The following is a 130,537-nucleotide window of genomic DNA, read 5'->3' on the forward strand; positions in this document are numbered from 1 at the left end:
ATGATGGGAAAGACTGTATCAGCATTTATTCCCATTAAAATGAATGGAAATGGCTCTAGCTGATTTGGCTCAATGGATAGAGCGTTGGCCTACAGACTGAAGGGTCCTGGGTTCAATTCTGATTAAGGGCACATGCCCGGGTTGCGGGTTCAATCCCAGTGGGGGGGGGGGGGTGTGCAGGAGGCAGCCAATCAATAATTCTCTCTCATCATTGATGTTTCTATATATATCTCTCTTCCTTCCTCTCTGAAATCAATAAAAAATATATTTAAAAAATTAATGGAAATGAATGACAGTCATTAATTGAGGCCTAAATATTATTTTATTTGTATATTTGTGAAAATGAACAATTCATTTTGCGTTTTTCTTTTTTTTTCTTTTAAGGGCCAGTCTCCAAGCCACACAGTGTGGGAAGTCCAAGTGTTTTTCTTTTATTATTATTTTTTTGAATAATCCATTTTGTATCCTGCCTTTATCATGGACAACATATTTTATAAATATTTTTCTATAGCAGTACGAATAACTATATGGGTGAAGATTTTAAAGCAGAATTTTGTACATAGTCCTGTTTAATGCAGTTAAGCTTTAAATATTATTTCTTCTCAAAGTCTTCTTTTTAGTGTTAATTTGTCCTGCTGTGCATGCCTTTCTTCTAGGCACTTTTCAATTTAATATAATCCCAGGCTTTTGGGCTTACCACATAACTTGTGACTTGAAGGATATGCAAAAGCTAGTAGCATATGACTTGATTCAAATCCACTGTAGAATTTTCCTCAAAGAACATAATACTTTTTTATTTATGGGTAGAAAGTTATAGTGTGCTGACTCTTTTTCTGATGGTTGTGTATTTGATGATGGTTGTGTATTTGATGTTTTATTTCAAATCATAAGTTTTGGTTCCCAAACCAATCTCAAGATCCCTCTTTGTAAGCAAAACTAGCAACAATTCATATCAAAAGCTGTGTACTTCCTCTTTCACTGTTCTGACTACAGTTCATTTCTATTCTTAGGATAAATAAAGCAGGCAGGTCTTACTGTGCTAAAGCCACATCATAAAGCTGTTTTGCTTCATGGTCCAGGAATTCTGGTTCATTTCACTGCCCACCCTGCTTTCCTAGCTGTTAAAAACAATGACTCGTGACCACAAATAAGGAAGGAATAATCATAAACTTGTAATATTCCATGCCACTGGGGAAATCATCATCCTAGTCCACAAACTTTAAAAAAAATATTGTAGAGTGAGAGATGAGTATATCATGTACTTTCTTGGTTCAATTCTGCAAGATTTATTACTAAACATGTAAAATTTTTGTCTGATATTAAATTATAGACATTGACAAATGTCTTTATTGAAGCTTCAAGACATGTTTTATCTCTAATGTGATAGAATAATATGTATTAGCAAGTATAATTTTTTGTTCCAAATAATATCAGCCTGGTAGTTAAATTTTTTCCTCAGCTGGTCATACATATTGGATTAGCTCATTAATAGTTATTTTCCTGAGGTTATATTGTCTTTCTATAGTAAATATGTGTCCTGCTGTGGGAAATAGAATTTGAATAGAATAGATTAAAAAATAGAGGAGTCTTAAACCCCATATATGAGAGATTTGAATGTTATTCTACATTTTAAATTTGTAGACATACATGTATACACACACACACACACACACACACACACAGTTTTTCAGCTGTACTTGTAGACATTTGTCCTAGTGGCCTGTAAGCTTTATTAAATTCTTATCCATTCTATCAACTCTTTTCCTATTAGTATTCATTTTCATGCATTTTTTTCTCAATGAAAAATTTCTACATATAGACTAGACTTCCCTTTCTCTTGCTTCCCTAAACACATTTTAACAGTTCATCTAAAAGAAGCACTTCCCCCTATGACAAGTGCTGGAAAGGATGTGGAGAAAAGGGAATCCTAGTGCACTGCTGGTGGGAATGCAGACTGGTGCAGCCACTAGGGAAAACAGTATGAGTTTCCTCAAAAAATTAAATATGGAGGTGCCATTTGACCCAGTGATCCCATTTCCAGTAATATATCCTAAGAAACCCAAAACACCAATCAAAAAGAATTTATGCACCCCTATGTTTATAACAGCGCAATTTATAATAGCTAAGATCTGGAAATGGCCCAAGTGCCCATCAGTAGATGGGTGGATAAAAACAAAACAAAACAGTGGTATATTTACACCATGGAATATTATGCAGTAGTAAAAAAGAAGGATCTCTTACCCTTTGAGACAGCATGGAGAGTGTTTGCTAAGCAAAATAAGCCAGTCAGAGAAAGACAAGTAGCATATGATCTCACTCATATGTGGAATCTAAAGAATAAAATAAACTGATGAACGAGACATAGAAAACATGGAACAGACTGTGGAATCTCAGCGGGAAGATGGTGGGTGGGTGGGTGGGAAGAGATTAACCAAAGAACTTATATGCTTACTAGGGGGTCCCTTGGCCTGGCCTGTGGGGATTGGGCCAAAACTGGCAGTCCAACATCCCCTGAGAGGTCCTGGAGTGTGAGAGGGCACTCTGCAAAGTCGCAGTCACTCAGCAGCTCCTGCGTTGAACATCTGCGCCCTGGTGGTCAGTGCACGTCATAGCTACTGACCAGTCATCTGGTCAGCCGGTTGCTTAGGCTTTTATGTATATAGATAGTCATAACCCATGAACACAGACAATAGGGTGATGAAGGCCTGCGGGGTGGGTGTGGGCTAGAAGGGGTCAATGGGGGAAAGTGGACATCTGTAGTACTTTCAACAATAATGATATGTTTAAAAAAATTTAAAAAGCACTTACATAATTTTAGCCATGGAACTGTTTGCTTTTTCTCCAAACAAAATGTTATGATGAGCTGTTTTATACTAGTCATGTGAATTTAATCTATAATTTCAAATTTATAAAAATTATTTTTAGAAAATCAATCAGCAAGAACAAGGAGGCTGTTTTAATCAATCCAAATGTGAACTCAGGGTTTGTAGATGGCCTTAACATACAATTTATGTCTGGATTTGTTTGGGCTATGAAGTGAAGAGAACATTCTGATTCACCCACATCCTGACAGGTATTTATTACCTTCACTGTCCGGATACTCTTAAGTTAAATAAATGGTAGAGGAAATCTAGACAAAAATGAATTACTGGCAAAGGAAGTATCAATTTGTTGATGACCTCCACATATTCCTATATAATACATTGAAAGCTCAGACTTTTTAAAAATTGTAGTAAAATGCATACAACATAAATTTACCATCTTAACCATTTTAAGTATACAGTTTTAGAAGTGTTAAGTGTATTCACAATGTTGTGCAAACAATCTCCAGAGCTTTTCTCATCTTGCAAAACTCTATAGGTGCCGGGAGCCGGTCCATCCTTGCTGTTTCAAGGGACCTGGCATATATGGCATACTGTTCTTAATATGTTTGCTCACCTTCTTGGCACTATATGTTTTAACCAAGGTCACCTCTCTGAGAAAGGTTGTTTCCCCAGGTAGGGATTTTCCCCTGAAGTTAGGGAGGGAATAAAACCCCTTAAGTGCCAGGCGGGTAATTAATCACTTTAACTATGAACAATCATGCTTAAGCTACATAATCTTTACTCCCTGGAATGGAGATAAGAAACGCCCTAACCTTTGTAATAGAGATTGATAGGATTGGAATCAACTGGTATAAATACAGATGTAACAAGACAACAGGACACAGAACCTAGACACAGAACCTACACAGAACCTAGAGACAGAAGAACTTCGCTGGAGAGAACATGGCAAAAGATCCTGGACAGAAACTGGCCACAGAACCTAGAGACAGAACCTAGCAAGAGAACATGGCAAAAGATCCTGGACAGAACCTGGCTACAGAACTTGGTTGGAGAACCTAGACAGAACCTGGCTGAAGAACCCGGCTACAGAAACTGGACAGAACCTGGCTGGAGAACCTGGAGAACCTAGCAAGAGAACATGGACACAGAACCTGGCTGGAGATCCTAACCAGAACTTTGCCGGAGATCCTGACCAGAACTTGGCTAGAGATCCTGGCTAGGCTGCTGATCAACTGAACGCTGCCTCCGTGTCATTCCTTCTTCGCCGACTCCGTCCACACCTTTGGGGACCCCTGGACCTGCTGAGGTTGGACCCCAGCATATATGTGCCCGGCCGGTGTGGCTCAGTGGTTGAGTGTCGATCTATGAAACCAGGAAGTCACAGTTCGATTCCCGGTCAGGGCACATACCCTGGTTGCAGGCTCGATCCCCAAAAGTGGGTGTGCAGGAGGCAGCCTACCGATGTCCCTCTCTCATTGATGTTTCTATTTCTTCCTCTCCCTTCCTCCCTAAAATCAATAAAAATATATTTTCAAAAAACAACAAACAAAACTCTATATGCATTAAACAACTCTCCACGTTCTCTCCCATCAGCCAGTTAACCATCATTTATTTTCAGGGCCTGTGCATTTGAGTACTCTCAGTACAGTACTTGTCTTGTTGTGACTAGCTTGTTACATCTTTAAGATTCATCCATACTGTAGCATTTGTTAGACTTTCCTTTCTTAGGCTGAATAATGTTCAAATGCATGTATATACCCCCTTTTGTTTACCCACTCATTCCTCGACAGGCACTTGAGTTGTGTCCACCTTTTGGCTATTGTGAATAATGCCTCTATGAACATGGAAATACCTCTGACCCTGATTCAGTTCTTTTGGATATAAACCCAGGGGTGAAATTAATGAATCGTATGGTAATTCTGTTTTTTATTTTTTTAGGAACTGCCATACTGGTTTAATTTTTATTTTTCAAGTACAGTTTACTTTCAATATTATTTTGTATTGGTTTCAGGTGAACAGCTTAGTAATCAGATAATCATATACCTGACATAGTGTTCCCCTTGATATTTTCAGTACCCAGCTGGCATCATTCATAATTATCGCAGCTTCATCCACCCTGGCCTATGTGGCTCAGTTGGTTGAGCTTGTCCCATGCACCAAGAGGTCCCTGCTTTGATTCCTTTGTTTGCGATCCCCAGTGCTGGGCATCCAGGAGGCAGCTGATAGATGTTTCTCTCTCTCCCTCTCCCCTCCTCTTTCTCCCTCTCTAAAATCAACAAAAAAAATTGTTTTTGTAAGAAAGCTGCTTCCTGCCCCAGCCAGTATGGTTCAGTGGTTGCAGTCTCCTCCCCAAGCCCAGGCTCTGGTGAGAGCGAGAGACAACCAGTTGATGTGTTTCTCTCCCATCAATATTTCTCTCTGTCTTTCCCTCTCTCTTCCACTCTCTCTAAAAATCAATGGAAAAAATATCCTTGGGTGAGGATTAAAAAAAGCAGCTTCCTTCAAAGCAGATTCAGTAATTAGGCAAAACAACTGCTTTGTTTTGTTTCTCCATTTTTTGTAGAACAAATGGAAGTACCTTTATTAATTTCATTGTGGTGCTCAAGGGATATTGAAATATATGATTGGTTGTACATGATAGAATTAACACATTAATTAAATTTTGTTTCCATGGTTCTAGTGCCCAAACAGTAGTTGGAATGACGTTGGAAGCTATGTACAATTATTGTTCTAAAAATTACTATGTAAGTATATAATAAAATGTACTTGTGCTTATTAAAATCACAAGGATTAGTTGTGAAGACAGGCATCAGGTGTGTTAGAAAATGGAGTCGGGGAGGGGAAAGCCAACAGTGCCCTCGCCTTCCTGGACTTGGTGTAGGGCAGGTCAAAGGTGGTGAGACCCAAAACTGTGATCACACTGGAAGGAGGCTCACAGGTACCACAAGTCAGAGTACGGGCGGTCAGGTCCAGAGCAGAAAGCTATGCCAGAAAAATACAAATATATAAAAAATAACTTAGTAGTCCAAGTAGATAAAATAGATTATTTGTTGGCAACAAGTCAAAAATTAATGTTAATGGAACAATCTGCACTAGACTAGAGGTCATGGTGGTTTGCAGCAGACGGTGAGCAGTGGTTATATTTTCAGGGTACAGCCAAGAGGATTTACTGATTGGTAAATGTGCGAAGAAAAACAAAAAAGAGTGAAGGATGATGCCCAAGTTTATCCTGAGTAACCAGACAGAGAAAATGGTCCTTTATCAAGGTGAGCAAACTGTGATAAGAAGTTTGGAGAGGAGAGCAAGAGTTTGGTTTTTTATGTGCTAAAATTTAGAATGTTTTGTTTTCAAAAGGTCCTTTTAAAAACTGACACTTTTATTTATTTTTTACAGAATACAGGAGGCTCAGAACTGAAATCAGAAAAATTATTAAGTGAAAGCCTACACATCTAACGGTGAAACCCCATCTTTTTTCCCTCCTTTGATTCTGAGAAAGATGTCGACCAAGACTTACCCATTCCCTGATCCCAGCCCTTTCCCCAGCCCAATGAGATTGGTAGGCCACTCTTTGGGGAAATTGACCAGCTCAAGAGGAAAATCCCTGCAGATACCATTGATTAATTAGAGATTTCCTATGAGAATACCTGAGTGAGTCCAAAATCACTCCAAAGTAATGCCTTACAAATCCCCAAGCTCTGATTATGAACACGTTCATCATACTGCTAATTCTACACACTATCTATGAATGGACGTTAAATATCGCACACTCACCCTAGGCACAGTGCTAGGCCCTGGGAGAGAGTGGAGGCCAGGGGATCACATTTGCTCATTAGCCTCAGAATTCAGGCAAGACTTTTTCCGCATTTGTCTGTGATTCCTGGCAAACATTCTTTCAAAAATACTTGGAGTAGACCCGTGTTCATAGCAAAGTTATTCACAATAACCAAAACATAGAAGCAAGCCAGTGTCCACGGAGGATAAGCAAAATGTTGTACATACAAACAATTGAATATTAGTTAGCCTTTAAAAGGAAGGAAATGCTGACACATGCTACAACATGGATGAACCTTAGGACATTACATTAAGTGAACTAAACCAGCCCGAAAAGACAAATACTATATGATTTCACTTAAATGAGGTACTTAAATAGTCAAAATCATAAAGACAGAAAGTATAATGATGGTAACCAGGGACTGGGAGGAGGGGAGAATGGGGAGTTAGTGTTTAATGGGTTTGGAGTTTCAGTTTTACTAAATGAAAAGAGTTTTGAGATCCTGTGCAGGAAAATAGACTCAACATATAATTGTACATGTTGAGTACAGGCCTGAAGTTAGATTTGGAGCAATAAAATTCTGGGAAAAAACCCTTTCTTATAGGAAGGTAATGGGGTTGAGAATGTTATGCTAATAAAAAGAAATTTGAAAGTGAAATAAAGTTATGAGAATGGATGGGGAGATGGTTATACAACAACAGAATGTATTTAATACCAGTGAACTATACACTTCCCATTTGCAACGTCATGGATGGAACTGGAGAGCATTATGCTAAGTGAAATAAGCCAGTCAATGAAGGAAAAATACCACATGATCTCACTCATTCATGGATAATAGAGACCATTATAAACTTTTGAACAATAATAAATACAGAGGCAGAGCTGCCTCAAACAGATTGTCAAACTGCAGCGGGAAGGCCGGGGAGGGTTGGGGGGCAGGAGGTAGGGGGATAAGAGATCAACTAAAGGACTTGTATGCATGCATATAAGCATAACCAATGGACATAAGACACTGGGGGATAGGGGAGGCTAGGGGACTGTCTAGGGCAGGGGGATAAAATGGACACATATGTAATACCCTTTGTAATACTTTAAGCAATAAATAAATAAATAAATAAGATTATGATGGTGAAAAAAATTAGTTGGGAATAGAAAACACTTGTAACTTCTGAAGAAGAGTAAAGAGGAGTTTCTATAATGGCAGATGTTCTCAAAATTGCCTCTGAGCAACAATTGATCAAGAAAAAGAACCAGACACTAAAATTGACACAAATGGATGAAATGTGTAGAAAGACTTTCAGAACAGAGGCATCTTAAAGGAGATCATAAAATATTATCTTAGTAACAACGATTAAATATAATGTTTATATTTTTATCACTCATGTAAGTATATTTTAGTCATGTTCAGTTTAAACAATACTATGATTATAATGTTTCATTTACAATTGTGTTCCATTTAACCATGTAGCATCTATGAACAGGATAACAATGGAGGTCACTGGAGGTCACAGCTGACTTCCAATAATGAAATCATCTTTTCAAATTAACAGCAGAATCACTGCTTTATTCTCGACTGCCTCATATAAACAATACCAGGTTTATTGGGGTGGGGGAAGTAACAAAAGATGTGAATGATTTAAAGGGAACTCCCCAGAATGAAATAATATTGATGAAACTCACAGTTGAATTTATCTATCTAATTTGGCCAATCCTGAATATACAAGATTCTAAAGGGAATAAAGGGGAGAGAGAAAATAATCTTGACTTAAAATTTTTAAAACTATTCTCATTAAAAATTAAATTCCTAGTAGTATACCTAGTAGGAACTCTCTGTACTTTTTGTTCATTTTTTTTCTGTAAATTTAAAACTGCTTTGAAACATAAAGTCTAATTTATTTTAAAACATTTTGATGAAATAGCCCTTTAAAAATACTTTTAGCCTTTTTTGCATTGCATTTCCTAAGAAAAATATAAAACAGCATGGGAGAATAAAATTACAATTGAAGAGGTCATGCAGTTTAAACAAAGCAGGTCATATTCTTTAGAGATCATGTTTTGCTGTCTTCAATATATAAAAAAAATTCTAATTTACTTTATTCAATAGAATTCATGACGTGTAAATTAGTAATACAAATCAAAACACAATTTAAACCTATTCATTGATCATTTTCAAGAATGATTAAACTGAAATTTTGAACATATTTAAATGTTTGTTATTGCAGTATTCAACTTCTGAGAAGATAATTATAAATATCTTATTAAATTTCTTTAACCCTAGTTCCAATATTTCTTATATATTTACAATGACTCTCTGAAATGATAAATTCCCTTTAACATTAAAGAAATACATAAACACAGAAGAAAAAATCTTTTAAAAATCTTTGTAGATTATCCTAAATCAATCTATCTATCTATCTATCTATCATCTATCTATCTATCATCTATCTATCTACTACGTGTTTACGTACAACCAAGTAAAAATAGAGAATCAACATGAAAGAAGATAAAAAGTGATCATAATGCCTGTGTACTTAGTATGATTGATCATTTGATTTGCCTGGCAAATTTAACTTCCTGGAAGTCAGATCCAAACTAAAACAGGACAAAATCAAGACAGGTTACATAACTTTCAGAAAGGAAGAAGCCTACCTATTATTCAAGACACTAGAGGCCTCATGCACAAAATTCATGCATGGGGGGGGGGGTGTCCCCTCAGCTCAGCCTGCACCCTCTCCAATCCGGGACCCCTCAGGGGATGTCCGACTGCCGGTTTAGGCCACATCCCTGGGCCTAAACGTCCCTCTTACAATCTTGGATCGCTGGCTCCTAATTGCTCATCTGCCTGCCTACCTGGTCGCCGCTAACTTCCACCCTCCCCCCGCCGGCCTGATTGCCCCTCACTGCCTCTGTGTGCCAGCCTGATTGCCCCTAACTGCCCCCCCCTGCTGGTTTGGTCACCCCTAACTGCCCCCTGCTGCTGGCCAGGTTGCTCCCAACTTCCCCCCCCCCACACCCGCCAGCCTGGTCACCCCTAACTGCCCCCTGCTGGCCTGGTTGCCCCTCACGGCCCCCCTGCCGGCCTGGTCACCCCACGCAGCCTGCTTGTTCAGTCGTTTGGTCGTCCCTCACTAACTCCCCTGCTGGCCTGGTCGTAGGCAGCCATCTTGTGAGAGTGTGAGGGTTAATTTGCATGTTACCTCTTTATTATGTAAGATGCTTTCAGGCTTTAAATTCTATCAGCAATTTCTGACAAGAGACCCAAGCTCCCGAGAGGGTTACTGCATGCCTGCAGGGCTTGGTCTCTGCCACCCAGGGGCGGGTTCCTTGTCCTCTCTCCAGCTGAGGAAAGCTAAAACTCTTTCTCCCAGTGTTTGGAAATGGTCTCTTTTCTTGACTATACATAAGGAAAAGAGATGTCGCCCCCAGTTCATTTTTTTCTCCTAATTATGCACAATGTTTAACTTACATAACTCAGAAAGGATATTAACCTTTGCTGTTGTTGTTTTTTTTAATATATTTTTATTGAGTTCAGAGTGGAAGGGAGAGGGAGAGAGAGATAGAAACATCAATGATGAGAGAGAATCATGCCGCACACTGGGGATCGAGCCCGCAACCGGGCATGTGCCCTTGGCTGGAATCGAACCTGGGACCCTTCAGTCTGCAAGCCAACACTCTATCTACTGAGCCAAACCAGCTAGGGCTTAACCTTTGTTTTGAGTTTATTCTCACAAGTTATCATTCATTATTCAAGTGACAAGTAGAATGATTAATTTCACTTCTCTGATTTGAATTTCAGTTCTTTTTCTGGCTCCAGTTTACATAATAACTGGCAGTGGAATTAGATCACTAACAGTTGGTTCTTCTCTTTATAATTTGATTGATATTATCAATTTCATCTTAACCTTAACACATTTGAGCTTTGGTGAGTTTCCTTTTGCCAGCTCCAAACATAAAATTAGTGTAACTGTGTATTAATATAATCTGCCTATATCTTTGAATTCTTGTAGATGAATTTAGTTGTGATTATCCTTAGATATATAAAAGCAACCAGTAGTTTTGAAAAACTTTTCTTATTGACCTGTTTTATGACTTGAACGAAAAAAGTAGAAATCTAACATTAGAATTCTGAGTAAATCCTAATCTGATTTAAATTTAATTATGATACCTTTGACTAGTTTAATAATATTTTAGTATCATAATTATGGCAATAAATAGGATATGGGCTTATTATGGTATTAAACACTGAGATTAACAATGGCTAAAATGCTTAAATTTGTTTACAAAAGTAAATCTAAAGAATTGGCTTAGTATTATACATAACTATATACATACATAACAAATATACTACATATATTTAATTTATATATATTAACCCCTCCTCCTTACCACCATTGGTCTCATTTGGAGGATACAAGGGAATAGATCATTCTTCTGAAAACTGTCAGTAAAGTAAAAGGTCAGAGATATAACCTCTCTTTCCTGTGTGAACTATATTTCAGGAAACTGAAGAGTTGTCAAAGGATTTTTTTTCCTCTAAAGAGGAATTCCAGCCAATGAATAAAAAATAAATAATAGATTAGAGTATCACAATTTTGCAAACCCCGAATCAAAGAATGGATCAAAGCAGTGGTAATCAATGGTTGCTAACATCATTAAAAGAGAGCCGACGAGATACTATGTGCCTCCTGGTGGAGGTACACAGACAGCAGTCCTCTTTCATCCCTGGAGGACGCATTCCAAGACCCCCACCTGAAACTGCTGTATGTGTACAGAACTCTACATATACTGTGCTTTTTTCTTATACATACACACCTATGATAGCATTTACTTTATAAATTAGGCACAGTAAGAGATTAACAATAACTAATAACAAAACAGAACAATTATAACAATATACTGTAACAAGAGTTATGTGAGTGTGGTCTCTCTCAAAATATCTTATGGTACTGTACTCACCCTTCTTCTTGTGAAGCATTGGTGGAACCATTTCATAAACACGATGGCCATCACCCATGCTTTCTGATTATGCCGCCAAAATACAGGCAGATCATTTTTGTTTTTGAGAGCACTCTGTACACTATGACTGCCTTTATCATATGCCCTCCAGCATTGCCACATAGTACCACAGTTAATCTGTCCTTCCATGTTTTATGCCCTGGTGCCTCATTTGCATTTTTATGAATGTAGATTTTATGGGGCACCTTTTTTGAAAACAGCTCCGCAATTAAAGACTTGCTTTTAGATGGTATCCTTTCTCTTTATTGTTTCTTTTTTTCTTTATTGATTAAGGTATTACATATGTGTCCTTATCCCCCTATTGCCGCCCCCCCCCCCATTCCTTTCTCTTTAATCAACTTTTTCAACTCTGCCAGAAATGTGGCAGCGTCTTTAGGCAGACACAGCCTCTCCAGTAATTTTTATATTTTTCAGTCCAAACTTACTCCTGGATCTGTTTAACCGTCCCTTACATGCAGTACATGGCCTGGTATCGCTGGTTTTGGGAGACCCTTGCTGAAGTCTTCCTAGAGGTCTGTGCTTTCTGGTGCAACACATTGCCATCATCGGAATGTTTTCTGTCCATGTCTCCCACCCACACATTTGACGTCTTTTCCATTTTAACTAATCACTTACTGTGGCTGCAACTTTTGCAGTTTGGGGTGCAACAGCAAAAGTAGCACAAACTTCTTTTTCTTTCTTCACGGTTTCATGGATAGATTTGTTCTTACTGTAGATATGAGTAACCTCAGCAAATGACTTTATTTTTCTTGAGAGCTTTCACTTTTTTCACTTAAAGGAAGTACTTTACGGTTTCTCTTTGGCATATCTGAATTGCCAACACCACTACTCTTGTATTTTGGGGCCATTAAGTAAAATAAGGGATAATTGAGCCAAACACTGTGATACAAAAGTCGATCTGATAACCAAATGGTGGCTACTACATGACTAACAGGAGGGGAGCATGTACAGTGTGGATACGCTGGACAAAGGGGTGATTCATTTCCTGGGCAGGGAGGGGATTTCAGCATGCTACTCAGAACAATGAGCAATTTAAAGCTTATATATTGTTTATTTCTGAAGTTTTCCACTTAGTATTTTCAGACCACGGTTGACTACAGGTAACTGAAACCATGAAAAGCAAAATATAGATAAGGGGGGAACTCCTATATCACGTATGAAGCAGCCCTGCCAAAAGACTGAACCCATATCACATTAAGCCTCTAAATCGAGCTAAAAGTTTAGAGGAAACACAGCAGGAAGAAAAACACGTTAAAAGATACCATGGGGCCCTAGCTGGTTTGGGTCAGTGGATAGAGCATTGGCCTGAGGACTGATGGGTCTCGGGTTCAATTCCGGTCACGGTCTAGTACCTTAGTTGCAGGCCTGATGCCCAACCCAGTATGGGCGCAATCAATGAATGTGTCTCTATCACATTAATGTTTCTCTCTCTCTCTGTCTTTCCTCCTCTCTTCCACTATCTAAAAATCAGTGGAAAAATATCCTCGGGTGAGGATTAACAACAACAACAACAAAAATACCATGGGGAGGTAGGTGCAGAAAAATCCAAACACTGAAAGTTCTACAGACCGACATGATTTTTCAAAAACCAAATTGCAAGGAACAAGAAAGAAAGTGGGAAAATTACTTTAAAATAATTTGGACTCCCACAAATTATTTCAAAATTATAACATTTTTTAAACAATTGGAAATATGAACACGTGCTTAAATATTTAGCATTATTGAAAAGTTGTTGCTAAATTTTTCAGGTGTAAATAATGGTAGTGTTATTATGTTTTTGTAAAGAGCTACTTTCTTTAGAAATATATACTGAAATATTTAAGAATTAAATGAATTTTTTATTCACAAATTTGCTTCAAAATAAAATGGGGGGATAAGGATATGAATAAAACAAGATTGTCCATACTGAAGCTGGGTGATGGTATTGGATATAAGGGAGCTCATTGCATTTTTATTTTATAAAGGGCTTATCTTTAAAATATATATGTAGAAAAATTTAGAGATGAAAAGGTAATACATGAAATTTGCCTCAAATTATCCAGCTATGAGGTAGGGTCAGAGTGGGTGAGTCTACAGATAAAATAAGATCTGTGACCATGAGTTGTTAATGTTGAAGCTGAGACGTGGGTGCATGGTTTATTGCAATATTCTCTCTACTTTTATATGTGATTGACATTTTCCACAATAAAAATTTTTAAATTAAAAATTCACTATCGGCAGTGACCTCAGATGGTGGTCCCACAGATCTGTCTCTTGCTTCAACAGTATTTGAACAGAACAGACCCAGGGATGTCCCTCCTTCCAGCCTCCAGCCTCTTTTCCAGTCACCACCCCCTGAACCACCTCAGCCATCCTCAGACTCCCAGATCAGCCAACACCGTTTTGTTGTTGTTTGTTTTTACCTTAACTCATTGTCGAATAGCCATGAGGTCCCAAATTCATCAGAATTATTCCCCAGAGGTGGAGGTCGCCGTCAACTGCCTGGCCAACCTGCGTCTGCAGGCCTCCTGCACCTACCTCTCTCTGGGCTTCTATTTCAACCACAAGGATGTGCTCTGGAGGGTGTGGGCCCCTTCTTCCTCGAGTCGGTGGAGAAACGTGAGGGCGCTGAACGTCTCTTAAAGAAGCAAAACCAGCGCAGTGGCCGCATTCTCTTCCATGATGTGCTGAAGCCTTCCCAAGATGAGAGGGGCAAAATCAGGATGCCATGGAAGCTTCCACGGCCTTGGAGAGGAACCTGAACCAGGCCCTGGGTTCTGCCCGTGCAGACCATGGTCTCTAGAGAACTACTTCCTGGGTGAGGGAGTGAAACTCCTCAAGAAGATGGGTGACACCTGACTAACCTCCGCAGGCTGGCTGGCCCTCAGGCTGAGCTGGGTATCTTTTCTGTTTTGGGAGGAGGGGGGAGGGACCAATATCTTCTTGAAAGCCTCACCCTCAAGCACAACTCAGAGCCATTGGAGCCCGGGGGCCTTTGAGGGACCCTCTGTGTTGCCTGGGTGTCTGGCTTTTGCCTGAGCCTCTCCCTGAAACCACTAGGCATTCTTTTAGCCACCCTGGAGCCCCCTCCCATGCATTGAACCAAATGGAAATAATAAAGGGCTTTGCAGGACAAGAAGGTCACTATTACTCTTGCAACAAAATGTATTTATTTACCTGGCAAATTTTAACATTTATGAGTAAAGAGCAAATCACCCAGGAAAACAATAGGAAACAATGGTGCTGCAGAAAGCCTCCCTGAGACATTGTCTCAGAGCATAATACAGAATGGCCACCCACAAATCTCAGAGGTACAAAACAATGCTTATCTGCCATGACAGGCTAAGTTAGGTTGCAGTAACAAATCATAACCAGGTGTTTTTTATTTCTCCAGAAGTGCTCTGAAATCGCAATCCCTTGCAGTGGTTCTCAACCTTCCTAATGCCGCGACCCTTTAATACAGTTCTTCATGTTGTGGTGACCCCAACCATAAAATTATTTTTTTTGCTACTTCATAACTGTAATTTTGCTACTGTTATGAATCGTAATGTAAATATCTGATATGCAGGATGTATTTTCATTGTTCGCGACTCACAGGTTGAGAAACGCTGCCTTAAGGCCTCAAACTGATGGTGCAGCCACAATATCAAGTCTTGCCTATTGCTGTGCCAGAGGGAAAGCAGGCCCTGGAGTGTCTCACATTGGTGAGGAAGGGATCCACTCTAGAAATGACATGTCACTTCTCAGAATTTATGTGCTTGAATCAATCACATGATCCTATTCAACCACAAGGGGGCCAGGAAGTACATTGGCATCACATGCCCAGAAGAGAAGAGAAAGAACTGGAACTATGTGGCAAAGAACTCTATTGACTTTCTTGTTAAGAGAACCTGTTTCATGATGTTGAAGCTGCATCATACTTTAGTCCTGGTGATGACTGTACCTTGTTGCCACCTCTAACACAGTATCCAGACTTATGTGCTCATCTATGCTTTTTGGTTATTTCTCTCCTAGGAGTCATGCAATATATTGTTTGCAGAAATTACAAAAGAAATGCAAGGTAAGTGGATGATTCAACTATGCACTCAGCAACACTTTTTTAGAAGGAATTGTTTCATTTTTCCCTCTTGGATTATAAAGTAGTGCTATTGTAAAAATTTTGGAAAATATGGACAACTAAAAAGGGGAGAAATCACCCATAATATCATCTTCAAAATATAATCCAGTTAATATTTTAGTGTATTTCTTCCAAAGTTTTCTATTATTTAAAAAAACTAGCTTTCATGGTCAACAAAACTATAACTATTTATTAGTGACATTGCTCCGAATACCTGATTTGATTGGTCCTGGAACAGCAGATATTTAAAAAGATGTTTTAGCCCTTTTTCTCAAAACATGAACATTACACATGGTAATGTAGCACTTAAATACTAATGGTTAATTAACAGTTTCAGGTTACATTTTGTGTGTTATTTTTATTGATTTCAGAGAGGAAAGGAGAGGGAGAGAGAGATAGAAACATCAGTGATGAGAGAGAACCACTGATTGGCTGCCTCTGGCACACCCCCTACTGGGGATCTAGCTTGCAACCCCGGCATGTGCCCTTAGCAGTAATCGAACCCAGGACCCTTCAGTTTGCAGGCTGATGCTCTATCCACTGAGCCAAACCAAGTAGGGCTACATTCTGTGTTTTGTAGCAATGAATCCCTACTTCTAAAATCGCTTGTTAGTATAAGATCAGCCATGGAACAAAGGAATAATTGTAATAGTTATTTTCATTTGTTTCTGGTATTTTCTCCACCCAGATTACTTATGAAAATGGAACGGCTTTGGAAGTTCATATTACTGTGGAATTTAAGCCTCTTAAAATCATCAAGATTCTGGTTACCTTTCAAAATAATAAACTGCTGATTCAAGCAATGACTAATCTAAGAAATAAATTGGCCAGATATATTACAATTGGGATGATCTCTTCAAGTCCAGAAACAATTTGGTTATAAATTGGATCTTTAGAGGTTAAAGATGGTACATATGATTTTTCAGAAATTACTCAAACTTTTCTGAGGACTCTTTTCGACACTGCATTTGATATGCAGATTTCTTCTTTATTCCATTCGACAAAGGATATCACAGAAAATTTAACTGGCCCAGAATCTATACAAAGATCTCACAATCTTATATTACAGCAATCTCTCAACTACTTATACTACTAAATAAAAGAATAACAGCAGATTGTGAATTTCAAGGCAAAAATGGATCATGATTTATCCATTTTTATAATCCTTACAACTCGCAACAATGCACTGCACAGAGGAAAACATCCATTAACAAATAAATGTGATAGAAAGTACAATTTCATTTGTATATGAAAGGCATTTGTTTGGATACCTTGTTTATTTTCCTTATTGTTATTTGATATAAGCCTTTGTTTTCTGGAATATCCCCTTATAATTTCCAGAAGGAAAATTACCGAATTAGGTCATCTGAACATTTCTTAATTTGACAAATAAGTTTCCAAAATCTTTGTCCTAATTTAGATCCCCAACAGGATATGAGTGCTTATTTCACTCTACCCTCACCAATGGAATTTATTCATATTTTAAACAAACGGACTAATTAGGTCCATGGGAAATATCTCTTTAGTCTTCATTTCATTATGAAGGTGAACATTAGTAAAATTTGTAGTAGGCACTTAAATTTCCTATTTTGTGAATTGAATTCATGAATATACATTTCCCATTTACCTATTTAAGGTCGTAGTGTGCTTTATTTCTATTATTTATCCTCACACTGTATAATATACTTTTATCCCAAATATGCACATACACACACGTATATGTATGTCCCTGTGGTTCCATAAACACAGTGACCTCATTTTATTAATCTGTGAACAACACCTAACACAAAAGAGAGAAAATACAGCCTGTACTTTGCAAAATTATCCTTAATTGTAATAGAATTTTCTGTGATTTCCTTTGTAGGATTAAATGAGATAATAAGCAAAGCATCTAGAACAGTGCCCATCACATAGATGTTCAATAAATTATTTTGAGCAACTAGTCAGTTTCACGGTTGAACTAAAACCACACGCTTGCATTTCAGAGTTTAGGAAAATCAAGATTAGAGAAAGAAAAATCAACATTAACTATCTTTGAAGGGTAAACTTATAGTTGTAAATTGCAGATTTGGGATAGGAACACCAGTTCTCAAATCTCTCATCATCATCACATCTGACGGGAATACTTCTCTAAGCTACTGTGACTAGTGGAGTTTTTGAGGGGCCGGTATGAAAACTGAGCTGGAGAGACCTTGTGGCCGTGGCTGGGTTCTTCCCCCTCCCGCCTGTAATGAGCCCTTGATCCCATACGGAGATGTTCCTTCTTCCCTCGTTTAAATGTACAGGAAACGGGTGGCACGAACAGAAAAGCTCAACAAGCACACGTGTGCATCACATGCATGAGAGTTTGTTTTCCGCCCCTCAGATGAGCTGGCTTTTGGTTTTAGGCGGGGGAGGCAGCTTCTCGGGGCCAGTGTGAGGAAAGCAGAACTAACGCAGGGAGAGGGAGGACCGAGCTGCAAAGAAAATGGCCCGTCGGCGGGAGGGCCTAAGCTCGGGGTGGGTTGCCAACAAATCTAAAGTAAAGAAGCTAGGACCTAGCTGCTAGGTTTTCGGGGATAGCAGCGCGGATGGAAGCCGGATTTGCCACCCGCAGGCGGCCGTGCCCGGTGCAGGCTGGAACGCTGCTCGGGCTCCAAGGACTCCGGAGGCTGGGGCGGAGGAAGCTGCGACTAGGACATCCACGGGCAAAGGGGGCCTGACACTGACGCGGGTCGTTGCCCGATCCCGGTTTCAAAGCATCTAATGGGGAACGGAGTCCAGCTTTAGGGCCGACCTTCTCCTGTCCGCGTCCTCCTCAGCCTCTTCCGGGAAGTGTCCTCGCCTCTGGCCAGGGCCTTGGGCTCAAACCCCGCAGCGCAGCGCGCAGGCGCCTCGGGACTGCGGCGGCCGCGGCGGGAGGGCGGGGCGTGCGAGCCGAGGGAAGCCTCCTCCGCGCCTGCGCCGGGCGCTCACTCCCAGGTCGGGAAACTAACCTGGAGCCGACGTCGCACACTCCCGGGACTCCGGTCCGGCGGCTCCTCGCTCCGGGGCGGTGTCGCATCGAGTGCCCGAGAGCGCCGCTGGGGCGTGGGGAGGTAAGAGCCTCTGGGGATCTGCATCGTGGCTTCTGCTCAGCCCTGCTGCCCTCCCGGAGGGGGCGGGGTGCCGCTGGACGCTCTGTCCCAGGGTCTGGGTCTGGCCCTCTTCCTCCGGGGACCGAGCCTGGGCCCGGACCGGTTCCTTTTCTGATCCCCCTGAGCGGGCCGGGGAGTCCCGACCCTCCAGCCTCGGGTCCCCCCGATCGAGCGTGAAAGGCCGCATAGGCCTGGAGGGCAATCTCGGCGGCTCTTGGCCGGCGCTGCCGCCCCGGGTCGCCTGGAGCGCTCGTCTCTGCGGAGGCAGCGCCCCGGGCCGCTGCCGCTCCGGGGGAGGGGCTGCGCGGCTGCAGGGGCCGTGGTTCCCGCGAAGGAAGGACTCGACCCCCGCCTGCGACCCGTCCTCGCCCGGGGTGCTTCCCGCCCCGGTCCGTGTTCGCATCACTTTGGACCGGAAGGATGCGGCAGTGTTCCTTCTCCTCTACCCTTGCTCTGGTACCTTTGGAAAATGCTGATAGATGACCTAACTTTTAAACTCGTAATTTATTTCTATTTCCGTGATTGCAAATCATTGTTTTCCAGATTAAGAGTATTCTTGTTAGACTCTTATGGAAACCAGCCCGTAAATTTGATACGTTGATGTTTTTACTTAACAAAATAGGCAACTTGTTGGTCGACTTAGGTTCCTTCGTTTATTATTTTCAACTCGTCGTTTTTTGAATTGGCAGAAGTTTAATGGTTTGATCTAGAAGTATTATATAATTTTCCACCCAATTTCTTCCTTTATTTCCTCCCCTCATGTTAAACTATATGCTAATGTCAAAAAGTTCTAAATATAATAATGAATAAGGAAAAAGAATCAATGATATTCCCATTATTTAGAAGTAATTAACCACAGTTAATGTTTTGACTTCATCTTCGAGCTTTTTTATATTTTTAAAACTCATTTTTTAAAAATATATATTTTACTTTTTTACAGAGAGGAAGGGAGAGGGATAGGGAGTTAGAAACATCAATGAGAGAGAAACATGGATCAGCTGCCTCCTGCACACCCCCTACTGGGGATGTGCCCACAACCAAAGTACATGCCCTTGACCGGAATCGAACCTGGGACCTTTGAGTCCGCAGGCCGATGTTCTATCCACTGAGCCAAACCGGTCAGGGCTCCTGTCCTCTTTTATATTCTCTTCATAGGTGATCTCTTGCTGCCAATTCCCAATTCTTTATCTCAGACTTATTTACTGAAGCCGAGATCCTTATATCCAACTGCCTATTGGACATCTCCCCCAGGATGTATTCAAGTTACATGAAATAACAGTCCGGACGTGAACTCATGTTTTCACTCCGTTCTGCTCCTCTTTGTATTGCCTGTGGTGGTCAGTGGCACTGCACAGTCACCCACAGTGGACACCTGGCAGTAACCCTAGCGTTCTCCCTTGCTTTCACTCTCCAGTAGTTCCTGCTCTCTAACCACTTTTATATCTGTCTCCTTTCCATTTGCACTGCACTGTCTAAGCCTGGGTCAGGTCCTCATCATCTGTTACCTTAACCATTTTAGGAGTCTCCTTACTACTGTTTTGTTGATTTTATTTATCTTCCATGTTGCTGCCAATTATTAACATCATGAAGACATTTTTAAGAAACTTTTTTTGTAAACATGGTAAATGTTTGTTTGTAAATCTTAAGAGTATATAAATGACCCAGTGAGTAAACATATTACCTAAAACAGGTTATCATATATACATATAATAAACTTAGAATAGGGAGTATATCTTATATTTCTTTTGTATCTTCTACTGCCCATGGTAGATTACTGGCACAATATGTACATCTTGGTGGACTGAAATGGAAAGCATGTGCAGCTTAATAACATTTCATGAAAAAGGTTTCAGTATACAGTATTTGCATTATCAAACCTATGAATTGTTGGGTTATGCTATTATTTTGTAATTATTTTACCTTATTGTATATTTTTAGGCATCAAATAATATAATGCTTAGTACATTGTTATATAGATAGAGATATTTTGTGAATAGTATTTATTGAATTGCATAATTTTTTAAAGAAAAATTCCTTGGCTTTTTCTAATGAAAAACTATTTCTAGACCTTTTAGTTCCTGTGCTTTATTTTTTTGTACATTCTATATTCAGAGTTCCCGTACTGCTTTTTACTATTTTATTTATTTTTAATGTAATGGTTTTGTTTATCAAAGAGATACCTGTACATAATTTAAAGATTTAAGTACTATTACAAGACTTATAATGAAAACTAATAGTCCTCTGCATCAGTCCTTCTTTCTCTTGCATCCCATTCTCCAGAAGTGTCCCTTCTCAATCAACATTCCTCATCAGAATCACGAAATACAGAAAATGATTGGAGTAACTATTTTTTCAATTCCCCCAAGGATGGTATATAACTAGTTATACTTTAGATGCATGGAAGAGCAGTTAATTTATTACATAAAGTGGATGCCTTTGGGCAGTGGTTCTCAACCTTGGCTGCACATTAGAATCACCTGGGAATCTTTTGAAACTCCTGACCTCTGGCCCTGACCGGCTTGGCTCAGTGGATAGAGCATCGGCCTGTGGACTGAGGGGTCCCGCGTTCGATTCCGGTCAAGGGCATGTACCTTGGTTGCAAGCACATCCCCACTAGGGGGTGTGCAGGAGGCAGCTGATCGATGTTTCTCTCTGATCGATGTTTCTAACTAACTATCCTCCCTTCCTCTCTGTAAAAAATTAATAAAATTAAAAAAAAAAAATCCTGGTTTCTGGGCCCCATCCTCCCTAAATTCTGTTTCTTTGTTACTAATGTTGTGGCCTCACCCCATAACAAAGAAACAGACTTTCCGGAGGATGAGGCCCAGAAATCAGGATTTTTAAAAGATTCCCAGGTGATTCTAATGTGCAGCCAAGGTTGAGAACCACTGCCTTAGGACAGGGGTCCTCAAATTATGGCCCGTGGGCCACATGCAAATACAAATATTGTATTTGTTCCCGTTTTGTTTTTTTTACTTCAAAATAAGATATGTGCAGTGTGCATAGGAATTTGTTCATAGTTTTTTTTTTAAAATTATAGTCCGGCCCTCCAACGGTTTGAGGGACAGTGAACTGGCCCCCTGTTTAAAAAGTTTGAGGACCCCTGCCTTAGGGCATTAAGGCTTACTTCTCTTATAGAATCCTTATTGAGGAAGGCTGCTCCTGAAATAAATGATTATTCAACTCTTTTTTTTACCTCTAATTTTTAAAATAGCATGCGTACTTATACAGCTTTCTCTCCATTCTCCCCCCATCCTACCACAGTTTTAGATATTATGTACCAATTTCTGTTATAGAAGATGGGAGTATAGGTTTGTTATAACTACCTCCACCTATAAACACTGCATTGCATTGTTCCTCCCCTCTTTTCTATATTCATAAATTAGTTATGTTAATTTTTAGTTAAATCATTATTTAGTGTTCACATCATTGTGTAAATATTGTATACAGCTGAGCCTGGTAGTGTATTATGATGATACTAGAGGCCCGATGCATGAAATTCATGCAAGAGTAGGCCTTCCCCCAGCTGCTGGCACCAGCTTCCCTCTGGCACCTGGGACCCGGGATTCCCTTGAAGCCCTGGCTTCATCCAGAAGGTTGTCCAGAAGGACTTCTGGTCTAATTAGCATATTATGCTTTTATTATTATAGATTTCCTTTTTTATATAATTTTGTTTTTCCTAGAGTTATTAGCTCTTTTAGATATCTTTCCATGTACCTTATAATGGATGTTTTACAGCTTTTTAATGTATCTTTCATATCTTTTATTAATCTATTAACAACCCTTCAGATAAGATAGATAAATCTCCTTTTTGTAGATTGAAACACATCAGATAATCTTTGTTTGTTTGTTTTTCAATATCTCTCTTGTAATTGTCTGTCACTCTGTCAATCTCTGTGTCAATCGTGATGGGTTGCTCTCCTCTCTAGGCCAGTTGTAGAGCTTTCTTCCCAGAGTGTGTCCTATGGTCTGTGAATTCCATTTGTCTTTCTTCGTGTTGGGTAGCCTGTTTCCAGGATATCAGGTCTTCCACTTCCTTGCTATCTCCTTCATGTTGGTACATCTTCTAGTGGCTTCCTGAGAAAGGCTGAATGGGAGGCAAATTTTTAGGATTCTACATGTCTATACATGTTTTTTTATTATACCCTTACACTTGGCTGATAGCTTAGCTGGTTATAGAATTCTACGTTGTAATAATTTACTTTTAGAATTTTGGAGACATGGTTCCGTTGTTTTCTCGCTTCTAGTTTGCTATCATGAAGTCTACTTCTAAAATGACAGTCAGTCCTTTGTATGTGACCTGTGATTTCTCTCTGGAAGCTTTTATATTTATTCACTAAGGATGTGTTAAGCATTTTTATGTGGCAGGCACTGGTCAAGATACTTTGAAAATATGGGTGAACAAAAATACAAGATTCCTACGTTCATGGAGCTTAAATTTGCAGAGGGAGTTATTCTAAATGGTAAACAATAAATGTAATAAATACACTATACAAAATGTTAGAAGGTTGTAAATTAAATAAATGCCTAGAAAAGAGAAAAAGGAAAGCAGGATGGGATGGGGTGGTCAAGAGTGTTGGGGAAAGGAAAGGTGGGAGATGCATATTGCAGTATGATGTGGTGTGATCTTTCCTTAAACCACTCAGGTATTCTGAAATTTCATAATGATGTGGCTCGGTAAGGGTTTTTCATTAATTGTGTTTGGCCCTAAATGCACCCTTTCACCTAGGAACCATAGCCTTCAGTTCTGGGATATTTTATTTGACACTTTCGTTCTTTCCCCCCTATACTTTCTTTCTGGAGTCCTTGTAATTTGAATATTAGACCTTATTAGATTGGTTCTTTAATTTTCTAATACTTTTATTCTTCATCCCCTTCTTTTAGTTTTACTTCCTAGAATATTTTCTCAACTTTATTTTCCAGTGCTTTGATTTCATTTTTTAAAACGTAGAACCGTTTTAGACTTACAGGGTTATTGCACAGATAGTACAGAATTCCCATATACCCCACTCCCAGTTTCTCTGCTATTACAGCTTACATTAATATAGTGCATTTGTCATGATTAGTGCAGTCCGTACATTACTCACATTACCTCAGTTTTTTCTAATAGACGTTTTCTGTTCCAGGATACCACATTACACTGAGTAGTTTCATCTCCTTAGGCTCCTCATGGTTATGACAGTTTCTCAGTAATTTGGTTTTGATCCTCTTGAGTGTTGAGGATTACTAGTCAGTTATTTTGTAGAATGTCAATTGGGATTTGCCAGATGTTTTTCTCATGACTAGATTGTGGTAATATGTTTTGGGAGGAAGACAACAGAGATAAAGTGCCATTCTCATCACATCATACTGAGGGTACAGACTATCATTATGACTTGTCACTGTTGATCTTAACCTTGGTCCTCTGGCTTGAGGTAGTGTTTGTCAGGTTTCTCCACTGTGAAGTTGTTTTTCATACTGTACTCTTTAGCAAGTCACTGTGTGCGCCATACACCTGAGTAGCGAGTTATGTTCCACTTCCTTAAGAACAAAGTATCTACATACATTATTTGGAATCTTAATGCATGGCAAATTTATCTTGTTCCCTCATTTACTTATTTAATCATTTATTTATCTCATAGATTGTTTTAAAGTTTTGGGTTATAATCCAGTACTACTTTATTTATTTTATTATTCAAATTGTTCCAGCTTTGGCTTTCAGGAGCTCTTTCAGTCGACGCCTGTATCCCTTTGACATACCTCCTACATTTTTGTGTGTGTGTGCATGTGTGCATGTGCGCACTCCCGCTCATGTATGTGCGTGTACTTTCTTCTTAGCATTACAAGATGCTCCATGCTCATCTTGTATATTTCCTGCCCCAGTCTTAGAATCAGCCATTTCTCCGAGGAATCTCGGTTCTTTTTATTGGAGAAACCAAGATCTAGGCACCAACTGTGATTGTTGCCATTGAGAGGTCTTGCTTCTATGCCCTCCCAGATGACAGAGCAATATATGTATATATACTGTATATGTGTATTTGTATATATGTGTATATATATATATATATATATATATACTATCTATATACAAATATCTAGAAATATTTCTATGTGTAATCATCTGTGCCATATTAAGGTAAACATGAGTTTGTTTATACTGGTGTCTCAAACTCAAATCCATTACTACATAGATCAGTGATGGCGAACCTATGACATGCGTGTCAGAGGTGACATGCGAACTCAGTTTTTTGGTTGATTTTTCTTTGTTAAATGGCATTTAAATATATAAAACAAATATCAAAAATATAAATCTTTGTTTTACTATGGTTGCAAATATCAAAAAATTTCTATATGTGACACGGCACCAGAGTTAAATTAGGGTTTTTCAAAATGCTGACACGCCGAGCTCAAAAGTTTCGCCATCACTGACATAGATCATTGTAGCTTCCTTTCCTTGGTTATTTATAATCTTTCCCTCTAACAGAGAGAAAACTGGCTCCTACCATCAGCCATCAAATTATTTAATTTGAATTCCAGTATACATGTATGGTGATTTCAGAATTGTTAACCTGTACCCTCATGGGAAACAACTTTATCAACTAAAGTACAATGCTCGTGTTCATTTTGCCTTTAGTATTACATACTCCACTCATTTCCAAAGATAGCACTTTATTTCTCCACTTGTTTTATACATTTGTAACACATCTAGATAGATTCTTTTGTCACGTGCTGCATTCCATTGGATAATCCCCTGACCTTCTTAATAATTTTTAAAAAATTAGCATGTACTGAGGTTTATTCTTTGTGCTATAAAATTCTGTGAGTATAGACAAAGGCTTAATGTCTTGTACTCACTATTACAGTACCATACAGAATAGTTTCATCACCCTAAAACATCCATTTTTCTTTACCTGTTTAACCCTTCTCTGCCCCAGAACACTGGCAATCACTGATGTTATTACTATCTCTGTAGTTTTACCTTTTCTAGAATGTCATGCAATTAAAATTGTACAGTATGTATATATTTTTAGACTGGCTTCTTTCACTTAGAAATAAGCTTTTAAATTTTATGTATGTCTTTTTGTGGCTTTCATAGCTCACTTATTTATATCACTGAATATTATCCCATTGTATGGTTGTACCATAGTTTATTCACTTACTGACGGGCATCTTTGATGTTTCCAAATTTTAGCAGTTACGGATAGAGCTGCTGTAAACATTCAAGTTCTTGTGTGAATATAAATCTTTAAATCAGTTGGGTAAATACTTAATAGTATGATTGCTGGATCATATAGTAAGACTTTGTTTAGTTTTGTAAGAGACTGCCAAACTGTCTTCCAAAGTGGCTGTACCATTTTGCCTTCCCACCAGCAATAAATGGGAGTTCCTACTGCTCAGTATCCTTGCAGCATTTGGTTTTGTCAGATTTTGGATTTTAGCCATTGTAATAGATATGAAATGGTATCTGAATGTTTTTGTCTGCCGTTCCCTAAAGAAAATTGATGTTGAGCATTTTTTTATATGTTTATTTTCCATCTGTATGTGTTCTTTTGTGCTGAGGTGTTTGTTCAGAACTTTTACTCATTTCTTAGTATGTATTGACATCCTCTCTAATTCAGTAAGAAAAAAAGAAATAAAAGGTACACTTTTTGGAAAGGAACAAATAAAACTGCCTCTATTTGTAATGATATGATTTTTTCTTTAAATATATTTTTATTGATTTCAGAGAGTGTAGTAGAGCTCAGGAAGTATGTCTCAGCGCTGCGGCTGATGCAATGGTGTGAGCACACTCCACCATGACATGCTTCCTCGGCACACCAGGAAGTAGCAATGCCCGCCTGAACTAACTCCTAGAGCCACATGCATAGTACCCCAGCCTTTCAGCCATTGGTTGCCTATAGCAATGTGTCTCCCTCTGATTGGTCGCCTATAGCAACGTGTCTCCCTCTGACTGGTCACCTATAGCAACGTGTCTCCCTCTGATTGGTCCCCTCATGCTGTATATACCCCTGTAGTTCCTCAATTAAAAGGATCTGCGTCAATGAACCTGGTCCCCGGGTCGTGCATGCAGACGCCCTAGCGCGTTGGGGCCCCGTCGTCCTCACCCCCGAGGGATCCCCTGCTTCAAGAGAGGGAGAGGAAAAGAGAGATGGAAACATCATTGATGAGAGAATCATTGATTGGCTGTCTCCTGCATGCTCCCCACTGGGGAATCAAGCCTGCAACCAGGCATGTGCCCTGACTGGGAGCTGAACCGTGACCTCCTGGTTCATAGGTGGATGTTTAACCACTGAGCCACACCAGCCAAGTTGGTTTGTCTGTATTTATTGATGGTGAAACTGACCACTGGATTCAGATAAGTTGGACTGATCCCACCATTATACTTACCCTCCAACCTTTCATCTAAATTTCACCCATTGATAGCCATTGCCTAATCCATTTATGGTATTAGGGTCTGTGAGAAGATGATTTTAATATCCTTCTTTATTTATTTACTGGCATTCTTATCTAAAGGACTTTCCCTCAGCAAATATTTTGTTATGGTAAAGCATGTTTTGTAAATAAAGGGTAGGATAAATTCTTGGCTATTTTCCTTTAATGTATCAATTTCAGAGTTAATGGGTTAGTGCCCTAGCAACCCTCCAATGGGTGGGGGTTTGTTTTGTTTATGTTTTAAGCATCATTATGATCTCTGGGTTTTTATCTGTTTGATTTATGTTCAATTCTTTGCAGTCTTCATTCATTTGATGTCCAGTTGTCCCATTTAAGCCAGTGGGAGCCCTTCAACTTGTTTCCTGTGTCCTTTTGATATTATCACATTAGTCATTGATAAGATTCCTTTAGGGTCCTCAGGCTCATTTAATGGAGTTTCTGACACAGATTACTGGTTCATCTTTATTCATAAAACTAACTTTTACTTTTCTTGTTCCTCTCTCTTGAATGCTTGTTTTCTGTTTCTTTAATTTCTGCTCTAAGCTTATAAATTTTTAATCATCTTTTCTAGTATAAGCATTTAAGGCCCTCAGTATCTATTGAAGCTCCATTTTTGCTGAGTCTCACAAGTTTTTATATGCAGTCTTTTTTTAAAAATATTTTTTATTGATTTTTTACAGAGAGGAAGGGAGAGAAATAGTTAGAAACATCGATGAGAGAGAAACATCAATCAGCTGCCTCCTGCACACCCCACATTGGGGATGTGCCCGCAACCCAGGCACATGCCCCTGACTGGAATCGAACCTGGGACCCTTGAGTCTGCACGCCAACGCTCTATCCACTGAGCCAAACCGGTTTCGGCTATATGCAGTCTTTTATCTGGATGTAGTATACAGTGGGGCCTTGACTTAAGAGTGTCCCGACTAACGAGGTTTTTTTTTGGTTGTTTGTTTTGTTTTGTTTTGTTTTGTTTACTTTAGTAAATCTTTATTGTTCAGATTATTACATTTGTTCCTCTTTTTTCCACCCCATAGCTCCCCTCCACCCAGTTCCCACCCCCCCCTCTGCCCTTACCCCCCCCCCCCCACTGTCCTCATCCCTAGGTGCACAATTTTTGTCCAGTCTCTTCCCGCATCTCCCACACCCCTTTCCCCACCAAGAATAGTGAGTCCATTCCCTTTCTATGTCCCTGATTCTATTATAATCACCAGTTCATTCTGTTCATCAGATTATTTATTCACTTGATTCTTAGATTCACTTGTTGATAGATGCATATTTGTTGTTCATCATTAGTATCTTTACCTTTTTCTTCTTCTTCCCTTCTTAAAGGATACCTTTCAGCATTTCATATAATACTGGTTTGGTGGTGATGAACTCCTTTAGCTTTTCCTTATCTGTGAAGCTCTTTATCTGACCTTCAATTCTGAATGATAGCTTTGCTGGATAAAGTAATCTTGGTTGTAGGTTCTTGGCATTCATCACTTTGAATATTTCTTGCCACTCCCTTCTGGCCTGCAAAGTTTCTGTTGAGAAATCAGCTGACAGTCGTATGGGTACTCCCTTGTAGGTAACTGACTGCCTTTCTCTTGCTGCTTTTAAGATTCTCTCTTTGTCTTTTGCCCTTGGCATTTTAATTATGATGTGTCTTGGTATGGTCCTCTTTGGATTCCTTTTGTTTGGGGTTCTCTGCGCTTCCTGGACTTGTAAGTCTATTTCTTTCACCCGGTAGGGGAAGTTTTCTGTCAGTATTTCTTCAAATAGGTTTTCAATATCTTGGTCTCTCTCATCTTCTGGCACCCCTATAATTCGGATGTTGGTACGCTTGAAGCTGTCCCAGAGGCTCCTTACACTATCTTCATATTTTCGGATTCTTTTTTCATTTTGCTTTTCTGGTTGGGTGTTTTTTGCTTCTTCGCATTTCAAATCTTTGCCTTGATTCTTGTGCTCCTCTGGTCTGCTGTTGGGAGTCTGTATAATATTCGTTATTTCAGTCAGTGTATGCTTAATTTCTAGTTGGTTCTTTATCATAACATCGAGGGTCTCATTAGATTTCTTGAGGATCTCAATAACTTTATCGGCGGCTTCTAGACAGTTCTTGAGAGACCTTAAAAGTGTGGTTCTGAACTCAATATCCTCCATTGACAGTTTTGCCCTGTTTCTTTGTCTCCACATTTTTTATGCTTTCTTGGTGCACCCCCTAGTGGTCTTTGTGTGCAGTCCTCCTATAGTTAAGCCTTGATTGTTGTAGTTAATACTGGGGGGATTTGACCTCCAGTCCAACTGGCTGTGAGAATCAGCTGTGTCTGCAGTGAGAGAACTTCTGTCCTCTAGGGAGGTGCTAATCTAGCCTTTGCCTGAGGCTATCTGGCAAATGGCTCTGCACAGGGCTTGGGCGGGGTGGGTTGCACGGGATCAATAGAGCGGGTGGAGGGAGCAGTTATGGCTGCTCTCAGTCCCGTCCCCAGGGGCTCTGCCTCTCTGAGTCCCAGCAACAACTGCAAACATCGGAGAGAAAGCTGCCCTCATGTTCCGACCGATGCCAGACAGTCCCGCTTCTCCCTTTTGAGTCTGGGTCCCTAGAGACTCGCCCAGAACTGGAGCTCAGAATCTGAGACTCCCTCCCGATTGAAAACGACAACCGGGCCCTCAGCTACCAGCCCGCTCCGCGCATACCTCCGCACCTTTGTATTTTCCGCACTGCGCCTCCTCTGAGTCTCGTATGCTGTTCTCTTTCCTTCTAGTTGAAGAATTTTCCCTCAGCCAGTCTTCCTGTGGTTCTGGGCGATGTCCGTTCTGTCTTTTAGTTGTATTTGTGAAGTGGTTGTTCGAGGCAGCTAACTCCGGTGTTTACCTATGCCGCCATCTTGGGCCCCCCCCCCCCCCGACTAACGAGTTTTTTGAGATACCAGCTGTCTCTCCGCCCATTTTTTGCATTGAGTTGATAGAGTAATTTGAGTTAACGAGCTCCTTAATGAGCTCCTTAACGAATTAAACTCGTAAGTCAAGGCCCAACTGTATTTATATTATTTAATATATGGTACTTATAACTATTTTTAGCTTTCAATTATAAATTTTTCTTTGATTCATGAGTTATTTGTATAAGTGTTTCAAAATTTACAGTAGTTAATGTTTGCATATTATGTTGTTAGAGTTGGTTTTCATGTCTTTTTTTTTTTTTTTTTTTTATAGAGGCAAATTCCCCAACTAAATTATAGATGCCTCAAAGCAATACTCTCAAATTTTATTTGTGTCTATATCCTGACTATGTTTTTTGGCATACAGTAGATGGCATAATACTTATATGTTAGAGAATAAAAGGAACTATCATGCTTTTTGTTTTCTAGGTATACAAGAATTAAATTCTGAATAAGTCTACAAGTAGGATGGACAGTTATTTTAAAGCAGCAGTCAGTGACTTGGACAAACTCCTTGATGATTTTGAACAGAATCCAGGTTTGTTGGTTTTTCATTTTTGTCACTAATGAAATTTTAAAATGTCTTTAATTCTATTATATCAGATATAGAGTACTCTTAGCAAAATTTGGTTTCGATTTTGGTCATGATTATCTTCTACAAAAGATTCACTTATTTCATCATAACATATTAGTTTGTTCTTATACTGAATGGAACAAATAGCTAGAAATAAAAGTAAGTTAACTAAAAGTTTTTCTCCAGGTACAAATTTAGCTAAAAAAGAAGGATCTTTAAAACCAACATAGGAACCAGCTAAAAGTAACTTGAAAGCTCTGCATAAGTTTGTATTTCATTACTATGAGAGATGGTATTTTCCACATCTTAGAGTGAAGACTAGGAACCTGGAAGATGGAACAAAGAAGGTAGATTGTTTTTTCAGTTATTCCTTAGGTTGATTTTTATAGTTTAACTGAGTTATTTTGAGTGAATTTCTATCATTTTATGATATTGACAGTCAAAAGTAAAAACCCCAAGTACTTTAAATCCAAATAAAAATAATTTTGGATGTTATTACTATTTTGCAAGAGAGTACTCTATCTCTAAAAAAAGTTGTTAGCTTGGAAGTCTTTGAAACATGATATCTTTGTAATAATTTTTATTTGGGTCTCTTGAATAACACTGTATCTTTATTTTAATTAGATGAACAAGATTATCTCCAGGATGCACAAAATGCATATGATTCTAACCACTGTTCAGTTTCTTCAGAGTTGGCTTCCTCACAGTTAACTTCACTGTTACCAAAGGATCAGCAATGCATTAATTGTTGTGTCTCATCAGAAACATGCTATGAAACAAATCAGATTTCACTGAACGAAAAAACAGATGAGGGACTAACTTCCATACAAAATGAGAAAAACGTAACGGGACTTGATCTCCTTTCTTCTGTGGATGGTGGTGGCACTTCAGATGAAATCCAGCCTTTATATATGGGACGATGTAGTAAACCTGTCTGTGATCTGATAAGTGACATGGGTAACTTAGTTCATGTTACTAATAATGAAGAATATATTAAAAAATTATTGCCAGATGATTTTAAGTCTAGTGCAGATTCTTTGATTGGATTGGATTTATCTTCGGTGTCAGAAACTCTTTGTGTTTCATCAACAGACCATGGTAATAATGCTGTCAGAGAACAAAATTATGTCAGCTCTGAATTACAAAATAGAGAAATCAGTGGAACTAACGAATTGAATATTAACATACAAACAACTCTTTCAGATTCATGTAATTATAGTGGAAAAGAAAATTTAAAAGATATAAAGATCTCTAATCAGTTAGAACCAGTTGATGATTTGAACATGCCATCTGCCTTGACTCAACAAAGTTCCAAAACGTTTGATGCCAAAGACAACCTACAACACAAGAACCAGCCATGTGAATTAGTAAAAGCGGATGGCTGTGTGGTAGAAGAGGAGGTACATGTGGCGGCCATAGCTCCCACAGAATGTTTAAAAGAAAGAGGTAGCCTAAATGCTTTGCCTTGCAGTCTTCCAAAAAATGACAGTTTATCCTTAAATGATTCAAATTCAAGAGATGAAAATTTCAAATTACCTGACTTCTTTCAAGAAGATAGGACTGCTATATTTATAAAAGAATCTGCAAAAGAAGACTCAAAATTAGATCTTAAAGATAATACAGATGTAATCCAAGATTCTTCTTCAACTTTACATGTTTCAAGTGAAGACATATATTCCTCATTGTCCTGTTTTCCAGTACCTGGGTCTTTGTGTGGATCATTGATTGAAAGTAAAACACATGGTGATTGTTTACATCAGGATGAGCATAAAGATAATATACAAGAAGCAGTGGCTGTGCATGAAGAAATAGAGAAGAGTGTTATTCTGGGTGGGGAACCATTGAAGGAGACTGATCTTTTGAAACAAGAAAAATGTAAAAACATACTTCCTCAGCCATTAATTGAAAAGATGGGAGATGGAAAGGCAGATCCTGACCAGAAGGAAATCAGAGTTGACTCTCTGGATTACTCTGATAACACCAATTCTTCTACAGCAGCAGAATCGCAAATGGAGCTTTTGGGTGCGAATGCCCCAGATTCTTCCAATCATTGTGAAGGTCTCACTTCTCTAAGCAATGATATTGATGGACAAGACTTAGGTTACTTTAATATTGATGAAGGCATAAAAAGTGGCACACTAGTTAGTGATGCTGAACTTGATGCCTTTCTAACCGAACAGTATCTTCAGACAAGTAACATAAAGTCATTTGAAGAAACTGTAAATGACTCAAAATCTCAAATGAATGAGATAGATTTGAAAAGCCTAGATGATGGAAATGACAATAATACATATTTTAATGCTGAAGCAGGAGCTACTGGGGAAAGTCCTGGTGAAACAGTTGATAAACAAAATACAACAGAAATTGGTAGCCTTTCTTTAGGGGAAAAAAGTACAATTCCCATTGAACAAGGGTTAGTTAGCAGTAAATCTGAGAGTTCTAGTGAATTGTCAGTCTCTGATTTTAACAGTCAATCTGTTTATGTTGGTGGGGCCAGACCTAAGCAGTTTAGTGTTCCATCAAGAACAAGGAGTTCAAAAGAACCAAATAAACCAGATGTTCCAACTGTGCCTGAAAGTGAACCCAGCCTAACCATTGCTCCAACAACTTGTACTACAAATTCTATAACCGATCCTCAGGTTAGTTTTAACTCTAATTACATTGATATAGAAAGTAATTTTGAAAGTGGATCCAGTCTTGTAACTGCAAATGAAGAATCTCTACCTGTAAACACTTGCAAAGAAGGCTTGGTTTTGGGCCAGAAACAGCCTACTTGGGTTCCTGATTCAGAAGCTCCAAACTGTATGAACTGCCAAGTCAAATTTACCTTTACAAAACGGCGGCACCACTGCCGAGCATGTGGGAAGGTAAGTTATACAAAGTTTTTAAGTCTTATTCTTTTGAGACATTTTAAATGAAATTCTATGTGACAGAAAAGCTCATTAATAGATTATTAAAAACTTCAGTTAATTTAAAATCATTGTTTTTCACCTTCATAGAAATATAGAAAGCATTATCATTTTATAGATTGTTTGAGAGTTGAATAAATGTCAAATCATCATGAGTATTACATAATGGAAATGAGGAACACTATTTACTAATTTTTGTGAAATCTAAGAATACTTGTCTTTATCTATCTAACATTAACACATCAGATACTCTCAATTCAGCCAGATCTCCATTTATCCTTGAATACTTAATTTCAGAACTACTCTGTAGCTAGTGTTGTGGTCAGGTAAACACTGAAAAAAGATAGGCTTACGCAAGGTTCATAACAGTGACGCTGACCTCATTTGTGTTCTGGCTGCCATGATTATCTGTAAACTCCTGAGAGTTGGCTATAGAAGTAACATTGCTTTAAAAAAAAAACCAAAAAAAAAACCCAAAACCTCAGATGAGTACATGCTTAGAGAGAGAGGGAGAGAGAGAAACATCAATCGGTTGCCTCCTGCATGTGACCTGAGGGGGCACTGAACTCACAACGTAGGCATATGCCCTGACCAGGAATTGAGCCAGAGACCTTCTGTTGTACAGGATGACGCCCCAACCAACTGAGCCATACTGGCCAGGTCTAGATAAAAGTATTTTATTAACTATCTATGAATATAGTGATCCAAAAAATTATATAATAAAAAAAATGGTTTTTGGTTAATTAGATTTGGGGCCTCCCCCCCCCCCCACCTCCAATAGGTATAAGTATGTATGAAATAGAACCAAATTTGATATTTTATTCTTTATAGGTATTTTGTGGTGTCTGTTGTAATAGGAAGTGTAAACTGCAGTATCTAGAAAAGGAAGCAAGAGTCTGTGTGGTCTGCTATGAAACCATTAGTAAAGGTGAGTAGTAACCTGACATTTTCTCTAAGTAACTGAATATGTCTTCATAACAATTGGATTGTGACAAAGATAAACTTCTTTATTTTCTTAAGGCGAGGACCTAGTGTTGACTTATGTGGCTTAGGTGGGACATCCCAAGGCTTGGTTTCTCTTCTTTTTGTTCCACTGTCACACTTAATGCTACCAGTTTGGAAAGGAAGCATTCAATTTCTGGAGTGGCATTTCATTAACTTTATAACAGGTACCAAGTCCCTAAGTGCTGCATTTCATCTGCCTATTGTTTTTGCCATCATCATTGTTGTCATTATCATCTTAATCTAAACATTTATCGAATACCTACTAATAAGTGGTATTTAATCTTATATATTAATAGCACCAGGCAAGATAATAGTTCTTACCCTTTAGAAAACTACAGCCTAAGATGGGAATAAAAAATAAGATAATGATATCTATCTTATAGATAAATTTATAGGACTGCCACACTATTTGTATATTTTTGTCTCATATTTTTTTTCCCTTTTCAATTTATACAATTTTGTTTTTATGTGTTTCCTACTGTTTCTCTGGCTCCCTAGCTAACTACCATTATGAGCAATAATCTTTGTGGTCTTGAATTCTCACAGTTGTGTGTGTGTGTGTTGTGTGTTTTGTGTTTTTTTCCTCAAATACACATTTGTTCTTTTGAGTACTTCTTGGCATTTTCTAAAATTTGTTGACAATTTAATTCCCAGCAAATATTACTTGGGACTCTTTAAAGACCAAGCCTGTGTACTAGCTCAGGCAGTGCTTCCTGTTAGCCAGGAGAGTAAATACCTGATAATAATTTGTTTTTCTCTTTTGAATGAAGATAAATTTTTTCAGCAGTTCTCCAAAAAGCTTTGATGTGAGTCTGTTAGCTTGAGGTAAGCTGCTTTACTCCCTGCTATTGACATGTGTTCTGGAAGATAATAGAGTATAAATCTTTTTATATTTCTGTATTATCACCATTGTTTGTGAGGAGGTTAGCTTAAGTGCTTATAGTTCTGTTTTTTTTTTTACACTGCTTCAATGGCCTAGAAGACAACTGCTCCTGCTGTTAGCCATGAAGATTTGAAACATTTGAGTAGATAGGTCAGATTCTTAGGTGGACATTAATACATATTCTGACTGTAAGAATCCAGAAGGGGAGAAGATCAAGGCTCATTAAAGACTCTAAGTAGGGTATTGAGCTCAAACATTGGTTTAGCAAAGAAATTCTTTTGAAAAACCATTTGTTTATTTGGCTATCTTTTATTTATTCTGTTTTGATATCATATAGCATGTAATTTTATTTATGGTTCTCTTTAGCATTACTTTATACACCACAAGAAAACATAATAATTTGTTTTCATCACCTTTAGCATTGAAAATGGTAGAAATGATCATTTAAGATAATGTTATTAAATAAAAGGAGAAAGATGGCTCAAAGGTTGTGAGACACATTTCATGAAGTATTAGAAGAAAAAATAATTTGAATAGAGATATGGACATTGAGGAATTTGTGCTGAGACTGTAAGTTTCAAGATAGCCTGGGTGCGAGTGCCATTAGGTTGATTTAGGGCAAGATGGAAATTCCTTTGAAACCCAGAGTAAGATGTTCGGATTTCAGTTGGTTAGTGGAAGCCATTTCATAAGAATGCTATCATTTACTGTCATTTAAGGAAGGCACTTTTAGTAGTGGCAGCATGTATAGCAGGTCTGTTTGGAGATATGCTGAAGGGAGAGCTACCAGTTCTGTTCTGTGTTACTTGGATGAAAAATCATTCAGAAATTTTCAGGTACCATTCTGTATTCTGGAGCACTGACTGAGAACAAATAGACTCCTTGTTCTCATGGAGCTTACAAATTTGGGAAAAGTGGACGGACAGTAGGCAAAGAGAATATCAGATGATGATAATATCCTAAATGAAAATAGAAGAGTGTAAGAGGGGTAGATAGTAACAGATTGGAGGCAAAAGTCTGTATTTTTTTATAAAGTGGTCAGAGTAAGATTTTATGATAATGACATATGAGCAGAGACTTGAAGGAAGAGAATAAAGCTATGTGAATATCTATTGGAAGAACATTCTAAGCAGAGAGAACAATAAGAGCAAAGGCCCTAAGTGAGGAGAGTGCTTCTTGATTTGTTGAAAAACAAGGAGGCGTAGGTGGCTGGATCATAATGAGCAAGTGGAATTGTAGTGAGAAATGAGGTCAGACAGTAACAGAAGGCAGAGGAGGTCGGGATGTAGGCTGTGTAGGGTCTTATGAGCCATTGTAAAACTTAAATTGTTCACTCCAAGAGTTGGGAAATCATTAAAGGATTTTAAACAGAGTAATGATATATGATTTATATCTTAAAAGAACCACTCTGTACTATGTTAGAAATAGACTCTAAGGGTAAAAGGCAAAAATAGTCATATTAAATAACAATAATTTTCTTTAATAGATATCAAACATAAGTATAATGTTAAAATAACTGATTGGTAGCTTATACTGAAGTGGAGTGCTGCCAACCAAAGTAAGGATATGATCTTTGTCAAGTGCCACTTCTTTTTCTTGCTAAGCCAATGATTTCTTACTCCTTACAACTTGAAAAATAGAATATCATATTTACTTTGAAATTTTTAAAAATCTGAGATTTTAATGGTATTTTCTCCCCGTTATAGCTCAGGCATTTGAAAGGATGATGAGCCCAACTGGTTCTAATCTTAAATCTAATCACTCTGATGAATGTGCCACCATCCAGCCTCTGCAGGAGACCCAGACATCCAGTGTACCTTCTTCACCTACAACCTTACCAATCTCAGCCCTTAAGCAGCCAAGTGTTGAAGGTAACTAGAAGAAAATCCTGTGTCTTAGACTACAGATAAATTATTAAAATAGAAAATTTCTAGTGTTGACAAGGTCTATTGAGGAAAGAGAAGCCAGACTAGATATCAGAAGGAATTTAATACAGGAAACTGGTTATACATCTATATTAGAAGGCTGGAAGAGCAAAAAGACTATGCTCAAGTGACTCAGGGATTAGAAACAGCAGGAAGCAATCACCAGTGCTAGGACAGGGGGAACAAAAAGTGAGAAGCAGTATTACTTGAGTACAGTATAGAAGTACCAGAAAGTACTTGGTTCTCAGACCTGGGATTTAGGGTTTGGGGTACCATGTGGTTGGTCCTGTGACCTCTGGGGGAACACCAACAGGCAAATGGTAGAACCATCAAGGAGACTAATAAGGTTCATGCTCAGATGGCTGAAGGAGTGTTCTGGGGTGATGTAAAGGAGTACTGAAAATCATGGAGCATGCAGCTATATCTGGGGGTGCTGCTACTTCAAGAATCTTGGCAGGAACTCAAACGAAAAAATTCCTTCTCATCTTCTAATCTACCTGTGCCTACCATTGGTGAAACCTAACTAGGCCCAACTAGCAAGAGGGTCTAGGAATTGCACTTTGCAGACTTCCAGCATGGCATCAAAGAGCTTGGTGGAAAAGGTAGGCTTGAGTTTGAGAAATAATAGGTAAAAACCTGGCTTACCTCCATTTCCTTAAAAATCTGTTTATAAATGTATGTTTTACTAGAATAAAAATGGTTTTTAAATCTTTGGACTCTGTTCTTTTTTACAACCTGTTGTAGATTAGGATCTTAAGTCCATTCACATTTTTAAACATCAACTATTAGTCTGTTGCATGCTATAAAATGACTTTAACTATCAGTTAAAGGCAAATTCAGATACTTGTGACAATTATTTTGGACTTTAGTTTCCTCACTTAATAGCTATGTTCCATTTATCATTATCCTATATAATAAAAGGGTAATATGCAAATTGACCCTAACAGTGGAATAACTGGAAATTACTGGTCACTATGACACGCACTGACCACCAGAGGGCAGATGCTCCATGCAGGATCTGCCCCCTGATGGTCAGTGCACTCCCACAGGGGGAGCTCTGCTCAGCCATAAGCCAGGCTGATGGCTGCGAGCGCGCAGCAGCGGTGGCAGGAGCCTCTGCAGCAGTGCTAAGGATGTCTGACTGTGGCTTAGGGCTCCCAGGCTGCCAGAGGGATGTCTGACTGCCAGCTTAGGCCCAATCACCCCAGGAGCGGGCCTAAGCTGGCAGGTGGACATCCCCACAGGGGTCCCAGACTGCGAGACAGCACAGGCCAGGATGAGGGACCTCCCTACCCCCAGTGCATGCACTGGGCCTCTAGTAACTTAAATAAGGAGATTCAGCATATATAGGAGTGGGCAAAAGTAGGTTTACAATTGTAAATGCACGAAACAAGAGTTAATAAAGCTATTGTAATAATCTTATCCCATGTGTCTTTTTCCATCTGAATAAACGTATGCTTACATATTATAGTTCTAAAGCTGAATAAATCTGTTTTTAGAAATATTTATATATTTTCTTATATTGACATTGTGAATTGTTAAACTATAAAAGTATTGCAAATATAAGAAAGATACTTTATTTAATATGTGTACTCATAATGCAAAAATTATATATGATTCTAGTTTTTTCAGTGTTATTCTGTATTATATTTTGGAAAGTAGATATATTAATCCTTTTAATCTTAATATTGTTCTAAAATCATCTGGCAAAAATTTTCATAACCCTCCTTTGTAGATGCTTTATAACAACAGAACAAATATTCATGCTGATATCTAGTTATTTCCTCCAAATATGGGATGAAAATCTTAATAAATACTAATAAAGTTTAATATCTTCATTATAAGAATAAAACATATTATGCTTCTCTCATCAAATAAATTAAAAGAAATGACCTCTAATGCACAAGTGATCCTGTTTCATTTTTTAAATTTTTATGCCTCTTTCTGTTCAAGTGTTTTTCTTTGCTTATCTGCCATGCTCTGTATAGTCCGTTTTTCTTTCCTGTGCCTTAGTCCCTAAATTTTATTCAGTCTCCACTCCACACTCACAAATAAGTTTTAATAATATAGGCTTTAAATCTGCCCCCTTTGTCTTTAAGAAATAACCTCTCCTGTCCACCCTTTTCTTGTTTTTTTTTTTGTTTTTTTGGGTTTTTTTAGATATTTTTATTGCTATTTTACAGAGAGGAAGGGAGAGCGAGAGAGAGTCAGAAACACTGATGAGAGAGAAACATTGATGAGCTGCCTCCTGCACACCCCCTATTGGGGGTTGATCTTGCAACCAAGGTACATGCCCTTGACCAGAATCGAACCTGGGACCCTTCAGTCCGAGGGCCGAGGCTCTATCCATGAGCCAAACCGGTCAGGGCGTGTCCACTCCTTTTCTGAATATGTGCTTCCCAGGCTCATCCTACCTTAGCATGGATTAGAAAAAGACTTACGCTCTGGGTAGCTGCACATAAGGCCATTTCTCTAGGCTTGATAATAGATAGCAAAAGCTTTTGAAAACATTTTCTGACCCATTTTTATATTAAATCATTGCAGTATTGCCAAGTTAAAATGCTTTATTTTTGAAACTGAATCTAGGATTATGTTCCAAAGAACAGAAGAGAGTATGGTTTGCAGATGGTATATTGCCCAATGGTGAAGTTGCAGATACAGCAAAATTATCATCTGGAAGTAAAAGATGTTCTGAAGACTTTAGTCCTCTCTTACCAGATCTGCCCTTGGTAAGGAATCTAAAGAATGACTTGTTAATTTAATAAAATTTTATTTGATAGGTAATTCAATTCCTTATGTGATTATTAGAGTATGGTTTTGTTGGTTTTTTTTAACACTATGAGTTTCCTAAAATGAGAAATATTTGATATAGAGGATATTTTTTAGGTTTTACCTTTTCATTGTCAAACTTTTGGTCTCAATACCATTTTGTGCTCTTAAAAGTTATTGAGAATTCAAAAGAGCTATAAGTTTTGTAGATTATACTATAGATAATTACTATATTAAAATTGAGAAAATTTAAAATGCATTAGTTAAAATAAACTAATATTAATAGAAATACTATGAGAAAAATTTCAAAACAAAAGTTTAATCAGGGATAACTTTTTTTTTTTTAATATTTTTTATTGATTTCAGAAAGGTTGGGAGAGAAAGAGAGAGATAGAAACATCAATGATGAGAGATAATCATGATCGGCTGCTTCCTGCGTGCACCACACTGGGGATCGAGTGACCGAGATTTGAACCTTGATCTCCTGGTTCATAGGTCGATCCTCAACCACTGAGACATGCTGGCCCAGCAGGGATAATATTATTTTACATTTCAGTTTTATGTCTAACTTAGTAGAAGAAAAACTCTCATAATTGCCTGTATATTCAGTCTGTTGTGATATGTTGTTTTGGTGAAATTATATGAAGAAAATCCTAGGACCTCACTGACTCCCTGAAAGGGTCTTGGGTACCCCAGGAATCCTTGGACCACACTTTAAGAAACACTGTTATAGGGAAATAGAACTGAGATTTAGACTAATATTTGTTTAATGATTTTCAAGGATTTAGTAAAGTATGTGATGGTGTATTTATGTTTGCATTTACACAAATGTACTAGGTGTTAAGTAGAAGATACATAATATAGACTCCTAGTCCACTAAGAATTCTCATTGTATAGTAGCAAAATGCTCATAGAAGCAAATATTAATACACGAAGTAAGAATGTTTTATTCATTAAACAAATATTTATTGAGTATTTACTCTGTGCCAGTTACCTGGTTTATTCTGGGTACATACATTAGACAAGATGGATATGTATCATGCTCTGTTCAAGTTCACATACCATATGCTGTTTGTCAGTAAGAGTTCTGGAGCTAGGCCCTAACCGGTTTGGCTCAGTGGATAGAGCGTCGGCCTGTGGACTCAAGGGTCCCATGTTCGATTCCGGTCAAGGGCATGTACCTTGGTTGCAGGCATGTACCTTGGTTGCAGGCACATTCCCAGTACGGGGTATGCAGGAGGTAGCTGATCGATGTTTCTCTCTCATTGATGTTTCTAACTCTCTATCCCTCTCCCTTCCTCTCTGTAAAAAATCAATAAAATATATTTAAAAAGAAAAAGAGTTCTGGAGCTAGATTTTGCATGTAGCCATTATTACCAAAAGTTTCTGATCTAGCACCTACCCTAATCAATATTTTAACAAAATGAAAGTTCTAAATAGGTTAGTAAGTATTATTTGAATTCATAAATGGTATCATTTAATATTGACTCAGGTTTGGCCAGTTTAAAAGAAAGGGCTTTATTTAAAGATATTTGAGATACAATATATTACTGGTGGTTACTATTTTGGACTATAGTTACCATTCTGCTGCCTAACCACTCCCCTCTCTGTCTTTCCCCCTATTCTTCTCCCTTGCTTACCCAAGGTGTTTTGGTTGTCATGAGAAAGAGATCCTTGGGTTAACCTAATTTGCTCACTGTGTGATATGGTATAAGATCCTGAAATTCTCCTTGCCTTCTTTCTCTAATCTACAAAATTAAAGTCATTAGTACCTACCTGAGCATACAGTAAAGCTAAACCTTATGCTCCTAGATTTGAAGAAGCCAAATGGTACTGTTTCTTAGGAAATTTGGCTTCTGAAGAATTTCTGAGCCCATTTCGGTTTTATTAAAACGATATGTTTGGCTATAGAGATGAACATTTCACATTTGAACAGAGACTAGAAACTGATTTTTTTTTTTATTCCATATTTTACAGACGGTAAACACAGTGGATCACGTCTATTCTGCTACAGTGGAAAAACCAAACAATGAGATAGGAGATATTACAAGAAATGAGATAATTCAGAGTCCAATTTCTGAGGTTTCATCTGTGGAAAAACTGCCCATAAGCACGGGAACTGAGGGGTTGCCTACTTCTGGATCTTTTACACTAGATGATGATGTTTTTGCAGGAACTGAGGAACCATCTAGTCCTACAGCTGGTGTTTTAGTGAACAGCAGTTTACCTGTTGCTAATACTTCAGATTATAGGTTGCTATGTGGTATTGACAAGAATGTGGGCAATAAGATTAGTCTTCTACCTTGTGATGAGGACAGTTTGCCCCCTCTTCTGGTTGCATCTGAAGAAAAGGAATTAGGTAGGAATAGCAGTTACTTAAATTTAAAAGTTGTGGTGTTTGTTTTTTTTTAAAGAATATACTGATGAATTTTGTCTGTGTTATATGAAATGGATTTTTTTAAATTTAGACAATTTGAAACGTGTATTATGTCTTGATAACTTTAGTTTACAAAAAGTCATATATGACAACAAATTCTAAAAAGATTTGAACTTTTGAGATGAAGATGATTCATTTATAATATCTGACTTCCTAACTTAGAATGAGACAAAAGGCCAATACAGCAGGGAAACTCATAGACTTTTAGCTCTGAAAATATTTCCATTGTATTAGAGTTTTGATTACGTATCTTTTTTTTTTTTTAAAGGAGAGTGGTACCTAAAGAAAAGAATATTGGATTAGATGACAAAGCTAGGAATTTTCGTTTGTCATCGGCTATTTAATATGTATATGACTTGAAGCATGTTATATAATCTCTTTGGGCCTCAGTTTCTTTTTAAAAGAAGAGAACCTAGATCTATAAGGTCCTTTCCAAACTGAAGATCCTATGGTTAGCTTCTACCTCATAGTAGTTACCTAGGATACTTGCATTATGCTGCATCCTGCAACATGAAGTGATTATGCTCTGTGCATGGCAATGTAGGGGAATGGAGCTTAGGACCTCTTTATGTCAGTAGGTGCTATTTCATAAACCTGGCTATAGTGGTGAAAATACCTTCAAGCCCTGTTCTTTGCAGGCCATGGATATTTTTCTATTGATTGGCAAGATTTTTATTTTATTTTTTAATTTTTTTTGCCACTTGTTGCTGGCATAGGGCATATGTCAGCGAGCAGCCTGTACAACTTGGGTCTAGATTACTTTCCTCAGCATTGTAAGTTTCAGAATTTATAATTGGAATGGCTGGCAGACTAGAATCCACTTTACAAAAATGTTTGTTTTAAAATTTTAAAGGTGCTAAAATTATATAAATATGCTTTTTAATCAACATTTTTGTGTATACACAACATATCAAGATTTATATGCATTGCAGTATTAATTCTTTACATGCATAGAAAAGTAAAAATCTCTATATATAAAGAGGTAATATGCAAATTAGTCAGGATGCTGTAACAGTCACAACTGGCTCAGGAGGAGGCTGCGCGCACAGAGGGGGCTCGCCCCCGGCCCGGAACGGACACACACACGGAGGCCCACCCCTGCTGGGAGACAGCGGACCAGCAGTCCCACCTCTGCGCATAGCTGCAGAGGAAACACCTTTTCTTACCACTCATTGGCTAAGCTCCCTGTACACCACTCACAGTGTTCTTGGTAACTTGGGTAATAAGAATCCAAGAAGGTGTTCTAGGGTTTTCCACCTCACTCCTGGAGGAAAAAACGAAGGCCCGCTGCTGGAGGGGCTAAGAAATGTCATATCCTGCCCTAGCCGGCTTGGCTCAGTGGATAGAGCCTCAGCTTATGGACCGCAGGGTCCGGGTTTGATTCTGATCTAAGGCATGTACCTATGTTACAGGCTCCTCCCTGGCTGGGGCCTAGGTCAGGGCTCATGCAGGAGGCAACCAATCGAAGTGTCTCTCTCACATTGATGTTTCTCTCTGTCTTTCCCTCTCTCTTCCATGTCCCTAAAGATCAATGGAAAAATATCCTCAGGTGAGGATTAAAAAAAAAGAAAGAAATGTCATATCCTATGAAAGAGACATCTTGAAAATGCCTAAAGAAAGTTGTCATTTTTTCGTGGTGAAGGGACTGGAGTCCGTGTTGATGAAAACACCTTGGTGGCTGTGGCAGCTGGCAGTGGCAGCAGCAGCGGGGTGATGGGGGTGGCGCCTTCCCCTGGTCACCTTCCGTAGAGAGAGGCCAGACTGCAGCTTAGGCCCACTCTCTGGGGAGCGGGCCTAAGCCATCAGTAGGACATCCCCTGAGGGCTCCCAGACTGTGAGAGGGGGCAGGCTGGGCTGAGGGACCCCCTTCCCCAGTGCACAAATTTAATGCACCGGGCCTCTAGTAAGTATATAACAGTTGTCCAGGATATTGATTGACGTTATGGAACATGTTTGCTTTTGTTTAAATTTGCTCAAGCCATTGGTAGATTTATAAATCTTGTTTTTTTCACTGCAAGCATATTTAACAGGATGTCATATTTATTCTAATTATATGTCATTTTCATGAATTAGGGCCTGTAGTAGAAGAACACCCATCTCAGGAGCAGATCATTTTGCTTCTTGAAGACAAAGCTTTTCATCCTGTTACATTTGTCCTAAATGCTAATCTACTCGTTAATGTCAAGTTAGTATTTTGTAAGTAATGATTCATCTTTCTTTGCCTAATTGGAAAGCAGCATTTCTGAATTAATTACAACCTCAAGTTAGATTTATACTGGCAATCATGGAAAATAAGCAGCACTGGATATTGGATTTTTTAGCCAAATATGAATGTAAGTTTTTGCAAATTTATATTTGGTGGGACTTGAAATACAAGCTTACAGATTTTTACTAGTGTCCCTCAATAAGTCCTATGTTAAGGTCATGGGCTTATAGCTGAGCTGTATTTTGATGTTCATGATACAATTAAATACATTTCATTCATTTAGCTTTTAGCGAAATTAAAATTTGGTAATTGAGGTAAGCAAGAATCCTGATTTAGTAGCAATAAAGACAGTTTAAAGTCAATGACTTGTGATCCAATTAAAAGTAAGAAACTAAATAATCTTCAGTAATAAATAATCCTTAGTACTCAACAATGCATCTCTCAGCTTTTCATTCTCTTTGAAACTAACCTAATTCTTACCCACTACATTTCACCATATTAATGCATCTTTTATTTTAGTGTTATTTATTAGTTGACTCCATCAGATAATCTTTTTTCTTTTCTACATTAATCTTAAGCAATTCAAAGTTTTTGTGAGGAGAACTCTGGAAAAATAAGGAATTTGAAAATTGTGCTTCATGCAAAAGACAATGATATTTAGTTTTTTTGGTTAATAGAAGTGGAAATTGATAGTTGTATGCTTTTATCACTAAAGATTCCTCAGACAAATATTGGTACTTCTCAACCAATGGATTGCATGGCTTGGGACAGGCAGAAATTATTATTCTATTGTTATGTTTGCCAAATGAAGATACTATTCCTAAGGACATCTTCAGACTATTTATCTCCATATATAAAGATGCTCTAAAAGGTATAGCTTTTTATTTTGAACTGTTTTATTTTTGTTTTAATTTTTTTGTTAGTTTGTTTAAAGTATTACAAATAGTAGAACATACTTCTCCTTTTTCCCCATTGACCTACCCCCGGCCTCTTCCACCCCCCAGCACAGGCCCTCATCCCCCTAGTGTCTGTGTCCATTGGTTATGCTTATATGCATGCATAAAAGTTCTTAGACTAGGGAATGGACAAATTAATTAAAGGCATTTATGCTTTTGGTTATGCTAACTGTACTAAAGATTTATTTTGTGAAGAGATTATTGCTTTTTCAGGTCTTAATCATTGTTTTCAGTCTCCTTAAATCTAGCATTTTATCTGATTAGTGTCTTTATACAGATTTGAAAAAATTTTTACGTCAAATATATTTGCCTTTATTTAATTAATTTATTTATTTATTACCTTTTTTATTTTTTATGTGTCTATATGTTTTTCTTACTGTTTGTATAAGATTGGGGGACATTTTGATTTTACTTGACCATTCAGTAAGGAAGAAATTTTTTAAATAGCTTATGGTTATTCCTATCTCCAGGAATAACCGAGCTTTGTGCACACAAGGTATTGAATAGATGCTTGTTCTAGAGTGGAAATAAAATTCTACATTGGCTTTGTATAAGAAAGTTTATATGGGAACATTCAAACTCAGAAAGCCTCTTTAAACAACTTAAAAATCTTTTTAAAATGATTTTATTTCCAGGAAAATACATAGAAAACTTGGACAATATTACCTTTACCGAGAGTTTTCTCGGTAGCAAGGACCATGGAGGATTCCTATTTATTACACCTACTTTTCAGAAACTTGATGATCTCCCCTTACCAAGTAATCCTTTTCTTTGTGGAATTCTTATCCAGAAGCTAGAGATTCCCTGGGCAAAGGTTTTCCCTATGCGTTTAATGCTGAGATTGGGTGCAGAATATAAAGGTAAGTTTTAGAATATTAAGTTAAATTTCATAGGTTCAAATAGTAAAAGAAGAATCCAGGGGTATCATTAAAATAAAAATTTTAATGGATTAATGGAACCACTTCTGTTTCGCTGTACTTTTAAAATTCCAAAACAACCCTCCTGTACTACCAAATTAGTCTACAAAACCTTGATATGTCATGAAGTCAAGTTTATAATCATTATATAAACTTACCTTAAAATATATTTTTTAGATTTTAGAACAAACCCACAAAAACTTGAAGTTTTCTAAAAAGTATGTACTGTAGAGAGTTCATTTTATGTTGCCTATGCGGTAAGAAGACAAATTATTGCTCCCTTCAATTTGTGTACATTAGAGAGTCAAACTTAAAGGATTTTTGGATTATCAGTGCTACTACTTTCAGTTCCTGACTGTAATCGAGTTGACTATTTTTAGAAAAGGAAATACTTAAAAATAGTGGCTCCCATCTTTGTTAAGCATGAGGTTCCTTTTTCTTATTTTTATATTCCTGACATTTAGCTTATTACCTAAAAGTGATGTAGACTGTATCATTTATGTATAATACTAGTATATGTATATGTGTATATTTGAGTGTGAGTTTGTGTGTATCTTTACATATCTACCCTTGATACAGTTGAGATTCTAAAGAGGTTTATATGTATGGTTATATCTAAGTTGAAATTATTTCCAGTGTTAAAAAAAAAGAAAAAAATATATATATATATATTTGAGAGAGAGGGAGGAGAGGAATGTGGGGGCGGGGAGGAAGGAGGAAGGAAGGAAGGAAGGAAGGAAGAAAGGAAGATAGATCTGAGAGAGAAACATCGATTGGTTGTCTTTGACCAGAGAGCGAACACACAGCCTAGGTATGTACCCTGACCCAGAATCAAACCTGAGACCTTTTGGTGCATGGGATAACAGTCCAGCCAACTGAGCCACACCAGCCAGGGCTCTTTCTCCTTTTTTTGAAGAAATAGTTTATTTATTGCATGTGATGTACATCTAATGAAATTTTATACATTTCATTCTAATATAATTTAATAGATATTTTTGGAGGAAATTAAATGTAGGAAGATTATAAAGTGACCTTTACTATTTCAAAAAGGACAAATTCAGTGAGAGAGAGATTCATTAAATCCCTCTCTTTGGCAAATTTTATTAAACTGTGGTTTTTGGGAGGGGGTCCTTATTTAGGATTTAAGTATGAGATGCTATTAAATTGTATAAAAAGTAACAAGATTTAATTTTTATCTCAGGTTTTACGCTGTGTAAACCGAAGAACTTAAAAAAATTTTCATTCTGAGCCAAGTGTTACATCCATTCAACCTAATATTTGTCTCTGATATTAATATTTGAATGCTATTTTTATGGAAGGTTAGGTCAGTATACTAGTACTAGGTAATTTTAAGTAATTATGTAGCATATAATCTGTAAGTTTGGCCTGTATCACTTCTAGATACCAAGTCTGTTTTCACACACTGAAAGGAAAATCATGGGGCAAATGAGGGACTTCTCAAAAGATACACAGGGATTGGAGCTGCAAAGCTATGGTAGCTATTTAGTAGTGATGAGGGCATATCAGCAGTTATTCATAGAAGTTAACTAGTCTCAGCTATTTTTTCTGAGTTCTTTATGTTCTGCTGGGGTTTGGATAGACTAGCATTTTGGTGTTATTGGTGCCCATGCCTCTTTGGGAATGGACTTGGAAGTGTGGTGTGGTGTGTGTGTTTATATTGTTATAGAGATAATGTACATATGGAAAAATTAATGACAGAAGTTGATTCCCGTGACTAAAAACTGAAAATAAGTGTCTGAAATTAGTAATTTTCAAATGGGGATTATCTATGCTTTTATGTTGAGATCATTTGGTTAAAATATCATTAAATGTTGGATTAGATGACTTGTGAGGTCCCTTTGAAACTGACAGGATGTCATTCTAAGTCAGAACCTTTTGAAAATAGTTTTAAGTAAAATTACTTCTATCAAATTACAAGGTTGCTCCCTGATTCATAAGAGATGAAGGAAAAAGTCAGCATTTACTTAATGTCATTTACCACTACATCTTACGTTTTTTCTAGTCTACATCCCCTGTCCTCCAAATAACTTATCCTTTTAAACACCACAAAACATGTAATAGGAAAGATGTGAGTTCCCCTGACTTAAGTTTTGAAAATAGATAATGTCAGGTGTGTTGTCTTAGAATTTTAAGAACTTATCTATAATAATAAAAGCATAACCAGACGTCCTTCCTTCTGGACAAAGCTGCAGCGGGTGGGGGCTACGGCAGAGGTGGCAGAGGCCCCGGGCCACGGCGGTGGCGGGTGGGGGCCGGGGCCAAGGCCTTGCACAAATTTCGTGCATCAGGCCTCTAGTATTTGTATAATAGGTATTAGAGAGGTTTGCTCCTTACCTAAGCTGAAGGTTAAAAATGTACCTGCTTTTTATCATCATAGAAATAGTCTTACCTTCCTTTTTCACCTTCCTTTCCTTCCAGAGGTCCTGCTACATTGCCAGCAAGTTATCTTTTTCTTCCTGCTGTGCAGTGTTTATAGTGCCCTGAAGAAAGAGGAAGATTGTTAGGTGACAGGCTCCATGTCCCTTCTCCTTCTCTGCATTGATTTCTCTGACTCTGTGTGCTTCTGTTATCATATAAAAGTTTACTATATAAATCTGTAAATTAGCACAGTTGAATATTAATTGTACACACCATTAAAATATTTAATTCTTATTTTTCTTCAAATTCAGAACTTGATAGGGGGCCCTAGCCAATTACTGTAATTTTCCAACCATCATAATTTTGTGGAAACATATAGTGAAAAGATTAAATGTTTTGGAATCAGGCAAACCAAATTTCAAATCTATGTTACATTAACTTAGTGACCTACTTTCCCATTTGTAAAGTAGGGGTAGATATACTTGCCTCATGAGGTTGTTATAGAGTTTAAATAAGATAATGTATGCAGAGTTCCCAGTTCAATGCAGCACCTGATTAGTACTCAGTATGGGTTAATTTTCCCCAAAGAAATGATTGGGGGTAATTTATTCATACTGTTTGAAAAATAAGAATTAAAGGTAATACATTCAAGACTCTGTTGTGTTTGTTTGGGCTTTTTGGGCAGTAACCAGTTTGTTTTTTTCTTTTGTATAGCATACCCTGCTCCTCTAACAAGTATCAGAGGCCGAAAACCTCTTTTTGGAGAGATAGGACACACTATAATGAACTTACTTGTTGTGAGTAATTGAACTATTTTGTTAAGTGTTCTTATATTGTTACTTTAAAAATGTGTTTAGTAAATTTTACACACTTATGTTTTCCTATTTTAATTTGGCATATTTGGTATAATGGAAGTTTACTTACAAATATATCCTAAGTTCATTTAACACAAATGGGCTGTTTCTAATGAATTGCTTTTTAGAGCACATCTAATTTATATGTACCTGATTTATATTGCCTTTCAATTCATCCTGCTGGGGTGCTTACATATTTAGGTAATGTGAGATCTACACAGATGTTGAAGCTTTTGAAGATGTAGTTAAAGTGTTTGTAAAGTTAGTAAGTTTGGTGAATGTGAACAAAGTGTGGCCTAAGTTTCCTCATTTGCTTTAGGAAGGATTGGAATAAGCCATGTTTCAGGTTCCTTTCCACCTCAGATTTCTAGAATTTTGTATTTACCTGTTACCAGAAAAAAGAATTTCAGTGGACTTACTTTGATTTATAATATTCAGTTTGAAGACCTATTTGAAAGATCTTTAAATAGAAAGAGGAGATCACCCCCAAATACTATAGAATTCTTCCTGGGAATGATATTGTTTACTACTCTGTGGAGTAGCTGGATTAGTTGGTTTTATAAGTTAGTACTAGTTTGTAGATGGCATTTTCAGTTATGTATCACAAGTCTTAAAATGATGGATACTTTTTAATGGATTTGATGAATGGGTAAATGTGCATGAATAGTAGTTTAAGGTTTATGGAAATGTCATAATTTTATATAGGACCTTCGAAATTACCAGTATACCTTGCATAATATAGATCAGCTGTTGATTCATATGGAAATGGGGAAGAGCTGCATAAAAATACCTCGGAAAAAATACAATGATGTAAGTATAATTGATTCATTAAAATTTTGAAGATAATTATTAAACATTAGATTTCCTTACAAGTGTGTCAATTAAATTTGATGTTTTGAAGCAGACTAATATATAATGGCAAAATATATTATTTTTGAAGTTTTAGATTTGCCTCCTAACAAGGCATTTAATTCTATTCTTTCTTCTTTTTTTTTTTTTTTTTTTTTTTTTTTTTTTTTTTTTTACTGTTTTATGCATTGAGGTGATTTTATCTTAATAACTTTGTTTCTATCACATTCTTGGGGGTTTTCCAGACCAAAGTTTGAGGTTTATGAAGCTGGTCAGAAATGTGACTCTTTGAATTAGTGTAACTGATAAAGGCATGAAATGGTAAAAGTGTTTCTAAATGAATGTTGTTTTTTTCCCTAGGTAATGAAAGTAATAAATTCTTCTAATGAGCATGTCATTAGCATTGGAGCTAGTTTTAGTACAGAAGCAGATTCTCATCTAGTCTGTGTACAGAATGATGGAGTTTATCAAACACAGGCCAATAGTGCCACTGGCCACCCTAGAAAAGGTGAGTGTTGGTTCCTAGTGTTGATCCATTAAACCACCTCAATGAATAGAATTCTTTTCAAAGAGGAAATATATATATTTTACGTGTATGCTGAATTGACAGTGATAAAACATGCTTTAAAATTTTATCTACACAAATATATATATGTGTATATATATGTATATATATACACACAAACATACACACACATATATATATATATATGAATATATTGATTTCAGAGAGAAGGAGAGGGAGAGATAGAAACATCAATGATGAGAGGGAATCATTGATCAGCTGCCTCCTGCAGGCCCCCTCCTGGGGATTGAGCCTGCATGTGCTCTGAGTGGGAATTGAACCATGACCTCCTGGTTCATAGGCTGATGCTCAACAATTGAGCCACACCTACGAGGAAACACACAGAAGTATTTTAAAATTGCTTCTGATTTGTGTTTTTCTCTTAGGCTACATTAGGTTTAAAGACTTGGAACACTGTACAGATATTCAGGCTTAATATGTCCTGTATGGTGGGAGTCTTTTTTCCCCCCCAGTTATTTGTCTCTTGAATGAGGTTTTTTCACCTCTACATGCTTTTTGCTCCAACTCCCTTAATTAAGGGAGCACAGGATAGATAAGAATGTAGAATAATTTATAAAACTATAAGTGGCTGGGAATATGAAAATGATAAAGGTGGTAGAATACATAGCAGGTCTGAGTGACATGACTCTCAGTTCTGGTTGAATGACCTTAGTGACTGCTGGATTACCAAACCCGTGCAGTAGAGGGCCTAACCAGTGGAAAGTTACATGGAAGTACGCATTCCATAAAATTAATACATTAGTATAAGATAACAAATTTTAAAATATTCTAACATCTGTCAGCTAATACAGTTTTTTTCTTATGATTATAAAAGTAATTTATACTCATTTGTAATAAGCTTGGAAAATATATTTTTAAAAGTAGCAGAAGAAAAGAGTAGTAAAAGAAAAAAGTGTCAATATACAGCCATTGTTGATATTTTTACTGTATTTCCTTTTTATATTAATATCTGTGTTAAATAGATGATATAATACTGGATATTTATACTTTTGTATTGTGTTTTTTTTCACTTAACATGTCAGTGATATTTTTGACATTAAAATTTAACAACTATTTAATATTTGTTGAATAGGTATATATTTATGTGGTGTAAGTTTGAAAGATATAAATATTTATAGTATAAAGTCTCTTCTTCCTTGACCCTCAGGCTACCCTCTCCTCCTCCCCATAGGCAACCAAACCAGTATTTTCAGTTTCAGTATGTACATCTTTTCTGAGACATTTTTTAAATAAGTCATTTGTTCCAGACTACACCTTGCTTTTTCTTTTGTTAACATACTTTGGATATTATTCTATATTAGTATATAAAGAATTTTCACATTCTACATAACTTTCCACTTTATATGTGTACTTCATTTAATTGTCCTTTATATTGGTGGAGATAACTTTTACCAGTCCTTGGCTATTTATAAAATAATAGAGGCCCAGTGCACGAAACTCATGCACTCAGGGGGTTACCTCAGCCCTGCCTTTGCCCTCTTGCAGTTCAGGAGCCCTCGGGGGATGTCTGACTGCCGGCTTAGGCCTGCTCCATGTAGGTAGTGGGCCTAAGCTGGCAATTGGACATCCTTAGTGCTGTTGTGGAGGCGGGAGAGGCTCCCGCCACCGCCGCTGTGCTTGCCAGCTGTGAGCCCAGCTTCTGGCTGAGTGGCGCTCCCCCTGTGAGAGCACACTGACCACTAGGGGGCAACTCCTGGGTTGAGTGTCTGCCCCCTGGTGGTCAGTGCACGTCATAGTGACCGATAATTCCACCATTTGGTTGATTTGCATACTAGCCTTTCATTATATAGGACTAGAGGCCCAGTGCACAAAATTTGTGCACGGGGGTGGTCCCTTCAGCCCAGCCTGAACCCTCTCCAATCTGGGATCCCTTGGGGAATGTCCTCAGGATCGGGCCTAAACCAGCAGTTGGACATCCCTGTCACAATCTGGGACCGCTGGCTCCTAACTGCTCACCTGCCTGCTTGACTGACTGCCCCTACTGCCCCCCCCCACCCCCCCGTCAGCCTGATCACTCCGCCTCTGCCTGCCAACCTGGTTGCCCCCATCTGCCTCCCCTGCTGGCCTGGTCACCCCACACAGCCTGCTGTTTGGTCATTTGGTCGCCCCTCACTGCCCATGCCCCCCCTCCCCCTGCCAGCCTGGTCGCCCCACACAGCCTGCTGTTCAGTTATTGGTCATTCCTCACTAACCCCCCTGCCAGCCTGGTCACCTCATGCAGCCTGCTGTTCGGTCATTTGGTCGCCCCTCACTGCCCCCCCTGCCAGCCTGGTCGCCCCACACAGCCTGTTGTTCAGTTGTTTGGTCGTCCCTCACCAACCCCCCTGCTGGCCTGGTCGCCCCACGCAGCCTGCTTGTTTAGTCATTTGGTCGTCCCTCGCTAACCCTCTGCCGGCCTTGTTGCCCCACTCAGCCTGTTCAGTCATTTGTTTGGTTGCGATGGCCCCGGGCTCTTTATACATATAGATACTGTGAATAACATTGTATCCGTACCATTAATTTCTGAAAATGGAATTGGTGCATAAAAGAATACATTTATTTGTAATTTTAGTAGATAATTATCAAGTTGTCCACCCAGAGATTGTTGATTTATGTTCTCACTAGTAGTGGATGTTCAATTTCTCACACTCTCCCTGACACAGACACAAACATTTTATTATTTTTAATATATTTTTAAAATTGATTTCAGAGAGGAAAGGAGAGGGAGAGAGAGATAGAAACATCACTGATGAGAGAGAATCATTGATCAGCTGCCCCTTGCATGCCCCCTACTGGGGATCAAGCCCGCAACCTGGGCATGTGCCCTGACTAGGAATTGAACCCAGGACCCTCCAGTTTGCAGGCCAGTGCTCTATGTCCTGAGCCAAACTTGCTAGGGCAACATAAACATTTTAATTAATACAACTGTCCATCAATTATTAGATACAACTATTAACTTGAATGCAATATTTATCTTATTTATTAACTTTCTAATTTTAAGTGGTGTGGGCATGGCATTTATCAGGTACTTAAAATGTGCCATGCTCCACATTATATATTTAGCAAATATATTATAACATAAAATAGAGCAGGTTAAAACATAATTGTTGTATTTTTTTTTTTTTTATCAGTGACAGGTGCAAGTTTTGTAGTATTCAATGGAGCTCTAAAATCATCTTCAGGATTTCTTGCTAAGTCCAGCATAGTTGAAGGTAGGAGTTTCATCTTTAAGATTGTTTTAATGTAAAGATGTAAAGTTTTCTTTTTGAAACTGTATTTGATATTTATATAAAAGGATATATGTAAGTTATGTCATATTCTCCAAAGTACCACAAGCTTCTGTGAAATCATTCTGCAGCCCAAAAATTAAAACATGATCAATATTTGGATCTATTTACACCTTCTTCCTTCTCTCTCCAAAAATTAACTACCAGACTGAATACTGTTTATCATTCTCTTGCTTAATTTTTTTACACTGTATAAAAATATGCCTAAATAATATGTTTATTTGGGAGATGTATAAAATTGATATCATTCTTCACACAGTCTTATGGCGCTTGTTATTTTCATGCAATGTTATGTCTCTAAAATTTATCCATGTTGTTGCCAGCAGCTATGGCTTATTTATTTTCAATGTTATTAAATATTTTATTTTGTGAATGTGTGACTATTTATCTTTCAATCATGAACATCTGGGTTGGTTCTCTGTTTTTGCTATTATGAACAATGGTGCTAGTAGCATTCTTGGTGTGTGTCGACATTGGGCACGTGTCTAAGAGTTTCTCTGGAGTATATCTCCAGGAGTAGAATTTCTTGGCTGATAGATTAGAAAATGTTTAACTTTACAAGATATTGCTAAATTATTTTCATTATTTAAGATTTCCTGTTGATCTTCATATTCTCCAAACTTAGTTTTATCAGGCTACTTAATTTGTGTCAATCTGGTAGGTATCTCTGAACATGGTCATAATTAGCATATCCCTATTAAGTCGAGCATCTTACAACATATTTATTGGACATATATGTTGTCTCTTCTGTGCAATGCTGGTTCACATCTTTTGTCCATTTTTCTGTTGTTTTGTATATTTTTCTGATTTATAGTTGCATAGTTTTCTATATACTGTAGATTTCCTACACCATTTTATAGTGTATTTTTAATAGAAAGTCTTCATTTAAATACAATGTAATTTATTAATCTCTTATGGTTAATGTTTTTTATTTAAGAAATCTTTCCATCCTGTGGTTAAAAAGATGTTCTCCTGTTTTGTCCCAAAAGATTTAAAGCTCTGCCTTTAATATGCATGTATCAATCAGATAGGGATCCATTGACATTTTTTTGCATTTGAATAGGATTTGATCCAGCATCAGTGATTCAGTTCTCCCAATGAGAGAGGTTTTTTACTCACACCAAATGTGTGGATTTTTCCCCTCGCATCAGTTAATTTTCTAGTTCTCTGGCACCAACTGGGTGTCCAACAATTTAGTTCTGACATTAACCACCCAGAGTTAGCACAGACCCCATAGGTTAAGGGCTCAGTCCCACGACACTGCCCCTCACTTTAGATACCAATTAGAAGTCTAGGGCCTCTTATACTTCTAACTGGCTGTAAATCAGAGGATCCCACTACCTCTTCCTCAGGTTGGTGCAAACATTTGCTAGAATAGCTTACAGAACTCAGAAAACACTTCATTTATGTTTACTGGTTTATAATAAAGCATTTATAAAAGATATGACTTAAGAATAACCAAATGGAAGATAAGCACAGGGCTAAGTATGGGGAAGGAGTCATGGAGAGTCCATGCCCTCTCCAGGCGTACCACCACCCTTCCTTCACATCACCCTTCTAACACCTTGATGTGTTCCCCAACACAGAAGCTCCTTGAACCCGGATATTTGTGGATTTTTGTAGAAGTCTCATTATATAGGCATGCTTGGTTAAATAAACGGCCATTGCTGATTGAACTCAACCTCCAGCACTCTTCCCCAGTTCTAGTCCGATGACGCAAAGTGACCCTTACACAGCCTTTTGGTGCCCCTTCTTCTTTGTCTGGACCTCAGATTCAAGGACTTTCCAGTCTGTTATTTCTGGCTTCTTAAGCCAGTAGGGCCATTGCAGCTTAATGGATCACCAGACACTGTCCCAAGACTTTGCCTGGGCAACTTTGGGCTCACTTGTTGAATTTTCCTACAGGGGTCACGGTATTGCATTTCCTACGGTCTACTACTGAAACAGTTGCCTCATACATTTTGTCTAGTTTTATGGTTGGTTATTATGAAAGAGTTAGTTTAGTATCATAGCCAGAAATGGAAAATTTTTAACCATTCATTTAAAAAAATTTATTTACCATTAAAAAATTAATCCTTTGTGAAATAGTTTTCTTATTTCCTAATAGAAAACAACCATTAAAATGATTTAACAGATGATTTTTAAATATTTTCAAATAACAAAATACATTTGTATTTTGGAATAAATTTTATGGCTTAGACATATAAATTGATATTTAGTAAAATAAATATGAAACATAACTCTCATTTTCAGATGGCTTAATGGTGCAAATAACTCCAGAGACCATGGATGGCTTGCGGTTAGCTCTACGAGAACAAAAAGACTTTAAGATTACATGTGGGAAAGTTGATGCTGTAGACCTGAGAGAGTATGTGGACATCTGCTGGGTAGATCCTGAAGAAAAAGGAAACAAAGGGTAAGAACTTTTTGTTACTAAAATGTAATTGATTTGATGGAAAGGGGAAGGATAAAAACATGTTAATAAAAAGAAATCTTTTATGAATAAATATGGAATTATACCATGAATTTCAGTGCTTATACTTTAATTATTATATTCAGTCTCTTTTTCAAACATATGCCTAACCAGCCTCATGTGTGTTTTCTTGGCCAGGATGCTGTCAATTATTGAAGGGTGGTCAATTGGGAGGGGGCCAATGACAGTATGTCCATTGTGTAGCAGTGTGGGCTTGATGCAAGACACTTTTCCTGTGGTAGGGTACCTATTTTTGTCAAGTAAGTAAAGGAGTCCCTTTGGATGTTTATTCTGTTTTATACTGACTCACTGTAAATACAAACAACTGAATTTAATAATATCTACTTTAGAGGCCTTACAGAATATTACTGCCATTCATTCCTTCCTTTTTTCCATTACCCATTTCATTTCGTTTCTTTTCTTTCTTTTCTTTTCCCCTCCCTCCCTCCCTTCCTTCCTTCTTTCCTTCCTTCCTTCCGTCTTTCCTGTCTGGAGCAAAGAAAGAAGAGGGCTAATGCTGTAGGACTCTAAAATAGATTTTTTTTAAAAAATTCATGAGACAGCTTTTCTGTTAAAAGACTAAGATATTATTTTATTTTTAAATATATTTTATTGATTTTTTACAGAGAGGAAGGGAGAGGGATAGAGAGCTAGAAACATTGATGAGAGAGAAACATCAATCAGCTGCCTCCTGCACACCCACCACTGGGGATGTGCCCGCAACCAAGGTACATGCCCTTGACCGGAATCGAACCTGGGACCCTTCAGTCCGCAGGCCGACGCTCTATCCAGTGAGCCAAACCGGTTAGGGTAAGACTAAGATATTTTAAACTTCAGGTATGAATTGGGCATATGAAAAAGTAGGTAAAATTTGCTACACATCAAGAAATCTTGGTAAATGAATATAGTTTTAATTATTTTATATGTAATTGAGATACCTTACTGCTGTTTTAAATTTATAGCTTTCATAATTTTTCTCCTTATTCCATTTATTCAAATTTAATAATTCATTTCATAAGAAGCACCTTAGTAGTAATACTTGCTTTGTATTTCATTTTATTCTATAGTGTTATTAGTTCCGTGGATGGAATATCGTTACAAGGATTTCCAAGTGAAAAAATAAAACTGGAAGCAGATTTTGAAACTGATGAGAAGATTGTAAAGTGTACTGAGGTAACTGCAAAAGAAAATGCCTTTCCTTTACATGCTGTGTTTAGATATGGTTTTTGTCTTTTTTTAACTGGGAGATTTTCCACTTCTCAGCTTCTGAATGTTTAAGTACAGTGTATTACACTTTTTACATTATATCTTGAGACACATATTTCTTACCAGGCTTCCTTTTACAACGCCAAATTTGGTTTTCCGTAGTATTATTTATTTCAGGCTATTATATGACAGCACTGCCTGCCAGCTCACAGTTAAATTTTGGCAGCATTTCCATTTCTGTTTATAAAGAAATATATTGTTTGATCATATTATTTTCATTTTTCTCTTATTTAACAAAAATTAAAAGATTTTGTTGATGTCAATTTATAATCACATATACAAGTTATTTTTAAAAGCTTCTTTTATTTTAAGAAGGGGATATGAAATTATACAGTAGACCTCTAAACCCTTAGTCTACCTCCATACTCACCCTCTCTCTACCTCCCAGGTCAGACAATCAGTGTTACTTACTGCGTATGTATTCTTTGTGAATTTTATGCATGCACAAGATAGAAACTATAGAGAATATAGAAATTATAGAACATTATTACTTTGTTCTATCTTAACTTTATTAAAATGTCCTTACAGGATGGTAATCTTACAGGGTTGATTCATTAGTACCCTTCTCTAAACTGAGTTAACAAGGCTCCGTTGCTACAGGTTTACTTTAGGCAAAAATAGCTAAGTCATTTCCAAATTCCATAACCTTTGGTTTTAAGTTAACTTATAGTATAAGTCATGGTTTGTTTGTGTGTGTAGATCATGGTGTGTACGTCCATGTGTAATACTCATATATATATTGCTCTTAAGCTAATGAGTTTCATGGCACTAGCATTAGAATTTTATTAATAAAGTTGAAATGAAAGTAGCAGTTGTTGCATTTTTAAATCATGACCTGTTTCCTAATTTCAGGTGTTCTACTTTCTAAAGGACCAGGATGTATCTGTTTCAGCAACTCGTTATCAGTTTGCAAAAGAAATAGCCATGGCTTGTAGTGCTGCACTGTGCCCTCACCTGAAAACTTTAAAGAGTAATGGGATGAATAAAATTGGCCTCAGAGTTTCCATTGACACTGATATGGTGAGGCATGTTTTTGCAATGTATTTTCTAAATGAATTTATCATATATTAAAATAATCAAAAGGTGTTTCTTTAACCTTTTATTTTGGGATGAATGAAGACAATGAAAATTTGTTGAACATCAGTTTGTGCACACACTTCATGTTGATTATCTCCTTATTCTCCACAATGGGTCAGCAAACTTTTTTTGTAAAGGGCTACACAGTAAATATTTTTGGCATTGCAGGCTGAATGATTTCTTTCAGAACTACTCAGTTCTTCTATTATAGTGCAGAAGCAGCCATAGATAGTATGTGAACTAATAGGCTCGGCTTTGTTCCAATGAAACTTTGTTATAAAAAACAGAGTGCCGATTGGCTTTCAGGCCATAGTTTGCTGACCCCCTGCTCCACAACAATGCTTCCTGTTTTTCAGTTTATTATTCTGAATAGATTCTATATTCATACGATTTAAATTTACTCTAAAAGTGTATTCATAACAGTACAACTTTATTGGACATTTCCAGAATACAGCATTCTGATTGTAGTCTATGTAATTGGCGCCTTAACTCCTGGCTACAATGTAAATGATGCCCAGTAGAGTTGTGTAAGGTAATAGACTTGGAAAGATCGCCCTCCATCCTCATCTCCAAACCCTTTTGTCCACCTCAATACTCCCTCTTATTCTTCCTGGTGAGGCAATCAAATGATACCCATTTTTATGTATTCTTTGTGATTTTATGCATGTACCAGCAAATAAGTGTGTGTCCTTTTCATTTCCCCCTTTACACTGTATTTTTTTAACCTTGCTTCTTTAACTTACTATAACCTTAGAGATATTACACGTTACCACATATTCTTTTTAAGTTGCATAGTAGTAGTTTATTATATAAGTGTACTCTTATTTAACTAATTCTTATGCATTTTTATGTGTACTGATTGATATTTAGATTATCCACAATATTTTGGCTTTGTGTAAGTGTGAGTATATCAGAAACATTCTTAGAAGTAGAATTGTCTGGTCCGAAATGTACTCAATAGGTATTACCATACTGTCTAAAATAGAGGTTATGCCAATTTATATTTTTACCATAATTTGTGAGAGCATTCTTTCCCCTCACATACTTATCAAAGCAGTATGTAATCAAACTTTTGAACTTTACCAATTTGATAGGTAAAAAATAGTACTCCAGTATTATTGTAATGCACATTTCTGTTTCCAACATCCAATATAATAAATTACAAAGCAGTTTCTTCTTTAGAATGGTTTATCTAAATATGAATGAGTTCAAAAGCAGAAGATTTGCTTTTCTTCAGCCAGGATGTGTTGTACTCAGAGTTCTTATTGGAAGGAACTTATATTTTCATCTCACTGTTAAAAGTTCCTTTTTCAAGGAAATATCTGATATTTGTGTGTTATTTGAGTAAGCACTGTTAATATTTCTTTTTTTCTTTTTTTTTTTAATATATTTTATTGATTTCCCACAGAGAAGAAGGGAGAGGGATAGAGAGTTAGAAACATCGATGAGAGAGATCGATCAGCTGCCTCCTGCACGCCCCCCACTGGGGATGTGCCCGCAACCAGGGTACATGCCCCTGACCGGAATCGAACCCAGGACCCTTGAGTCCGCAGGCCGACGCTCTATCCACTGAGCCAAACCGGTTCGGCGTTAATATTTCTTTAGGCAAATTAAAATGTAATTTTCATCAGCAACATTAAATTCAAATATTAAATATGCAACAACAAATTAAAAATATTTTAAAGTAGATTATTTTTATTAATACCATGGGGTTTGTATTTAAGTTTAATCATTCAAAATCTAGCCCTTCCGTGTGTTTACATGTTCATTGAGAAGAAACTTAAAGTATGAATTAGTGGCAATTTTTTTATTTTAATGATATATGTGGGAGGAACAATTACAATTTATGTAGTAGATGGATAAAAATATAGGAGAATATTTTATGAATAAAATGTCAATTATTTTCTTAACATGCTTAAACTGGATGATATTTTTAATTTAATTATTTTTACATTCATCTGCTGAGCTAAACAAGATTGCTCACTTTCTAGGGTTGACTTACCAAGATTTTTTTTTTTCCAGGTTGAATTTCAGGCAGGATCTGAAGGCCGACTTCTTCCTCAGCATTATCTAAATGATCTCGATAGTGCTCTGATACCTGTGATCCATGGTGGAACATCCAACTCTACTAGTTTACCATTAGAAATAGAATTAGTATTTTTCATTATAGAAAATCTTTTTTAGTGAAAAGATATTAATGAATCATATTATTTATATTGCAAACTGATTTGTTAAAACTAACTCCAGCACTAAACCTAAAATGCCACAAACACTAAAAGTAAATATGTTTAATGTTTGAAACACATAGAAGTTTTGCTTTATAGGCCGGAATGATCTTTTTAAAATCATTAGCACAATTTCAATCTCTAAAAACTTAATGCGATCCAGTTTTTGAAGATTTACACTTAAAAAATACTAAAAAGACAAGGATTACTTCTTCAAGAAATTTGTAGCATTTGTTGTGTTATTTATATGCTATGCCAAAGTATCTGCACTTAGTAATACCTCTTTATGCCAAGATCGATTTTAATGAAGGCTCTTTTTCAGATGTAACCTTATAAAGGGAAATATCTGTTTTCTGTATATGCCAGATTGCTGGTTTCTAAAGTCTGTTAAAAATATACTTCAATAGCACAGACCAGTTTCCATATTAGACTTAATATGTTGTTCTTTGAATAAGGCAGACAACTTATTTGTATAATTGGAGTGGAGACCTACCTCCGTGACTAGATAAACTCTGATTGTTTGGATTAAAATCAGAATTTTCCTTTTTTTCTTCTCAAATTATTCCATATATGGTTTTCTCTTGATTAAATGGGTATTCTTAAAATAACTGTGGGTGCTTCAGGATTCTGTGCTTCTGTAATTTAAGTATATTGTTTTTATAGCGAGAACATGTGATTTGGTATGTGTTTTATAAATCTTTAATAATTTATAAATAGGCAATATTTTTGTATTGCAGTATATTATTTTTCCTCCTTTCTTTCCAAAGTGTACCACTATATTTGCCACTTATATAAAAAGTGATTGACGACAGGCCAGATGACCCTTGAAATAGTTATTATGTAGCAATAAATGAAGCATGAAACAGATTTTTATTACTTTGCCTTTAAACCTTACAAGTTTCTTGGCAAGTTCACATGTTTTCATTGACACTAATGTATTTATTATAAACTTTAATGAACTAATTACTTTTGCATATTTTAAATTCTTTATACGGTAGTTATTTTTTATAACAGAATATTAACATAAGTTAAAGTCTATGTATTTAAAACTATTACAGAACTTTCCTCTTTACTTCAAACAGCAAAATAAGAAATGTTGTGTTGAAAAAAAGAGTAATGAGTGTATTGTTAGTTAGTCCTGTCATTTAAGTTATATAAAATATAATCATATTTTGATGCTTTTTTTTATTCTTAAGTGGAATATATATGTTTTTGTATAAAAAACTTGTATATCTCAAGAAAAAGAAATTATACTAAAGGGCCCTGTTTTAAGAAAAATATTTAGGAAGTATCTTAACTTGAAGACCAAAAAACGGTTAAACTCAGGAACTGAGGTCTTAGATTAGGAGAGGCTAAGAATTTTTATCAGATTGGTCATATGGTTCCTACTAAGTCAATCTGTAGTACTAGCCAAAGACAGTATGGGGAGAATATCAATCGTATGGGAGTAGCTACTTCAAAAACAGTGTGAAATGTTGCAAATATTAAATAAAATAACACATAACTTGTGAAATTAATTGCAATAGTATAAGTTAAAAGCAATCACATATCAAACTCAATTTATGTTTTCTTTATATAGTGTGTTTATTTTGCAATATAAATTATTGCACAATCTATAAATACTGAATTTAAAATAACCAAATGGTGGAGGGCTCTTCCATGATGGGATAGATTTTGATTTGTTTTTTTAAATCTACATTTCATAAAAATTGGAATTATGTGCCTTTGGAGGCACCTTTTTAAGTATTCTTTATAGTCCTAGGTGGTTTGGCTCAGTGGATAGAGCGTCAGCCTGTGAACCAAGAGTCCCGGGTTAGATTCTGGTCAAGGGCACATACCTTGGTTGCAAGCTTCTCCCGGGCCTGGGCCCTGGTCAGGACTCCTGTAGGAGGTAACCAATCGATGTGTTTCTCTCACATCGATGTTTCTGTCTTTCCCTCTACCTTCCACTCTCTCTAAAAATCAATGGAAAAATATCATCGGGTGAGGATAAAAAGAAATTAAATAAATAAAGTATTCTTCGTAGAGTATGTCTCTGAATGCATTTGTTGCTTATTTTGGTCATGTTCTTCATATTTTTAAAGGCGAAAAAATAGAAATGGTTCTTTGTACTCAGTCTGCATTGATCTGGTTTTGGTCTTATGCCTTTTACTAGTAATACTGTTCTCTGAATTTTGAAATGTGAAATAAAATCTAGCTGTTTTATGCAGCCATCGAACAAACTTTGCATATATATACTTGCTCTCTGCAGAGCACTTTATTAGCCTTCACTGGTTGAAAGATGAATAAGTAGTTCTTTCCCTCTTGGAGCTGAATGTGTGAAGCAGATCATTGACAAAGTTAAAGTCATTGTTGTAATAGAAATACAGATCTAATCTAGGTGGTTGGAAAACAACCCAGGAGGATAACTACACCAATAATGAGAGGCAACCTGAGAACCTGTTAGATGGTGGACACTAAACTTGTCTAGCCAAGAAATGAAAATCTAAAAAGTAATATGTAAAAAGACCAAACTTTCCCTCGTAAGGCAATTTACTTTAAAGAGTCTTTTGTGCTCTAGCTGGTTTGGCTCAGTGGATAGAGCATCAGCCTGTGGACCTAAGGGTCACGGTTTTAATTCCAGTCAAGGGCATGTACCTTGGTTGCAGGGTCCTCCCTGGCCCTGGAACCCTGGTCAGGGCTCCTGCAGGAGGTAACCAATTGATGGGTTTCTCACACATCGATATTTCTCTGACTTTTCCTCTCTCTTCCACTCTCTAAAAAAAAGTCAATGGAAAAATATCCTTGGGTAAGGATTAAAATAGTCTTTTGTGTTGTGTGAATGTCTTACCTTAAAATTTAATTATTATAAAAGTAGCCTGATATGGTATCTCAAATGCCCAAGTTTATAACAGCTTCGATTTAGATACTGTTTCATAAGTAAATAGCAGAGCTTTTCTTTTTTTAATAGCAAGCATAACTTTACTCATTTTTAAACAATATATCATTTATAAACCATAAACCTCCAAACCATGCTAGGTTTTAATTTTTCTTTGTGATTAAAAAAATGTTCCATATATGTACATGATTCACATATCAGAAAAAACATCAATGTTTTGCCTGTCACCTTGTATGCACATACCTTGTTCTTCCCACTCTCCATACTCAACAGATAATCATTTTTGTTAGTTTCTTGTGTATCTTCCTAAGTTTGGGTACAGTAATAGCAAATACATATATTTTTTTCCCTCCATATATTTTTTGTCACCGAAGTCATGTTTTTATTGATTTTAGAGTGTGAGGAAGGGGGAGAGAGAAACATGGATGTGAGAAAGAAACATTGGTTACCTCCCGTATGTATCCCAGCCAGGGATAGAACCCACAACCTTTTTTATGTAAGGGATGATGCTCCAACCAACTGACCCAGCTGACCAGCGCTCCTTTTTTTATACAAATGTAGCATACTATTTACACTGAAGAACACAGTTTCAATTATACTTCAATTACTTTGAATTATGTGGTTATGTTTAGAATCTTAAAAGACTGCATTGCTTCTTACTTTTCCTCAGTAATTGATAAAAGCATCTTATAGCAGAAAGGCAAGAAAATCCATTATTGAAATTATAACCATATGTTTCAGTGGGAGGGTTATTTTCTCTTAAAATTTTCATTACTAAAACACTTGCATGGTTATTTTTTATTTGATCTTTATTTAAAATCTTTGTTTTCTCTACCAGGCACTAAGCCTCACCATCTAAATTTATCTTTTACCACTTAACACATTTATTTTTACATTATTAGTAGCTTTAAATATTCACATTCTGTGTTTGGGATTTAGCTTGGAATGATACACAATTTAACACCTTTTGGGAAATATTTTCTGCATTTGCATAGATAAAATTGAAACCATATTTTCATGCTTTTTACGAGTGGAGAAACAGGTCTAATTCACGTGGTTTATTATGAACCTCTGAATATGATAAAGGTTTTTTCTCTTTGGTAAAGTAAGGTGCTTGAAAGCCTCCAAGATAACCCACAATGTTCCATGCATCCTGGTATTCACACCCTTGTGTAGTCCCCTCCCACACTGTACCAGTTGGTCTATGACCAATGGAATATGGTAGAAGGAATGGGATGTCATTTCTACGATTATGTTATAAAAGACTGGTTTCCATCTTTGCTGCATTTCTCTCCACCCTCTTTCATCCTTTTCTCTCCCATCTCCTTCCCTCTCTGTCTCTCTTTCTCCCTCTCTATTGGATCATTCCTCTTGGGGAAGCCATTTGCCAGGTGTGGGCAGCCCCATGGAGAGGCCCACTTGGTGAGGAACTGAAGTCTGACAACAACCACATGAGTGGAGGTGGATCCTCCAGCCCCAGTCAGGCCTTCAAATTGCAGCTCCAGCCAAAACTGCAACCTCATGGGAACCACTCAACTAAGCCACTCTCAGATTCTTGAATTTCAGTAACTGTGTAAAATAAACATTTGTTGTTTTAAACTGATGTATTCTAGTGATTTATTTATATGCAGCAACAAATATGAGTTAACAAATAGATGATACCTTTATTTTTAGCAGCTGTAAGTAAAACTGGCTAAAAATGATAAATTGCTCTGACTGCATATTATCACCATTTATGGATTCCATGCCACAAGTAATGTGTGCTAAGGGCAGAGAACACTAAAAGAAAAAGTAGGATTTGGCCATGTACAAACAAAGATGCAATTATGGGAAACATCCTGTTTCTGGAAATTACATGCTAGGATATTTAGATCATGCTCCTGCCAAAAACAACTAAAGCTGATTAAGATACAAAAAATCATCTTAAGCCAGCCGTGGGCAAACTACGGCCCGCAGGCCGGATCCGGCCCCTTTGAAATGAATAAAACTAAAAAAAAAAAAAAGACCATACCCTTTTATGTAATGATGTTTACTTTGAATTTATATTAGTTCACACAAACACTCCATCCATGCTTTTGTTCCGGCCCTCCGGTCCAGTTTAAGAACCCATTGTGGCCCTCGAGTCAAAAAGTTTGCCCACCCCTGTCTTAAGCCCTGACTGGTTTGGCTAGGTGGATGGAGCGTCGGCCTGCGCACTGAAGGGTCCTGGGTGGGTTCGATTCCAGTCCAGGGCACATCCCCAGTGGGGGGTATGCAGGAGGCAGCTGGTCGATGTTTCTCTCTCATCGATGTTTCTGACTCTCTATCCCTCTCCCTTCCTCTCTGTAAAAAATCAATAAAATGTATTTTAAAAAATCATCTTAAAACATGAAGGAGATTTTAAGGCAGCAAGTGATGTCCTGTCCAAAGGTAAAAAGAGAAGTTAAGTGAACATGGGGCCCTACTGTGACAACCTTACGGAGTAAAGGGGACATAGCAAAGTTCAAGGCCTACACAAGGTGGTGAATCTAACAGAATTTTCCCAACAGAGGCTGAGACCTATCCCAAACGGTTTCAGTCTTTGGATGAGGATGAACCAGAAGTATAAATTATGCAAAAGTATAGCCAAGTTTAGAATTGCCCACATTGCACAAAGAATCTGAAGCATTTAACCTGCTTTAAGGTGGTCCCACACTGGAGACGTCTCCTGGTGTTGTCACCATGGCAAAAATGTAAATCCTCTCCATAGAAAAGTAATTTCACTGTAGGCCTCAAATTACTTTTCAAATGTAACATCTAACACAGTAAAAAATAAAAAGTAGGCACAAATGGAAACTAGTCTCCAGAGGCAAGAATTAGTAGAAACAATGAAAACAAACTCAGACAGACTTAGGCATTAGATTTATGCCTTCTGTGTTTAAAGAAATAATAAAAATGTAAAAATCAAGCATGCGGTACCTGTAGAGCAGGGGTGGGCTATGGAATTTGGAAATGATTTAGCTATTTTTGCCTAAAGTTAACCTATAGCTATAAGAGCCTTAACTCAGTTTAGAGAAGGGTACTAATGAATCTACCCTATAAGACACCATCGCATAAGGACATCTTAATGAAGTTAAGATTGAACAAATAATGTCCCATAATTTGTATGACCTATATAGTTTCTATCTTGTGCATGCCTAAAAATCACAAAGAATACATATGCAGTAAGTAATGCTGATTGCCTGATATGGGAAATAGAGTGAGGGTGAGTATGGAGGTAGACTAGGGATTTAGTGGGTCTATAATTTCATATCCCTTCCTTAGAAAAGAAACATTTAAAAATAACTTGCATATGTGATTATAAATTATATCAAAATATTTTAATTGTTGTTAATTAAGAGAAAAATGAAAATAATATGGTCCAAGAACATATTTATATATAAAAAAGGCCAAGCAACTGTCCGACCAGGGGGCACTCAATGCAGGAGCTGCCGAGCTGTGGTGACTTGGCAATGGTTGTTCTCAGGTGATACACCCCGGAACCAGAAAGGAGGGAGCCAATTCCGGGGTGCATCACCCAAGATCTGGGACCCCTCAGGGGATGTTGGAGAGCCTGTTTCAGCCCGATCCCCACAGGCCAGGCTGGCCCCCCCCCCGCCCTCCCCCCCCCTTCTGCCCTCCCTCCCCCACCACCACCACCACCGCTGGAGCCACCCGCTCACTCCACAAACACTCTTCAAGCAGGGGCACCGCCCCAGGTGCAGCCGGCCAGGGAGGATCACGGCAGGTTGGCTCCGGGGTGTGTCCGGTCCATCTCTCCAGTCCCACCCCACCGGCCACCTTCTAATTAATTTCCTTTTAATGTCCACAAATCTGTGCACCGGGGGACTAGATTCTGAATAAACAAATATGGCAATGCTGCCAAAACTTAATTGTGAGCTGGCAGGCAGTGCCTGAAATAAATACTACGGAAAACCAAATTTGGCGTTATAAAAGGAAGTCTGGTAAGTAATATGTGTCAGGATATAATGTAAAGTGTAATACGCTGTTCTTAAACATTCGGAAGCTGAGTAGTGCAAAATCTCCCACTTAAAAAAAACCAAAAACCACATCCAAGCCCAGCCTGTAAAGGGAAGGCATTTTCTTCGCAGTTGCCTCAGTAAACTTCACCGTCTTCTCACCAGTTCCAAAACCTGCTTCCAGTTTTATTTTTTTCACTTGGAAATCCTTGTAATGATATTCCATCCACGGAACTAGTAACACTATAGAATAAAACGTAATACAACAGAATTATTACTACTAAGGTGCTTCTTATGAAATGAATTATTAGATTTGAACAAATGGAATAAGAAAAATTAGGAAAGTTATAATTTACAATTCCTAGATTTATTAAATTTCAAGTCCCACCTGCGGTTGCCTTGGCAGGGCCAGACCTAAAGATTCTGGGGCCTCACCCTCCTCCTCTGTCTTCCCAGACCCCGGACTATCTGCAAAACTACCTACCTTTTTTCTGACTATTTTTCCCAAAAACACAATTCGCGCGGCACTCGAACAGCCCAGGGCCGCGGAGCCTGCGCACCAGCCGCAGCCTCCGCGCCTGCGCATTCTCGCCACCCCGCCGCTTCCTCCTCCGCTTCCCAAGCTGCTCTCAGGCCGCGCTCGGAGACTGACGGCCCATCCCTCGTCCGCTGAGTCTTGTTTCCACGCCACCTGCGAAGGGTCAGCCGCGGTGCCCACGGCTTAGCGCTTGCGGATCGCAGGCGTCTGTCACCATGGCAACGACCGCTGGGGGCCCTGGTAAGCGCCAGTCCCCGCTCCGCGGAACGGGCTCCGCATCCTGCCTGCACTTCCTTGCCCGGTGCGTGGGAAGAATGGGGGAATGGGACACTTTGAGAGACACCTCTGGCAGCGCCCCTCCCTTTTTTGGATCCTGGCAATCCGCATTCTCAGCGCGCGTCCACAATCCATTGGCCTGGAACCTTGGTTCTGAGTTGGTGTTAAGAGGGGGGAAAAACATTCTGACGACAAAGAGTGGCAAGAATATTGCGCCCTACTTCGTGTTTTTTAAGAGAATTTTTAGGCTCATAGGAAAATTGAATGGGAGAAACAGATTCCCCATATATTCCCTACCTGGATACATGCATAGCCTTCCCATTATCAACATTCCCCAGTGAGCAGTACAATTGTGAACCTGCACTGACACATCATAATCACCCAAAGTCCAGTTTACCAGGGTTCACTCTTGGTGCTGTACATTCTATGGGTTTAGACAAATGTATAAAGATATGTACCCAATCCTATGGTATCATACAAAATAGTTTCTCTGCTCCCAAATACTCTGATCCAACCCTTACCCCACCCCAATCCCTGGCAACCACTGATCTTTTTACTATCTCCATAGTTTTGTCTTTTCCAGAATGTCATATAGTTGGAATCATATATTGTGTCACCTTTTCAGATGGGCTCCTTTCGCTTAGTAATATGCTTTTAAGTTTCCTGCATGTCTTTTTATTATTTGATAGCTCATTTCTCTTTTAGCATCAAATAGTATTTCATTGTTTGGGTATGCCACAGTTTACCCATTCACCCTCTGAAGAGCAGCTTGGTTGCCTCCAAGTTTTGGCAATTATGAGTAAAGCTGATGCAAACGTCCGTGCGCAGGTTTTTGGACGATAGTTTTCAGCTCCTTTGCGTAAATATCAGGGAGTACAACTGGATCATATGGTAAGAGTATATTTAGTTTTATAAGAAACTGCCAAACTATCTTGCAAAGTGTCTGCATTATTTTTCATCCCCACCAACAAAGACTGAGAGTTCCTGTTGCTTCCCATCCTCACCAGCATTTGTTATGTCAGTGTTCTGGACTTCGGCCATTCTAATAGGTGTGTAGTTGTGTTATCAGAGAAATGCATGGGTGTTTTGGTTTGGTTTTTTTTTTTTTGCTAGTGGGAGTGGAGTCCTTAGGATATCTCAAGAAAAAGAATTTTCTGAGACTCACATGGAAGGATGAGTGATCTTTATTTGTGTGGAATTACATCTCTGGGTTTGTAAAGTCCCATTTCCCTTAAACCAGTCCTGGAAGATGTGCATCTGGGGATTCAGTAGAGTTAAAGCAATGCCAGCATCCAAAGTTTCCATTCCATGATGGAATTGGGTCCAGTACAGTAATAGGCTAGTTACAGTTATTCAGTCCATTGTTTGGGGTCCACATGGCTCTGGGCCATGTGGGCAAATGCAGGGGACCCAAGAGAGTGCACCCCCTGCAACAAGAGTCCCAAGAGATCAAGAAGCAAACTCCTTTTAGGAGGTAAGTATCTCAAATCTTCAGGTGCTTGAAGTAGCCACACCTACTATACCTAATGACCTATTCCTAGGTGTGATTGACAGGCAAGTACCTTCCCTGTTTTCCAGACTTTACTGGGCTTTATTCTAAACTGCAGCTTTCTGGTAAAGCTGCACAGATGACACGTTCATAATACTTGGCCTTCTCTTTGCTTCTTCCCAGTTATTATAACTAGGTTATATTACAACTAGAGGCCCAGTGCATGAAATTTGTGCACTGGTAAGGTGGCTGCTGGCCAGCCGGTACTCCCTCCCTTCCCCCGGCTGGCCCCACCCCCTGGGCAAACTCCTGGGCAAACTCCCAGTCGAGGGGACAATTTGCATACTACGCTTTTATTATATAGGATGGTATCAGTTGTACTTTGTTGTTTTGTGTTTCTCTTATGACACATGATGTGGAACACCTTTTCATATGCTTGCCATCTGTTTATCTTCTTTGGTGAATTGTTTGTTGAGTTCTTAAAATTGGGTTGTTTTCTTATTGTTGAGTTTTAAGAGTTCTGTGTATATTTTGGATAACAGTCCTTTATCTGATGTGTCTTTTGCAAATATTTTATCCCAGTCTGTGGTTTGTCTTATTCTCTTGATGTTGTCTTTCCCAGAACAGAAGTTTTTCATTTAATTAAGTCCACCTAATTCATTATTTCTTTCATAGATGGTGCCTTTGGTGCATAAATAAAAAATCATTGCCATACTCAAGGTCATCTAGGTTTTCTTCATATTATCTTTTAGGAGTTTTATAGTTTTACATTTTACATTTATGTCTATGGTCCATTTTGAGTTAATTTTTGTGAAAGGTATAAGGTCTTTGTCTAGATATCATTTTTTTGGTTGTGGATGTCCAGTTTTCCCAGAACCATTTGTTGAAAAGACTGTCTTTGCTTCATTGTATAGCCTTTGCTCCTTTGTCAAAGATCAGTTGTGTGTATTTATGGAGATCTATTTGGGGGCTCTTCATTCTGTTCCATTGATCTGTTTATTCTTTCACCAGTACCACTCTGTCTTGATTACTTTAGCTGTATAGTAAGTTTTGATGTTAGGTAGTGTCATTACTGTGTTCTCCTTTAATATTTTGTTGGTTCTTCTGGGTTTTTTTGCCCTCCATATAAAGTTTAGAATCTGCCCTGGCTCGTGTGGCTCAGTTGATCAGTTGTCATCCCATGCATCAAGAGATTGCTTGTTCAATTCCTGCTCAGGGCACATGTTAAGGTGATGGACTCAATTGCTGGTGGGGGCATGCACAGGAGCTGATCGATGTTTCTCTTTCACATTGATGTTTCTCTCTTGCCTTCTCCCTTCCTTTCTCTCTGAAAATCAATAAGCTATTTTTGAAAATTTAGAATCAGTTTGTCAGTATCCATGAAATAACTTGATGGGATTTTGATTAGAATTGCTTGGATCTATAAGTCAAGTTGGGAAGAACTGACATCTTGACAATATAATCTTTTTATTTTTGAACATGGATAATCTCTCTATTTAGTTCTTTAATTTCATTCACCAGAGCTTTGCAGTTTTCCTCATATAAATTTTGTACATGTTTTGTTAGATTTATACCTGAGTATTTCAGTTTCTGAGGTGCTAATGTAAATGGTATTATTTTCCATTTCAAATTCCACTTGTTCATTGTTCATAAATAGAAATTCAGTTGACTTTTGTACATGAACCATGTATACTTCAACCTTTCAGTTTAAATTTTTTCCTGACTGTAAACATAATGCATGATCATTATAGAACATTTATAAACTATTTTGAAGTAGGAAAGGAATCCACCTAGTCATAATACTCAGAGGCCCCCCAGGTAACTTTATGGTATATTTTTGAACAATTCTGACTTTTAAGAAAATATAGTTAAAATCATAGTATATTTGCCATTATATACTATATATCTCTTTTTAAAAGTTTCACTATTTAAAAAACATACAAACTAGTTTTTTAAAGCATTAGTTTTTAGTGACTTAGAACAACACAGATTTGTTATTTTATAATTCTGACGTGGGCCTCACTGAACTAAAATCAAAGTGTTAGCATGGCTACATTCCCTCTAGAGCAGCGGTTCTCAACCTGTGGGTCGCGACCCCTTTGGGGGTCGAACGACCCTTTCAAGGGGTTGCCTAAGACCATCAGAAAACACATATATAATTACATATTGTTTTTGTGATTAATCACTATGCTTTAATTATGTTCAATTGGTAACAATGAAAATACATCCTGCATATCAGATATTTACATTACGATTCGTAACAGTAGCAAAATTACAGTTATGAAGTAGCAACGAAAATAATTTTATGGTTGGGGGTCACCACAACATGAGGAACTGTATTAAAGGGTCACGGCATTAGGAAGGTTGAGAACCACTGCTCTAGAGGGTCTGGGGGAAAAATCAGTGTAATATAACTTTGAGATGACTCTGTATCTATATATAGAGATTTGCCTCATTCTTTTTAATGGCTGCTTAATGTTCCATTCCCTGGATATACTATAATTTATTCAGTGTATTTACTGTTGGTGGATATTTAGGTTATTTTCCCCTTTTGTTTTTACAAACAGTGCTGCAATAAATATCTTTATATCAAATGTGTCATTTCCCACATGTAAGCACATCTGTTGTGGAATAAATTTATGAAAATTTAAAAAAAAAGAAATTTCTGGGTCAAAGGATAGATGTATTTTTCTATTTAAAAATCTTTTTCCTTTTTTTCTTCTTATTAAGGTAATTTGCACACCTTACAGTTTATTCATTTTTAAAGCATGCCATTCATTCATTTTTTAGTACTAGTATATTCAGAGTTGGTATATAATCATCACCACAATCAATTTAAAAACATCACCACAGAAAGATGTAAAAATAGGGAAGGGACATACGTGAACTCCCTGTGTCTTTCACTCAATTTTTTTTTTGTAGTGCTACTAGTAAAACTGTTCCCCCAAAGGCTTAATTCAAAAAATTGCAACTAATTTTGCCTTTTTCTTGGCCCTATCTTCAGAGTTATAGCCTACTTAAAATAGAATTAATGTCATAGATAATTTGAGTCATCTTAAAGTCTATAGATATATACAGTTGTGGCTAAGTACAAGGTAGCAATTTCATCCATTAACAGGGCAAGGAGAACTTTTTACTTAAATTTTTTTTAGTTTCTGGAGTCATGGTATTTTATTATTAGTATATAGGTTATCCTTATAAAAAATTTGACTGCAGTGTGTTTAATAGTTGAATGGTACTGTGGACCAGTATATACCATTAACTAACATTTACTTTTTTTCTGGTAACATGCATAATTACCTTTTTTGTAAGGCTTCTAGTGTATCTCTAAAACTTCATTGTTGACATCCACATCAGTCACATATTTTATCTTGAGAATATACTATGATTAAATTATTTTTCCATTGTTGGACATGTCTGTTATAGCCAATAATTAATGTGCCTTCTAAAAATGCCTAACTTTAAAATACGATGGCCATGTATTTTCATCTAAAAGTCTCTGATTCTATTACATATGCAAAATAGGGCCTAGTGTTTTGGGTAGGAAATTGCTTGGGGGATAGTGGATGCTGCAACCTAATTCTCTCCTTTATTCTATAGTCCCACATACAGAGTGGTTGCTGAGTCCCATGTATGTTATTTTGAAGTTATATGCTCCTCTTTTCTGTAATCAATTTTTACTTTTTCTTTTCTTTTTTAAAAAAAATACATTTTATTGATTTTTTACAGAGAGGAAGAGAGAGGGATAGAGAGTTAGAAACATCCATGAGAGAGAAACATCAATCAGCTGCTTCCTGCACACTCCCCACTGGGGATGTGCCCGCAACAAGGGTACATGCCCTTGACCAGAATCGAACCTGGGACCCTTGAGTCCACAGGCTGACGCTCTATCCACTGAGCCAAACCGGTTTGGGCAATTTTTACTTTTTCTTAATGTGTTATCAGCAGTTTATGATGGCTGGCCATTTTTAGTTTTTTTTAACTGTTGTTAAGCAGAATTAATAAATAACAGAAGACACAATCACCTGCATAGGGAACTTGCAGCCATTTGGCAGGCACTTAAATGTTTAAATAAATGAACAAGAATTAGGAAGGTAAGATTATAGATAACTGTTTTCATTGTTTTTCAGCTTTTTCTCATTGCTATTGTAGGATATGGCATAATTTGGGATAGATCTGAATTCAAGTGTTTTGGTCTCAGTTAACTCATATTTTAATGTTTAATTAAAATAAACTCTGGTCTGCCAAAAAGTAATTATAGATATGGGGAATTATATATGTTTGTACATGCTAGATAAATCTGTGAATATTAACTCAGGTATTTACTTAGTCATTAATATAAATGTTGCTGAGACTCATAATCTGAAGGTAAATATGCTTAACTGTGTAATTTAAGGTTCTAAATTGTTAATGTAAATATGGAATGGGGCTTTAGGTGGAGAAAACAATTAAATGTACACAATTTAGAAGCTTTTAATACAGCTTTGGCTTAACATGTTTTACTTATTTAAGGGGCCTGGAATCCATGTGACATAGTGTGAAAATTCCTGCTTTAAAATATCTGTGTCTTCCCTGTTTGTTTTTTTTTTCTTTCTACATACTTTTTAATGCTTCTGAGATTCAGACTATCCTATATGTTTACTAGTTATTACTTACATCATATGTAGCATGTTTATATATTTATATATATTAAATACCTGCCATATCATACTTGTTCTCATTTTTAAAAATCTTATGTTTTTCTTCGTTGAATTACTATATTCTCTCTGCTGTGCCCTTTTTTATTAAAATTATTTACCCCATATAAAACAGTCTATTCTTTTTCATGGAAATGCTGTTATTTTAGGATCTTGGAGTGAAAATATACTGCAGTATTTTCTGAGAAATAACCAGATCACCACAGAAGATGGTGCCCAGATCACCTGGTATCATGCTGCTAACCATAAGGCACAAATGAATGAAGCACTGAAAAGTAAGTCAGTGCAGTTATTTATATTTACATTGGGTAATAGATGAATCCATCTCTTTAAAAAATATCTGAGCATATTTGCAGGTACCAGACACCTTTTATCTTTCTCAAAAGGTCTGGCATCTTCTGCAGTCCCTATTTAGTAAGTATTAACTTCTTTTATTTGGACAGGCACTGCCCACATGATAGAGGCTGATATCCTCCTCCCAAGTGAGGGATCTGACCATGGCCAGCCGATCATGGCCCACCCTCCTGAAACAAGTAGTGATAATACTCTCCAGGAATGGCTGACTGAAGTTACAAAAAGCAATAAAGGCATCAAGCTGGATTTTAAGAGGTATTTATACAAATATATTCAGTCTTCTGGTTGTTACAGAATAGTTTTTTTTGGGGGGGGAGGGGAGTTAATAGCCTTTCATATCTGTTCCTGACTGACTAACTTTGTACTTTTATCTAAGTTGAAATGGAATTGCAGACTGATACATTCTAGGAATGGATCTAAGACCCACTGAGCTGTTTAAAGTTAATTTTTATAAAGGAATTTATTGTAAGTGACCATATGGTAATACAACAGTAAATTTACAATGCTACCTTTGTTAAAAGGTAGGCCAGTAGAGAAGGAATTGAGAGAATTTTGTTGAGGTAGTTAATGCATATTCTCCTTGATTTATGTTGTTATATTTGTGTATAGGGGATTATTTAGATTTCTTCAATAACTGAAATATTCCTTAAAAATAGTATTTTGGAGGCATTGATAATGAAGAGCAAGACTAAGTGCCATTTCCTTTCCTGTAGCTTTCATAGTAAGTTTTACTTTTCTGGTATTTTGGTAGTGTGAAAATTATAGGTAAAGCCAGAAATATATTGGGTCACCATAGAAGCTCACCATAAGCACTAAAGCAACTTCTATGAAAATCTAGGATTTGTGGTAAGCCTACTTCATCTCTGAACAATATTTTTGAATTGAATGATCTCAAGAAATTAATAAAGATTTGGAAATCTGCCTGGCTGGTGTTGCTCAGTGGTTGAGCATCAACCCATGAACCGGGAGGTCACAGTTTGATTCCTGGTCAGGGCACATGCCCAGGTTGTGGGTTTGATCCCCAGTAAGGGGTGTGCAGGAGGAAGCTGATTGATGATTCTCTCTCATCAATGATGTTTCTATCCCTCTCTGCCTCTCCCTTCCTCCCTCTGGAGAAAAAATAATATATATTTGGAAATCTCATTCATAGAGTTATTAAGAGGACTCTAGTCATTGTTGTGGGGCTAAATATACCAGTAAACCTCCTTATACTGTTGGTGAATTCCAGAGCTATTTGCAGTAAATGGAAAAACTTTTAAGATGGTGAATGTTCCAATTCCATTTAATTGACAAAGAAATTTAGTCCCAGAGCGGTTAAGTGATTTACTTAAGGACAACAGCTGAGCTTGGCAGCTGAGTGAGGACCAGATTTCAGGTTTCCTGGAGCCAGTTCAATATGCCATGAAACAGTACTTGATCTTTAATGCCTGGTGACTCGAAGTTTTAGAGCTCCTTGCCTTTTCATGTGTTTAGTTTTTTGTATGTTTATTATTGCCCCTGGAGTTATTCCCTGTGATGTATTCTTTGGCTCCTTTCCAGTCAGATTAGCTCATTTATTTTTTTAGATCTATATATTTATTGATTTCAGAGAAGAAGGGAGAGCTAGAGAGAGATAGAAACTTCTATATTGAGAATCATTGATCACCTGCCTTCTGCATGCCCCCTACTGGGGATCAAGCCCACAACCTAGGCATGTGCCCCAACCAGGAATCAGTTCACAGATTCATGCTCAATCACTGAGCCACACCAGCAGGGCAGCTCATTCATTCTTAAACATTGACAGCTACCAGAAAAGGCCAGTAAAAAAAAGACTTTTTGGTAATAACATATTTGAAGGGTGTTGCCTGTCTGCCTAGAAATTGCACTCTGAAGCAAAACTCTTCACCTTCTCAGTAAGAGAAGCTGAATGACCTTTTAGTCAAAATTTACTAGCTCTTGTTTTGTACATTGAAGTTAACTTGTTCAGTAATAATATTAACTAAGTAATATATGATGATTTAAAATTTTTATTTGGAGTAGCAAACTCCCCTGTGTTTTAGCAAAAATTATTTCCCCTTAGAATATAATTTTAAATGAGTTATTGTAATTTTAAGTGTGATTTTAATTATGTCATCCCTAATTTCTAAATGAATTTAATAGAAAAATAAGATGTGATACTCAGAAGTTTGACATACAAGTAACTTTTTAGGAAAAGGAATCTATTCTATAAAAACAAAGTTTAAATTTTTTTCTAGGGATTTAGAAAAGTACTAAGCAAAGAGAAATTTTAGATAGTATTCTGATCAGGACTTGCCTCTTCAAATTATCAGTGTGGCAAACCTTTAAACAGTTCTTTATGGGAAACTTAATACTAATACATGTAAGAACTGAGAATGTAATTAGAATTACATGGAATTTACAGTTTAACTAGAGGCCTGGTGCATGAAATTCATGCATGAGAAGGGTCCCTAGGCCTGGCCAGCGATCAGGGCCAATCTGTGGGGTGACTGGCAGGGCGTTTGGGGCCCCCACTGGCACCTGCCTTGTCTGGCCTGGCGCCACCCACCCACTGGCCCCACCCCCTACTGGTCAGGGCCTGTGGGCAGCTCGTGCATTGAGCATCTGTCCCCTGGTGGTCAGTGTGCATCATAGCAACTGGTCATTCCACTGTTCCGTCGATTTGCATATTAGGGTTTTATTATATAGGATTGAGAGGGATGTGTCATTATACAGGATTTACAATATTGGGTCTTCCAGGCTTTTCCTCCACATATACTCCTTTAGGATTATCTTGTCAAGTTCTAGAAAAATAAGAACTATAATAACAAAAGTGTTATTTCCTTTAGTAAGGTTTTATGTTTTACTTAATGTAGGTTTTGTTTTTCATATTTAAGTGTTTAGTAAGGGAGAGTATCATTACTTTTTGTATTAGTAGTCTATATTAGTGGTAACTAAAATATTTACATATAAAATAGAATATGTATGTTAAATTCTTGCTTCATTGTGTCTTGTGTCATAGTTTCTTATTGCCACAGTGCTTTACATGTAGTATATGCTGATGGAATTTCACTTATATATGCTGGAGGAATTTCAATTTTGGGGAGAAAATTCTGTTTGACACTAGATATTGTCAGATGGAAAACCAATGTTAAACAGCCCTATGTCAGCTTTCTAAATTGAGGAAGCCTAAAAGGTTCCCCCAACCTCTGCAAACACCAGATTTCTTAAGAAATCAGAGTCCTTTCCAGAAAAGAGTTTCAGGGTTTCCCCCTCTGCTGCACCCAGGAGGAGCAGAACCCCATAGGACTTGCAGACATGCAAGCTTTGGAATCACAGGTATAAGGTGCTTGCTACCAAAAATGGGGGAATTTGCCGAAACCGGTTTGGCTCAGTGGATAGAGCGTCGGCCTGCGGACTGAAAGGTCCCAGGTTCGATTCCGGTCAAGGGCATGTACCTGGGTTGCGGGCATATCCCCAGTGGGGGATGTGCAGGAGGCAGCTGATCGATGTTTCTCTCTCATTGATGTTTCTAACTCTCTATCTCTCTCCCTTCCTCTCTGTAAAAAATCAATAAAATATATTTAAAAAAAAAAAAATGGGGGAATTTGTAGGAAGTACAGTGTCAGATGACCAGTATTGTCGTTTTAACATGGTATTGATACCCTTCAAGGCAGAATGCATTTGAGACAGAGAAATACAGAATCTGCATTAGAATTTGCAGTGTTAGAGTTTATTAGTCCACTAAGATCTAGGGCCTCCAATAAAAAAAAGAATGAAATCTTACCATTTGAGACAGCATGGATGGACCTAGAGGGTATTATGCTAAGTGAAATAAGTCAGACAGAGAAATACAAATGCCATATGATTTCACTTGCATGTGTAGTCTAAAGAACAATATAAATGAACAACAAAACAGAAACAGACTCCTAGGTATAGAGAATAGACTCATGGTTGCCAGAGGGGAAGAGCATTGGGGAACTGGTGAAAAAGGTGAAGGGATTGAGAAGTGCATATTAGTAGTTACAGAATAGTCATGGAGATGTAAAGTACAGCATAGGAAATATGGTCAATAATATTGTAATAACTATGTATATGCCAGGTGGGTACTGAAAATATCAGAGGGAACACTGTAAAGTATATGATTATATAGCTACTATGCTGTACACCTAGAAACTAATACAAAATAATCCTGAATGTTAATTGTAATTGAAAAATATTTTTTAAATTAAAACAATATATATATAAAATCTAGGCCCTCCATTCCAGGGGCAGAAGAGTGGGGAAAAAGAGCTTACCACATGGGAGCAGAGTGAAAGGCTAGCGGCTGGTCTCCTCTGCTTTTAATGCACAGTATCCTTGCTCACTACTAAACGTGACCCAAGAAATAATGGGATTATCAGTTTCTCTTCGTAAAATAGAGGGCCCAAAAGGAGTGGAGTGAAAAGCGGTAGAAGCATAAGCAGAAGGATGCCAGTCCCTTAGGAAGAGAGATGGAAATGTGGAGAGGGGATGCTGAATCTTTTCCCCCCCAACATCCATCTTTCAAGTTCTTAGCCTCCCATCACAGTAGTCACTAAAAGCTAATTTTCTTAGAAATCAAAATAGGCCTTAAAGGGTCTGAAATGGTTCAGCATTATAAGTAGTATAGTTTCCAGAAAAGTGTATGTATACATTTTTTAAGAGGAAAAATTATATAGTCTGAGTAAAACCTTATTGTTTCAAAATCTCTAGGTCTATCGGTCATTGACAACAAACTGTGTTTTCAGTCTGGCAGCTGTAGAGCCAGCCATGATGCTCTTGGAAAATGTGAAGAAGCATCTGAAGCGTCCTGTGTGGATTAACGCTGATATTCTTCCCGGTCCAAATGGAAACAGCAGAGTAGTGGATGCAAAACCTTTTATAGACACTGTGACTTCCTTCTTTCCAGATGTGACCTTTTCCCTGGGTTGGACAACAGGATGGCATCCTGAGAAAGTTAATGAAGGTAATAATTTTTAAAAATGTATTTCTTGGTGGTCAAATTAAAATCTACTCCAGCCCAACCGTCATGGATCCGTGGTTGAGCGTTGACCTATGATCCAGGAGGTCATGGTTCGATTCCCCGTCAGGGCACATGCCCTGGTCGCGGGCTCGATCCCCAGTGGGGGGTGTGCAGGAGGAAGCCGATTAATGGTTCTCTCTCATCACTGATGTTACTATTTCTCTCTCCCTCTCCCTTCATCTATGAAATCAATAAAAAAAATATTTAAAAAATATATAAATACTGAAAATATAAAAATACCTTTAATACAAAACCAAAAGCACATTCCACAAAATCTAAGAGCCTAATGGAGAGAAAGGTCTGGCCCTAAAGATACGTGTATGATTCTTCTTTCTATTATTTCAATAGACACTTCACTCACTGGTGACATTCTGTCACCAGCTTCCATGGGAAATATTTATTGGCAAGGTCTAGAATAATGAAAGCTGCCTCTGTACATACTTTAAACAAATCCTAAGTTGGTCTCTTTGAACTTGTAAAACATTCTATAGTCTTTTTTTTTCTTTTTACTGTGGAGCAAGCTCCCGTTGTTAGATTAAAAAAAAAATGGTTTTAAGAGCTTTCCATGTGATTTGAGGCCAGAAGTAGGGCGAGTGTGAATGCTGCTCCCTGGACATTGGAAGGGGCTCCCATGTAGGGTGCTGGGGCCTTGGTGCCCGCCTGCTCTCTTTGGCTGGATAAGAGTGTGGGAGGCCATGCATTTCTTTCTCCTCTAGGCTCGATCCCTTCTTTCCTTCACATGTTTCTACAGAAGGACCTGATATTTTCAGCTTCTCTTTTCTGGCTGAAACTTACTACACTATTTGAATTCATCTTTCTATTTCTTCATACATCCCTAGGTAGTAATTTCCAGGTAAACAGCCAGTAAGCCATCAGATGCTATGGACACCTGTCCATGTGGTTAAAATGATGAACTAAGAAGGTATTTAGAACCTATGGAGATGTGAGCTTTTATCCTGTGTTTAGGGCATTCATTTTTTACTTTTTTACTATTACTGTTTTTATTTATTTTTATTAAATGTATCATGGTGACATTGGTTAATAGGAACATAGAGGTTTCAAGTGTACATTTCTGTGATACAAGATCTATATATTTCACTGTATGCCCACCACCCAAAGTATTATTGTTTTAGATAGGAAGTTTTTTAGTCTAACATGAAATTTGAATAACTACTATCTAGTGACATTTAGGTTATAATCTCTTGGACCAATAATTGTTATGATTGAGAGAAAAAATAATATGTATAATATGTTTTAACTTAATTCTACTTCAACTTTCTAATCATTCAAATTTTTATTAATTTCATTAAAAATTGTAACATATAATTTAAAGTGTTTAAAGAAGGTAAACCAGAAATGATTTAGTATCTTGCTTACTAATTCTGAACTTCTTTTAGTCACTGTTTAACTCAGGCTTTAACCTCAGGCTTGAATTGAGTTAAACCATATCTGGGTCTTTAAGTCATGTTGGTGTTGAATTATTTAAGGCTGCTTTCCCCCACTGGCCTCTTGTCATTACCAACGTGTGTTTTATCCTCCCTTGCTTCTTATGCCACAAATTTTATAAAGAGATTTTATGTTTTTGTTAATGGAAGTATAGCTTCTGTTAGCAATAATGTTAAGTGTAGCTTCTATTAGCAAATTTTCTAATTAAAGATGTATAATTTTTTTCAGATTCAAAAGGAAAGCAGACATTTCCCTTCTTTCATGAGAAATTTAACTGCTAACCTAACATATTCACATAGGCTTTCTGTAAAATGCTCTTTTACTGACCAATGCTTTTTTACAACCTGCTTTTGATAGATTCTGGGTTATTTTAGAAATACAATTTTTTTTTCTAAAGTTTTATAAACAGTTAGGTGTGATTTTTACAATGTCCTAGCATGATTGAAAGCACATATATAAAAGTCTACCACTATGTCTATTTTAGGTAAAATGTATTAGAAATCTGGACTAGCCAAAAGCTTAAAAATTGAAGTTAAATGTAACCCTGATAAATTAAAGAGTAATAAGTAAATAAATAAACAAATAAATAAAATTTAAAAATTTCAAGTTAATTATTACTTAATTAGCTAACCAACACCTTCTTGCCGTCTTTCTCTTAGAAAAGAAAACGTAATTAACATAAATGGAAGATCTTAGTTTATAGGGAATATTAATGATGAGGAAGTGCCTAAAAGTCTTAGAATCTTTAAAGTAACTACTGTGTCAAATTTGCTTTTTTTGCACTTGAAATATTAGTAAATTCTTTTTTTTTCATTTATTGATTTTAGAGAAAGAAAAAGGGGGAGAGAAGGGAGAATATTTTTATTGTTCCACTTATTTATACATTCATTGATTGATTCTTGTATGTCCCTAACTGGGGATCAAACCTGAAACCAGAATGGTATGTAACCAATTGAGCTACCCAGCCAAGGCATTTTTTTTTTCCTCAAATTCGCTGTGGATTACTTGTGGCATGATTTTATTTTTTTTTTTCATTTTTTTTTATTATTAGTTAAGATATTAGAAATGTGTTTGGCTTATATACATGTATACAAGTCCTTCGGTTGATCTCTTCCCCTTACCCCCGCCCTCCCCTACTTTCCTTCTGGGGATTGATAGCTTGATCGCTGTTTCTCAGTCTTTGGATCTGTCCCTTTTCATCAGTCTATGTTGTTCTCTATAATCCACAAATGAGTGAGATCATGTGGTATTTATCTTTCTCTGACTGGCTTATTTCACTTAGCATAATGAGCCAATGATACCACCGATAAGGGTTTAATTTCCAACATTTACAGGGATCTCATGAAACTTAACAAAGGAAGATAAACAATCCAATAAAAAAATGGGCAACGGACCTAGGTAGACACTTTTTGAAAGAGGACATACAGAAGGCCGAAAGACATATGAAAACATGCTCAAAGTCACTAATTATACGAAAGATGCAAATCAAAACGATAATGCGTTATCATCTCACACCTGTCAGAATGGCTATCATGCCGAAACCGGTTTGGCTCAGTGGATGGAGCGTCGGCCTGCAGACTGAAGGGTCCCAGGTTCGATTCCGGTCAGGGGCATGGGTTGCGGGCACATCCCCAGTGGGAGGTGTGCAGGAGGCGGCTGATCGATGTTTCTCTCTCATCAATGTTTCTAACTCTCTATCTCTCTCCCTTCCTCTCTGTAAAAAATCAATAAAATATATAAAAACAAACAAACAAAAAAACCCTATTAAAAAAAAAAAAAGAATGGCTATCATCAACAAATCAACAAACAACAAGTGTTGGAGAGGATGTGGAGAAAAAGGAACCCTTCTGCACTGCTGGTGGGAATGCAGACTGGTGCAGCCACTGTGGAGAACAGTATAGAGCTACCTCAAAAAACTAAAAATGGAACTCCCATTTGACCTAGTGATCCCACTACTAGGAATATATCCCAAGAAACCAGAAACGCCAATCAGAAAGGATAATATGTTCATAGCAGCACAATTCACGATAGCTAAGATTTGGAAACAGCCTAAGTGCCCATCAGATGAATGGATGAATGGATTAGAAAACTGTGGTACATCTACACAATGGAATACTATGCTGTGGTAAAAAAAAAGGAACTCTTGCCTTTTGCAACAGCATGGATGGAACTTGTGGCATGATTTTAGATTTAACTTTCATCTACATTTTCCACCCAAAATATTTTCTTGCACTAAGTGATATTTTAATTCTATTTGTATTCAAATGAAAGTTTGCATGAATTACCTATGAATTTACATATATAATTTAGTTTTTATTTAATTGACTCTAGTATTCTAGTAGAAAAGTTAAATTTCTTTCTTTTGCCCTAGCTGGTTTGGCTCACTGGATAGAGCGTCGGCCTGGGGACTGAAGAGTCCCAGGTTCGATTACAGTCAAGGGCATGTACCTTGATTGCAGGCACATCCCCAGTAGGGGGTGTGCAGGAGGCAGCTGATCGATGCTTCTCTCTCATTGATGTTTCTAACTCTCTATCCCTCTCCCTTCCTTTCTGTAAAAAAATCAATAAAATATATTTTTAAAAAAATTTCTTTCTTTTGATTTCAGGTTATAGTTGGACAATGGTGAAAGAGATGGAATGCATATGCAGTGAACTAAGTCAGCCTGTAACTTTTCCTGTCAGAGCAGCATTAGTCAGGCAGTCTTGTTCTCAATTTCTTTGGCTGTTAAAGAAATCAAACAGGTATGTATAAGTTTAACAGCATAGAGTGTGCATGTGAGTGTGTGTGAAAGACAGAGACAAAGGATGGAAACTAATTATGTCAAGACGGTGTGTGTAGGAGAGGATATGAACACTGATTCTGTAAGCATATAGACTCCCTCACTAGGGTGAAGCTTCTTAATGAACCTTAACATTGTCTCTTCCTCAGTTTTTGCACATAATAGGTGCCCAGTAAATGTCACTTTTTTCATTGCTATATATTGACAAAGTTTTAAGCAGATAAAATAGTTACCCTCTGAATTCTATAATAATTTCAGAAGTCTGTTCCATGAAAACTTTTTTTTCATCCTCACCCAAGGCTATTTTTAATTGATTTTTTCAGAGAGAGGGAGACAGAGAGAAAGAGAAAATGAGAAACATTGATGTAAAAGAGAACAATTGGCTGCCTCTACGAACCCTGACCAGGAATCGAACCCACAACCCTTTTGGCTTACGGAAGGACACTCCAGCCAACTGGGCCACCCGGCTGGGTTCTTTGTCTTTGAGGCTTAGTAATTTTACTAGACTGTGTCTCCATAAGGACCATTCTGTACCTTATGGAGACACAGGGATGTGGACTTCTTTTCACAATGTAGATTCAAATGTTATTTTCTGAAATATTTCTGTGAATTATACTTTTATATATTTGTTCTTTTGCATTTGTTAACCTATGATTTCTCTTTTAGGGACTCCTATTATGAATATGTAAATCTCCTTTGCTTATCTTTGTTATCTATTATTTTTTCTCTAGTCTCTCCTTTTATTAGCATTTTATTTGATTTGATTTTATAATTTGTCTTTTCTGTCCCTTACTGTTATTTTCAATAATGTCTCTTCTTCCTTGTATACCTTTAGATTTAATATTGTTTTTGTAATAGTATTAATTTTCCACTTCTTTCCTAAGATCTGCCAGTTAATGTTTTACCACCTCCTTTCTGTTGTCTTGCATTTGAGTTCATATCTCTGCTTTGTGCTCTTTCTTCAGAGGCAATCGCATCAATTAAAAAATGTTTGGTTGTGGTTTTCATCTGTTTTGTGGCATTCTTTTTGTTCATTTGTTTTATCTGTTTCAGCTATCTGATAGTTGTTTAAAGATGAGGTATTTATTATTCCATCTGCCATTTGTTTTTTCTTATATTTTGTTGTACTGTCTTGTATAAAACCTCTGCCAAATTATTTTGATTATTCTACTTTAACGAGAGTGAGGTCTTTTAGATCAGCTGCTTGTCCAATGTTCATATTTGAGAGGAACTAGGGCTATGGTTCTTATGACCCAGAGAGTCTTACGTGTGAGTTTGTTTAACCTTTAACTTCTCCCCAGTCAGTGCTAATAGGTGGTTGTAGTTTAAGTAAAATCTTTCATCTATTGCTTAAATTTAAAATGTTGGGTTTCCACAGCAGTGGCCTTGTTCCCTATGGCATTCCTGTGCAAAGTCTTTCCTTGTCTCCACTGCTTCTCGGGACCAAAGCTGATCCAGGAAAGCTCTGCAAAGTGTTTAGTTGGAAATTGCTCCTCATCTGTAAGTGGCGTTTGTAGGCTTCCTCTGTAAACTGCTACATGGGCGAGCTCCATCTCCTTAAATACCCGTCTGGCCTTAATGTATTGCTACTGGAAACCTTTTTTACCTGTTTTGTAATTTTCAGTTTCAGCTCGTTCTTAATTTCATTGAATATCAAGTTTCTGTTTTCATTCTTCTGTTCTTTTTGCTGCTTTTGGGTGATTCTTAGGAGAAAAGGGAAGCAGGGCTGACTTTAGGCTGCCATGTTCAAATAGGATGTTCCTACCATCCCATTTCTTTCATTATCTCTTGCCTCAATTTTCTCATCTTCCACTTCTTGTGTAGCCAATCACTCCCCTGAAATTTCTCATTTGAAGATCACGCTTTGTTCAAGCCAAATTCTTTACCTCTGCAACACTTAATTAAGTACTGCTGGTCACCCCCTTCGGTCTGAAACTTCCTTGTCTTTCACCTCATGGCATTGCACTAAGTGGGTTCTTCTGTGTCTGTCTAGTTCTTCTTTGTTGTTGATGATGATTTCTTTTTCTCCATCCTTAATGTTTCATTTCTCTTGACTCCATCTCTTTCAGAGTTTTCTTGTTTTAAATATGAAAGGTGAAATAATAAAGCTTTAATGGAATATAGCACTAGAAACTATCTTCACTACATTGGGCAAGGGGAAGAATTCTTAAACAAGATACAAAAATCACTAGCCATAAAGGGATATGTTTGAGTAATTTGAATACATGAAAATTCAGAAATTCTTTCTATCAAATGATACCATGAAGAGCATGAACAGGATAGACAGAATTAGGGAAGATTTTTATCTAATCTAATAAGGAGGGAATATGCAAATTGACCATCAAACCCTCACAAAGATGGAGTCCCCCAGTCATTTCAGCCCCGCCACTGGCAGCAAGCAGGCAAGCAGGCCTTGCAGAGAGCGAGCGGACAGCAGGTCCTGCTTGCTTGCTTGCTTATTGCTGCGGCAACTGGCGGGCAGGCAAGCAGGCCCCACAGAGAGTGAGCAGACAGCACGGCCTGCTTGCTTGCCTGTCGCCATAGCGACTGGCGGACAGGTAAGCAGGCCCCGCAGAGAGCAGAGAACCACGGAGAGCAGGCCTAAGCTGTCAGTCAGTAGGACATCCCCTGAGAACTCCTGGATTGGAGAGGGTGCAGGTCGGGCTGAGGGACACCCCCCCCCCACTTCCCCGTGCACGAATTTCATGCACCAGGCCTCTAGTTAGATTCATAAAGAACTATCATTCTATTACTTATATATCACAATTTATTTATCTATTCTATCATTGAATGACATTTAGATTGTTTCATGGTTTTATTGATTTTAGAGAAGGAGGGAGAGAGAAACAGCTGTGTGAGAGAGAAATATCAAATGACTGCCTTCACACACCCCCTATTAGGGGGTCAGCCCACAACTTGGGCACGTGCTCTGACCAGGAATAGAACAGGCAACCTCTTGGTGCATGGGACAATGCTCAACCTGCTGAGCCATACTGGCCAGAGCCGTTTCATGGTTTTGACTGTTACAAAAGATTGCTGCTGAGAACATTTATACACACACACACACACACACACACACACACACACACACCCCTCATGGTGCACATGTGCCTGCATTTAGAACAGTTATATCAGGAGGGAATTCTAGGAATAGAATTTTTAGGTCTTAGGGTATTCATATTTTCAACTTTAGTAGATAATGCTAAACTATTTTCCAAAGAAAATGAATAAACTGTAGTAGCTACATGATTCAACTTGGATAAATTTCACAATGTTCAGCAAAAGAATCAAGACCAAAAATTATATACTATGCCATATGATTCCATTTATATAAAATTCATTAAAAGAAAAAATTAGCCGAAACCGGTTTGGCTCAGTGGATAGAGCATCGGCCTGCAGATTGAAGGGTCCCAGGTTCGATTCCGGTCAAGGGCATGTACCTGGGTTGCGGGCACATCCCTAGTAGGAGATGTGCAGGAGGCAGCTGATCGATGTTTCTCTCTCATCGATGTTTCTAACTCTATCTCTCTCCCTTTCTCTCTGTAAAAAATCAATAAAATATATTTTTTTAAAAAATTAAAAAAGAAAAAAAAAGAAAAAATTAAACTGTTTTATTTAGGGATGAATACATAGTTGGTAAATAAAGAAAAGCAAGAAGATGGCTACCACAAAAGTCAAGGTTGTGAGGACTCCTGGGGAGAGGCAAGGTTGTGGTGGGGCAGTGACAAAGGTGCCTCTCGAGGTGCTGGTAATGTTCTATTTCTTGACTTGTTTTAGTTACACTGGAGTTAATTTTCTAATAATTTGTTAAAATGTACACTTATGCATTTTTCCTACATATGGTATTTCACTATAAAAAGGGCTTTAAATATAAGACCTGAGAATTGATTTGAAGGAATACAATTCAAGATATCCTTAGGCGATTTTATTTTTCCTATTTTAGTTTAAGTACAACAGGGGGAATATTAAAAGAGAGAACTCTAGAAAGCTCTGGAAAGCTTTTTAAAAAAATATATTTTTTATTGATTTCAGAGAGGAAGGAGGAGAGAGAGATTGAAACATCAGTGATGAGAGAGAATCATTGGTTGGCTGCCTCCTGCATACCTCCTACTGGGGATTGAGCCCACAACCCAGGCATGTTCCCTTGATCAGAATCGAACCTGGAACCCTTCAGTCCACAGGTGGGCACTCTATCCACTGAGCCAAACCGGCTAGGGCTGGAAAGCTCTTCTTTTAACCTCAGTTCACATCATGTCTTTTTATACATTTTGTCACCATGGTGCTCAAAATCAGTAGATGCCATATTAGCAAAAATAATAGATTTATAAAGTAGTTCTCATTTTCTTTTTTTCCCCCTGTTCTCAGAATTTAAAAGTCCATTTTGATTTGTCACATAATATTGCTATGGAAGAAAATCCAAAAGTACTTCCCTCTATTACATTTCCAGAATGGTGTCACCATCCTTAAGGACAGGAATGTGTCAGTATAACAAGAATATGTGCCTTCGTTAGACTACTTTTTGGTCATTGGTAGAAAAAATGCTTTGGAGATTTTCCCCTGGATTTGACATGTTTATGGGGAAAATAAATACAAAACTAACAGCTTTGCATTTCTCTAGACTCCAGTGCAACAGGAAAATGTCACTGAAATGAAAATATACAATTTATATAGCATTAAAATTCTGAGCATATTCTTCTTTTAAAATATATTTTTATTAATTTCAGAGAGGAAGGAAGAGGGGAGAGATATAGAAACATAAATGATGAGAGAGAATAATTGATTGGCTGCTTCCTGCACACTCACACTGGGGATTGAGCATGTAACCTGGGCATGTGCCCTTGACCAGAATCGAATCTGGGACCCTTCAGTCCGCAGGTCGACGCTCTATCCACTGAGCCAAACCGGCTAGGGCTGAGCATATTCTTATATCCATAACAAATCTGCATATATTATTAATGTTTTTTAACTCCAGAAGTAGATCTAAATTTATTCCATTTGGTATTTTCAGTGACATCTTGTAGCATATCTCAGACAGAAATCCCCAGAAGGAATAGTGAAGCCACTTACAAAGTGAATGAGTGTTGGGGGTGTCAGTGGCACTTGTGTCTGTTCACAGTCTCTTCCAGTTGTGCGCTGACTCTGGTCAGGCTACTGACGAAACCCAGGTTAGAGCTATAGCGTTTGTGTCGAGAACAGATTCCTTGATCAGCAGTGCAGTCTCCTCAGTTCTTTTGTCCAAAATTTGGCCTATTTTCAGTGCTACGAGTCTGGGTTTCCAAAGCCATTTAGCATTCCTGTAATTCAGATACAGCAGTTATCTAATTTAGCACCAGCACTGCAATTTTCTTCCTCTTTAGTCCATTTAATGTTGATGAAGGAATGAAGGGATAATTTCACCATTGCTAATTAATTTTTTTTATCGGTGTGCATTTTGGTTGGAGACAAACTATTTTTAGGCGTATTGGAATTCCTCATCACTGTTTCTTATCTTCCACTTTTAACTATAGAATTCTGTTTTATTTTAATGCAGGTACAGCCTGACTATATGGACTGGAAAAAATGATAACTATTCCATTGAAGATTTACTTTGTATTAGAGATTATTTTGACAAAAAACAAGTTTTCTATGATATCTTGGAACCACAAAATTGTGAATTTAAACAAGCCATTGGAATAAAAGTTAATCTCTAAGAAGATTCTTCTAAATTATTTGGTTTCATAATCCTCTGCTTTGGTCTGAATTAATTACCATATAAATTGTGATGATTGAGTTATGCTCCAATTCATCCAATGAAAAAATACGTATTGAGTCCTAGCTGGTTTGGCTCAGCAGATAGAGCATCGATCGGCCTGTGGACTGAAGGGTCCCAGGTTCGATTCTGGTCAAGGGCATGTACCTGGGTTGTGGGCACATCCCCAGTAGGGGGCGTGGAAGAGGCAGCTGAATCGATGTTTCTCTCATCGATGTTTCTAACTCTCTCCCTCTCCCTCTCCCTTCCTCTCTGTAAAAAATCAATGAAATATATTTTAAAAGAATACATATTGAGTGCTTATTGTGTATTAGGCATATGTCCTTATAATACTGTACTTACCTAAAAGATTTGGAAAGAAGAGATTTCATTGAGCCTAATCTAATAATTTAGAAAAAATGATATTTAAAACCCTTTATAAAAAATAATTCTGATATACTGAAAATAAAGAATCCATGTATCATAATAGGTATGAATCACATTTTGTTGGCACTTACATTCCAGAGATCCACAAAAATGTGGCACCCTCTTCCCATTTTCCTGGAGAATTGGTTATTTCAGAGACTACAAAAGAGTAAGAAGGCTTCAGAAGTGTTATTACTTGAGGCCCAGTGCACAAAATTTGTGCAAGGGGCTTGGCCCTTGCAGCCCCAGCTGCCTTGGCCGGCCCTCGCAGCCTCAGCTTCATCCAGAACGTTGTCCGGACGGTTGTTCGGTATAATTAGCATATTAGCTCTTTTTTATATAGGATTATTATTACTTTAAATATATTTTTATTGATTTCAGAGAGGAAGGGAGACGGAGAGATAGAAACATCAATAATGAGAATCATTGATCGGCTGCCTCCTGCATGCCCCCTACTGGGGATCGAGCCTGCAATCTGGACAGGTACCCTTGACTGGAATTGAACTCGGGACACTTCAGTCCATAGGCTAACGCTCTATCCACTGAGCAAAACCAGGTAGGGCCAGAAGTGTTAACTATTATAGGGCTGAAGAGCTTTCGCATTAACAAAATCGAATCCACTTACTGAATAAATTAAATTGGATGGACCTAGAATTTCCATATTGTTGGGAGCATGCTGACTGCTATGCATATCTTTGTATTCATTGTTTCAATCATAGTATCTTCTCTATAGTGACCAAATACTCTTGGAATTTTAATCCTGGTAATGTGTCATTTGATTTTCAAGTTTCTCACCACCTTAGTTCATGCCCTTCTTCTGCTCCTAGAATTTCAAAACCTAATTCTTCATAACTTCATTCTTCACACTCAGAGATACCCTGAGTATTTCTACATACATATCTGATTCCTGTTGCAAACATCTGTGACTTTCCATTGGGATGCCAGTGATATATTCTACTTAATGGAATGAAAAATCCCATAGGATGGTTTTACAATCAGGCTCACACAACCTCAGCTCCTAAGGGTTCTTGGGATTGATAGAGGACTACAAATTCTTCTAAATGTGGCCAACAAAGTTTTAATCCTACTAAATATATATATATATATATATATATATATATATATATATTTATATTGGGATGAGAATAGAAACAAGTTTTTCTTTCATAGTTTTCTATTTACTCAAAGTAACATGTAGCACAGCTTCTCTTGAGATTATGTTGAAATATTTATCATTAGTATTTGAGATAAATAAAAAACAGTGATAATTAAAATAACATTTTAAAACTTTATTGATACCATTTTGTTTATGAACTAATCTATTTACATATTTTCCAGTCTGTATCCTTACAACTTAAAGCGAAGCACTTTTCTCAATATTAGAACTTGCAAAAAAGAATTTAGCTGCCTATAAACACCAGGTACAATTCTATGTTCTGAATAAAAATATATTTCTAATACAATTAATATTAATGTTCTTCAAAACATTAAATGGAACATCTCCAGGTTTTTTCCCAAATAAAAGCCACAAGAAATTAAATACTTACTATATACATTATAACTTGCTTATAACAAATTACCAAGAAAAGCATGATGCCCATTGTCAGGATCTCCTTATTGACAAAAAGCAAAGAAAGTTGTATATGACAACATCAAATTAATACACTCAGGTTCTGTATAGTTTGATTTATTCTGTGCTGTAAACCGCTAGATTGAAATAAAGATTTTTTTATATAAACACCATATTTTGAAATTTTATAGATAATGTAGTCATTTTATAATAGTAGCATGGTTTTCATTTATTTTGTTAAAAATTATTCACAGTATTCGCAGGTCATACAATACTACATTTTTGGAATGTCATACTAAGGAAATTATCCTTATACATCCTTATTATAGAAATGTCTAATAATTATATATTAGAAATAAAGACATTGTTTAATATTGACTATTTAGTACATTTTGTAATTAAGTTTCTACTGACTTTCTTAACTTTAGCTCACCTAAGCTAATAATCAGGTGGTTTCTTTTTTTCTTTTTCTTTTTTAATAAAATAAAGCAAGCAGTTAGTTTCTATTTGTGATGAACCTCAAACTTTTGGGATATTTTTGGGATTGTTTTTAGAAAGACAAAAATAAGTAAAGAGGAATGTTTTTTAACTTTAAAATATATTTTCATTGGGAGCGTATGGCTAAACTTCAAAAAAATTAACAGGAATTAAAGGTATGGAAAATGAAGAATTCCATTACATTTTTGTTTAAATGTTTAAAAAAAACAAAGCAAAGCAAAAAACAGCACACAAACACCTGGCATAGATTATTACTACCGCGTAAAACTTACCTACCATTTAACACTGATTAAGCTAACAACAGGAACATTAGTTTCTCTGTCTACTATAATGATTGACCATTAAAATTTTAACTAGATTTTCATCTACCTGCAGTCAACATTATATATATTTTATTGATTTCAGAGAGAGGAAGAGAAACATCAGTAAGAGAGAATCATTGGTTGGCTGCCTCCTGCACACCCCACACTGGGGATGGAGCCTGCAACCTGGGCGTGTGCCCTGATTGGGAATGGAACCATGACCTCCTGGTTTATAGGTCGATGCTAACCACTGAGCCACGCCAGCCTGGGCAACATTTTTAAAGAATCAGTTCATCCTTTCTTTGTAGTTTAAGCTGATAGATTATAGAACATTTTAATAGCTGTGGGTGTTTTCTTTTAGACATTTTTTTTTAAGTTAATCCTCACCCAAATAATGGAGCATATTTTTTCCTTTGCTTTTCAGAGAAAGTGGAAGGGAGAGAGGGGGTGGGGGGAAATACTTTAGAGAAAAATACTTTTAACTTTTGAGAAAAATACTTGTAACTTTGAGAGAATTCCCTAACCAGAAACTATAGAGTATTTGTGTCCACAGGGTCTCGTATGATACACATGTTGATCCCCCTAATCATTATGGACTAACCAATTACAGTATTTAAAAGGATGAACATTTGAGATTTCTTCTCTAGTTGTATATTTCTCTGATAAAGACATATGAACAAAATACGTTTTCCAGCCATCTCTTAAAAATTTACTAACTGCTTAATTTGTTCTGTTTGCAATGACTGTCTCCTTAACATTCTTTTACTTTTAGGGAAAATAGGTACTGTTGGCATAAGCACTTTTTGACCACAAGAAAGAAGGCTGGGAATCTTGGTGACATTGACATCTGTGATGGGAGGGTGAGGACTCACATTTAAGGGTGGCAGAAATCCTGGTCTGGTTTGGGGAAAACTGTGATCTAAAGGGAAGGCTCCTGACCCACGCCTTTCTAACACTGCATGGTTCCTCCTGCTCAGGGGACCTGGGGGGATATTCTCCAACAAGTCTTTGGACCCTGACAACAAGGAAGGAGTTGGTGAAAGGATCTTTTTCTTTCCGGTAAGTGCTTTGCCATCTTCTGAAGTTGTAGGGATTAGACCAGCTGAGAGCTGGGAATCAGAGCTGTAGTGGTTTGCCCCTGAGTTTCTTTTTTGAACTATACTTCTTAAGGTGGAAGCAAATACTGTCTGGTTAGAGTCTGGGTCCTGGTCAATAGGGATTTCAATGCACTGCTGATTTCCTTCTGAAAAGCATGACTGATAATTCATTTCATCATATGACGTCTTTCTTGAGCTGGCCTGATCAAAGGCTCTTAGCAAATGTGCCGTGTCTTTTATGTCAATACTTTGGTGCCTAGTGATGAACCGCTTGGAAAGTGCCAGCCCATTGGTTTTGTAGGATAATTCTTCCTCTGGGGTAATATCCTGGAGCTCCTCTTGCAAAGAGGCCACTCTGTTCATTAATGAGGGGGGACTCTTGACCCAGGGTGGCTTGGGCCCATTAAGGGCCACAGCAGGCTTCCTCACAGGAGAGCCCAAGTCCCAGGAATCATCACAGCTTCCCGAGAACTCCACATCATTAAAGCCAAAAACTCTCATATCAGTTTCAGAAGAATGTGAAAGTGGCATCGAGACCGTTTTTATGTCTATTCCTGAAGGAGTGACACAGGTGGCTTGGGAATGACACCCATCTATATCCGAAGGAGGCATATTTAAGTACTGCTGGGTAGTGTGCCTGCCAGAGGGCGATTTCGCTGTTGTTATGATAATGACCTCTTTTCCTTTAGCCTTGCAAGCACTAAGTAGAACTTTCAGGGTCTCTTTATCTTCTGAATTGAGAGCATAAACAAGGGCTGAGTAACTAGAATGGTCTTGCAAGCTGAGGTCGGCCCCACTCTGTAGGAGCAAGGAAACAACTTCAGGGCCAGCTTTCTCTAAGCAAGCATGCATCAAAGCAGTTTTCCCAGATTTGTCCTGTATGTTGGGATCAGCATTGTTTTCTAACAGGTATTTAACCATTTTGGCTTTACTGACACTCTGGTGATCCACATGTTTGGTCTTACAGGCGATCATTAAAGGTGTTTCCCCACGGTCATTGCTCTCATTGATGTAGGCGCCTCCTTCTAGCAGGAGTCTTGTGAGGCGAAGCCGGCTCAGATGGACTGCTTTTATCAGGGAATTTCCATCACTTGAAATTTCTACACCTTCATCCATCTTCAAAAGTCAGAAATCAATACCTGCTTATCAAAGAAGATGAAGACCAAAAGATTAGCCAAAATCAATGTCCTCATTTATATTCATGTTTTTGCATACAATTTCTGAAATATGTATGGAGAAAGAGGACATAAATGAGATTGTCATTAATAAGTACAGAACAAAATAGTGAATTACAAAATTAAAAAATTTTAGACTAGTAACAAGCTTTAGGAAGTTACAAACTAAAATTTACTTTTAGAATCTTCACTGAATACTTATACTGTAACACCAACCTAGTACTGTATACAAAGCCGTGGGCAAACTACGGCCCGCGGGCAGGGTCCAGCCCGTTTGAAATGAATAAAACTAAAAAAAAAAGACCATACCCTTTTATGTAATGATGTTCACTTTGAATTTATATTAGTTCACACAAACACTCCATCCATGCTTTTGTTCCGGCCCTCCGGTCCAGTTTAAGAACCCATTGTGGCCCTCGAGTCAAAAAGTTTGCCCACCCCATATTCCATCTTACAATAAATAAAAGTAGTATCATACAAAAGAACATGTGAAATATCCCACATTAATTAAATAATAATCAGCTTTTTAATCCAAGCCCTTTAATCATGAGACAGTCAAAATAAAAAGCAAAAGAAAAGGCCTCTTACATGAAAAATACAGAGACCAGAACAAACAGAATAAAATCAACTTGGAGGTTACAGATATTAATTAGTCAGGAAAATGAAAACTGCAAAAGCTCATTATCCCCAAAGGGATAAGATGTTGTAACCAAGAAACAACAAGATTCTATGGCAGGGGTGGGCAAACTTTTTGACTCGAGGGCCACAATGGGTTCTTAAACTGGACCGGAGGGCCGGAACAAAAGCATGGATGGAGTGTTTGTGTGAACTAATATAAATTCAAAGTAAACATCATTACATAAAAGGGTACGGTCTTTTTTTTTTTTTTTTTTAGTTTTATTCATTTCAAATGGGCCGGATCTGGCCCGCGGGCCGTAGTTTGCCCACGGCTGTTCTATGGAAAAGTGAATAAGATCCAGAGACTCTTCAGCTTATCTCCTGAGAGCTCCATCATATGTTATTGTCAATACTGACCTTTCTTTATTCATCCAATTTTTCAAAAATAAACAGTTAATTTACTTAAGAATCATACACAAATGGGAAACTGAAGAGAACAGCAAAAAGGAGTGATTAACAAAATCAAGAGGAAGTTATCTCTTGGGGGTGGGGTGTAGAGAGAACAATAAAATCTGGGAGGGAGGCCTGGGGAATTTTAAGATTCAGGTAATGTTCTGTTTCTCTCCCTGTGCAGCATGGATATAGATGTCCATTTTATTATTGTTTTTTAAAACAGTACATATTTCACATGTTCTTCTGTATGATTCTACTACTCATCTATTTATTGTAAAATGGAACATGTATACAGAACAAGAGCATAGCGCTTCTATAGGATGTTTCATAATTACGTTTTACAAAGCGTCTATCACATCTTAGTTTTTACAACATAGTTCAGTTTTTGTGGTATTACCAACAGCATTGATGCCTAGATATTCAAGGAGCTTCAGCTACTATGTTCCTGAAAGGCGGCATTCAAAAGAATATCCTTACTAACTTCCTCATTAGTATCATTCCTGATGCTAAGCAGAGGACAACTACTCAATATACAAATACATAAACACAATGAAAGTGAATGCTGTGATCTACTTTATGATCTACCGAGTTATTCCAGAGCCAGACATACCTGCAACTCAGGAACTTAGGAATTTTAGGACTGGCTGACAGCGTGGGTCCCAACCCAGAGGTCTATTCTGAATGCAAAGCATCTGAAAAGAGCTCACGTGAGACAGTGATTCAAAAGAAACCTTCTTTTAGCATTTTTAAACTACAAATGTGTTTAATAGGATTAAAGCAACAGGATTTAGAGAAATGACTGGAACATAATATTAAATATAGAAACCACTTAGTAACTGCAGTTCAAGAAGAAGATGGTATCAATAATGTAAAAACACTGTTGACCAAAAGCAGCATTTGAGAAACAGATACTCAAATGAGAACAAGTTCTCAGATACCACATTTTAATATTATACTCTCATGTAGTTTTTAGTATTGGGGCCAATATTGGTTTTTTTAAAATACTTCTTTTTTTGCCTACATCACATTCTAGTCTATAACTTCTTAAGAAATCTTTATTAAAAAAAAAAATCTTTATTGTTGAAAGTATTACATATGTCCCCCTTTATCACCCATTGACTTCCTCCAGCCCACCGCTCCTCCCAACCCAGGCCTTCACCACCGCACTGTCGGCGTCCATGGGTTCTGCATATATGCATAGAAGGTCTTTAGTTGATAACTCTTTTTTTAAAATGGTCTTATAAGAAACTTTGGGATTTTTAAACCTTTTCACCTATCCTCATGTAACAGCCGTTCTCCACAACACTAATTCTGACTACTTTCTGTCACAACTTTCCTTAAAGCTGGCGTCAGGAGGTTCTAGGAGATGAAGGGGAGCTGGCAATGTACTGCCTGCTGGGGTGCCACACCGTAGTCCTGTGGAAAGGGAGGGTGCTGTGGGCTCCAGGGCCTCAGAGAAGCTGAGCAGTCCCACCACTAGCTCCTGGCAACCAGTGAATCTATCTGCCATGTGGGTGTAGGCAGACTCTCTACCCCAAGAACTGGAGGACTATCTAGCAAAAACAACTCCATGAGGCTTACTAGTACTCTTTGTTCATTAAAAAACCCCTGGATTGTTGGCGTTGGTGGTGGTATTGTGGTGAGCATTCCAAAAAACCCCTGGATCACTTTTTTAAACTGTTCACATTTAGTAGAACAATTCTGAAAATCTTTAAACATTAAATTTTTCAGAGGAAAAAGTTGTCAAACACTTTCTTCTCCACATATGAACATAGCTGGTCTCCTAGTGTCTCATTTGTAATCAGTACCTTTTTGGAATAATGCCCTTGTCTTTATCTATACCCTCATCCTCTTCCACACTTGGTTCCTTTATCTTGCCCCAGCCATTTGCACAGCAAAAACGCTGACAATGAAGTTTGACTTATTTGCTCTTCCTAGAGGTAAGTCCTACCTGTGTGTGACAAGACCACTTCTTTCACCCACAGTTCTCCTAGTTCAGAAATGGCCTTGCCTCCTATCCCAACCTGTGAAACCCTCACTGAACATTAGGTGCTGACATTATCTTCACATTCAGTCAGACCCTTGGTTATAACCTAGCTTATAAATGATCCCCAAGTTCAGTTTTGCCTTCCCAACAGATAACAGTTCAGCTAGAGAATGTCTGGGGGTTAGACAGACCCAGATTTTTATCCCGACTCTCCTACTTGCTAACTGAATGCCCTGCTCAAGTCTCTCAGCTCAGAGCCTTGGGCTCCTCATCTGTGGAAAGATAATCAGATAACATTCATCCCCTGGTGAAATCAATATCTACAAAAAGACTTTCATATTGTGCCTTCCTATCACTGCACTCTTCTTTTTAAAAAATTTGATCCCAGAATTTAGCCTTCTTTTATTTTTACCATGTCCCTAATCCACAGCCTACTTAAATAACAGGTAAAATATTTACAATGGTTTTTTTTAGGATGTGCAAATAATGTTCCCTAAACATAAATGGTATTTACCAAAATATGGAATGAAACTTTTAGGGAAAACAGGTGCTTATAAAGAAAATAGGTACTTATAAAGAAAATAAGCATATTTTCTTTATAATTTTCTAGTGCAATAACTTCAACATTATTATAAGATTTTAATTGTTAAACAGCTGGATAAATTGTCTTTTTAAAAAATGTCTTTATTGATTTTAGAGAGAGAGGAAAGGAGAAGGAAAGAGAGAAACATTGATGTGAGTGAAACATCAATCAGTTGCCTTCCACATGCATCCCCACCAGTGACCAAACAGGCAACCTGGGCATATGCCCTGACTGGGATTGAACCAGCGACCCTTCAGTGCACGGGACAATGCTCAACGAACTGAGCCACACTGGCTGGGGCTAAATTGCTTTTTATTTTAAAACTAGAGGCCTGGTGCATGAATTCAGCCTGGCCAAAACAGGCTCTCCAACATCCCCGAGGGGTCCCGGATTGTGAGAGGGAGCAGGCCAGGTCGAGGGACCCCACTGGTGCATGATCAGGGCCGGGGAGGGACGTGGGAGGTTGGCCAGCTGGGGAGGAATCACGGGAGGGCTCCAGGGTGTATCCAGCCAGTCTCGTTCAGTCCCAATCGGTGGGACCCCAGCAGCAAACTAACCTACCGGTCATAGTGCCTTCCCCCTGGTGGTCAGTGCACGTCATAGTGAGCAGTGGAGCAGCCTTAGCATAGCATTAGCATATTACGCTTTGATTGGTTGAACGGACAACTGGATGACTGGACACTTAGCATATTAGGCTTTTATTATATAGGATTAGAACATCTTTAAAATCACTTGCAATTCATTATGGTGTATTTACTATACTCATTTGGTCCTCTCTCTATTCTCAAGATGCCACTAAAATTACAATTTTGTTATTTTAAAAAATGAAAAAGATACATATCCTAAAGAACAAAGAAAACTGGAGGATACATATCAGGGGAGCAATTTCAAACAAGCTTTGGAAACAGAGCAGGAATGGTGGCGTGGTAAACTGCCTTCGCATTGCAGAGGCTGCAACAGAAATTACCAGGGAGATGAGCAGGGAACCAGCTTACCCCTAAAGCCCATGAAGTTTAGGACGCAGAGGCCCTAAGTGACACAGCAAGTGGCAATGAGGCGCAGGGATGAAAATGAGAGGATCACTCAAAGTCTGGGGACAGAACAAATGGACCCCAGGTTCTTTACCCCACCCCAAGTAGCAGACTCTTTTAGGCAAGAAAACAATGGTTTATTCTCTGAACAGATTGATCAGAAAAGCTCTAAACCTCATGGCAGCATGCTGAAAACAGAGGGATAAAGTGAGAGTCTACAGGCTGAATGGTGCACCCACCCCAGCTTTCTGCCCTGCTACCTGAAGACTGGATGCCAGGCTAAAGAAGTCAAAAACACTGGATCTTAGAATTATGACCCTTTTAAAAACATCTGACAATAAATGAAGCAATTCAAACCATAACTGCATTCGCCTCTCCAGACACCCACTCTACATGGAAATAGAAAGTTACCTGAAAACATTATTCAAAATTTCATACTTCACTTATGCCTTTTCTCCCGCTGGATGCGTTTTCTGTCAGCCAGCTGTCAGTTCCTACGAAGGAATCAAAGCTATTCAGTTATGTAAATACCAATAATTTGTTGCACTCATCTCTCCCATTTGGAGTCTAGCTTTTTTTCATTCCTTAAGGCATCCCTACAGTGTTTGTTCAGTTAATCACATTTCACTGATTATGAGTGTGTAAAAGTGGGTCCTATGCGTGGCAACCCTCTGTGTTTGCAGGATGCAGCCTGCCCTGTAAGCATGGCTGGCATAGGAAGGGAATCGGCATGCACCAGGTCAGGCCCCCATTCTGTGCAGGGGAGGAGGCTGCAAAGGGAAAGGTGGGAGCTCTCCCAAAGTCATTCCTCTTATTTGCCTGCACCCCAGGGCTTACGTAGAAGTTCCTGTGTCCTTCATCTTATGTCCCCAGTTTCCCACAGAGTAAGTGCCTGATTCGTGTGGTGTCTAACTCCCCAGTGCAACATGGGCTGAAGCACTTTAAAAGTCATCTTGGAAATGGTAGGCTTGGCCTTTCCTGGGGTGTTTTCTCCCTGTGCCACCTCCAGTTTTCCTTTCATTTGGAGAGAAATGTTATTTTCCTTTGAGTCTCTTACTCCACCTCCCAAAAAAGGATTCGTGCTCCCTCTCATAATGTCAGCTGTCTGACATGGTGGGGGAGGGCACCAAGGGGGTGGAAATTAACAAATGCTTGCCCCTCCCTGCCTTTGTGCTGCCCACAAGGGGACAAAGCCAGCTTAGAGAAGGCAGCAGGCTGTGTATCAGAGGTCTGGGCTTTGTCTCTTCCCAAGTTACCTACCCTTGGGAAGCTAATGCTCTGAGCCTCCGTTTCTTCATCCCTAAAATGGGGATAAAATCTACTTTATAGTAGATACTTGTGAGGATTTAAAAGACCCTAATACACTGGTCTCTTAAGACTTTAATAAATGTCAGTTTCTGAACACCCATCACTAAATGGGTGGTGGGGTCTGACACTGACAGGCAAGGTCCCTATAACCAATGGGCAGAAGAATCACATGAAGAGTTTGTTAAAAAGACTCCAGTCTCCACTTCCAGATATTCAATAGGGGGTGCCATCTATGCACACTTGGAGAAAATCCTCATTCCTCATTCCGTCACCCACATCCTATGTGCTACCAACCCCTGCTCAGGATCCCACCAGGCTGCCTCTGGCATCACCTCCCAATGGTCTGACGCTCAACTCCCCTGCAGGAGTGAAGGGCAGGGATGGCTGCCACAGCCTAGATGTAGAGGGAGCCCACAGGCCCAGAGAAGAGTGCAGCCTTGAGTGAGATGGACCAAGGACTGGAGGCGTGCTGCCCTGCCCTGCCCTCCACAGAGAGAGCTGCAAAAATTCAGAGTCCCATCAGACAGCCCAAGGCCAGGATGCAGAGGTCAGCTGCACCTGGAATGAAGCAACTCTGCCTGCCACAAGTAAAATATGTCTCTTCCCCACGCAAGGAAAGGGAGCAGTGTCAGAACAAAAAATGCATCCGAGATTGCCCCAGGAAATGTCATGACCTGCCAGGAATAGTGTTTTACCCTGGCACCAGCTAGTAAATATTTAGTAACTGCTCAAGGGAAAGAGTAACTGGTAAGGTTTACCCTATTTCCCACATGTACCCCCAAAGGGCTAATGTCTTCTCAAACTTACTTCGCTGTCCCCCAAGCCTCTGGGCCTTGGGCCAGCTACACCCCCACCCCAGAACATACACATAAGACCAGCAAAACTATACCTCCAACTGTCAGGGATCCAAGCTGTTGAGGATTCTGGCAGCGTCTCCACAGACCCAGCCGGCTCTGGGAACCAAGCTCCTTCAGTTTTTTTTCAGAGTGCGGTGGGAGCGAACCCCAAGTGCTGTCGGAGAAGGGCAAAGGAAGGTGACTGGGGCGACAGCGCCGGGGCACGGATGGGGGTGGGGTGCGCGTTTCGTCGCCTGGTCTCTGTGCTAAGCAGGCAGGCCATCTACGAAATGGGGTTCAGCGAAGAGCCTCTGCGGTTGGGTCCCCAAGCTGCCCTCCCGGGGGACGCTGCCCTCCCTTAGGAAATGGTATGCCCGAGGAGAAAAACCATGGCCTCCATCCCGGGGCAGGTGCACCTCTGGACCCCTGCCCTCTGGTAACGAATTCCAAGGTTTTGGTGCCAAAGCTGTACGCGCCCGAGAGGCGCCGAGTCCCAGCTGCCCGCCCCTGGGTGGCTCGCGTTTGTGAAGCCAGTGGCTGCAAACAGCTCCGCAGCCCCCAGCTCGCCCTCCGCGCCCAGCCGGCACCTCCCACAACCCCGGCGCCCCAGGCACCTGCGGAGACGCGCCAAGTCCGACCCTCCGCCCCGCACGCTCCTGCGGCCGAACGCGCGCCGCTCGGGCTGGGCGCCGACCCGCATTCTCCCAGACATCCCGCGGCCACGGGCGGCCTCGCCGGTTCCCGGCGCGGCGAGGAGAGAGCAGGCGAAACCCGCATCCCGGCGGGGTCCAAGCTCGAGCCGCCGCAAAGCCCGCGGTGGCAGGGCTGAGTCTCTGGACAGGCCCCTGAGACCCGGCGACCCTCGATTGGCGCGGGTCTCGGGGTGCGCGGTGGGTGCGTCTCCCAGGGCCTGGAAGCCCTGGACGCGGTGCACAGAGGCCGCGGGGCGCCGGGCCGTGCCCTCATTGCTCTCCTCCCGGCAGCCCACACGGCAAACCAAAGTTTCCCCAAGTGCAGCCTGCAGAGCGGGCGCCGCACACTGACCTGGGACGCGCTGTCGAGTCGCGGCGGCACCGCCTTCCGCCTCCCGGGGTCTGCTAGGACCCTCCGCGCAGGTGACCCTAGGGCGCCCACCCTGTTGGATTGTGGTCTTCGGCGGCTCAGGTCGCAGATGCTGGTAGGTGCCACCCGGTCCCCGCCCCTGTTCGTCTGAAAAACGCAGGCGGCGGCTCGGAGCCGCGACGCGGTGGAGTGGGGGCCGGGAGACGCGCGCCTCGCCAGACGCCCGGGCCGCGCGGCGCTTCCGCTGGGAGTGGCTCGCCCGCTGGGGCTGAGCTGCTGGTGGGGGCTGCGGGGTCAAAGTCGATCTGATTGGGGGGGGGGGGGGCGTTGAGGGGAGGGGGAGCTCAAGTCTGGCCTCCCAAGCTCCGCCTTCTGTCGCCAGAAGAACCCCCTCCCCACTCAAACTGGTCCCTGGGCTTTGGCCATGCCGATTTGGCCCAGAGAACGGACCGCAGGGTCTTCCCACTGGAGAGAGATGGCCACCCCTACTTCCCGGCTCCTAATCCCCCCACCCCCCGACCCCGTTCATATCTTTGTTTTTTCCCCAGTTCATATCCCCACCCCACCCCCCCTCACCGCACCCCACCCCACCCTGGGCTGATTCTGGTGTCAGTCCCTCACCGCTCCCTCTCCCCACTTCCCAGCCCTGTACTCCCTTTAGGTAAAGCCAAAGCCTCGCTTCTCATTGGGGTATTGGTGGGAGCAACCGTTCCTGTTTCTATGCGTTTATAACTTTATACACTATTATTAAAACATTAATATAACACGAACAAAATTTCACAAAGTACATTCTACGTGTTAAACCTCACTAGGGACTAAAAAGAGGAAATTAAGTAGAAGCAACGCTTTTTACTCCATTTATCAGGGATCGACGGGTGGGGAAAAGACCATTTTCTGTTGTTCAGAAAATGTTCATCAAAACTAGTTTGTAGTTTTGACTCCTCAAAAGGGGAAAGTAGGCTTATCTCTGGGTAGGCTTCCTTTACTTAGGAAAAAACCCGCTGAAATAGACTCTTTAGTGAATATCTGTAAAGAAAGCTCACAGGGTATTTTAACCCAGACTTAGGTTGTAGGGACCTAGAATCCTGGACCTGTGTCCAGCGAGGGGAGATTGGAAGTTCCTGGGGAGGATGCGGCAAATCTGCATTGAAGGCACAGGTCTCCTTTCCCCCATTAAAATAACAAAAAGTTTCTATTAACTTATAGAACATATTTAATGGTGCATATTTCACAAGTTCAGTGATTTTGCACAAACTGAGTCATCATTAAGATCAAGAGACAGAACATTCAATACCAGCATCTCAGAAGACTCCCTCATATCCCTCCTTTGAGGAGGCAGGGAGAGTAGTGGCTTCAACCAGCATAGATTACTTTTACTTGCATTTGCACTTGATAGCAATTGGATCCTACAGAATTTCTCTGTTGTATGGCTTTCACTAGGCATGTTTAAGAGTTCCATACCATCTATGGTAATAGTTGGTTCATTCTTATTGCTGTATAGTATTCCACTGTGTGAATGTACCTCAATTTATTCATTTTATCACTGACAGACATTTGGTAATTCTCAGGTTTGGGACATTACAAATAATGCTGCTAAGGACATTCTAGTAGACGTTTTTGGTGAACATATATACACATTTCTGATGGGTACATACCTAGGAGTTGAATTGTGAGTCTAAAGCAGGCATATTGCCAGCTTTTCAAAGTAGGTGATGTAATTGTCATTCTGATTTTATTAGTTTTCTATTGCTGATTGTAACAAATTACCACAAACTCAGTGGCTTAAAACAACATGAATTTATTCTTACAGTTCTGGAGGTCAGATGTTTCAACTGGGTTTTATGGGACTAAGATTGTAAAGTGTTAGCAAGGCTGTGTGTCTTCTGGAGGCTCTAGTGCAGGGGTGGGCAACCCTTTTGTGAGTGCGTGCCAAAACCAGCAAAATCTCTGACTCAAAATTCTTTTGCGTGCCAACCCTAATTTTTTGAGAGCATGTTACGCTTACTTGATATCTCTTAAGGTGTACGTATGTGAAGAACCTTGAAGAAATAATAAAATTCATTCGAGCGACAAAAACACAGTATATGATGATGAAAAATATATTTATTTTTTAATGTATACTTGTACACTGATAGTCTAACAGAAAACTTTATGACTCTGTTTGATATTATCAGTGGGACTTTTGCTGCTGCGTCACTGATGACAGAGATTTTACATCAGGTTTATATTTCGTGACCTTCAGAGATATGCACGAGCTACTACTTTCATCTGTCAGGCTACTCCTATTACAAAATACCACAAAATACCATGTGCGGGCGCGCAAGTACAGTGCGATTGAAACTTTGTGGCCCATGCGCAGAAGTCGGTATTTTGTGGAAGAGCCACACTCAAGGGGCCAAAGAGCCGCATGTGGCTCGAGAGCCACAGTTTGCCGACCACTGCTCTAGGTGAACTATATCTCAGAGGACCCTCCATGGCAGTGGCCCTGGGGCGCCTAATATGCAAATAGACAGAATGGCAGAATGACCAGTCACTATGAGGCGCACTGACCACCAGGGGGCAGACACTCAATGAAGTAGCTGCCCCCTGGTGGTCAGTGCACTCCCACGGGGGGAGGGGGGGGGTGCCGCTCAGCCAGACTAGTGCAGCAGTGGTGGTGGGAGCCTCTCCTGCCTCTGCGGCAGCGCTAAGGACCCCTCGGGGGATGTCCGCCTGCCTGCTTAGGCCTGCCTGCCTGATCGCCCCTAACTGCTTGCCTGCCTGCCTGATGGCCCCTAACCGCCTCTGCCTTCCTTCCTGATCACCCCTAACTACTTTGGCTGCCTGCCTGATCGCCCCTAACCGCCTCTGCCTCTGTCCCTGCTGCCATGGCTTCATCCGGAAGAACATCCTAGAATGGTATCTGGAAGGTCGTTTGGCTCTCTGGTCTAATTAGCATATTATGCTTTTATTATTATAGATTATTATAGATGGAGCAAGGGAGGACATTGTGAGATTGATAGTTCAGAGTTTTTCCAAAACCTAATGATTATTTGAAATTGTCATTTTACTCTTGCTTTATCTTTTCTTTTTCCATCCAGTGACTCCTTTTACAAACTCTGGCCCCTGGGAAAACACTAACCCTCTTTGTTGGAGTATGCTGATGGCATTTCCCCTCCTAGGCTTCCTTGAACACAATGCATTTTCCCCAGGAGACTGTGTCAGGTGAAATATTTGGCAAATTAGTAAATGAAAAAGGATCCAAATAGCTTCAGAAACCACATTTTAATAGTTTGAAAGTTAGAACATTAAAAAACTCATGCAGTGCTGGTTCCAGTTTAATCATCCCCTGTGGTTCTGAGTTGCCCACCAAACTAAGCTTCATACTGGCCCCTGAGGTTCCCTTGCACAGTCTGATGTAGCTCGTCCAGCCTTAATGCCAGGATTTCATGTGGAATTCATCCACGTCCCAGCCATATTGAGTGTTGCTGGTTTCTGGGTGCACATGGCCTGTGACTCAGCTCTCAGATGCCACTTTGTCATGAAGTACTTGCCCTCCCCGCCCCCAACCAAAGGGTGCAACCACAGTTTGTGGATTCTCTAGGACACTTAACACTGCCAGCCTGATGTCACAGTTATTTGGGTCCATGTCACATGGCCTTGGAGACAGAGAGCATGTCTTAACCATCTTTGCCTCTTGGCAGCCTCTGGCCACTGCTGGACACATAATAGGTGCTCATGAATGTGTATTACAGTGAATGTGTAGAGGGGTTGAAGAAACTAATCAAAGCAGGAGAGTCTTCTGTCAAAAATGTCGGTAAATCACAGCCTGTTGGTAAATTACAGCCTGTTGGCCAAGTTCAGCCGCTGCTTGTTTTGGCAAGATCATGAGCTAAGAATTCTTTCACATTTTTAAATGATTGGAAGAATATTTCATGATATATGAAAATGATAGGAAATTCAAATATCAGTGTTCATAAAGTTTTATTGGAGCCCAGCCACACATTCATTTACATTTTCTAATATTTGGGAAAATGAAACAACCTATGACACTAAGTATGATAATTGTTTTGATCAAGAAGTAAGAAGGTTGCCGAAACCGGTTTGGCTCAGTGGATAGAGCGTCGCCTGCGGACTGAAAGGTCCCAGGTTCGATTCTGGTCAAGGGCATGTACCTGGGTTGCGGGCATAACCCCAGTAGGAGATGTGCAGGAGGCAGCTGAGTGATGTTTCTCTCTCATCGATGTTTCTAACTCTCTATCTCTCTCCCTTCCTCTCTGTAAAAAATCAATAAAATATATTTAAAAAAAAAAAAGAAGAAGTAAGAAGGTGCTCAGAGAACAGTGAGAATACCTTACCTTGCCTAAGCGGCATCAGGGAAGGCTTTTCAGAGGAGGTAACATTTTCTTTAAAAAAATTTAAAAATATATATGTATTTTGTATTTATTTCAGGGAGAAAGGGAAAAGGAGAGAGAGTTAGAAACATTAATGATGAGAGAGAATAATTGATCCACACGATTGGGGATCAAGCCTGCAACCCAGGCATATGCCCTAACAAGGAATTGAACCAAACCGAACCATGACCTCCTGGTTCATAGGTCAATGCTCAACCACAGAGCCACTGTGGCCGAGCAAGGTGACATTTTCCAGTGAGACCTGAAGGACAGGTAGGTATCATATCAGTGAAGAATAGGGAGACTTTTACAAACTTCTGTCTTCTGTAAGCCATTGTCATTTGAGGGTCTCTGTAACATGCACGCAAACCTATATCATAATGACTACATTCTCTGTGCCAGAACAGATACTTCCTTAAGCATGTGGCAGGACCTGCTTTTCCTGTGGATTGGAAGTCAGAGCCACAGGATGGACCAGTGTTGGGAAGAGCTTTGAGCTCCTGGATAGAGGACTCTGGGTTGCTGGCTGTTGTTTCTCTTTAGGGAGGTTTTCTTTGGGTGGCCCCCAAATATCTTAAAAATGTACAAAAACAAAAGGCTTGTTACATGCCGTTACCCCTGCAGTTTCTCAGACAAGTTTCTCTCTGTGAGTTTACTGTGTATCTGGAAGACTTTCTCAATCTTTGAGCTCCTTGACAAAACTCTCTTCTAGTACCGGGTTTTGGGAGGGTTCCACCTAACATCAGCAATTGGTGAGAGCCTCCTGGCCACTTTTGTTTTCAAGGTACCATATTTTTTCGTATATAAGACGCGCCCCCTCCCCCCCTTTTCCAACCCCAAATTAAGAAATCAATATTTTGCTGGTTTTTCTCTTAAGGCCTTCTTCTTTTTTGGCATCTTTAGGAGTTGTTCTTCCTGTTTTCTTCACTGTCTGATCATACACTCAGTGGGAGGACGTCCAAATTGTCTCTCTGCAGCTCTATTTCCATGCTATTTTGCATAGCTGATTGAATTTTGCAGAGTAAGACAATTGCTTACCGGTATTTATCTTTTTATTTTTTGACATCTTTATGGGCTCAGAACTCTCCAGTCCCTGTTGCATCTGCACACTCTCCACCTCCATCTCCAACTATGGCATCAGCTGATTTCAATAACAATAATGCTTGTGATTGGAGGAAGCCTGTTTGTCAAGGTATGGGCAGCTATGCACCTGCATGGCTCCCTCCTTGGCTGACTGGCTGACTTCCGTGTATAAGATGCCCCTCGGCTCCGCGCGTCTCAGTCGTGGAGTGGCCTCCCGCGGTCTCCTCTGCAAATGGGCTCCCCGGCCTAGCGCCCCTCGTTCCCGCCCCCGTGATCGCGCGCCAAGGTCCGCGAGGGGTCGCCACCAAGGTTTCCACCGGTGCACAAGCAAGAGCATGGCCGCCATCCCCTCCAGCAGCTCCCTCGTGGCCACCCACGACTACTACCGGCGCCGCCTGGGTTCCACTTCCAGTAACAGCTCCTGTGGAAGTGCCAAGTACCCTGGGAAGCCATCCCCCACCCCCCGGGTCTCCCCAAAGCCGACCCGGGTCACTGGTGGGCAAGCTTCTTTTCTGGGAAGTCCACTCTCCCATTCATGGCCACAGTGTTGGAGTCCCCAGAGCACTCGGAATCTCCCCAGGCCTCCAGCAGCATGATCACCTGTGACCTGACTCGGGAAGCCACAAGGAAGCAGCCTGGCGGCCAGCCTGGCAAAGTCAACGCTGGGCCCCCATCCTGAGTGGCCACCACCAGCCACCAGACTTCCAGAGGCGCTAGGCTCTTTGAGCCCCTCCCCCCCTCCTCCATCGCCTTCCCTCGCACCCCACCTGGCCACCCCACCTGGCATAGACTAGGCCAGCTGCAGCAAGCAGAAGCAGCTGGGTTCTTTTATATCAAAACAGCAACACACCAAAAAGGAAGTTGAGATGCCGGGAGCCGGTCCGTCCTTGCTGTTTCAAAGGACCTGGCATATATGGCATACTGTTCTTAAAATGTTTGCTCACCTTCTAGGCACTATGTGTTTTAACCAAGGTCTCTGAGAAAGGTTGTTTCCCCAGGTAGGGATTTTCCCCTGAAGTTAGGGAGGGAATAAAACCTCTTAACTAAGTGCCAGGCGGGTAATTAATCACTTTAACTATGAACAATCATGCTTAAGCTACATAATCTTTACTCCCTGGAATGGAGATAAGAAACGCCCTAACCTTTGTAATAGAGATTGATAGGATTGGAATCAACTGGTATAAATACAGATGTAAGAACACAGAACTAGAGAGACAGAAATTGGCACAGAACCTACCCAGAACGTTCTCTAGAGACAGAAGAACTTTGCTGGAGAGAACATGGCAAAAGATCCTGGACAGAAACTGGCCTCAGAACGTAGAGACAGAACCTAGCGAGAGAACATGGCAAAAGATCCTGGACTGAACCTGACTACAGAAATTGGCAAGAGAACCTGACTAGAACCTGGTGACTGAACCTGGCTTGAGAACCTGGACAGAACCTGGCTGGAGAACCTTGCGAGGGAACATGGCTACAGAACCTGGCTGGAGAACCTAGCAGAGAACATGGACACAGAACCTGGCTGGAGATCCTAAGCAGAACCTCTCTGGAGATCGAGACCAGAACTTGGCTGGAGATCCTGGCTAGGCTGCTGATCAACTGAACACTGTCTCCGTGTCATTCCTTCTTCGCCGACTCCGTCTACGCCTTTGGGAACCCCTGGACCTGCTGGGGCTGGACCCCGGCATTGAGAGAGCCCCACTCTTTACTACCCAAGCCACACGCAAGCCTGCCTAACACCCCATAGCCATGTGCCTTGCACCAAGTGGAAAATAAATGAAAAGCAGCCAGAAAAAAGAAAAAGAAAAAAAAAAGATGCCCTTCAATTTTCAGTCTAATGATTTTAGGAAAAAATAGCATCTTATACACGGAAAAATACGGTAATGAATTATTTCTAAGGCTTAGTGAGATTGTTTGCAAGGAGGCTGAGAAGACTTAGCTTTAGTGTCTCTTCCGGCATCTGTCACCTAAATCCTAGGTAGCTCAGACATTCCAGCTGATCTTTTTTTTTTTTTTTTAATATATTTTATTGGTTTTTTAGAGAGGAAGGGAGAGGGATAGAGAGTTAGAAACATCGATCAGCTGCCTCCTGCACATCTACTGGGGATGTGCCCGCAACCCAGGTACATGATCGAACCTGGGACCTTTCAGTCCGCAGGCCGATGCTCTATCCACTGAGCCAAACCAGTTTCGGCCCAGCTGATCTTTAAAACAAGGATGATGTGGCCCTGATCAGGTAGCTCAGTTGGTTAGTGTTGTCTTTTTTAATTTTATTGATTAAGGTATTACATATGTGTCCTTATCCCCCCATTGCTCCTCCCCCCCCTCCCCCCCGCCCATACCCTCACCCCCTGGTGTCTGTGTCTATTGGTTAGGCTTATATTGCATGCATACAAGTCCTTTGGTTGATCTCTCCCTCTAACACCCGCCCTCCCCTACCTTCCCTCTGGGGTTTGATGGTCTGATCGATGCTTCTCTGTCTCTGGATCTGTTTTTGTTCATCAGTTTATGTTGTTCATTATAATCCACAAGTGAATGAGATCATGTGTTATTTATCTTTCTCTAACTGACTGATTTTGCTTAGCATAATGTCTCCAGCTCCATCCATGCTTTTGCAAATGATAGGAGATCCTTCCTTTTTACAGCAGCAAAGTATTCCATTGTGTAGATGTACCACCGTTTTTTAATCCACTCATCTGCTGATGGGCACTTAGGCTGATTCCAAGTCTTAGCTATTGTAAATTGTGCTGCTATGAACATAGGGGTGCATATATCCTTTCTGATTGGTGTTTCTGGTTTCTTGGGATATATTCCTAGAAGTAGGATCACTGAGTCAAATGGGAGTTCCATTTTTAGTGTGTTTTTTTAAAAAATATATATTTTATTGATTTTTTACAGAGAGGAAGGGAGAGAGACAGAGAGTCAGAAACATCGATGAGAGAGAAACATCGATCAGCTGCCTCCTGCACATCCCCCACTGGAGATGTGCCCGCAACCCAGGCACATGCCCTTGACCAGAATCGAACCTGGGACCTTTCAGTCCGCAGGCCGACGCTCCATCCACTGAGCCAAACCGGTTTTGGCCATTTTTAGTTTTTTAAGGAAACTCCATACTGTTCTCCACAGTAGCTGCACCAGTCTGCATTCCCACCAGCAGTTCACAAGGGTTCCTTTTTCTCCGCATTCTTGCCAGAACTTGTCATTTATTGATTTGTTGATGGTAGCCACTCTGACAGGTGTGAGATGGTACCTCATTGTTGTTTTGATTTGCATCTCTCAGATGATTAGTGACTTTGAGCATGTTTTCCTATGTCTCTTGGCCTTCTTTATGTCCTCTTTTGAAAAGTATCTATTTAGGTCCTTTGCCCATTTTTTTTTATTGGGTTGTTTATCTTCCTTTTGTTAAGTTGTATGATTTCCATGTATATTTTGGAGATTAAACCCTTATTTGAGATAACATTGGCAAATATGTTCTTCCATGCAGTGGGCTTTCTTGTTGTTTTGTTGATGGTTTATTTTGCTGTGCAGAAGCTTTTTATTTTGATGTAGTCCCATTTGTTTATTCCCTCTTTAGTTTCCATTGCCCTAGGAGCTGTATCGGTGAAGATATTGCTTCGGCATATGTCTGAGATTTTGCTGCCTGTGGATTCCTCTAAGATTTTTATGGTTTCCCGTCTTATGTTTAAGTCCTTTATCCATTTTGAGTTTATTTTTGTGTATGGTGTAAGTTGGTGGTCTAGTTTCATTTTTTTGCATGCATCTGTCCAATTTTCCCAACACCATATACTAGTATGTTGTCTTGATAAGCCAAGGTTACAGGATCAATCCCCAGTCAGGGCACATGCAAGAATCAACCTGTGAGCAATGGGTCTCTCCCTCTCTCTCTCTCTCTCTCTCTCTCTCTCTCTCTCTCTCTCTCATTCTCTCTCTGCCTTCCCTAATTCAGTAAATAAAAATTAAAAAAATTAAGCCTGGCCAGTGTGGCTCAGTGGTTGAGGGTTGACCTATGAACCAGGAGGCCACGGTTCAATTGCCGGTCAGGGTAGATGCTAGGGTTGTGGGCTTGATCTCCAGTAGGGGGTGTGCAGTAGGCAGCTGATCAATGATTCTCTCTCATCTTGATGTTTCTATCTCTCTCTCTTTTCCTCTTCTTCCTTTCTGAAATCAATAAAAAAATTTAAAAAAAAAACAAAACAAAACAGGACAATGCAACATCTTAGGGAAATTAACATCAGCTCTGTGAAGAACTTTAGACCAGAACTAAATGCCAGATATAATTTTTACTTTAAAAATTAATGACAGCCTCTGCTCAGTATGAAGATGTGTTTTTTTTCTTCCAGTGATTCATAATTCATTCCAAAAACTCATTTTGTCATGCATAGGAGCCATGTAAATATGAAAAGCCAGCCAAACAAATTAGTCAGTATACTGATAAATATGTTTTCATTAACTGGCCCACTGTTGATTCATGTAAATCAATGAAGAGATGAAAAAATGCTGGACTAATTGAGCAGATGCAAACGTTTTCATAACATGATTAACTTCTTACTCATGTCTCCATGATGCAATAAATTTGTAACCTTAAGTGAGAATACTGTAGCAAACATTTGTCATTTTTGGTTGTCCTTCCTTTTTTGGTGAGTCCGAGATGTCTGGCTTCTCCCTCTGGAAGCTGGAGAGGAGCAGATGAGTCCCCTCTGGACTCCTTGGACATCTGACCAAGGCTCAGGCAATTAGAGGCCTTCTGCCGAGACTTTGGTTCTTCAGGGAGTGACAGCAAGGCCAGAGACAGTCAGAGATCATTCAGGATGACTGGGTGGGATTGAGCCTTGAGCAGATGGTCAGAAGTGATGATGCCAGGTCCAGCACCACCCCGACTGAAACTCTGCTGGGATCTATAGTTCCTGTATCCAAGCCTAACTCCCCAATTTTCCTGAAATTCTTTGAGACACCTGGTTTCCTTCCAATACATTTTCCCCTGTACATTTAGCTGGTATTGGTTTTATAATTTTTAAAAACACTGGCTGTTTCGTAGTCTATGTGAGAATAAGATACATGACATTATTCTATACCTGGGCCAATTCTAGACTAGGAAGAATTAATTTAAAAATAATAGCTATTTCAAGGGTATAACTGAAAGGAAAGCATGAATTCTACAAAGACTGTTGGGCTGTAACATGTTTGTTCAGTGCATTTAATTGTAACTCACCCTTTCAATGGACAAAGGACTAATCAGGGACAGGTTACAGTCTCCAAGAGCCTACAATTCAAAGAGACCTTGAAACCATCTCATCCAAACCCCTCATTTTACAAATAAGAAAATTTGGATTTAGCGTAGCTAAATGATTTACCCTAAATTGCATAGCCAATTAGTGGAAGAGCAGGGATTATATTCAGACACCACTCCTGGAGAATTGTGCTATTTGGCAGGAAAGACAGGTGTGGTGGGGAAGGGAGTAGCACAGACAGGTATCTAGTTTGCAAAACTGATAAAAAAAGAAAAACCAAACAACTGTTTGGTTCTGAGGCCTGGGCAGTCACCCAATCAAGTCATGAGGTCAAACCATTTCCACAAAGAAAGTCTGACTAGGTGTTGAGATGCTGCTGGAACGCAGGGTTGGCTATGAATTGGATAGTCTTAGAGCCAGGGCCATCCTTTGGTCTGCATGTGGACATGCCTAGAAGAATCTCATTTCCATTGGACTTCTCATCAATCCAATCTGGTCGATAGGTAGAATTATTCCTTCAGTTTGAGGTGTTTGCTTTGCAATTTAGGCTGATAGTTATATACCCTCCCACCCACCTCCTGCCCCCCTAGAACTAATAAATTATTTGGGAGGATGAAATTTGACTCATTTTAAATATCTTGAAAATAGATATTTAAAATAAAACTACTTTCTCAGGCATCACTACTACGCAGCATGCTTTAATGTTAGTTATTGACAGATGGGATGTGTCAAAACACTGACGTGCTTCAGGATAACTCATCTTTCCTTCATGTTATTGCCATTTAGAGTTGCTTTTTTATCATTTGATTTATGCCCAATATAGATCTTACTATTTTTTAAAGTTGCGATGCTGGTGACTATGTAAGGAATGGGTGAAGTGGGGGTGGGGGGAGATTGAGGGTAGGTTTTCCAGCACAGAGAAGACTAGAGAATCCAGGCAAAACTGGGATAAGCCTTAGTGGGAAAAGTCCAGCATATGTTACTCCAGGAAAAAGGAGCCTTTAACCAAGAACCTTTCCGATAAGGCTGACAAATATGTAGTCTTTCATATTTGACCTTTCCTACTTCACAAATATGGAGAAGAAAGAAAACTAAGAAATGATCACCTGGCTAAGATACAATATTAAAAAATATTTTTAATACTTGTAAATATTTGGTGAGTGTTTTTACATAGTAGTATGATGAAAATAACTAATTATTATATTCTTCATTATAATCCTATCTAATAAAAGAGAAACATGGTAATTAGCGTACGACCGCTACCCTTCCCATTGGCTAATCAGGGCGATATGCAAATTAACTGCCAGCCAAGATGGCGGCTGGCAGCAAGGCAGCTTAAACTGAATATGAGGCTTGCTTGCTTCAGTGACGGAGGACTGCAATGTTCCCCGCCTGCCTTGCCGGCCTCTGAGCCTCCAGTTTGAAACATTGTAACAAATATAGAAGCTAAACAAAACCCCAGAAACCAGCTTTCAGCGAGCTGGGATCTCAGAGCTGGAGTTGATACAGAGTTTCGATTATAGAACCTAAACAAACCAGATACCTGCTTTCAGCAGCTGAGGTGTCAGAGCTGGAGCCAAGCTAAAGCTGACCCAGAATAAAAAAAAGAAAAGAAAAGAAGGAGCAGTTGGGAGCTTCAGTCCCAGCCTGAAAACAGCCCTCATCCCCTCACCCAGGCTGGCCAGGCACCCCAGTGGGGACCCCCACCCTGAAGGGTGTGTGACCAGCTGCAAACAGCCATCATCCCCTCACCCAGGCTGGCCAGGCACCCCAGTGGAGACCCCCACCCTGATCCGGGACACCCTTCATGGCAAACCAGCTGGCCTCCACATGTGCACCAGGCCTCTATCCTATATAGTAAAAGGGTAATATGCCTCCCAGCACCGGGATCAGCGGAGCCGCAAGGCCTCCCGGCACCGGGATCAGCATGACAGGGGGCAGCACCCAAACCCCCTGATCGCCCTGCGACTCTGTGTGTGACAGGGGGCGGGGCCACAACCTCCTGCCAATAGGCCCTGCTCTATTCATGACAGGGGAAGGCACCCCAACCCCCTGATCAGCCCTACTCTGTGCCTGATAGGGGGGAGCTCCCCAACCCCCTGATCGCCCTGCGGCTCTGTGTGTGACAGGGTGCGGTGCCCTAACCCCCCCCCCCCCCCCCCCGCCATGGGCCCTGCCTGTGTGTGACTGGGTAGAGCCATAACCTCCCCATTGGCCCTGCCCTGAGTGTGACAGTGGCGGTGCCCCAAGCCCATGATCGGCCCTGCTCTGTGGGTGATAGAGGGCGATGCACCAACTGCCCCCACGGGCCCTGCTCTGTGTGTGACGGGGTAGAGCCATAACCTCCCCATCGGCCCTGCCCTGAGTGTGACAGGGTACAGAGCCCCAATCCCCCTGATTGGCCCTGCTCTGTGTGTGACAGGGGGCGGTGCCCCAACTCCCCTATCGGCCCTACTCTGTGAGTGACAGAGGGGAGCTCCCCAACCCCCTGATTGGCCCTGCTCTGTGCGTGACAGGGGGAGCTCCCCAACCCCCCGATTGGCCCTGCTCTGTGCGTGACAGGGGGTGGCACCGCAACCTCCCCATCGACCCTGCCTTGAGTGTGACGTGGCGGTGCCCCAAACCCCCAATCGGCCCTACCCTGAGCGTGACTGAGGGTGGCATCACAACCTCCCTATACGCCCTGCTCTGTGAATGACAGGGGCGGCACCCCAACTCCCCAATTGGCCCTGCTCTGAGCTCAACCAGGGGCTGCACCTAGGGATTGGGCCTGCCCTCTGCCACCTGGGAGCAGGCCTAAGCCAGCAGATCGTTATCTCCCGAGGGGTCCCAGACTGCGAGAGGGCACAGGCCGGGCTGAGGTACCCCCCCTTCCCCCCGAGTGCACAAATTTTTGTGCACCGGGCCTCTAGTCATTGTATAATAGATTATTTGATAGTCTACAGAATTAAGTTGAGGATGTTCTGTCTTAAAGAATGGAAAGGTTAAGATCTAGAAAATTAAGAATTGATGTCACGCCCTAACTGGTTTGGCTCAGTGGATGGAGCGTTGGCCTGCGGGTTGAAGGGTCCTGGGTTCGATTCCAGTCAAGGGCATCTTGGTTGTGGGCACATCCCTAGTGGGAGGTGTGCAGGAGGCAACTGATTTGATGTTTCTCATCGATGTTTCTAACTCTCTATCCCTCTCCCTTCCTCTCTGTAAAAAATCAATAAAATATATTTAAAAAAAAAAAGAATTGATGTCACTTTCAGTTTTGCTTCCAATTCAAAGGAAATAATTTTAAGCAGGAAATGTTAAAATGGATTATGAGGCCTGCACTAGTGGATAGAGCATTGGCCCACAGACTGAAGAGTTTGATTTCGGGCAAGGTCACATACCTCAGTTGCATGCTCCATCCCCAGCCCTTTTGGGGTGGCTGTGAGAGGCAATCAATCGATGTATCTCTCCCACATTGATGTTTCTCTCTGTCTGCCTCTCCCCTTCCCTTTCATTCTCCTTAAAAGTCAATAGAAAAATACCCTTGGGTGAGGATTAACAACAACAAAACAACAACAATAAAAAACCCCACAAGCAAAAGAATGGATTATGAGGCCAACATATTAAATGTAATAAAATCTGTATCTCTAAGTTCCGTGGAAAAATACCTATGTGTCAAGGTTCTTGAAAAAGAAAACCACTTTTTTTTGTTTGCTTAGAAACCCTTTGTTATGGCTGAATTTTAAGTGTTCCTTGATCCTAGTTAAGATTGATTATGCTCCAATAACTATGGAAGAAATTGAAGCAGTCATCAAAAAGCTTCCATCAAACAAAAGCCCAGGACCAGACGGCTTCCCAGGGGAGTTTTACCAAACATTCAAGGAAGAACTAAAACCTATCCTCCTCAGACTACTACAAAAAATTCAAGAGGAAGGAACACTTCCAAGCTCATTCTATGAAACCAGCAACACCCTAATACCAAAACCAGGTAAAGACAACACAATGAAAGAGAATTACAGGCCAATATCCCTCATGAACATAGATGCCAAAATCCTCAACAAAATCTTAGCAAATCAGATCCAGCAGTACATCAGAAAAATCAAACACCATGACCAAGTAGGATTTATCCCAGGGATGCAAGGATGGTACAATATCCGCAAATCAATAAACGTGATACATCACATAAACAAATTGAAAGAAAAAAAACACATGGTCATATCAGTTGATGCAGAAAAAGCATTTGACAAAATTCAACACCCATTTTTGATAAAAACTCTCAGTAAGGCGGGAGTAGAAGGATCATACCTCAACATAATAAAAGCCATATATGACAGGCCCACAGCCAACATCATACTCAATGGACAAAAACTAACACCATTTCCCCTAAGAACAGGAACAAGACAGGGATGCCCACTCTCACCACTCCTGTTCGACATAGTACTGGAAGTGTTAGCCATTGCAATTAGGCAAGAGGAAGAAATAAAAGGCATCCAAATTGGAAAAGAGGAAGTAAAACTGTCCTTATTTGCAGACGACATGATATTATACATACAAAACCCTAGAGACTCCATCAAAAAGCTACTAGACTTAATACATGAATTTGGCAATGTAGCAGGATACAAAATTAACCCCAAGAAATCTGAGGCATTTCTATACACCAAAAGTGAACTTTCAGAAAGAGAGATTGCCCTGACTGGTTTGGCTCAGTGGATAGAGCATCGGCCTGCGGACTGAAGGGTTCCAGGTTCGATTCTGGTCAAGGGCATGTACCTTAGTTGTGGGCACATCCCCAGTAGGGGGTGTGCAGGAGGCAGCTGATGGATGTTTCTTTCTGATTGATGTTTCTAACTCTCTATCCCTCTCCCTTCCTCTCTGTAAAAAATCAATAAAATATATTAAAAAAAAGAAAAAAAAAAGAAAGATTATAAAAACAATCCCATTTACCATCGCACCAAAAAAATTAAGCTACCTAGGAATAAACTTAGCTAAAGAGGTAAAAGACCTCTACTCAGAAAACTACAGGACGTTGAAAAAAGATATAGAGGAAGACATAAACAGATGGAAGAACATACCGTGTTCATGGATTGGTAGAATCAACATCATTAAAATGTCCATACTACCCAAAGCAATCTATAAATTCAACGCATTCCCATTAAAATACCAACAGCATACTTCACAGATCTAGAACGAACTCTCCAAAAATTCATCTGGAATAAAAAAAGACCCCGAATAGCTGCAGCAATCCTGAAAAAGAACAAAGTAGGTGGGATCTCAATACCAGATATCAAGCTGTATTACAAAGCCACTGTTCTCAAAACTGCCTAGTACTGGCACAAGAACAGGCATATAGATCAATGGAATAGAATAGAGAGCCCAGAAATCGGCCCGAACCTATATGCTCAATTAATATTTGACAAAGGAGGCAAGAACATACAACGGAGCCAAGATAGTCTCTTCAATAAATGGTGTTGGGAAAATTGGACAGATATATGCAAGAAAATGAAACTAGACCACCAACTTACACCATACACAAAATTAAACCAAAATGGATAAAGGACTTAAATGTATGACAGGAAACCATAAAAATCCTAGAAGAATCCAAAGGCCACAAAATCTCAGACATATGCCGAAGCAATTTCTTCACTGATACAGCTCCTAGGGCACTTGAAACTAAAGAGAAAATGAACAAATGGGACTACATCAAAATAAAAAGCTTCTGCACAGCAAAAGAAACCATCAACAAAACAATGAGAAACCCACTGCATGGGAAAACATATTTGCCAATGTCATATCTGATAAGGGCCTAATCTCCAAAATCTATAGGGAACTCATACAACTTAACAAAAGGAAGATAAACAATCCAATCAAAAAATGGGCAAATGACCTAAATAGACACCTTTCAAAAGAGGACATTCAGAAAGCCAAGAGACATATGAAAACATGCTCAAAGTCACTAATCATCCGAGAGATGCAAATCAAAACAACAATGAGGTACCACCTCACACCTGTCAGACTGGCTATCATCAACAAATCAACAAACGACAAGTGCTGGAGAGGATGTGGAGAGAAAGGAACACTTGTGCACTGCTGGTGGGAATGCAGACTGGTGCAGCCACTATGGAAGACAGTATGGAGTTTCCTCAAAAAACTGAAAATGGAACTCCCATTTGACCCTGTGATCCCACTTCTAGGAATATATCCCAAGAAACCAGAAACACCAATCAGAAAGGATATATGCACCCCTATGTTCATAGCAGCACAATTCACCATAGCTAAGATCTGGAAACAGCCTAAGTGCCCATCAGTAGATGAATGGATTAGAAAACTGTGGTACATCTACACGATGGAATACTATGCTGCTGTAAAAAGGAAGGAACTCTTACCATTTGCAATGTCATGGATGGAACTGGAGAGCATTATGCTAAGTGAAATAAGCCAGTCAATGAAGGAAAAATACCACATGATCTCACTCATTCATGGATAATAGAGACCATTATAAACTTTTGAACAATAATAAATACAGAGGCAGAGCAGCCTCAAACCGATTGTCAAACTGCAGCGGGAAGGCCGGGGAGGGGTGGGGGGTAGGAGGGAAGGGGGTAAGAGATCAACCAAAGGACTTGTATGCATGCATATAAGCATAACCAATGGACATAAGACACTGGGGGATAGGGGAGGCTAGGGGACTGTCAAGGGCGGGGGAAAAAAAAGGACACATATGTAATACCCTTTGTAATACTTTAAGCAATAAAAAAAATTTAAAAAAAAGATTATGCTTATGACTATATAAAAGAATTCACCCAAGATAGTACCACAGCCACATTCTGTGCAGATAGTTTTCAAAATCTTATGCAAGGCAATGACTGAAATGTAGTTTGAAAAGAACAGGAAGATGTTTCCAACATCCTAAACTCTGGTTTTCCATCCTGACCAGTTTTCAGTAGGGAGTTAATCTGAGTGAGTGAAGTCACTGTCGCCACTGGTTAAGTCAGTTCTTGGAGATGGACTAGATCCTTTCCTCTGATTCCTTGCTTGCTCACAATGTTCTTTCCTGTCCCATCTTCTCCTCTTTGCTTTTCTAAATCTTGCACCTCCTTGGAAACCCAGCTCACTTCCTCTATAGAGCCTTTGCTGACCATGCCAAGTACTATGGCATAACCCTGTTGTGAGTTCCTATAATGTATACTAGTACAAGAAAGCAATCATTTGATCCTTAGATAATATGTAGACTTTAAACAAATATTCCTTGCCTTCTTAGCCAAATTCTAAGCTCTTTAAGGTGCAGGGTCATGTCTCCCATCTCTGAGTTGCTGACAGTGCCACCTCAACACAGGCAGAGAACATTGGGTGACTGATCACCAACCCTACTCAGCATGGTGGGTCATTTAAAACTCTCCAGAGAGAAGAACCCAGCATGCAGAGATCTCCAAGTCCAGATTCAGTCTGTGGATCATATTGGGATTCCCGAGATAACCCCATAGCCTCAGTTTCAGCTAACATTAGAAGGCTTCTGTTACTTGGTATAAAGACTCGTAGACCTGACAAAATGAAGTGAGATCCTAGAATATAGTTGTAAAAGGAAACATGCAACTTCTCAGATATTCTTTGACGATATCAACTAATTAGAGCAGAAAGCCTCAGGGGCCACTGGAATGGATTAAATGACTCAAAACTTTTACTGAGAGCTTTTTGAGTATAGGGCATGATTCTAGGAATGTGAGCCTAGCAGATGTTTTCAGTGCCCATGTCCCATCCTCTTGGACTACCTCTCATTTCAGCCAGGCCCCCATTACCTAAGAGTGATATTGAGAATGCGCCTTTTAAAGACTTTTCTTCCTTTCTTGCTTTAATCTCCTATTTCTGCTCCCTAGTATCCCATCCCAAATAAACCACCTGTTCCCAGACCTCCTCTAGGAACTTGAATTAAGACAGAGAGATATATAGGGTATGATATTTGCCTATAGGGGTCTTATAAGTTTAGGTAGAGTATTTGGACATACATTTTTAGAAAACAATAAAATGAAATGAAAAGGCATATTTTAATTAAATGACACACAAATAGTATAGATTCTATTCCATTATGGTTACTGTAGATTTTATTAAATTTTAGTAATTGTTCTTCCAGCTCTGATAATTCTAACTAGGAAGCTTTGGTTCTTTCAGAATTATTTGTTTTTTAATATTTTATTAATCTTATATCTCGCTGAAGCATTGTGTTCTCAGCTACGTATGAAGAGGTGAGATTGGGTACATTTTGTACCATATTCTTAGTAATCTATAATTATATCTTGTCATTTAAATGATATCCTATTCAACTGTACAGAGCTTAAACATTCCTTAACATTTTGCTTCTCCTAATATTAAACGGAACACTTTGGTCTTGTTAAAATTATCTTGAAAGTTGTCATGAGAGTAAACAAAATGAATTAAAGTTATTGTTTTGTACTTGGGGCCAACATTTTAAAGAAAAAAGATAAAGAATTTAATATTTTAATTGCAAACTAATAAGATAATATTAAGAAAAATTATGAGGAAATAACATCATCAATAGAAACATACTATCAAAATTTCTTACTTTAATGAAAAATTTTTAATGATTGGCCATATTAGAGAAATAGTTTACAATAATAGTAGCACTCATAAAGTTTTGTATTCAGTTCTTTGTTGAGCAAATTTTGAAGCTTTAAAAAGTTATCTTGAGACATTAGCTGGTCACATATAGTATTCTGGAATTATAAGCACGAGATCTTCAGCAGCCACAGGATAGGGTTCTAAAGGAAGGTTGTTGTCCTGGTTCCCTTTCTCAAGTCACTACTTTGTCTTCCAGCCTTGTTCAGATCAGGAAATCTCAGTGGCCCTATTTATGAAAGAGATCACTATAGAATTCCTTAAAATATCAAGTTTTTAAAATGTTTTTATTATTTTCTAAGCCTTTTTGAAATACATCTTATGAAAACAGGGCATTGTTTGGATTTGCATTTCAGAATCTGGACAAGACCTTTCTTTCATGCTACATTTTGATAATACATTCTTCCAAGCCCTGAGACAGTAAGCATTTGTCTTAAGAGACAATGATGATGTGCCTCCCGTGGGTCTTTTACATGCTTTCAGTGGCGGGACCTTACTGTGAACACTCCTGTTCTTCAATTGTAGGAATTTTTCTTTAATTATTTTTTTGATAATTTATCTGTTTCTATTTTCTCTCTTCTGTTTTTCTGGGCCTTCTGTTTTTTAGAATGTTGATCCTTGTAAATTAATCATATATATAATTTCCTCTCCTATTTTCATCTCTTTGTCCTTTTTTGTTCTACTTTTGGTAAAATTTCTTCACTTTATCTTTCAACTTCATAAATGATTTTTTTCGTTGCTAACATCATATTTTAATTAATTAATTTTAACAACTGATATTTATGGAAAATATAAAAAATACGGCATATACACAATTGTCAGCAGAACTCAGGCATGTAAGTAGTATAATATAAGGTGGTTTATCAAGCAGTCCATTGAATGAAGTATGCTGCTAAGGACACTGAGCATAGCCACTGTACATTGATCATTGTTTTTTTGTTAATCTTCACCTGAGTGTATTTTTTCCATTGATTTTTAGAGAGAGTGGAAGTAAGGGAGGGAGGGAGTGGGGGAGAGAGAGAGAGAGAAAGAAACATTGATGGGAGAGAGACACATGGATATGTTTCCTCCTGCTTCCCCATTGGGGTGGGAGATCAAACCTGCAACCCAGGTACGTGCCCTTGACCAGGAATCAAACTTGAGACCCTTTGCTGTGTGGGCAGATACTCTAGCCATGGAGCAACACCAGCCAGGATGATCACTGATTTTAAAAAAATTTTTTTAATGAGATTTAGCATTTCCAAAAACTCTTTCTTGGTATCTAAATATTCTTTTTCTATAACAGCATCCTCTCATTACACACATATATTATCTTATTTAATCTCTCTAAGGTTATTAATAAGATCATTTTGAAATTTTCTTTTCAATATCTCTGAATTCATATTTTCCACACCACGTTCTCACAGTTTTAAATCCAATGACAGAAAGTCTTGAAAAATGTAAGCAGAAATTCCGGAGTTTCATCTCATTGGCCCTTATGGGCTCATCTTGGGTTATTTGCTCATTCCTAAACCAGTCACATGTAGAGTGACCACACTTTCCCAGTTGGGAGTGGATCAGTGTTTTTCACTAGAGTAGACAGAGAGTCAGTTTCAACAGAACTGAGAGTGGGAGAAGAGTGGGCTTTCAAAAAAACTAGGAGGCTGTTGCTAGGAAAAGAGCAAATACGCTTAGATGTTCTGAAACAACTTGGCCTGGAGGTCAAAAGCCAATGCCTGAACTCCTGCAGGGACCATTTCCCAGTACTCACAATTTCATCCCCAGACAACATCACTTTTTAAAAAGTCTTGTTTTATGCCAAAATCTATCTTCCTTTAGCGGTCATCCATGACCCTAGCTCTGCCTTTGAGTGTGCCCTTGAATTATGTGAAGGCAGCTCTACCAGGTCTTTCTTTTCACATTCAATATTACGTGTTGTTATTCATATTTCTAATCTAACCGATTTTTGACTCCTTTCTCCATCTTAGACTTCTCTTTTTCCTTCTTCATTTGTGCATTTTGGTAGAGAACAAGCAGCCTAGACTATAGAGTACCATCGTTTAGTATTTTCAAGTTGATTGACATTAGTTTCTGAATATGTAGAGTTCATTAATCACTCTCTATATATTGAGCTTCTACTACAATAATTCTTAAACCTTTGTTGAACATTAGAATCACTAGGAAAGCTTAAACATTCTGATGCCCTGGCCACACCCTAGACTAACTGGGATGAGGAGATGGGAACTCTGGCACCAGTACTTTTTTAAGCTCCAAGGGTGATTCTAATGTGCGCCAGAGAGAACAACTGCTCTACATGTGACAGATCTCCTTACAATATGACCTCAATGGTTGTAGGTTTCCTTAAGGTATTTTTTTAGAAAATGATTTTGAGGCATATCTCCATCATTTGCCTCTGGCTAACCTTGTTCACTTTCATATGGGATAACTCATCAAGTCCCATCAGAGAAAGCAACCTGGGGCACAACAGCATAATTATTGAGGTTTCTGATGAAAGTGTTTATATTAATTCTAGGTAAAATCTTGTTTCTATGTAATTTTCTCAATTTGGCTGATTACTCCTGGAGGACAGTGTCTAAGTTTATTTCGCTGACCTCTTGCAGCAAGAGTAGCATTATGTTCTAGTGGGAACTGAAGAGCCTTTGAAATGATTTTCAACCAAAAATGTAATCTTATCTTTTATGACTATGAATTAAAGGCCATCTGTGAAGCTGCTGAGTTTTATAGAAAAGTTTCCATTTACACTGACATTTATCTTGTAATGTGGCAGTATAAAAAATTCAAAGGTTAAGGCCAGACTTGCTCAGTGTAATGTTTAAATAGCATAAATCTGCACAAAAAAGGGGTAGATTTATTATTTATGTTTAACTACAGTGTCTATTGTGTGTCATAACATTGCATTTACGTAAAATAGATTCACTGAGGAAAAAAGGAAAGGTGGGAGGTTGAGAATAAGGGAGAGAGAAGGTCTAGGGCAGCCGTGGGCAAACTACGGCCCGCGGGCCGGATCCGGCCCGTTTGAAATGAATAAAACTAAAAAAAAAAAAAAAGACCATACCCTTTTATGTAATGATGTTTACTTTGAATTTATATTAGTTCACACAAACACTCCATCCATGCTTTTGTTCCGGCCCTCCGGTCCAGTTTAAGAACCCATTGTGGCCCTCGAGTCAGAAAGTTCGCCCACCCCTTGCTAGTGACTCTTCGTAGGAGCTGTCTTCCAATTGTCTTCTGACACTTCCTGACTTCAGAACATTTTCCCCAATTTTTACTTTGAATATTTTCAAACATGTAGAAAAGTTGAAAGAATATTGCAATGACATCTGTGTATCCTTTTGTATCCTGAAGGCCTGAGAACCAGGAGAGCTGGGGCGGGGGTGGGGGTGGGGGGGTTCTTGTTCAAAGGCCAGCAGGCCTGAGACCCAGGAAGAACTGATGTCTCAGTTCCAGTTTGAAGGCAGGAGAAAGCTGATGTCCCTCCTTGAAGGTAATCATACAGGAATTAATTTTTCTTACTTGGGGAAAGGGCAGCCTTTTTGTTCTATTCAACCATTCAGCTGATTGGATGGGCAGTCTGCTTTACTCAGGCCAACCTACTTAAATGTTAATCTCACCCAAAACACCCTACTGAAACACCCAGAATAATGTTTGAACAAATATCAGAGCACCCTATTGCCCAGTATCCTCTCCTACCTACTCTCCCAGGCTAGAAGCCCAGGAGTCATTTCATCTTTTTTCTTCCCTATTTCCAAAACAATCAGCAAGTTCTGTCAATTCTACCTTCTAAAGCTCTCTGGAGATGCTCACCTCCTCTCCACCCACTGTTGCCTCATCAGTTGCAGCTGTCTCTTTACTGCCTCTCTGCCTCTGGTCTTGCCCTCTCCAGTCTAGCCTAGCTCTGTCCCCCAGGATGCTGGTTGTGAAAAATAAATCTGAGATGGTTCATTCAGATCATTTTCTGGGAATAATCCAGTATTTAAATTCTCTCATGACTCCCCTCCCCCGGATCATGAGAAAAAATGGAAAATACTTAGCAGGGCCATTCATATGACACGCGTGTCAGAGGTGACACATGAACTCATTTTTTGGGTTGATTTTTCTTTGTTAAATGGCATTTAAATATATAAAATATCAAAAATATAAATCTTTGTTTTACTATGGTTGCAAATATCAAAAAATTTTTATATGTGACACGGAACCAGAGTTAAGTTAGGGTTTTTCAAAATGCTGACACGCCGAGCTCAAAAGGTTCGCCATCACTGTTCTATGTGATAATTTGGCCTCCATTATTTTTGTAGCTTCATAAATATTTTTGCCATATGTTTAAATTTTATGTTCCAGCAATCCCAGAGTGTTGGCATATCTGAAATGCCCCATAATTTCTGCAACTTATATACTTTGCATACTATTTTCTTTGCTTAGAACGTCCATAGCTCTTCCTCACTCATCCCCTTCTTCTGCTTGAATACCTGACAAACTCCTCCTCATCCTTTAAATCTCAGCTCAGATGTTGCCTCCTCTAGGAAGTCTACTTTGACTTGCTTAGCCAAGCTAAGGTTCCCTTTTCCATGTCTCATATTCCACCTTCTAACTTGTGCTTTTGTACCATCACTATTTGCTTATATGTTAGTTTCTAAAATAGGCCATGAGAATCTTGAGATCAGAAACCATGTCTTATTTACTTTTGGATCCCTAGTGCTGATGTGACTTACAGTAGATGTTCAAGAAATCTTTGAACAAAGAATGAATGAAGGAGTTGGGAGCTGTGTTTCCACAACTGTGATCTCACTTGATCCTAGATGGTCAACTTCATGAGGGCTGATATGCATCAGTTTTGTTCACCCTGTATTCCCATGGCTGAGCACAGTGCCTGGAAAGCTCTCAATAGTGCATGAGTATGGAAAAGAGTATAGAGTTTCCTCAAAAATTTAAATATTTGACCCAGTGATCCCACTTCTAGGTTTATATATTAAGAAGCCCAAAATACCATCAGGAAGAGTGTATGCACCCCTATGTTCATAGCAGCACAATTTACAGTAGCTAAGATCTGGAAACAGCCCAAGTGCCCATCAGTAGATGCGTGAATAAAAAAGCTGTGATACAATTTTACCATGGACTACTATGCAGCAGTGAAAAAGAAGAATTTCTTACCCTTTGAGACAGCGTGGAGGGACCTAGAGAATATCATGCTAAGTGAAATAAGTCAGAGAAACACAAGTATCACATGATCGCACTCATATGTGGAATCTAAGTAACAAAATAAACTGATGAACAGAGTGGATCCAGAGACATAGAAGCATGGAACAGTGTGCAGAATCTCAGAGGGAAGGTGGGGGAGGGTGTTTGGGTGGGAGGTAATTTACCAAAGACCTTGTATGCATATATGCATAATCTATGGACACAGACATTAGAGTGCTAAAGGCTTGGGGTGGGGGAGAGCTGGAAGAGGTCAATGGGGGAAAAAGGGGGACATATGTAATTCTTTCAACAAATAGACACTTATTTTTTTTTTTTTAAATATATTTTATTGATTTTTTACAGAGAGGAAGGGAGAGAGATAGAGAGTTAGAAACATCGATGAGAGAGAAACATCGACCAGCTGCCTCCTGCACATCCCCCACTGGGGATATGCCCGCAACCCAGGTACATGCCCTTGACCGGAATCGAACCCAGGACCTTTCAGTCTGCAGGCCGATGCTCTATCCACTGAGCCAAACCGGTCTCGGCGACACTTATTTTTTTAAGTGCACGAGTGATAAGTCTGTGGGCTGGAGCAAGTGCCACCATCATAATACAGTTGAAGAAATGGGGTCTGGGAGAGGTTAATAACCTGCTCAAGTGTTTTGGGCAAGCCAGGCCTCAGAATTTCTGGCCTGCCACACTTTATGCGAAGAAAGTAGGCTGCTCAGGGCTTCTCTGGATCAGGGAGTTGATTGACCTTGTCCTACAAGCAGCCAATCCTTATTGTGCTATCATAAGGTCTAACTTTACAAAATGAGCTGGGACAGTTATATTATAGGCTGAGAATTTGAATTAAGAACCAGAGAAAAGAAGTTAGTAGTTGGGATTCCAAACAAGAGTCTTTGTGGGAGGTAGGATGGAGTTAGAAGAGGGACCCAGGAAATCAGACACAGCAGGAAAGAAAGCACAGCTGACAGCAGAGCCCCTGGTTCCCAGTGGCTTCACATTCCCATTTCAGTGTGTGCATGTATCTTTACCTCAGCACCCTGTCCCACCCAGTCACTGTGAGCTGATTCTAGTGAGGGCTTGCTCCTGGCAATTAAAGTTTTTAACACGTTAAGCGCCCAGCCTGTTTTGTCTTCTGGTTGGAAAGTACAGTGTCAGTCACCGGTGACTGACTGGGCGCTGAACGTGTTAAAGAACATCCCAGGTGGACCCAGGATTGAAAGCCAGGCCTTCTGTCCCTGTGTCTAGTATTCTTTCCACTATTTCAGTGCTAGGGACAGTATCTTTGCATAGATTTTGGTAGAGGGCCATGCAAAAATGTTGCATATTAAATGTATTTTAATGACAATGAACAAGGCTGTAATTGTGATGTGAGTGGGAGGAAACAGCCAGTGAGGCAAACCAAATCCCCTCTCAATTTAAGCTAGCCCAGTAGGAGGATTCCAAGAAACAGAAAATAGGCCTTTACTAGGAGTTCTTATTTACATAAGGCGCCTGCCTTCTCTGCTCTCTTTTGACCCCAGTCCTGGGGAGTTTGGTGCCCCCTTCCACCATCTCCACCGCAGCCCCAGCTTGCCAGGTGGGCGGGGCTTGCAAAGGGGGGCAGGTTGGTAACCTGGGCACGTGGGCTTCTGCCCTTCAAGTCTCAAGGCTTCGGAGTGCAAAGAATGCCAAGATCATGATTGTTATCCACGTGTGGCCTTTTGATTCACATGCTAGTGAATATATTTCAGGTACAAATCATTCTTTCCCACCAGCTCTTTCTGCAGGTCTCCAACAAGACAATTACACGTTCCATTTAACAGTGACTCAAGGACAGATCTGAGGGCTGTTTTCCTGTGTTGAAAAGGTAAAATACAAAACTCCCCCCATTGCACCCCACGCACCTGCCTGAGGGGGCAGCAGGCTCTCCAATGCACCTGGTGGGTGCTCAGGGTTGTTTTTCAAGCACTGAATGGGCAGGATCACAACTCAGGGTAGGGACAATGGTGGCTCAGAGGGTTTGCTCACCCCCTCATTTCTCTGAAAAGAAGCCTCTACTTGACAATTACCTATCTGGAGTCACCTTTTGAAACCAACTGAAAAGAGCTTATCTTATAATCAACATTTCCCAGAAATTGCTCAAGAGCCAAAGGCTATGCAAAGAAAAAGATTTTAGCAAACTAAATTCAATGCACATTTTTGTCAAAAGCTTGCAGAGCTGCAGGTCAGCCCTTTGAATATTTTCA

At 39.2% G+C, this 130,537-nt stretch overlaps 3 protein-coding genes and 1 pseudogene across 4 annotated transcripts; 3 read left to right on the forward strand and 1 right to left on the reverse strand.

Moving 5' to 3' along the window:
• Positions 1 to 18,117: 18,117 nt before the first annotated feature.
• ZFYVE16 (zinc finger FYVE-type containing 16) lies at positions 18,118 to 62,575 on the forward strand. Its single transcript, XM_081088641.1, has 18 exons — positions 18,118 to 18,786; positions 30,582 to 30,690; positions 31,351 to 33,593; positions 34,467 to 34,563; positions 37,230 to 37,394; positions 40,035 to 40,177; positions 42,195 to 42,576; positions 44,728 to 44,850; positions 45,576 to 45,731; positions 46,452 to 46,676; positions 49,827 to 49,909; positions 50,672 to 50,776; positions 51,176 to 51,323; positions 54,512 to 54,592; positions 56,921 to 57,083; positions 58,208 to 58,313; positions 59,259 to 59,426; positions 61,506 to 62,575. Exons 2-18 carry the CDS (start codon positions 30,621 to 30,623, stop codon positions 61,665 to 61,667), a joined length of 4,620 nt encoding a protein of 1,539 aa, XP_080944767.1. The 5' UTR covers positions 18,118 to 18,786; positions 30,582 to 30,620; the 3' UTR covers positions 61,668 to 62,575.
• A 6,594-nt stretch (positions 62,576 to 69,169) lies between these two features.
• On the forward strand, positions 69,170 to 91,370 carry FAM151B (family with sequence similarity 151 member B). Its single transcript, XM_081088643.1, has 6 exons — positions 69,170 to 69,341; positions 75,713 to 75,838; positions 76,007 to 76,172; positions 80,663 to 80,880; positions 84,990 to 85,125; positions 90,694 to 91,370. The coding sequence occupies exons 1-6, from the start codon at positions 69,317 to 69,319 to the stop codon at positions 90,851 to 90,853; spliced, it is 831 nt and encodes a 276-aa protein (XP_080944769.1). The 5' UTR covers positions 69,170 to 69,316; the 3' UTR covers positions 90,854 to 91,370.
• Positions 91,371 to 93,370: 2,000 nt separating this feature from the next.
• Positions 93,371 to 102,950, reverse strand: ANKRD34B (ankyrin repeat domain 34B). Its single transcript, XM_081088642.1, has 3 exons — positions 102,829 to 102,950; positions 101,043 to 101,125; positions 93,371 to 95,923 (listed from the first exon to the last, which is right to left on the reverse strand). Exon 3 carries the CDS (start codon positions 95,898 to 95,900, stop codon positions 94,389 to 94,391), a length of 1,512 nt encoding a protein of 503 aa, XP_080944768.1. The 5' UTR covers positions 95,901 to 95,923; positions 101,043 to 101,125; positions 102,829 to 102,950; the 3' UTR covers positions 93,371 to 94,388.
• Positions 102,951 to 109,502: 6,552 nt separating this feature from the next.
• LOC308518474 (pancreatic progenitor cell differentiation and proliferation factor-like) lies at positions 109,503 to 109,980 on the forward strand (annotated as a pseudogene). The gene has a single exon. The product of its transcript is annotated as a pancreatic progenitor cell differentiation and proliferation factor-like (transcript).
• Positions 109,981 to 130,537: the final 20,557 nt, after the last annotated feature.

The sequence above is a fragment of the Myotis nattereri genome, assembly GCF_964212035.1.
Source record: "Myotis nattereri genome assembly, chromosome: 4".
Classification (NCBI taxonomy): Eukaryota; Metazoa; Chordata; class Mammalia; order Chiroptera; family Vespertilionidae; genus Myotis; species Myotis nattereri.

Bases quoted from the DNA above. Each gene is read 5' to 3' on its own strand.
- FAM151B (XM_081088643.1), top strand. From the start codon at position 69,317: ATGGCAACGACCGCTGGGGGCCCTG. The intron at 75,839-76,006 runs GTAAGTCAGTGC...TTATTTGGACAG, and splicing joins AATGAATGAAGCACTGAAAA to GCACTGCCCACATGATAGAG. The intron at 76,173-80,662 runs GTATTTATACAA...CTGTGTTTTCAG, and splicing joins ATCAAGCTGGATTTTAAGAG to TCTGGCAGCTGTAGAGCCAG.
- ANKRD34B (XM_081088642.1), bottom strand. From the start codon at position 95,900: ATGGATGAAGGTGTAGAAATTTCAAGTGATGGAAATTCCCTGATAAAA.
- ZFYVE16 (XM_081088641.1), top strand. From the start codon at position 30,621: ATGGACAGTTATTTTAAAGCAGCAGTCAGTGACTTGGACAAACTCCTT. The intron at 37,395-40,034 runs GTAACTAGAAGA...AACTGAATCTAG, and splicing joins TAAGCAGCCAAGTGTTGAAG to GATTATGTTCCAAAGAACAG. The intron at 44,851-45,575 runs GTAAGTAATGAT...TTATCACTAAAG, and splicing joins TAATGTCAAGTTAGTATTTT to ATTCCTCAGACAAATATTGG.